General features: G+C 43.3%; 2 protein-coding genes, 1 long non-coding RNA gene and 2 other non-coding genes across 7 annotated transcripts; 2 read left to right on the forward strand and 3 right to left on the reverse strand.

Moving 5' to 3' along the window:
• Positions 1 to 9489: 9489 nt before the first annotated feature.
• Positions 9490 to 68204, reverse strand: LOC109643885 (cadherin-20-like). 3 transcript variants are annotated; one of them, XM_069512430.1, is made up of 12 exons: positions 67787 to 68204; positions 26866 to 27174; positions 23772 to 24066; positions 23281 to 23400; positions 20906 to 21073; positions 19218 to 19405; positions 18483 to 18736; positions 14834 to 14970; positions 12657 to 12778; positions 12451 to 12568; positions 11573 to 11824; positions 9490 to 11277 (listed from the first exon to the last, which is right to left on the reverse strand). In XM_069512430.1, the coding sequence occupies exons 2-12, from the start codon at positions 27082 to 27084 to the stop codon at positions 10760 to 10762; spliced, it is 2391 nt and encodes a 796-aa protein (XP_069368531.1). In that variant the 5' UTR covers positions 27085 to 27174; positions 67787 to 68204; the 3' UTR covers positions 9490 to 10759. The 3 variants fall into 3 exon arrangements, with proteins under 3 accessions (XP_069368531.1, XP_069368533.1, XP_069368532.1); XM_069512432.1 differs by lacking the exon at positions 67787 to 68204 and adding an exon at positions 43978 to 44236; XM_069512431.1 differs by lacking the exon at positions 67787 to 68204 and adding an exon at positions 32395 to 32764.
• Positions 11991 to 12062, reverse strand: trnae-uuc (transfer RNA glutamic acid (anticodon UUC)). The gene has a single exon. It is a non-coding gene; the product is annotated as a tRNA-Glu (tRNA).
• On the reverse strand, positions 12255 to 12326 carry trnae-uuc (transfer RNA glutamic acid (anticodon UUC)). Its single transcript has one exon. It is a non-coding gene; the product is annotated as a tRNA-Glu (tRNA).
• On the forward strand, positions 43326 to 108123 carry LOC138405252 (uncharacterized). The gene is made up of 3 exons (XR_011238940.1): positions 43326 to 43888; positions 44311 to 44346; positions 107699 to 108123. It is a non-coding gene; the product is annotated as an uncharacterized lncRNA (long non-coding RNA).
• A 27897-nt stretch (positions 108124 to 136020) lies between these two features.
• On the forward strand, positions 136021 to 139617 carry mc4r (melanocortin 4 receptor). Its single transcript, XM_069513050.1, has one exon. The coding sequence runs from the start codon at positions 136426 to 136428 to the stop codon at positions 137401 to 137403; it is 978 nt and encodes a 325-aa protein (XP_069369151.1). The 5' UTR covers positions 136021 to 136425; the 3' UTR covers positions 137404 to 139617.
• The last annotated feature ends 4562 nt before the right edge of the window (positions 139618 to 144179 follow it).

Here is a 144179-nt window from a genome sequence, read left to right on the forward strand (position 1 = left end):
CATTCACGTTCGCCCATCTTGTTTCCACATTTCATACGTTTTCATTTATTTCTTCAATGTTAGATTTGGTTAATTACATGACGTCCCCACGTGTTGAGCTCTTGTTCCCCGCTGCCGCTCGGTTTGACCCCGCGACGATCGGACAAATTGAAATACGACAGCGTCAGAAAACGAGCCCGCACTTAGCAGGAGAATTCAGCGAGCGGACGAGCGGCAGAATCAATTCTGTTGCTCGTGATCATTCCTCTGGAGTGCAGGTGATGACAGGTTAATTAGTGTGTGTGTGTGTGTGTCCTGTAACTGATGGCTGCTGGGTTTCCAGGGAGGGAAAATACCTCATTTGCATTTTGACAGCGTCTGACCCGCAGGGGAACAGAACCAATCAATCCACACATGAAATTCAGGAGTTAATCTTTTTTCTTTTCGCCGTGTGCCTGAAAGAGTCACTATTAATACATTCTGTAAAGAACTGGAACTTTGAATTTGATTTTAAATCCTGAGTGTGAAATGATTTAAGAAAAGATTCAGAATCATTTATTTACTTTAAACACGCCTCTTGTCGCCAGCGTAGTCCCTGGAACATAAAGTCGACCAGAGCTGATAATAATAATGTCGCAGCTAAAGTCCGTAAAGATTTGATTCAAGTTAAAACCATTAATAAGATAAGAAACTTGATCCTGTGTTACGTGACGTTCACCACAAGCCAGAGGAAAAGTAGAAACTTCATCATCTTCTCAACGTTCACTCTTAGAAACCAGATTATTCTAAATATCAATGATCCTCTTTGAATCTGTGTTGAGCTGATTGAAGTTAAATCATCTTCGTCTGGGTTCACTCGGCCTGCAGCTCAGGAAATGACTTCACCGACTGCTCATTTCTCCGTCCAGCACGTCCACCGAGGAGACACGCGGCCTCGTTCCTGGCACGGCACGTCTCGCTCTGACGCCGTGACCTTTGCCCCCGAGCGGTCCAGAAACAGATCCTTGTCTCATTGTCTTCACAGAGGACGCCCCCGAGGTGATAGGGGGGGGGGGGGGGGGGGGACACAAACAACAGATGCTCCGGTTTATCAACGGCGAACACTCGGCTCCTCGTGCTTTTCTTTTAACTTAGGTATTGTTCCCTTACAGCGCCGCTTCCTTCCTCCTCGAGTGGCAGCCCCCCCACTCCTGGAAATCCCCCCCTGACGTTGACATCACCCCGATTCCCTCGTGCGATTACACTTCAAGGACTTAATCACTCCGCTTGACACTCGCTGCATTTCTTGCCCCGGGATTCTCCTGGATCGACTCGCCAGCTCCGACTCAGTCACTGATTTACGTTTTTTTTTTTTTGGTTTTCCCCCCTCGTCTGTCTCTCCGTGCTCGTCAGTGTCTTCTTATCTCCAAGGAGAGGATCGCAGGGATTCCCGCCAAGAGAATTAAGAGTCGGCTGAGAGCGTTGCTTGTTGAAGACGGAGCCTCGTTATTGGGACCGATGGAGGTGAAGCTGAGCGGGTTTTTTTATTTAACTCGTCTTCTGTAACATTTCACATCCTCGTTTCATCACAAGACGTTTTAGACTCAGAAGTTAAAAGTTTAAAGCATGTGTTTATGTTCACATGTTCACAGCGATGACGAGGTTTTAATGAAGAGAAAAAAACCAACTGGGACACAACTGAAGGCTGGATATTACCCATGATCCTCTGCTTCCTGAACCAGAAGAGCTGCGGCTGCAACAAATTCACCAAACTCTTCATATTTTAAAGTTTCCTGCTGATCTACAGTTCGGCTTCGCTCCTCTGGAGCTGATTCCATATTCACACTCACTAAACCATCTTTTTAAATCAAGCTGCTGGTTTCAAACAAACCTTTTCCTCCTTCACCTCCTCTGACTCCTCCTCTGACTCCTCCTGTTTTTTTTTTATCGGCTGAGGCTCAATTTAAACCTTTATTTCCTCCCGACTCTTTTCCTCTCCTCAGTCCATGAAATCTCAGGTGACCTCCGCTGACACCACATCTCCGCCAGCGTTTCACTTCACTGAAAATGGCTCTTTTCCCACACTGCACCTGTAATTACTCAAATCACTGCTCCTCCGTCCTGAACGACCCTCAGACGCTTCACTCTCTTCACCCCGACGTCCTGCCGGGCGTCAAATATCAGACACTTTCACCTTGTTCCAGCTCGCGTTGTTAATCCGTTCACCAAAACACACAAGCTGGATAACATCCGTCCTGACACCTTCCTGCTTCTGTTTCAGGTGCAATGTCACATTTCTTCTTCTCTCACAAATGTACAAAGTATTTTTACAGCAACGTGGATCAGGATTTAGTTTGCACAGGAACGCTTGAAGCCGCCTCGTGTGTTTTGATATTTATACAAACGGAGATTAATCCCAAGCAAAGCGCTCGCTCTCCGTTTCTGACATTTTTGCCATCCGGCGACGCTTTTTCCTCGTCTGTCCCATCGGTGCTTTAATTTATTTACTCACTTATTGATTCAGATAGTTCCCAGCGATGCATGGCCCTGTGCAAATGATTGGCCTATATACTGGAGTATTGACTGAAGAAACCTTTATTGTGCCATCATCACGCAGGCCTGCGAGCAGCTTTCTGCAAGCGGTGCATTTTTTTTGCTCACAATCATAAAAGCAGACAAGAAAAATGATGCACACACAAACACAAGCAACCACCTGCCTCCCTCTACACACACACACACACACACACACACACGTTTCTTTCATTCCCAGTTGAAATGAACCGTGCAGTGAGGCTCGCTCAGTGTGAGACCGGCCGCTTTTCTCCGCAGCCCCGCTCCGGCTCGTCAAATCCATCAGTGGTGGAGAAAGCGCCAGGGCAGCCATTTTCACTAAACCCCCCCACCGTCAAAGTCATCAGGCCGCCCGCCTGTCTGCTCCCGTCTCAGAAGATTTTAACGCCACACACGAACACACACACGCTTGTGAGGTTTCTGTTTTGACGTGTGCTGAACCTTCAGGTGTCACTTCACAAAAAATAAACCATTTGGACGGAGCTTTTTTCCACGAGTCACATCTTTATGAGCGGCTCAGGTGGGAAACTAAAGACGAACTGTCACCCATCTATTATCTGGAACGTCTGGTCGAGAGGCGGGGTCACAAACACAAATACATCGAAATATAGAGAACTGAAAGAAAATAGATTTTAAATAAAATCTATTTTCTTCCTGGTTCATTCTGTAACGTCAGAGATTTCATCGCGAGAGAAACAACAAAACATGAGGATGAAGAGAAACGTGCACCAGTGACTCGGCTTGTAAACTGTGAGCAGCTCTTTCCGCTGGAATGCAGGAAATGAGCGTTTGGTGAGTTTCCTCCTTTTAACAGACGCATCAGTGTTTGAAGTAACTACCCTTTGATCAGATGACTCAACAGGAGGAGCACAGATATAATAGCCTCCGTGCACGACAGCAAAGAGAAAAGAGGGAGAGAGAATCACCAACAAGCACGAGTGTTAGTTCAGCTTCTGTCCCCAGACACTGAATCTACAGTTAATCTTAAAAACATTAGAGTTCAAGCAATGAATCCTATGAGAAGTTTCTGTTCCCTGCAGAGGTCGTGTCTGAGAACGACGTCTGAGGTTTCGGCCTTTTCCTCTAAGTACAATTAGGACAATGAATAAAGAAACGAAATGATTATCTCAGTATAAGTTCTATTCATCGTGCTCTCGGAGATATACCGAGACATGACGATCTGAAAGTCTGAGAGAACGAGCGTGTGGACTCTCTCTCCACGCTGCACGGAGAAAAGAGATATCTGTAAATCTTTACAGAATCAGCAGCTCCACCGTAAAAGAAAATGCCTCGTTAGATATTAAAGAACATCCAGTTTTTGTAGGTTTTGAAAAAACGGGAAAGAACAAAGCGAAGTGAAATTTAAATCTCTCCACGGTTGTGTTTGTGTGAAACATCTGTTTCAAACATCTGCCGCATTGTTGAGAGCTCATTCACTTCACGTTCATGTATCATCGCATGTGAGGTCAAAGTCCACGTCAACTTCTAAGCTTTATTTTTTTCGTTGAGAGCAGATCTTGCATTGTGTTGCTCAAGGGCCCAGGCTATTACCTGGTTTTCCTGCCCCTCGCCCCTGTGTGTTCCTCTGGAGCCTTGAACTTGAGGTTTGCGTTTCGATTCAGAAATATTTTTCTGCGAACCCCTTCGACAGTGAAGTTCTGTTCTGAGTTTCACATCAAGTTTGTGCTCGTCGTTATTCATGCATCTGTAACTTCTCTGCAGTTTGTCCTCACGACGACCTGCAGCTTCCCTCGTGTCGTAACGTGACAGTCCGACGCACACTCACGGCCTCACATTGACCTTCTGAGACTTAGCTCCTCCCGGGGAGATAAGCGACACGTCTCTCTTCACCTCTGACTCCTCATCCCTCCCGCCGACACGAGCAGGGACAGAGCGGTCCAGTTGAGTCACGACCTCTCGGGACAAAACTCCACGGACAGACGTGGGGACACGGGAGCCAGAACTCGCTCCTCTGTAGTTCTGCGCTGATATTTCCATTTGAGAGGAGAGTGAAGGAGTTTGGGCTTCACGACTCACGCTGAAATCGACTGAACTTGTCTTCCCCCGCCATCACGGATCTTGCTGGAGGGCAGTGCAGCAGTTTACACGCCTGAATGACCTTGACGGTGCGGTCTGAGGCATGTCTCTATCTGCTGTGTGTCGGGCTGATGCCAGGATGAAGGTGGATTTGAGAGGGCAGGAATCGTGAGAAAGCATCTTGTCAGGGCTGCAGCGTAAACACAGCAGCGTGATGCATATTCCCAGGATGAGACACATTTGTTTGGAGTATGACCTCCTTTAATCCGTCACGCCGGCTCCGCAGCCTCCCCGGTGCATTTATTAAGGCAGAGAGGCAGAAACAGATCGATGGCATCAGGACTGGTAGAAATGGAGCCTGAAACAGGGTCAAACACAGACGCTGCTTACATGTGAGAATGAATCTCAGCTGGTGCTGGAGCGGAGAAACTGTTTGCAACAGAATAAAAAGAAAATATAAAGTTACTGCAGCAGTAAAACTGAGGAACCTCTGAGAGTCTCTCTGCTGTGGTTCGTCCTCATCAAAATGGATCCTGAAGCTCATTCAAACCTGCAAAACCGAATGTGACACTTTCAGATCCACTTAATCTGCAGGAAGTGGCCTCCACATATTCTCCATCTCCTACAAAGTAAAGTGAGCCGGTGAACAAGACGCTCCTGCTGGAGTTCAGTGGATCGGCAGCCGCATGAGAACAACAGGGACCGGAGCCGGTGCTGTAACCACGTCCCGGCTCTGATTTGACAAACTCTTCATATTTACTTGCTCTCAGCTCCGCTATCATTTCCCCCTCCGGTCCCTCTGCTGCTTTTCTATTGGGAGAAAAGTGTCATTGGCTGTGAGGGCCCTGGATTCTTAATACACTGAGTGTCACGTCCAATTTGTCAGATCCAGTTTGCGCCAACGTCTCGCACTTTATTTTTTTCCGTCAGAGCAGAAAAGAAGTATTGGGGTTCTTCTCCTGGGATGAAGGAAACAAATTGGTCAATGTGAAGAAGATGAGACGGGAGGTATCAGGGATGGGAAGCAGATATTTTTCATTCAGCCCTCTACTTTCTATCCGCTGCCTTATTTGACATCTGTAGTTAACACCTCGTGGATCATAGCTCACCTCAGTCCGCCTCGTTTCAAATCACCAGCATCGGCTCGGAGACGCCGGTGTCTGTCACTGCCATTAATAATAAAATGTGCAGAGCAGGCAGGACTGAAACTGCACACAGGCGCATTCTACAGGATCAACAAACATTTTGAAAAAGTCGACGTCTTGAATAATTTCGACTCGGAACAAGAGAAAGCCGGTCGTGATCGTCGCAGCGTCTCCTGAGTGTTCCTGCAGCAGGAGGCACGATGATGCTTTGATGTTGCCTCTGATGCGTTTGTGGCTCCAGGTTAAAGCGACATAAAATGTTCCGGTTGACAAGGAGCCAAATAAAGATAATTCAAGCATCAATCAACAGTATTTTAAAATTAAATAAACGTAAATCTTTCTAGTTGATTCGCAGCTTCAAGCATCAACATCTGGATCTGCCCTGGATTTTTGTATTTTTTTTCCAAAAAACAAACGATAAAGAGGAAATTGATCCAAAATGTTGGAAAAGAGAAACGTAATTAAAGAATCGGAGGAAAACACATTTACTGAAATCTCACAGGAAGCTGAAGTCCTGATGTATTTCCTGTTCATATTGTGACTTAAATGATGTTCGTTAATTAATTAAACCTTAAATCAGAAACAGAAGAATATATTTTCTTTGAATGGAATCCACCAAAATGAATTCTAAGGTTTTCCGTCCTCTTATCTTTTACGTGAGTAGACCGTAAATAAAGATGGACGACCTGACAAAGTGAAGCTAAATGATCTTGATCTCTACAGAGACAGACGCTTATCCTCCAGATCAACTTGACGAGTGGTGAATTCAAAACAAAGGAAACAAAACACACGAGCAGATCGTTCCTCTGAAGTCGAGTGTAAGTCGAGTGTGAAGTTACTGTAAAACCTCAGAGACTCTGCTGATGCTCAGGAGACGCTCAGTTCTCACGGCACAGAGCCCGACGGCAGACGCTCGTGTTTCAGCTGCAGCTTCAACGGATAAAGAGAAAATAACCCTTCGCTGCACTGGTGAGCTGAGCGGAGAGGAGGGGAAGAAGAGGAAAGAGGTGGAGGGTATTTATACGAAAGAAAATGTAGAGAAATGAAGACACAGATAAGAGGAGGATCAGAGGGAGAGAAAGCCCCGCAGCACTTTCACTCTCTAACTCCTCGTGTCAGACGGGTTGGACCTGCTCCTCTCTCCCAGGCCTGGAGTCGGCCTCCTCTTTCCGCTCCTCAATCTCCAGCAGAGCGCAGTGTGTTTTTCCACTTGGCATCAGGCGATGATTCACTGGGTCTGCTGCGGTTTACCCTCAGCAGGATTAGCGCTGGAAGGCTCCTTATTATCTTCTGCCGTTTGAGCTCCTTCGCCTGTTTCCGAAGAGCAGCGGAGCTTAAGACAAATTACCCCCCCCCCTCGGTGGCTATGGGATGGCACCGCTCCGGCCTGGATACGGCCCTGCAGGGAGCGAGAGGCTGGCAACACAGGGCAAATGTGGAGGAGGGGGCGCCTGGACGAAGAGGGGCTGTTAGGAACTTAATTTATGTGAAGGGAAGGACACCGAGGAGGAGAGAGACTTCAGGACAGGAGCTCTGTACGCAGACAAATGTTCCTGACGAGACATTAATGGTGAGAAATGACGGGAATAAGGTCAAAGCGAGATCAGGTCCTCCTCAGCAGCCCGGAGGAGCACTCAGAGAAAACCGACGGAATAATAAAAACCTGAAACAGTCTCAGCAGCTCAAAGTGCCGACTTCAACCTGAACTCATTCTCGCTGGGTGCTGATCGGAACGTTAGACCGGAGATACGATCGTGTAAAGATGATGCAGGTGTCGCATCTTTAATTCAGGCTGATGTAGGAGGAGAGAGAGAGAGAGAGAGAGAGCTGGAGAAAAGTGGACGGAGACACTGAAGGTTTGAGTTTCCAATTAAAAAAATGAAGCCCAGTGTTTGTGCTTCTAAATGTTATATTTGCATTTCTCCTTTGTTTCCATTTGTCTAATCGAAAAACACAAACTGTTTTAAAGAGAAGTCTTCTTCACATTGACAACCTGCATTTACATTTTCAACTTTGAAAATGTTTTGTCGATCATACTTTGTTCTTTGTGATTAGACATTAAAACCCATCGTCTCCTGATCAGAGTGAATCTTTCAGTCGATCGACTCTCGGTCCACAGTTTTAATGAGCAGTGAATCCTTTCACATCGAACGCTGCATGTTTGCATTGTGATGATTTGTTTTTTACAGCGTTTGATTTATTGGAAAATAAAGTTTCAGCTGAGAAAAACTGACATTTAGTGACTTTGAACTCAGACAAGGAGACGGTGTCACCAGTTTTATACAAAAACTACGTCGGTGGTTTCCCTGAAACTTGGTGGACGGACGTGTTTCCTGTCAGGGAATCTTTTGTTCACTTTCTTCAACACTGAGTTTTTCAACAGATGCACAGAGTACGACTCATGGATCTTCAGCATAAAACACAAACTGGATCTAAACACAACAGAACAACAGCACAACAGCAGAACACAGGCGAGGTCACGAGGAGACAAAAGAGTCTGAGCGAGTGCGAGAGGTTTATATTCAGTGAGTCCAGCTGAAGAGAATCTGTGTGACGAGACGACTCCTCCCACCAGGAGACTGCAGGCAGAGAACACCAAGTAGTATTAAGAAGTTTTTTATGTGTATTTTCAGTGTGCGTTTAAATAAAACTGCCACTGGAAACAATGGAAGTTATTCAGCTTCAGGAGAGTTTTATTTTTACAGTTTAATTCATGAAATATTCTAGTTTGAAAGAAGAAACAGGAACTGAAGTAATCACTGAATCTGATCGTCCTCTTAACGAGTCGACTCCTCACACCTGCAGGGAGACGTCAACCCGAGCTGCTCACACTGAACTGAACCAGTTTTGGTTTTAAAGGAAGAAATCTCAGTTTAAAAGAAGAAGAATCACGACTTAGACTTGTATCCTCTCTATTTTAAGTGTTTCTTTGCTAAAAGAGAATTCTGTGCTTTTAACGTTGTGTCGGTTTTAATTTTAAAAGAAATATATGCAACAAATTGCTGTGAATCTAAATCTGATCACAGCTCATCATCGACCCCCCCCCCGTGTGTAATTGAAGCGCTCGGCCCAGTGTGAAGGCGTCTCAATGAAAACCTAAATCTGGGGAATATTACCGGCTCATCTTTTGTGTAATTTCACCGCTGAGCGACGCCCAGCAGGTTCGACAGAGCCGCAGATTTCAGGCTCACTTCTCTTCTGTTTGTTTTGACGACGGAAATGGAAAATTCAAAGTGTCGGAACATTTCATACAGCGCAGATTATTGTTGCTCCTTTCTTCCTCTGTCCACTTTCTGATTTCTTTTCATCGTCACTTCGCTCTGTGTTCCGGCCCCTCACTGGCTGTTATTGGCACAAGCAATTAACCAGAGACTGTTCATAAGTGATTGATTCCCACCCGTTCATTGGAGCGGTCGAGTCGGAGCGATCTGACGGAACCACTCTGAGGCCCAGGTGCTCGGCAGCTTCTGATCAATGCTGAGCTTTATCTCTGCAGAGCGAAATAAATCTCACAAATTAAGTAGTTTAAGGGAAAGTGTGATGAAAACGGAATCATCTGCAGCAGCACTTCGGAGGACAATTTGGCACATGATTGCAAATTTAAATAGCTGCTTTATCTTTTGCAGGACTAACATTTCTGTCATGCTTCAGGGGGTTGCGTAATGTTCTTCACTGCCAAAAGAAACGGTTTATTATTCAAATGGAGTCTTGAGAATGTTTCCACGGAGACGTGGAGGGAGGCTCTTTCTGCAGGAGCTTCACAGACGCAGAGGCGACGTAGTTTTTGACCTTTTTTATTAGCAAGAATACAAAACGTATCTACATTCACATACCACGCACTGGTATGACTGACCACATGGATTTCAAGTAGAGTCAATTGAATTATCAAAATGTTCCTTCAGTTTGTAAAGTCCTCGTCCGTCTTTTGGTGTTTTGGTGTTTTTCTTTTCATCCCAAAAATGTCTTTTTATCTTTTGTCCTTTTTACATTTGGCACTTTACACTCGGCACCACGTGTTTTATAAAAACGACACAGTGCCTCGAACGGGACGGATCAAGCCTCGCTGCCGTCGGACTCCCGTTGGCACGGCGGTGGATCCGAAATTGAAAGGCGACGCGGTCATGTGCTCATCCGGGGTAGGGTGATGCATGTTGGGTAAAATCTGACCGTCTGCTGGAATAAAAAATATCCAGCTCCATCAACAGAGGTGTTTTTTTTTTTTTTTTTTTAAATGGCTTCCCTCTTCTCGTCATGAATGAGCCGCTTCATGTTTCGGGAAGAAAAAGAAACGAGTACGATACAAAGAGCTTTAAAAAATGATATAAAAACAGTAACACAATAAACAACATGAGATTTTTTCTTACACAGACAGAAAACAAGGGCAGTTTACATCTTGTATGTTACAACAAACATGTGATCTTTCCAAGACCTCCTCACGCAGCTGCGGTTTAAGCACAGTGTCGGTTTAAAGTACCAAAATAAGTTAAAAAATATAAATACGGCACATGAAACACATAAATTAAGACCTGCCACGAATGAAAGCAAACCGACGACGCCTCGCTTTGTGTCTTAGTTTGAGTTGAGGAGCGGATTTCAGAGCTCTGCTTTGAGGAAGGTAGTCTCGTTCCCTTGGTTTTCATCTCTTGGCATAAATCGCTGCACGCTTTCAACCAAAGGCGCTCTGCCTGTGCCCGGGTCAGGCGGGGGAGTTAACATGTGCTTTGAAGCCGTTCCTTTGTGGGGCCCCGCGAGGCTGCCAATCCAGCCCGTCTCTGAAGCCCCGTCTCTGGGGGAGATTTAAAACAAGCTCACACTGCTGCTGCTGCTGCTGCTGCTGTGGGCATCTCAGGCCTCCGCGGCTGTGGAGAATCGAGGCTTCGGCAGGAATTCAAGTGCCAACAGTGGTGGATGTGGACGTAAGCGCTTCACCGCGTCGTCCTCACACATTTTCGTGAAGCTTCTCTGACGTGTTTCTGTTCTTCTCTTTTTTTGTCGGTGCAGTTTGTCTAAGATTTTTTTTTTTTTAAAAAGGCAAAGGTTCAGGAGTTCTACCACAGCGGCGGAGGGTGTGTCTCCAGCACGCCGTACATCTCGGCCAGTTTTTTGAAACGAGGCCCCCAGTCGTTGAGATAGTCGTACTCGTGGTCGGTGTTCGAGGCTCCCGATTGGAGTGAGCTGAGCGACTCCGCGACCGAGCCTTCCCCCTCGTAGGCGTAGGTCTGCAGGGAGTCGTAAGGTGGAGCGCAGGGGTCCACGTCGGCCTCCAGCAGCTTCGCCAGCACGTATCCTTGAACGTTGCTGTCCCCGCCGCCGCCCATCACGCAGGCTTGAGGGACGTAACGAGACAAGCTCTCGATCTCCGGCAGCATGTCCTGCCTCATCTTGCCCAGGTGGTTGTGCGCCTCACGCGGGTTCCACATGGCAGCGATGTCGAAGGCTTCGGTGTCCTCCTCGCCGCCGCCTTCATCGTCGTAGCGCACGATGTTCTCGTGGACGTTCTCCTCCTCGTCACACAGGTAGGGCTTCTTACGATGAGTCCGCAGGGACAGCATGAGAAGAATCATCACTGTGGTAAAGAAGGAATAAGAACACTGTCAGTAAAATGTGGAGACGAAGAGAAAACATCTTCAAATCCTCAAATTAATGTCACGTGACAGTTTCAGGAGCTTTGGTGTTTTTCTCTATCTGCTACAGACTTTGGGCTTTTTCATTTTCCAGAACTTTTACATTTACAAAACAACATGAGAGGAAAGAAAGACGCCATGTCTCCTTTAAAGAAATGAAAGTTAACGCTTTCTGGAGACTTAGAGAAGTTTTCTCCGACATTGATTCAGCCATCCCAGCAGCCGAGCACGACTCACCCAGCAGGACGAAGATACAGGCCAGGATGGCGATGAGGGCTCCTCTGCTGAGGCTGGCGGGCAGACTGTAGGCCTCGGCGTTGCACGACATGACGTTGCCCTCCTGGTCGCAGCTGCACACTCGGATGGTCAGCGTGCTGGTGCTGGTCTGGACCGGCTGTTCTCCGTCGGAGATGAAGATGGGTAAATAGAAGAGGGTCTGTTCCTGCTGTGACCAGCCACCACGTCGGGTCAGGATCCAGGCCGTGTTGTCTGGAAAGAGGAAACGAGGTCAGAGGCAACCTTCACATTGAACAAGTCCTCAGATTTGACCTCAAGGCAGCAACGGCACAGATTTAAAGTCGGAAGACAAAAGATGTGATTCTGACCAATATTTACAAAGATGAGTTATTGATAAACGTGTTTAATATGTTCAGAGTTCCCATACCGGGAGTCGAACCCGGGCAGCCTGGGTGAAAACCAGGAATCCTAACCGCTAGACCATATGGGACATACGAGCTTGAATGTGTAAACAATAAAAATCATTAAAAATGCAACAAAGCCGGATCAATGAGATTGTTAATATGGAACGTGTCACGTGTCTGAACGGCAACAGATTCCACACGAGTTCTGAAGCTGATGAGACGAACGTAACGAGACGTGTGAGTAGGATAGAATGAAACTTAAAACATCTGAGATTGAATTCCCATACCGGGAGTCGAACCCGGGCAGCCTGGGTGAAAACCAGGAATCCTAACCGCTAGACCATATGGGACAAAAAGAGGAGGAAACGTGCTGAGTGATGAAGCTACTCTGAAGAGCTAATTCTTTCAGGGCGTCTTGTCCAGAAGAGGACGGAGGGACAAACTCTAAAAACACGATACAGGACTGTCCGTTACCTTGGTTGTCTCTCAGGGTGAAGTTTGGGTTGTTCGCGGCCTCGGGAGCCAAACTGTAGTAGAAGTGATGTCCGCTGAGCGGCTCGTCGGGATCCAGCGCCGTCACCGTCTGGATCAGCTGGATGACATCAGCACACAGTTAGATTACGACTTTGGGAGAATAAAGCTGCGTGAAATCAGACCTCAGGAGGTTCCTGTTCTCGTACCTGCCCGGCTTTGGCGTTCTCACACACGTAAGCCTCCAGGTAGTGCGTCAGCAGGGGAGGATTATCGTTCACGTCCAGGACTTTCACCGTCACTGACACGCTGGAGATCTGCGTTGGGTTGTCTGCAGGAACACACACACACACACACACTTATAGTAAAATGCACTGATGGACTCTTCAGTGTGTGTGTGTGTGTGTGTGTGTTAATCTTCCCCTCATTGACTCCGAGCCTGCGGCACATCACGACCTCTCACGCTCACATTACAATTCTATTATTCTCCATTACCAGCGGGTCATTTGCATACCTTAACCAGCTGTGTAATGACCAATGGAAAGGCAATTAGCGGCCAGTAACTACTTTCTCTGGTTTCATCACATGATCGATCAATCAGCGGAGCGACTTTGGTTCTGGAGGGCGAAGCTCAAGCATGTGTGTGTGTGTGTGTGTGTGTGTGTGTGTGTGTGTGTGTGTGTGTTTTAGGGCCGCACTGAGGTGATTTAATATTCAGCTCGAGCGAAGGTGTTGTGGAGATTTTACTGAAGTGGCGTAAAACCACTGGTGTGAGAATCTACTTCTGTTGACGCACAGAACGAAGTCGCTCGATTGAAACGTGAACAATGATCGAGCTGCTTGAACAAACGAGTTTTGTTGTGTTGAACGAGAGAAGGAAGGTTTTTCTTTTAATGGAGCGTTTGCGAAGAGGTTGTGACATGTCACAGGAGGAGAGCAGACATTTAAATAACACAACTAATTTAACTTTCATTGCTGATTCATTCAAAAAGTCTGATTTGCATAAAAAGGCCATGAACAGTCTGTAAAATTCATTTCTAATTCAATTGGTATAATTTAAATTTTACAGCATGAAATATTTTTTCTTTTTTGCAACTTTATTCTGTTTAATATTCAAATATTTCGCTTTTGCTTTAAAAACAACTTCATATTTAAATATTATTACTTCTCTGATAAAAATTATATTTAATGACTTTACATTGTGATTTGATTTATATGACATAATAACTTTTTTCACTTAAATCCTCATACTGATATTTTTATCATTGTTCAGACTTCTGTTTGTGAGCTTTACTTAACGTTGTTTATTTACAAGAGAGAATCAATCAGCTTCTCTTTGTTCCAGTTAATTCTATTATTCCAATTTGTGTTGTTCTCTCCGTCTCTTCGCCCTCTCTCTCTCTCTCGCCCTCTTCCTCTCCATCACACCTTTCATTAGCCGCCATGCGGGAGAGTATTTAATTAGTCTTTAATTCGATCAGCGTCTCCTTTTAGGGTGCGTGGATCCAAACAAACAGACAAACAGAGTGGAGGGAGGACGAAGGTGACTTTCTGTGAGCAGATCTCCGGGGCATCGCCTGCTCCACATTATCACACGTCTCTGCAGGAGACAAAATCACTGCTTCTGCATTTGTGAAAGTATATATTATATTCACCCGTGTGGTTTATTTTTCCGTGTAGAACCGCAGCATGAGTCTGACCGGAGTCTTAAAAGTCAAACCAACACTTGACTTTATGTACATGAAGTAATTCATTAAGGATTTTTATGCTCCTCTCTGTTGATAGAACAAAACAAGCTTCAGAGGACGTCATGGAGGATAAATCCACAACACTGTGTACATTAAGTATTCTGGAATCTTAGAGCTGTTTAGACAGAGAAGTTTTCAGTTGTCAGGACGGAGATTAAAACTAATAGACAGAGGACAGAGATAGTTTTTTTTTTTTTTTAATTAAATGGATGAATTTTGAATGTTGTCACAAGAACGTCGTCTTCTCTTCACTTTAAATATTTCATAACTAATGTTGTTTTCCTGCCGCAGCTTCGTGTCGTCTCATTTCTTATTTTCTCCGTAGATATAAACTCTCATGTAGAATTACATGTGGTCGCACGCTGTCGCCACAAACGGTGCAGCTTCATCTACATACATTTCTTGATGACCTTTGACCCTTTGACCAACCAAATCTAATCAGTTCACCCTCGAGTCCAGCTGAACCTTTCGCACCAAAAGTGAAGAAACCGCCTAAAGGCGTTCTTGAAATATCACGTTCACAAGGATGACACGGTCAGAACAACCCGAAAAACACGACGCCTCCAGCCACTAGAATGAAATAAGAAAAGTGAACTCCTCTGGACTTGATGAGGCAGAGGTGTGTGCGTGTGACCTACTCATCTCCATGGCGAGGACTGTGATGTTGTGCCAGCCGATCTCCTCTCGGTCCAGCGCGCGGCCCATCATCAGCGACCCGGTCGTGATCTCCATGTAGAAGTACTTGTCGGGGTCGGTGGACCTCTCGATGGAATACCTGGTGGCACAGAGCGTCACATGAATATAGGCAGTGTGTGTTCTCGGGTGCTGGTAATCCTATCTGAGGGCGACGCACGCGCACAAACACGGAACAGCGTGTGCAGCGTGTGTGTGTCTGGGAGATAAGGCGACAGGCTGGCAGCTTCTGGGGGCACAATGAGAAGGAGGAGAAGAAGAAGAGGAGGCTCCAGATAAGGCTTAATCAGAGTATCTGCCTGCTCTGCCAGTCTGACACCGGGGATACACAGACCTGCAGCGAGCCGCCTTGGCTCATCTCCTGCCACCGCGGGCCGACGTCCAAAACATTCTACTGAGAGCGACATGCAACACACACACACACACACACACACACACACACACACACACACACACAGAACATCCTCTTCCAGGCTGTGGAGCAGAAACCTGTTCATGTAACCGTGAGGTTTCCTGTGTTCACACCTGTAGCTGCTTCGCTCACCTGGAAGAGGGGAAGGTTTGCATGTGTGTCTGACTCAGACTCAGGAGGAGAGAAACTCGCTGAGTCTTTAAGTCCGAGACTTATTCATGTCGATCGTATTAATGTGTGATGGCTGTAAAAGGTTTCTCGTGCTCTAATGTTCAGAAAACACATCACGCTGCTCAGACGGTTCATTGCTGCAGCTCCTCTCTTCAGCCTCTGTCTGAAAATCTTCAGTGCCCGGAGGAGCTGTGAGCTGGCGTGAACGTGGTTTGAGTTTGGTTTAATGTGGCGACGCCTCTACGTGATTCTGTTTTCTGTGCGTAACATTTGTTCATCGTTGGAATCGTCTTGAAAAGCATCAAACGCATCGTGAAACACTAAAAACTCACTGTGTATATTTATTAAACTGTTTATCTGAGGATCAAGTCTTGAATAAAAGACTGGTGTTGTTTACACTCACTTCAGAGTGTGTGTGTGTGTGTGTGTGTGTGTGTGTGTGTGCCGACAGGCAACAGTCGTGACTGGCACATCCACAGCTGGCAAGGATCTCCCTGAAGGATCTCTATTAATATCACTCCTCCACAGCCATGTGAGGAGTGTGTGTGTTTGTGTGTGTGTGTGTGTGTGTGTGTGTGTGTGTGTGTGTGTGGCCTCAGATTCATCTGTCAGTCATTCGGCAGCCGGTTAAAGAGAGAAGGATGTGAAATGGAAATGAGACAGACTGAAGGTCGCCTCCTGCTTTGTGTCGTTATCTGTCATCTGATGTTGTCGTGGTTTCTGACCTCGGCTCGTCACGCTCACCCTCCGCAAACTCTCCAAACCCTCTCTCCTTTTTTTTTTTTTGTTTTGCTGTTGTTTTATAAAATGCAGCCAGAAGACGCTGGACGCTCCGGGGATTTCAGTGAAAGATGATATTCAGACAGAGCTGCATCAGTGGCTCTCCGCTCTGATTCCTCCTCGCTCCTCAGGGATGACAGCGTTTTCTGTTAATTGTCACGAGCGGAGGTAAAAAGCATCAAAGCGTTCCGAGCTGTGGTTTCACAGCTGGAGATCAGAACCACCTATAGATGGATCGGACGTTACAGATTTAGATGACACATGATGGTGCAGTGGTGTCTCCATCCATCTGTAAGGAAATGCATTTGTATGTATTCAACACTAGGGGGCGGAGTACGTATACGACACAAAACGAAGTTTAGTGAAAACGAGGTGAAGTTTACGCTGCCTTCACTTACGAAAAAACACACGTCTGAAAATATATTCTTCTGTTTCTCAAAATGCAGATTTCACGAGGGGACACAAGGTCACTGTTGGTCACTTATTGTCCTCGAACGTCTCACACGGTTTGATTTGATCTCCTGACTGTCAACAGCTACTGAAACAAACTCAGAACAACTTCCTGTGATCAGTCGTCAGCCGCAAATTATTTTCATTTCAGAGAAGGTCAAAGAGGAGGAGGAGGTCAGAGAGAAAGCTGAGGTTTTATCTGCTCCACGTTTATTCCACGTCCGACTGGAAGGAGTCAGATCCAGAACAAACTGGGAGGATTAAATATCTCATCCTGGTAGTAAAGTCAGGATCCCAGCTAGAGGACTTGGCCGAGGAGAAGCAGCTCTGGGTTTCTGTTTTTCAGAAGGAGAACACCTGATCACCTGCAGCTGATGTGCGTCTCCTCGTCAGTGAAGCTCTATATCACCTCCCTGGATCTGTGCTTGCTGCCGTTTGGCCTCTGAGCCGTCTGTTGGTGTTCATGAAACCCTGAGGTTGTTCTGTTTGATTTACAAATGTCTTATCTCTATGAATCTCCTGTATTTAGTTTCCACCATTTTGATTTAGTGACTCTTTAATTGTTTTTCCAAACTAAAATGAAAAATAAACTCTCCTTGTCTCTGAAATCTAAACCTCCTGCTCACTATCGACAGTTTGTCGTGCAGCCGATCACGAGTGACGATAATAATTCGGACGCAGCAATAAAAAAGTGCTGAGTGAGAATTTAGCATCAAACTCGATCACCGCGTCGTCTACATCCATTTCCTGTGAGCCGACCCTAATGGTGGACGTAAAAAACTGACAGCTGGGACGGGCCGCAGCTCGAACCACGTGAAACCCTCATGTCCCGATTGCTCCTGATGATTAACGGCCTAATTAAAAGCTTTATGTCTAATTAGTTGATGAGAGGAGCAGCGTGGACGCTCGACCCGGCAGCTGCTCACACACAAAAGATTCTCTGCAGTCAACCCGGGACGTCTTCGTTCTGTGGTGACTAATTGTCGGACGTTGAACTTTATTCATGTTTGTTCTCTTCTTCATCAGTATCAGTCCACGAGCTCAGTGATGCTGCTGTCATGATGCGATGCTGCCCCCTGCTGGTGGCAGTGCATCATCACATCCCTAAAGCCCCCACAGCAAACTGACGGTTCTGCATCAAATTATAAATCATTTAAATCACTACATCTGTATCATAATGTATTTCAAACATGCACCTGTTTCTTTTTGTAGTAATTTAACTCAGTTTTTTCGCTGTAAACATTCATTCATACTACAACTGCTCCGATTTACTACATAGTACAAACATACTTTACTTCCCATGAAGTATTTTTACACTCAATCCATTTTTGCACTGCTCTGATCCTATCCACCATCTGCCATATGACTGCATAATATGTTGTACTGTGTACTATGTACTCAAATGCTCTGTGTACGTACAGTATGTGTTTACACCCGGGTTCTATCCATATGGCAGATTTGACAACAAAGTTGACTTTGATTAACAACATGTTTGTATTTCTAGTGCTGAAATTCACATTATTTCTTTTTCAAGATGAATTATTTCTAAAACTTTTGAATTGGTTTTAAATGACTTGTTTTTATGAATTCAAAAACTGGTTCAGATGCAGAGTGCAGTGAGCCTTGTAGGACTAAATTATTGAATACATCTTTGTTCCTTAAGCGCATTTGCTTTTTATTCTTCTGCATTTTTTACTTTCGAAAGATGACTTTTGTGTTTGAGTATTTCTTCATCTTTGTATTAGTACTTTAGCACAGAGTTGTCTCCTCATGATCCTCACCTCACAGTGTTGTTGGCAGCATCAGGATCCCTCGCAGACACCGTCTTCACCAACGTCCCAATCTCAGCGTCCTCCGGAAGCTCGACGTAGTACGTCGGCAAGTCGAACAGCGGCGGCTCGTCCACGTCCTCCACGCTCACGTGCACGATGGTGACGTCCTTGAAGGGCCCGCGGTGACGGAAGGCCGGGTCCAGGTTGGTGTTGGCCCCCTCCACCTTCAGAGTGTAACTGGGTTTACTCTCAAAGTCCAGGGGCTGGAAGGAGAACACACACACACACAGCCATGAAACAGACGACACTTTACTAATGGTTCATGAACTTCTGCTGTCGTTGGTTGACTCTAGAATTTAATGTAAAGTTTTCTACATTCAAGGTTAAAATAAATTATTGGTTTGGTTTGGTTGCTTTCTTTCTGTGTGGAGAAAATAAGCATTTCCAGACTTCTCAGGAAATGTATTAGTCTGTAAATCCAGAGTTATATCAGTGGGACGTACATCTTTACAGCCTGAGAGTGAGATTGTATAAAACTAAAACTATATTAAAACTAAAACTAAAAGTTTATTCAAATAATTGCAAACAGGCAGGATGTGCAGATGGTTGTTAGTCAGGAGTTGCCTGCGAGTGGAGGAACCTGATGGTAGAAACTCATCCTGCGGTAGAATCAGACTCATTTTCTTGGAATGGTGACGATGGTTAAAATGATCCATTTCCTGTTATGAGGTTTAAACCATTTACCTTTTTCACCGTGATGATGCCGAACAGGTTGGTGGGGTCGGTGCTGATGTCGAAGGTGTCTCTACCGTCTCCATCGATGATGCTGTACTTCATCTCAGCGTTGACCCCGATGTCCCTGTCCTTGGCCCAGATACGACCCACCACTGAGCCCACAGGAGCCGACTCTGGGACGCTCATCTGGTACAACCCTGAGGACACAATGGACCACAGTGACCATCCTGCTGTAACTGCTTGTTTCCCTCGTCTCTCCTCCAGAGGGAGCCAAACATCTTCCATCCCCTCACCATCGCCGCCATTCAGAGGCTGCCTGAAATAAATGGCTCTATAAAGACCTCACCATCGGGTTATGCACACTCTCCTGGGTTGGCTTGAATTTCATCTCCTGTTTAACCTCAAAGAAGAGGTGACAGCTGCCCAATTTGAGACGCTCCCTGCAGGCCACGGTGAAATGCCTCCACATTGTGCCTGACAGAGGGAGAATCCCTGAAGCTCTTCATAACCGATCAAAGTTCCTGCAAAGTGATGGCGTTAATTGGTGGGGGACTGGTGAGGGGAGTGGAAATGGCCTTGCAGCGGCAGCGGAGGGTGGGTTTGTCTTTGTCTCGCAATGAAGCCACCCGTCGACCTGGCTGAGATGACCACGGACAGCTCCACGACCCCTGACCCCGCGAGGACGGTAATGAGACGGACAGGAAAGGGGATAATCAAAGAGACAGCATGAGGCGACTGGTGGTCAAGAGGAGGAGGAGGAGGAGGAGGAGGGGAGGGAAAGAGGAGGCCAGGGGGTAAACGATGGAGGACTGGTGGGCAGAGGGGCTAACGGCTCCGATGCTCCAGAGAAATGAGGTGTGGAGATGTGTTCAGGGACTGATTCTCACTGGAGACCCCCATCACAAACACTCTGATATTAGCGTCCACACATGGCAAACAGCTGCTGCAGCATCATTTTATCACACGCGTGTTAAAATACACCACAAACCATCACTTAAAGCATCAAACATCAACACAAATCAGTTTGACATTAGAGTGAACTTTGGTTATTTCAGCAACACTTAGATTTGTGGATCTATTTCAGCAAACAACATCAAACACATCAGAATAAAAGGTTTGGTAACAGGCACAATATAGGATTCTTGATTTTAACAGTATACTTCCATTACTTTTTCACCAAGTTGTAATAGTAAAACACTGGCTGTGCAAAATTGTGTAAATTAAATAGAATCTCCGACCATTAAAAAATTAATTGGCTAAATTACATTCAGCAAAATATTCAAACTTAATAATATATCATTTGAATAGTTGCCATGGTAATTGACGTCCAAATCTATATGCATTACCACAGAAATCCCAATAGCCCATGAAATTAGAAGGCAATTCAATATTATTCATTACACGTCACCATCAATTATTATTATTATTATTATTCTCAGACAAGGACGTTTTTAATGTCAGTCGCAGCTCTCAATGCTCTGAAGTGAGATTTAAGTGATATGATCCATTTCTGAAATGATCTTTTTTGTATTGTTTTACTAAATGTTTTGCCGCAATAAATAATATTCCAGTTTCTGTTTCTGCTCTTTGATTGAGTGACAGTCTCCAGAACATTACATGCATCAGAAGGATTATAAAGTGAATGAGAGTAAATGAAGTGAAGGAGAGAAACGCTGTGAGCTTATACTGTCGCTTACTCTGGTCAAACATGGGCGGGTTGTCGTTGACGTCGCTCAGCGTGATGTTGACCGTGGTGGTGCCGGCGAGCCCCCCCAGCTGGCCGCCCATGTCCTTAGCCTGGATGACCACGGTGTAGTGTTCTCTGGTCTCCCGGTCCATGTCTGCCAGGGACACGCGGACCACGCCTGAGGAGAAAACACCGAGAGACAAAGACAAGGAGAGACACGGGAGGTGAATTAAAGGTCGGCGGCAGAGAACCGGTGACACAGATTAGGATCATGTGTCCAAGCGATGTTTTCCTGGAATGTCGACGCTCTCCATGGGCCAAGAAGCTGCACAAGGATTTTTATAGAGTAGCTTCTTTCCAGAAATGATTTTGTTTCTTATAAAGAGCTTTGAAGTTGCACGAGTGAATAAAAAATATGGTCATTCCTGTTGGTCAAAGCCAAGAAAGGGAATCAAACCACTGACCCCCCCGATGACTGTTCAAGCCCAATTTCCCTTAAGGGGTTTTCTGCAGGTAAAACCTCGGTCACACTGACTTCTAAGCAAGTTTCCACCCGAGTGTGCATAATGAAGATTTAAGATAGGGAAGGAATTGCTTTGACAGCAGCGAGGCAGGATAAAAAGGAGGGATCAATACTTGTGGCGGTGCATCCTTGCATCCAAAACAAGTAAATCCAAACTTCCACTGAAGGTAAGTCCAGGGTTGGACGTTCAGACGCACTTGTTTGATTCAGTTCACTGTGACTGCACCGGCAGAGTATGATCAACAAAGACGTCCATACACGCCGCAGAACCCGACCGAGGTCAAGTGATGTTTCAAGAAATGAAATAAATACACGTCACAGGTCTGCGGACTTGGAGCTACAGGGTTCAACACCGACACAAGCCGGACTGTTGTGCTTCTCGGTGCGGGCGTCTGATTGACGGCTGCAGAGCCGCTGGTGTTGCAGTGATGGATGAACCTACAGCAGCAGCCTGACTGGCAGCTGATGGGCGGTGCAGCTCGAGAGGGCAACAGATTCCACGGCTGACAAACAAGGAGCTGAGGCAGCTGTGGTAAACAATGGCCAGTGACTTTCTGCGTTTAGCAAACTAATGGGTTTTCTGGTTGTGGAGGCTCAAGTTGACAAAGCTGTTACCATGTCCTGCAATGTGGCAGTTGGGTATTAAAGCTTAAGGAGTTTTAGCTGCGTGTTCACGGGAATTTATGGCCCGAAAAATATCTACGGTCATTATTGTGCACCAGTTGTATGACCAGGCTGCGGGTTTGTTCCCATTCAGCCGCGAAAACATTTAATAATGAGGTGACACAGGCTGAAAAAGCTGAAGGCACAGTCCGTGTTCCAGCTCATCCAGATGATGCTGAAATATTGTGCACGGGGACATTGTCAAGAAATGGAAGGGACACACAAGCTGATGCCACACACATGGAAGCACAGTTGAAAATATAATTACGGGCTTCAACGTTGACAATTTGACAGTTTTTCTGCAAAAGACGGACAATTCCAGACCAAAGTCACACCAAGCTGAGAGTCCATATGTGTGTGGGGAGAGTCTGAACCAAGCCTGTGTCACAGTTTCATTTAGGGAGCGCACTAAAGAAGTTTGTCCGACACATACATCCTGCTCAGTAATTCCTCGATTAGACCAGATGTACGTTACTGTTGAGAGCAATGCGACTGTTTTTAGCATCTTTTGATAAAATTCCTGCTTCGTCCTGTTTCAGTATTTAAATTACCCGTTGAGGTACATTTTTGGAAATATTCTTATTTGCCTTTGACCTTCTCATGTAGATTTAAAGCCACGTATCAAAAATCAAATCTAATTAATTGAGAATATCACGTAAAATTAACCTTAACTGATTTTCACAAAGACATAAAGTCAACGCTGCCTGAGAATTCATGTAATTTTTAGCAAACAGACTAAAAGTAGCTTCTCTCAAAGTTTCTCCAACAGCTCGATCACTTCAGGACGAGGGGGCTGCTGGTTAGATTCTTTCCCCGCTTTCAACACACAACTCGCACTTTGAGTTTATTTTGTCTCAGACTCTGTGCAGTTGCAGGAGTCGGAGATTCTGCAAGTTGCAACAGCACTTGTGTGTTTCAGACGAGTGTTTGGTCGTCTCATGGCAACAACAGGAGCCGTGCTGAGATTCCCACATTCAGAGGCGACACAGAGGCTTCGTGAGTGGACGCCTGAAATCAGACCGTGGTGCAGTTACGGTGAAAAACAAGGCGGGTCATTAACAGTAGCTGTCGGACGAACGTCAGTGGTAATTTGTCGACTTTATCACAAAGTAGTGTCTGAAGACTGAAATCCATCAGACTCGGTGGATAAAAACGCTGGTTTCCCTGGTTACGGTTGTGAAGCATCTGTGCAGTCGTACCAGTCTTGGCATCCACTGAGAAGTAGGGCTGCCCCTCCAGGATGCTGTAGACCACACGAGCGCTGTTGCCATACGTGGGATCGTCTGCATCTGTGGCCGTCAGCTGGATCACAGATGTTCCTGGGTAGAAACAGAGGGAAAGGTTAGGGGGAAGGGAAAACTGGATTCAGAGGAGAAAGGAAGCTGGCGATCAGCTTCGCCAATATTAACATATTAATGAAAGAAATAACTTTGGGTCGAGTTTTTCCATCTGTGGCTGGAGCAGCTCCAGGAATTAACTGTGCTTATTCACTTCAAAGTGAACACACGAGTATGTTTATGAACGCTGGTGGATGAGGCAGATGTAGACAAGCCTGTGAGAGCGAGTGGCTGTGATTACTCTGCAGGGTTATTATGCATTTTGCTGTTGTTTAATCGTGGCCGAGAAAACTTCCAGCAGCTGCCGCAAACACCACAAACACGCACAACGGTTCATGTATCCATCTGTCTACCTATTTTGGACATCTCCGGCACGTTGGCCTGGTAGGGTCCGTCCAGGAACCTCGGCTCGTTGTCGTTGATGTCCTGGATCTTGACGATGAACTCGGACTCCGGCTCCAGAGGCCTGTCCGTCAGGCGGCTGCGGGCCTGGGCGCGGAGGATGTACTGGGCCTTCACCTCGCGATCCAGCCTCTGGATGGCGTGGATGTCTCCTGTGCTGTCGTCGATGGTGAAGGTAGTGCCGGCACCCTCGCCCGTCAGGATGTACTTAATGGAGCCGTCGCCTTTATCCATATCTGAGTGAAGCTGCAGAGACATTGGGAGTCAGTGAACAACAAAGTACAAGTTTACTGGAGGGTTTCTGAAGTAGCGCGGGGACAAGGTTCCCATATGGTCCTGATTTAAACGTCTTGTCAAATAACTGGAAGAGGATCAGTCCCAAAAATCATGAGCATTTCTCAAACACGGATAAAACCGCATCAATAAAATGTGGTCACAAGTTGAAGCTGAAAGGAATCTGGCCGACATATGGTGCGGTTGGGACAGTGGCCGTTTTTTGAGGATGACTAATTGGGTCATGATCCCCCCAGTTTTAGAATAGAGATGGAGGAGAAAGCCTTTATTGTCACTGCACAAGAGAAGGCAACGAAATGAGACACAACCAATAAATACAGGACTAAAAAATAGTTTCTCCTATTGCAACAGTCCTTAGGTGATGATATTGTTACCACCGTCAATCCTAATTGTAAATTAAGGGGTGCTGTGTGGTTGTACGCACACCTTTTAATACTGTAGTTCTCTAGTAGGTCTCTAATCACAGCTCGCGGCCTGTTTGTTGCCATGGGCCTTTGCAGTGCAATCACAAGTCTTTTGTGGCAAATGCCAGACTGTTGATGTGCAATCACGCTTCACTTTGTAGTTAGAGGGTCTCGGCTTATGAGTGCTCGCACTGCCATCGCGCTGGAATTAGAATTAAATGCCCCCATTGATGTGCTTCGTATAATCAACAGGCGAGCACACAACACAGCACTCTTCCTGCTGACTCTTCTGGGGTCATTTCATGAAACCACCACGCCGGGGTTGTCAAACTGCCAAAAGTTTGCAGCAACAGCGCTCGTTGTTATTCTGGTGATAGGTCGGGAGCAATCTTCACAATACCTATCATTCCCCCGGCAGCAGACAATGCAGCTTTCCCTATCTCTCCGGACAACGTGCCCACCTGCACTTTCCCCGGCAAAGCCCCGTGTAGCCCGGCTCGGCCCAGAATAGATTTTTTAATCAACACCCCATTGTGGGCCTCAGCCCCGCGTCTCGTGGTGATATATCTCTGGCCGGTGCCTTTCCTTCGCCTCATCCGCCTTTTCCTGCACTGATCCCTCCTTTCCACCCAGGCCTATGAAAGGAGGGGGTTTGACACTCGGGCTATCAATTACCTGCTCCATCTCCAGCCCCGGCCTAAAGCCCAAGCACTCCGACATCCCAACGCCTCTGAATACTAAGTTACTCAACAGAGGAGAGGCGAGGTAGGTTGAGTTGATGATAAAAACCCTGAGGGGGGGAGGCTGCATTACATCTTTCTCCTGCTCTGTCATATCCAACAATGCCTTCCTGCCTTGAGTGGTTCTCTGGGTAGTAGCCCAGCCTGTCAGAATCACTTATTTCATTCAGCTTAGGAAAGATTAGGGCGTGCGACATGAAGAGAATCAGTGAAGAAATGCTAAATGGCGGAGAAGAATGGGACGGTGGTGAACACTGTACATGCAGCAGCGACTGGGAGGAATTTTTCACTCCACATAAGCAGATGCGGAACTTTTTCTACGGCATCGGCGGGTTCTCTCTCAGGACTTGTTACTCCTCCACCCGGTCGGGCCACGTGACTCCACCATTTGCCTTGGTATTCCTGAGCGGTGGTGGTAAAATTATTCCAGAACACTAATTAGGCAGGTTTGCATCATTCCCAGAGGGATGTTTCAGAGGATGAGTGGTTAGTACTGCGTTGTTTAAAAAAAAAAAAAAAAAGCTGATGAGGAGTTCTGGCAAATTCAATCAAAGGTCTGAAATCTAGTTTTTACAGTTTTAAGATCAGGGGAGCTTTTGTTTTCGCAGGAATTTGGTGAAATAAGGCATTTTAATAGCTCTTCACATGGAGCCTGACATCATCCACTCATTCATCTGATTTATTAAGTTTGGTGCCTTTTCTGTTCGGAGCCAGGTAACAGGTAGAGTAAACACGGGGATTCACAGTGTTTGAGCTACGACTATCTAAAAGGGTTTCAAATAGCTTCATTGGTATTTTACTCTAAATGTTAAGGGACAAAGTGTGCTACGAAAAATGTATTATATCAGACTAATATCAAGTACACCAAAGAAATCTGAATTAAAACCGTGGATCAACTTAACAGCTACATCATTTTATCTATTTATTCACTGAAATAGTGAATCAAGCTTCCTCTCGTTGATTATGAAAATAAATGTCACATATCGTTATGAAGATTAAAACCAAGCGAGCGACACATGTTTATCTGCTAATGTCAACATTTCACATTTCAAGTGGCTCTGACTCAAACGACGTCTGTCACGACAAGCTCTTCCAAGAAAAAGCGCTTAATGGCAATTTTCATTTGGGTTTGCAAGATTGTTGTCTCTCAACCGATGATGACTGGCCTTACAACTATTGATCAAATGTTCAATTCACTTTAGCGACTGATCGATCAAAGTGCTCCTTTGTGAGCATCCGTCGTCTGCTCTTTTCAGAGCGTGTCCGCTGTGTTGCAGACGTGTGTCGAGCACTTCTGTGGAGCGCAGCCAACTGAGCGAAGCCTCGGTTCGAGTCAATTAACTCAATCACTGCTGTCTGGCTGCGGCTCAAAGGGACAGAAGTACAGAAGTGTATCCCGGGATTAAATTGAGGGTTTTTTTTCCTTTTCTGCAGTGGATGAGCCTGCGCCTGCCCGAGATCTTCTCTTTTGCATTCGGAGGTAGTCTCTGCAACACCGAGGCAGCTCTGACATCAGGTGTAGCACACGGAAAGGTCATGCAGGAAACTGAAACACATTTCTTGATGCGTGCGCATGTGTGCTTGTTCATACAGTCGTCAGTACTGACCTTGCCGATGTAAAGCGGTTCCAGTCCAGTGTACTCCTCCAGGACGAAGAACTGGTTCCACACCCATCCTCGTTTGACCCTCTGGAGCAGCGCGGAGCTGCCTGCGTTGTCCTCCTCTGCGGGCTCACCCAGAAGGCTGTGAGGCAGAAGTGTCAAAACGCACAGGGCCACGGGGAGCAAAGTCCTGGCAACTGCCGGAAGATGCAATAGGCGTCCCATTGTGAAGCACAGAGTCGTATCTGAAAAGACTTTTTCCTCTTTCTTCGAGAGGGCACTCGTTTCCTGGCTCCCTTTTTTCTGCTCGCTGTCCTGGAAAAGAGAAGAAAAAGACTAAGTTAGAGATTTATGTCCTTCTGGACAGCGACATAAGAGTCGTATAGTTGCAGGGATGACCCACATGTGCTGTCTTTTCTTCTGCCATTCTGAGTTTTTGTTGGTTTGTAATGAAGTGTGTGTGTGTGTGTGTGTGTGTGTGTGGGTCAGTGTGTGTGTCTTCTCGCAGCTGAATGATGCTGTCGAAGACGTCACATGGAAGAGGAGATGTTGAAAAAGAGACATCTGAACCGTTTAGAATTTTCTAAACGTCCGTTTCATCACGTTTGTAAAAAGTTTCAACACATTCATCTTTAGAGATGTTGTGAAGCTTTGTTTTTTAACCTGCTTCCAGTCACTAAGAATCTGCAACACAAAAACTAAATGAGCACCTTTAGTTCCCCAAATGTTTACAGCTTCTCCTCACAACCTCTTGAATATATTCATGTAAGGGTAGTCGATATAAAGCCGGCACCAATCCACATTTCTTTTTGCTCAAACCGAAGAAACTTGGTAAAAACTTTTAATGGAAAGCTACGTCACTTTGTCTGAAGCCTGGAGCTGAACTCTAACCATCAGCCTCAGATGCTTTCACTTTGCTCCAACTCCACAAAACCAGGTATTTTGACATCCTGGAGGAAAAAGAAAATCGTTTCCCTTCCTTCTTCCTCTTCCTGTCATGAGGAGAGGTGAGCTCCTTCACACCTCCTGCAAAAGGCCCGGGGGTGCGATGTTCTGAGATTGTTGTGTTTCTGTTCACACACTGTGCAGCTTTACTCACACCAGGTTCTACAAGTTCCCTTCAGCGCTGCACACTGCTCATTACAAGTGAAGTTTTTCTTCCATATCTCAGGTTTGACGGCCCCTATGGTACTGGGTATCGCCTGGATGCAGAATTGAATGCCTCTAAATACCGTCTCCCTCTGCATTGCTCTTTTTGATTCAGACATCATGGGAATCTATAAGATCAGCGAGGTCAACTTGGTGAATTTCTTGCAGGAGATGCTTTTTAAGGATACGCATCGACTTTGGGTAATCGATACCTTTTCACATGCAGCGCATGGCACCTACGCTGCCTCTTTCTATCTGCATCTTGTTTTTATGTATTAGGAGGACGGCCGCATTTGCCCGTTCTCTTCCTGCATTAACGAGCTCGGGGAGAAAAATAGGCAGATTTATGGTCAAAAGGCAGCGAGTAAAGCCAAGAGTGACGGGGGAGGGAGGGGGGGGGGAGTTAACACAGAGGCTGTTAGCAGCGGGAAATGGAAAGTTTGAGCCCGAAGAGTAAAAAAAAAACAGAGCGACTGTTTGACTCATGGTTTGACTCCATTATGTTTTGTAAGAGAGAGTGCATTGTGCTGCTGTAGACTCTCTGAAAACCCAAACTCAGTTAATCATTGTTGAAGAGGCACAAAAGGCCGGGGAAGGTGGGGGGCGTGGCTGCATTGTCAGCAGGAGGCCGGGCCGAGTGTGTTTAGTGTGTGTGTGTGTGTGTGTGTGCATTTGTGTGTGTTGTGGTCCCACAGAGGCAAACCCTGCGAGGGCCGCTTGGCAGGATGGCTGACACTTGACCTCGCTGCTCCCGTCCTTTCTGTCTATTCACGCCGCCTGCTCGCCATTATGAAGTAAAATTAGCTCCTTGTTCTTTGCTCACAAGCTCCCGGGCCTCCCCTCTCAGCTCCGCCCCTCGAAAGGTCACAGCTTGCACCCGAGCATTTTGCTCCATTTTGTCGTGCTTAATGAGGTGACATGCCACGTAATTGTGCTGGCAAAACATTTCACACATCTTTCTCCTGCTAATCTTATGGCATTTCACTTGTTAAAAGGAAAAGCAGCTGGCGTTTGCCACACAGGCGGGATGGAGGGGATGGGATGATGAAGGGATGAGGAGCGAGGCGGAGGGTAGACGAGCAATCATATGAAAAAGCTTTGCCAGACTTAAGGCGAGGAGGTATTTTCCCACTGGGCTGGAACATTCTTCCCAGATGAAAATCTGTCTTTGTATTCACAGAGAAAATAACACAATTTAAAATCGGTATTTTGAAAAACAAAGGGTTTTTTTGTTTGTTTTTGAAAAGCCGAACCTTGGAGGAAATGTGTTGGCAGAGAGTGAGGAAGAAATTGAGTGACGGGGAAGGAGACGGTGATTGTCAGGGGGGGAGCAGCTGTTACGACAAAATGATGGGCCATATTGTTATATCATGTTACTCCGAGTCCACCTGCTGCTCCATTTAACTGGGATCTGACAACAGACTTTATCAAACTGCTTCTGCATGAGAGAGACGGATGTTTCCTTCCAACAGAGGAAAACAAACTGCAGGACGGCTGACCGAGCGCCACCGGGCCGAGTCCGAATATATCATCAACTGCACCCGTTCAAATGTATCAGACACCCAAAGAACATAAAAAAACATAAAAGGAACTCGGTACATTCGACTATAATACTTTTTCAAACTTGTATATTTGTATGGTACAGTCTGAAATGTAGGAAACTTGGACAAAAAGTTTAGTTTAGTTTGAATGCAATCAACAATTATGCATTTGAGAAGCAAAAGGACATATCACATGATTGATTGGTTTGGAGCCAGAAGAGAAATAAGGAACTTGTTGTGAACTCTAAACATTAGCTCATTTTGACTTGTTGAATATCAAGGTTGGCTGCTGATGAGATGGTAAATTCAAACCTTTCAGATTTCGGCTGCTGAAGTCACCTTGGCCTTAATGAAATTGCAATTGCAATAAAACATTTCCGTTGGTTTTATAGAGCTAACGATTGAAAGGTTGATTGTTTAATCAGGAAAATAAGCATTAGTTCCTTCATGGTGATCAGGAGCCTCACCCAGACCAAACTCCCATTTTCTGAGCGAGGTCACCAGGGGCCAACTCAGTGTGTGGTACATTAGTACGGGTCGGCCCTGTTTAAGTGCTATGTGGAGCATTATTAAGTGTTAATTTCACAGTGGCCATGTCTATGCTCCGCTCACCTCAGCTCTAAAAAGAGGCCTCCCAGACTGTGGAAAAGGTCCTTTTAAAAACTGGGTGGACCCGTGAAAAAGTGAACCACCCACCCCGGCAGTGCAAAACGTCACGGCCAATTTGTTAACCACAATTGATTTTGCATGGTGGAAGGCGAAGCCACGGCAGAGGCTCTGGATATCTCGGGCCCGGGCGATGGGGCCGTAATAGATGCACTTTTTCTTAAGAAGCAGAAGCCGCGGTTTGAGAAAACAGCTTTCAATAAGTCGAGCACAATAAAGTGAGCGGGGGCTCTTGCAAAATGTAGAAGGGTTTTCTTAAACACAGAAAGTAGTTTCACTTTCTGAAGAGAGGGCTGAGGGTGACGAGCTGCATTCCTCGACGCAGCGTGGATTTAAAAAAATGTCTGAATGCTAATGTTTATTTACATAATTAAATTCAGACTCTGCTGCTACACTAACTTTTAATAAACAAGCCGACCCAGCAGAATGGCTGCCGGTGTGTGTTTTATGTGTGTGTGTGTGTATGCAGGCTGAATGAAATGACCAGGTCTGCTTTCTAAAAGCAAAGGGTCTGTATACTATCATCGCCTGCAGCAAGGACCCAGTTTCCTCAGCCGGCTCACAGGGAGAGATGGCAGCCTTCAAAGTCGGAGCCGGGCAGAGGGAGGTGTGTATTCTAGCTGAACTCTCTCAAGATCACACAGTTGTTTGTGCATGTGTATGTATATGAGTTCTCTGTGGATGCACTGTATGCCCGCGTGTGAGTCAGGCTGCTACCCTCTACTCGTCCTCACTCCTCTAACCCCGCCGCCCCCAGGACATGGCGCTGGCATGGGGCAAGTCTTTGAACCTGCCTTTGCCGTGCTCTCTAATTGTGGGAAGCTCCCCCGGCCTCGATCTGTGCAGCTGTGCGCGACGCCACCGCTGCGCCGCGACGAGCGACTCCCTCCCTGTGGCTCGTTTAGCCACTGTAAGGTGCTTTTAATTACTCCCCTCTCTAGATGCCTTTGTGTGCCGACTGAGCTTCTGAAGTTTCTGCTATTTCTGCAACCGACAATAACGCAGACAGAAACATTTATTAATCTATTTCTCATTTTATCCCTCCTCCACTTCTTGTCTTTTTCATCCTGCGCTACATCTGTGTTGTTGTGTCATTTGAAGGTAATATTAGTTTTCCCTCAGTCTTTTCTCTTCTCCTCTCCTCCCCTCCCCAGTGCACATTTAGTTCATTCATTGCTTGGTGGAGCCATAAAAGGAGCCTTGTCATTTATGGAGAAATTAAATCACACAAACTGGCATTCATCCCAGGCACTGGTGCATGGAAATGATGTCACCATGCATAAACGTCACCCGGAAAAATGTGCAATCAGTGTTACTCTGTTGCAAATTAAATGGTGGCGTCTTGAGGACAGATCCTTTCAAATTAATATTGAACTCATGATCTCTTTTGAAATCTGGGAGTTTTGTTCTGTGGAGAATCTCCTGAACAGTTTTCATTCACCACGTGGCTGCAGCTCCTCTGCATCAGACCACTTCCTGTGTCGGGGTATGAGATTAACTCAGGATCCTTCACCTCCTCTTGTTGACACTGACGATGACAAGAAAAACCCTTAAAGGGTGCACACGCCAATCGTGAGTCTTCCAGGTGATGGATTCATATTTTTCTCTATGAAAGCCATTAAGCTGTCTTCAGCCTGAGAAACCTTGAGTGTGAGAGAGGAGGTCTGAATGCCAAACAGAAGTCCGTAAAAAGCAGAGAGGCATTCCTCTCCTTCAGCATGACTTGTTTGAAGTAACGACAGTGCAGACGTGCTGAGAATTGGAGCCACGCTTTGAACCTATGCTCGTGTTCGTAAAAGTTTTTTAATGTGCCACCAAATCCCCCCCACCTCCCGTCTGAGGCGAGGCTCTCTGAATAGTCACTGCGACCTAGTTTTTGACAGCCAGAAAAACAATATATATATATATATTGCTTTCTGCAAACATTGTTTAACAATTAACACACACACACACACAGAAAGAAATGGTCGCTCAGGTGCAGAGGTGATACAGAGCTCCCACATCGTGTTTTTAATCTCTGAACTCTTCATCTCCACCGAGTTTACAGCTGACAAATCCCCAAATCCTCCTTAAATCAGCTGCACCGTTCCCTGTTTACAGCCCGAAAGTATTAATCTCACCGCTGTGTTTCAAAACATGACCGCAGTAAGTCAAGGATTATTATTTTTTTCCACCTTACCTTATTCCTTTTCAACTCTTCTCCTTTCTCAGTCCTTCCTCTGTGAAAAAGTCTTGTTTTTCTTCTTATCTCTTTGTTCTTCTTTTCCCTGCACGCTTGCTAAATTTCCCTTTTAAAAGTTGTGAGAGCTACTGCCTGCAGTGCATCAGCTTCCCTAAAGTCACCTTGAGTCCACGGTGTGTCTCCCTCTCTCTCTCTGTCCTCTTTGTAAAGTTTCTCCTCTCTCCATCTATCGCAGTATAAATATATACATCTTCTCTATATATACATGTCTTCTCTGGCTGCCTCTGTTCAGTCACTGCTGTGTTCTGCTTCTCATAACTCGTCTGCACACTCTCATGCCTCGTGTTGCCCTTCTGGGGACCCAATCAGACTAAAGGACCAATTGTCCCTCTCTTAACAATCAGTGGGACAGCCCCCCCCCAGCTCTAGTGTAATCCAGCAATCTGCAACCTCCGGCATGGGAAGGAGCAGTGGACGGAGAAGAGGAGGAGGAGAAGGAGGAGGGAGGAAGAGTCATAGGGGAGTAGATTGACAGCAGGATGGGGTGAAATTGTAGTGGGGGCTGGGGGCAGTGAAATCAGGAATGGAAGGCATGGAGGAATGAGAAGTCGGAGACATGAGGTGGTAGAGATAGTGAGCATGGGAGGAAAATGCTCCTGCACAAACCACAAAGGCAACTCATTTCATGTCGAGGTATTTGCAATTGAATAAAGTGACCAGCAAGGTGGGGGGAGAACTCGGAGCGTGTGCAGAGATTGCCAGGGGGGGGTGCAGGGTCCTTGGATCGCTGGACCAGTGAAGAAGAAAACGCAAAAGAGGACGGGGAAGAGAAGAAAATCCACCTTCCCTCTCATGCCGGCGAAGTTGCCCTAATGCATTTTAATGAGCCGGTGTTGTACACCGCTGGATCTGTGGAGGGATTTATGGGCACAGAAGATGAAGCTTTAAAGTGTATTATATTCCACTGCTTGCCCAGTCAGAGTCAAAGCAATTAGTTTCCCAAATTGGCAAAAAGATTCTGAAAAATTAGGTGCCCGCCAATACACACAAAAAGCGCAACGATAGATTAGTCATGGTCACGGAGATCTGATCCCTGTTTAGCACGGAGCGAGAAAATAGCAGTTTCATTTAAGCAATCATGGAATTAATGCAGCAAAAAGAGGTTTTCAGAGTTGAGTCCTCAGGAGTCGAAGGACTGGGAAAATGAAATCATGTTGGAGATGTTCTCAACCATGTTTAAACAGAAATGAGAATATATTACAGTAACAAGAAGTGTTCTAGCCTGCTGCTCGGCTTCTCAGGATTTTTTCTTGCATCGTCTCAGCTGTTTCCATATTACATTTATAGTTGGAATAAAATGATGGAGCTGCAGATATGAGGTAGCAAAGTTTTGAAATTCTCCACTATTCATAGCCCAATGGGGCAAATTTGCTCTTTTTTCCCCACTCGACAGCCCTTTGACTCTCCTTAATCTTCCTGACAGAGTAATTTGGTGTGTTGTACGGCTCTAAAAATACAGATGAAGGCTGGTGTCACCCACCGAGCCAGATGGTCAAAAGGTTGTACTTCTCTATCGGTTCAATATGTTTTTTCTTTCTGCCTCTCTGTCCCTTTCAATATGTCTTCTTTCTCATTTGGCAGGTCATTCTTCTTCACCACTGGCCCACCCTCCCCTCGCCGCTGCCCTCCCCTCCGTCTTTGTCTCTTTGAAGACCTGACTGGTTAGCGCCCCAGCCAATCTGTCAGCGGATGCTTGACTGGACCCCCAGAAAAAAAAAAAAGGCCGGGGCTCTTTCTTTGTTGGGGCGGGCCAGAGAGATGGTGGCATTCAGACCCATTGAACAGCCCCTTCCATCACTGTGGCAGGGCACAGGATAGTAATTGGCAGAACAAATTGAACCTATAGGGCTTATGGATGGGCCTCAGTCTGTTTTAAAAGTCTGTTATAGTGGTAGACGTCTGGAAAACAAGTCCCTTCGGGTCCCTTCACAAAGGCCCAGATCCGCCGTAGAAATAGATTGGATACAGTTATGTTCTGCATGTTGCCGGACTTTGGTTCAGCGGTAACATGTAGGATGTGACTCGGACACGGTGCTTTCACGGATCTGATCCAGTACGCCTACTCTTAAGGTTTAGGTTTGTAATGGCCATGTCTGGACTGTCACCTCAGGGTACCTTTAAGTCAGACTCGTGACAGCCTCATCAGGTCTTTCATTAGGAAGCAGATTTCATGGCTGTTGGAGTTGCGTATCCTCTCTGGACAAGGATCATCTCCATTACAACTTCATTAACCAGTCTCCCATTATTGTCGTGTTAACCCCTAACATTTACATTTCAGTCTGTTGGTATCAGTCGACACATGGGCAGAGTTACAGATGGGAAACATACAGACAAAGAATAAGTTAGTTGATTCTAAATGTTTTTAAATGTGCTGCACAAATAAAGTTGACTTGAATCTACATAACAAATTAAAAGATCATTTTTATAAAATGTTATTTTTGCTAATTTGTGCAACTCAACGACCCAGTATAAAAAAAACTAAACAAGTCAGTCACTATTCATTGCAATGGCTTGTGGGAGCTGTGATTTTACAATCAACAAGTGAGTTCTGGGTAATGGTACATTCCTATGCTACTAGTTTCTAGTTGGTGTCGCGGTTTTTCTTGTTTTTACGAAAGACTCATTTTCTCAGAACTAGACTTCTATAGAATGTGACCTCTTTTAAAACGATTGGAGTCGCCCTCTGCTGGTTATTCGAGATAATGCAGGTTTCAGGCACTTCAGTGTTGGCTTCACTATCTGGACCTGGAGTCTACATCCATTTTATTATGTTGCATGAGTTATAGAAACTAATTGAACAGTCCTGGGCGTGAAGTCATGACTTCATCTCTTTATGACCTAAGTTTCAAATGAAGCCCTCCGTCTTGATAAAAACACCAACTTTTATCTTGTGTGTATCACTACCTGAGCTAACAGCCACTAATCAGAGGGCACATTTCACAGAACCTGGTACCAGAGAAAAAAGAGAATCCTCAACTAAACAAACACTGTAAGTGAAATAAGTTTTTAATAGTGTGGTGCATCTGGCAATTAAAAGTAATGACAACCGATACTGTACGTGCACCAGACTTGATGAAAAGCACAGCCCAGGGATTAACCCAACTTGTCGACTCCCTTTCTTTACGCTCACTTATCGTGTTGCAGCCGTCAGATGGAATAACCTAAACAAATTCAGCCAGTCTCATTCAATGTATTACTTCGCTGCCACCACCACCAATAGGGGAAAGCATGAAAGGGGGCTAGGTTTCAGAAGAACGAGATGAGAGAGAGCGCCAGAGAGAGGGAGCAAAGCCTCCATGTCATCTAAGATAAGACGAGCTGCTCTCTTCCCTTCTGCCCAAGATTAAAAATGGCATGGAGCAGAACAAGCCTGAGTACAAAGAGCTCTTCTGTGTCTTTGGGGGTGCGGTGCAGTCAAGCCTTTTCATGTCTGATTTTGGCTACAGGTCGAAACAAAGGGAAATTAGTGGAGGAAGTCCTCACGTCTTTGTTGGGGGAGATGCACGAGCGAGGATTTGTACACACGAGCCGAGTTCACAACTGAGGCAGTAACCTTTACAGTAATTGGTGGAAAAAAATAAGATGTTTGGCCTTAATTGTGAGACATCAGAATCAGCACCGGGTCGAAAGTGAACCGTGACATTAACTGCCTGCCTGGCATCATCTGGCTTCCTGCTCTGTGTCTTTCAAGATCCCCCCTTTTTTCCTGGTGACCTTTTCACCGTTTCCCCCTCTTGTGTCTGAGCTGCGCTACCTCGGCAGGGTATTGACTTTCACTCCGCTGTGTTAAACTTTGCCATCCATGTGTGGCTTGCTGCCGAGCCTCCGCTGTGACAAGAGGCGGCATTCAGTTTGGGATAAAAGGCTCCCCGGGCTGTTTGATGCGTATTCCAGCGGGGAGAGGCAGGGACTTGGCCTTGATGAGCTGACAGAAGCTGAGGAGACGTGGGGCCTCGGAGCAGCAGGACCACAAAACCCCAGGAACAGCGTGCCTTGCTCTGATATTTACCCCTCCCTGTTCTGTCACTCCCTATAACCCCTACTCTCTGCTCCGTCCCTGCGACCCTGTCACTGCCACTGAACCTGACATGAAAGACTAGAGTAACTTCTGAAGTAGAAATTAAGGGCGGCGGCGGCGGGGGGGGCACATACGTTGTGACTCATGTAAGAAACAAACACAAATGCACGCACAACATGAAATTCTTTAATTATGAATGTATTCTGTCTGCAATGTTATTCCTGCTAAATTATTTACATGGAGCCAACTAAAATGAGTGGGGAGAGAAGAAAGGAAAACATGTTTCTCCAAATGAAAAATAACGTCCCTTTCCAGAGTATTTTGACTCACTTAGTTGCAGCATCTGGGAAGTTTTTTTTTTTTTTTTAAACGTGAGCACAAAAAACTGAACTTAATTAACCTAAACTAATCTAACGCACACTTTATCTTTGGTTCAAAAGGGCTCATGCCCTGGTAGAAGGAGCACGCGTCTCGTATCAGCAGGTTTTGACGGAGACTATCTCCCTACCCCCACTTCCCAGAGTCAATAGAATAACAAGTGTGCACGCTCCATTACACATTTGGTATGCGGGGGGTGTATGCACAGGGAGCCACGTCGAACCAGAAACAAACACACACAGGATAAATGTCTCTTTGATGATTTCTGTGTGTTTGTACTTCCACACTGATCCAGTGATCAGAGGAAGAAATAGTTCAGAGGGGGTTTAAACAACACCGACCGCCGCTCTCCCTCCACCTCCAAACAAACCTGGCTTATCACAACGGAAAAAACTGCTGCTTCCTTTCAAATCAACGTGGGTGAAAAGTTTCCTTTTCCTTCCACATAAACATTATACATCTAACAACAGCAGCAGGAGGAGACCAGGATTTATATTTTTTCCCATCATCTTCTTCTAAGAACTTGTCCAGTGCTGTAGATTAAGCTGCTGCCTAATCTTGGCCGACTGCTCGTGCATGGAAAAAATCAATTAGGAAAGTTATGCAGTTCTCCCTTAAACCTGGAGTCTTGCTCCCAAGGTCGATGACAACACTCACATTGTGCGAGGGAAGATGAGTTTTATTTTCTGTCACCTGGCAACTAAAAGCTTAAAAAGTACCCGTTCATCTCGGGAGGTTCTAGGTCCACAAAACCTTTGCTTTGCTGGTTTTATTCTTATAAACACACAATCAGTGGAGTCAGGGAGGCCAATGAACCCTTTTACCACAGACCATGACTTTCTGCTCCGTGCACACACAGTGATTAGTCTGAAGATTCCCCTGTGACGAGGTGCAGCCCAATAAAAGGTGCATGTGTTTGTGGTTTTGCGACCATGAATGTCTGCAGCATTTTTAAAGTAATCAATAAAAAAAATGCTGAAATTTCAGGCAAAACAAATATCACCATTATTGAGGAGGATTTATTATTTTGGCATCATTTATTTTCAAATTTGATGACAATTTGTCCGACAGATGTTTGAGTCTGAATTATAGACTTTTCATAAAAACCTGAGTTCTCTCTCTGACCAGCAGGGGGTGACTCCATTGGTTGTTTCTATAGAAATGTTTGAGAAAATTACTTTAATTAATAGGTCAGTAAACATTTTATGGTCATAAGGTCTAATTCCAAGTCTTCTTCAAAACAACAAAAGGGCATGGACACTGTGATTGACAGCAAGTACCATTCAAAGTGTGCAGGTTGCAGCTGTCAGGCTCCACCCCCTGCTCCTCCAAATATGGTAACTTCTGGTTTTAAAACTCTAAGATGACGCTGGACAAGAAACCAAAGTTAAGGCTTCAAAACCACAGCTCACAAACCAAATGGGTGACATCACAGTGCGAGACACGTTGTCTGATCAACAAATCATTCTTTACTCTCCTTGCAAAACAATATCCTTTTTTATTCTATCCCAGATATTACGTAGATTCACATGGATAGAAATGCAGGTTGTCTTTTATTTATATGAGCAATGTGGACTCAACCCTTAGTCAAGTTCGAGTGGTGCAACTTTAAATCACATTTCTCACACACATTATGCCTATGAAGTTATTGTATTGATCTATAAAATCTATATCTTGTCAAATCCTGAAGTGACTGGATTATTACACTGTGATCGGAGAGTAAATGAAGCCGAGGGGAAAAAAAGAAATAACGGTTTAAGAGGCTACTTGGCTCCGAGGAAAATATGGCACCTGTTTTTCAGGCTGATTTAATAACGTTCCCTTAAAGCTTGGGTTGCAACCCAGGGGTTGGTGACAGACTGATCTGAAATCATTTCTAATGACTCCACCGCTCACTGCGTTCAGTCTTAAGGCGAAGCAGGAGTCTGTGCGGCTGAATCCATCATCAGTCACTTCTAAAAGAGAGTCATTTGTGTGCAGAATAGACGGACGCAGAAAGCAAAGGAGAATTTTAATACCTCATTTACAGAGCTGACAAAACTATCCCAAGAATGTGGAAACATTTGGTTTTGACAAAAGTTAAAGAAAGCAGATGAATCAAGTTGGAATTAATTGCCATCATCGCTGCTGGTGCCGCGTTTGAATTGGCTTTTGAAGATGTGACACTTCTGCAACTGATCTGGGCATTATGTGCTGGAAAGTTAAACCAGAATTCATTCCCTGTGCACAGAATGAGATAATACGACATCTCCGCATTCACAGAATTGACATCTGAACATTTTGTGCAGATTCTGGTATGGAGAGTCACATGAGACGCGTTCAGACGACAGCTGATGGGCTCTGAGGTTGCTTCGTGTGATTGTGGTTCACACGTCAAAAAATGGACAAAATCCCTTGTTCAATTAAATTTTGTCCAAGGACAATAGGAACCGACAGACTATGAAATCTATGAAATAAAAGCTTTTGGGAGCTCTTGAGATACGTCAAAAACACACTGAGAAATGTGAAGGACAACAGAACCCGTCAAAATTCTATAGGTGGTTGAACACGTGTGTCTAACAAATGAAGCGTCACGAATCTAAAATGTCTATAAATCGAATATGAGAACCTTAGAGACTCAGTGGAGGCAGATGAAGCTACTTTTTAAGTGCTCTGCTGCCAACTGAAGAAAAAGTTATCCCTGAAAAATCCGACTTTCTTTTGTAAGTAACCTGAACACACTGTGAAACACTGTGGTTCTTCAGCTCTGCCCACTGAGGTTTAACTTAATCAATGAGATTATTTCCACCTCCGGCGCAGCTCTGTCTCTGAGAAACGTTTGCAGCCAAAACTCAAATCTGCTCACAGGTTCAGTTCTCTCTGCAGCCGGCGTCTGTCCATCAACGGCCATGTGCGCTGTCAAAGTGCCCTTGAGCGAGACGCCAAATCCCAACCTGCTCATTCATGCAATATAAATCACTATGTGCACTGAAGGATTTGATTATCTCCATCGCCGATATTATGAGGCTGAAAACAAAAGAGAACTGGTTCCTGTCTCAGAGGTGCAAAGGGAGTTTTTAGCTGAGTGGATGTGAGGACGGCAGAACCTTAGCTAGCAGCCTTGTGTACAGAGCACGCCAGACTAAGCTTTGTGCCATAATGCCAGGCTGCGCGCCAGCGGAGATGTGAGGAGAAACAATTGACAGAGCTTTTGTTACATCTTTAATTACAGGCCTTGTATTTGTCTTGTTCACATGCAGGGCCTTAGGGAGAGGCAGCGCTCTCAGGCTGATCTGCTCTTGTTCCTGTGAAATGAAAGGCCTGACCTCACCCTCTTCTAACGTAACACATGGATGGAGAGAAGGTGTTGAATACTGGAGTGAGCTGCAGCTGATGATGATGATGATGATGATGATGGTGATAAGCGCCTGCTTCAGTGCGTTCTGCATGAAACAAACCCGCCATCCATCACGTGCACAGACTGAGAATGTCCTCCATGTCTGCGAGGCGTTAAGTGAACTTGGGAAGTGAGGATGTAAAAGGCGCTCGCTGCCCGCTGCTCAAACATACACGCCCACCTCCCCCTCTCTGAGCACAGATATGCCTGGCAGGTACAGGTATGGGCTCAGCTCTGCCGCCGCCAGTGAGATCAACCGTTGTGTCAAAGGAGATGATCCACAGCTAATATGCAGCTGTCTGACCCTATTACCTTTAGTGGCAGGGCCAGGCTGCTGCATCCCAGGAGAGCTCCCCCAGTCCTTCAGAAGCAATTTAGTCAAGCTTCACATCGCTCTGCATCTCCGCAGACGCTCACTGTATTCTGTTTCTGTTTGTACGTACATGTGGCCTCGACAGGGAGAAGCTGAGCGTATGGATTTGATCTATGTGTTCAGTCAAGTCTCATTAATGAGCTCATGTATGTGTTGCCCCTCGGCGCATCAACCCTCGTAAGAAGATGAGGATTTTTCTCTAGTGCTACGTTCATTAGCATCGGTGCTTGCAGGTGAGAACAAAATGTCCCTGCAATTTAACACGGAGATGCAGGAAGGGGTGAATGCAGGTGGACTACAGATGAAGGTGAGAAAAGGTAGTTAGCGAAAGGTTTGGATCAACCAAGCTGAATATCAATGGCACTATAAGCCTCTTTACTTCTCTGCTCTCTATGCAAACATTTCTTAAAATGAGGAATAACACTGGGACTCAAATTGATTTAATTTAAAAAACAACAGTTGCTAAAAAACAATATCTCTGTTAATGTAAATATTAAGTGTATCTCAGAGATAAATACTCAATGATACCAATCTGTAGTATAACTGGAGAAAGGAAACTATATGTTTTGTAGTTTGGCTGAACGAGCTGTTTTAAATGCTGTGTTCGTGAGCTCACTTGTCAAAAACAGGAAAATAAATTATCTAATTTAAGAAAGAAAAACAAATACACAGATATTCTTGGATGTATCTGTTTTTTTCAGTGATTCGTCTCTTTCTCTCTTTCCGTTGAGTCACTGACTCCCTTGTCTCTCCTCCTAGATCTCGTTACTGCTGGATCTTGTTACGCTGCCTTTTCACTGAGCCACGGTGAAAATTGGCGACACACAAAGAAGTATTGTCAGAAGTCCCACACTCGGTCCCTGTCAAGCTCTTATCCTGCCTGATGGAACACAAGGTGTCTGTGTCGAGATCTTGTTACGAGAGTTATGATCTATTCGTATACAGCCCGCGCTCTGATCTGCTCCTCAGGTAGAGTTTCTGCTGCTGGTGACGGATAAGTGGGTTTCTGCCTTTGAGCACAAGTAACCACATATTGAGCCGCGAGTCACCGACGTACTCAAGTGTCGCAACATAACAGACGTGTAGAATCAGATGTTAGGATACTTCTAAAAACAGAGAGGAGGAGGTTGTTATGGATTACGACAGCTCTTGGGCGGATTTTAAGAGTTTTACTTCGGTGTTATCCGTTTCTCACGGCAGCTCACACATGATCTGCATCAAACCTGTCTCAGCCAGAGTGTGACAGACACCTTGTTTTCCACTGATACCTGCACCTGAAGCATTCCCGTCTCTATTTCACATATGTTTGTAACTGTATGACTGTAAAATAGAGATGTGAGCTGTGTCAAAAGTCTGCGGCTGAAATTCAATGGTGCTGATAAATAACGTGGATGAGTTTAAATAGAGTTCAGCTGTTCACCCTTGAAATGACCAATTTATGCAAACAATGATTATTGTGCTTTTTTAAGTGATGAGAAAAAATGTTGACAAGATTTTTAGAAGACGAATTAATGTGATGCAAAAAACAGCCTGAAAATGATCTGTGAAGAATCAAGTGAATGTGTCATCAGGTTAAAAATAGTAAATTATTTTATGCACTAATTGTTGGACGGATGTAGAATCAATGTTGAGGCCAGAAGCAGCTGATTCAGCGAGTCAATCTGATTAATTCTCTGCTGATAAACTGGCAACCACTGAAGTCCCCTTGAGCAAGGCACTTTTCCCCTGTTGCTGCTTATAACAGGACGTTCTCTGCACATAGGACTCTATGAAACTCTGAAATGATTCACTCACTACACTCCTGGATCCTTGGTCAACTTGACCCTGCAAGTTGAAAGCTTTCACGTCTTCCCCTGACAATGAACCTTTTCTTGTGAAGCATTTACACATTCCTTAAACTCCCCTGGCACATGCTTTGAGGAAGGTTTGCAGATTATTGTACAATTCCACGACAGGAGAGGACTGTGTTCGCCAGGTATAAATGTTACTGTACACATTGAAAATCAAATGACTCAAGGACTTTGAACTAAAAAGAAGTGAATTATGCTTCACTGAGAATGAAAAGGATTTTGTAAACTCTTAATTTCATTTACAACTGGTCATCTAAAAGTATTTTTAAGGTCCTATAAGCAAACAGTCTTGTAATAAATAAAAAAACAAATACAATAGAAGGCGGTTAATAGCATTAAAAGCACAAAGACAGGGGGAGTACAGCGGAGGGTGGATGACAATAACAACAGCAGGTTAAGAATTAAAGCTAAAGGTGATTGGATAATTTCTAATTCGTTGGCTTTAGTATAATCTAACGCGGGCTCTGAGAGTAATAAGCAATTACTGTGTTTATCCCCACAACTCAGAGAGAACTAATCTGCACTCAACAGTCAGGGCCAAAAATAATGAAATTAATTACAAGCATTAAGGCAATGCAACTGCCAGAGAAAGGTAGAAATGTAATTATCCACACCGAGACAGAAACCTCTCTTTGTTTACCTTCACTCTCTGTCTCATTGTGTGTGTCTGACGACTATTCGCCCTTTTCTCGCTCCGTCTTTTAGTTCGTTCTTGATGAGCGACATCACCCACAGGAAAAAAAACACAGGAACCGTCTTTCTGCTCATGAAAAACGTCTGCATCATCTTTTTTAATTGTTTCGCTGGAAATTTCACATTAACTTCAAAAAACATCTTTAGAAACAAATCAAATATCGATATATTTTCATAATATCAACCATCATGCAGATATTTTTTAGTTTAGAAAAAAAATCAATTTATTAGACAAACTAAATGACTTGTTCATAATGAGATTATAATGCACTCTCCTCTGTGTGAGCTATGCTACATTGCACTTTTATGCGATAATCCGTCATCAGGTGCGGAGCAAATACATTTAAAAGTCTTATTTTAGCCGCACACAAAAAAGAAACCCGAACTCTTCCACTCCGAGTCGAGTGAGTTTTGAATGATATATGCGTTTTGATCAGTTGTGACATAAAATCAATGTTTCCAAGACGCAATTAGATTTTTATGTTTTCTTTTTCATCTAACTGCTCAATAATGTTGTTTTTCTTCTTAGTTTTTTTTTTTTTTTTATATCAAAACCAAAGTTTGTTGCTATTGAACCAACATAATAAGATTATTAAGAAATCAGCTTCAAAGAGCAGCGGTGAAAGTTTCATTGTGATTCCAGCAGCTGAACGCCGAACCTGCCGATTAGCCTTGTGTTGGCTAATGTGCTAACGGAACACGAGTTCATCTCACGTAGAGAATTAACTATTGTTCCGTTCCAGGTGAGTTTGTGTTTATCTGGTGAATCTAGGTCCAGCATTTAAACTCCTTTAATCTGGTTTTGAAAAAACTGAGGAAACATTTAGCTTACCTTTCCGACGGGTGTTCCAGCTAAAGTTAGCAGCTAGCCAACTAGACTCCTCGCAAGCTAACGTGCTTTAGCTGTGGCTCTTTAGCTGGTGAGTGATGCAGGTAACTTTAGCTGCTAGCCTACTAGTCATGACAGTGCACCTCTTCAAATGTAATTGTTGGTAATAAAGCACATTAGATGCCGTGTCGTTTTAAAGGAAAAAAATCTATTTTCAATTAGTAGAAAAAGTCTAATTGTGAACAGCTGTGAGCTAAATGTTGCTAGCATGCTTTAGCCAATGTGACAGGAAAGCTAGCTAACATGCTAATAAAAAGTTTCTCTTTTTGCCAGCAGACGTAGCATCGAGTCCTGATCCTGCCCGGCTACAACGTAAGTCAATATTACATCTTCGTTCAACTCTGGTCTCAACCAGTAACTGTCTCTTCAGGCTTGTCTTCGGTTCATCGTATATTTAGCGCTGCTGGTTTGTCTGAGCTTCTTTTCTTTCTTTGTTTCTCGCCGCTGGTGAAAACTGGTTTGATGAGAAGTGCGAGAGAGAAATATGAAGTCAGTGTGAAGCTAAACCAAAAAATAAAGAGTTGAATTGGGCTGAAAAGCTCCACAGAGATGCAAAGTTGGTGTTCACTCTGGGTTTATCAGCTGCAGGCAACCTCGTTACATGTGCTAATTATGATTCATTGTTAATTTAAAACATTATATTTTCATTATTCCTGATCAGTTCAGCTTTTAAAAATATATAAAGAAGATACTGAAATATCACAGATGCAACGTTCGGCCTGTAAAACCCCGAACGAACTAAAATCTTAATGCGAGTGTTGTCCGACTAGTGATCAGAGTCTCAGGGGTGACAAAGCTCAAATTACTGCCTTTTCTAAAAGTCACAAGTACTTAATTTGATTTGTCGTAGCTTGTTTGCCAGAGGCTTGTTGTTTTCCTCCTCGGTACCATTTACCACAACATCTCCAGCGGCGACTGTCCACTGTGGTCAGGGAACAGCGGGGAGGATAAACCTTCTCCTGTGTTACCGTCTCGTCCCTGGAGCGCAGGGCTTGGTTGTCATGGGAGACAGGATGTAGCGGCCTTGTGTTACAGTGGGCAGGAATTGTGCTTAAGCATGACTCTGCCTTCAACAGCTATTGTTCTCGTTCCTCACACCTTGCGCTGGTGGGAGACGAGCGCCTCGGGGAAGCGGATTCAGCTTTCACCGGTGCGCCAGTTCTCAGGGATATACTGCCTGTTCGGCCTGAAATGAACGTCTCCCACTCACAGTCACCGCTCACACTCTGCCTGCTCACTTTCTCCTTTTTGGCTCACAAAGAACAGGCACACAACACGTCGCAAATCACACACTCGTTTGATCTCTGCACATCTGCCTCCAGGCCGTGCGTGATCTTCACAGACAAACAACTAATTTTCCCCAGTGCATATTCCGCACCAGCCCGACAAGAAATCTGATGCTAACTCATTTTCTGAGGCTGCACCCCCCCCCCCCCCCTTCCCTGGTTTACATTGCTCTTCACACACTCTAAAGTACACATGCATATGTACATGTGTACATCTCTCCCCTGCCAGTAGTTTATTATTTTTCTGGTCTTACAGTTAATGATTCGAGGTAAAAGCGTAAATGCGACTCCCCATGAATAGATTTCTCCTATTATGTGCGTGAGCGAGTGAAAGTGTGTTTAATGGTGTGGCCTGCAGTGTGAGCAACCTTTTCCAACCACAGAATCAAATACAAGCTTGTCACTGAGCTCTGGATAAATGGAAAGAAAGGACGGGCTTTATTGAAAAGAAAGTGTGAATGCAGCTTCCTATTAACGTACAGCATCCTCACAGGAGAAAGAGCTCACTGCTGTTTTTTTTGCTTTTCTCTCAGAGGACATAGAGAGGAAGAGAGTGAGTGGGTGATTGAATTAATTATGTTTTATCACCTTTTAGCTGATTGAAGTCTACCTTACTCCCTTTAGACAGCTTGTATCTTTGCATCTTTGGCCGGCGCCAAATGGATCAGACCTGTCACCCGGTGCAGGCGCTGCCATCTCTGTTGTCAGAGACTTGGACTCGGAGATCTGCGCAGCGAGACTGCGTTGTCAGTTGGAGTCTCTGCTGCCTTTGTGTTGGGTTTTTTTTTTGTCTTCCGTTCTTCCCAGTAATTCATCTCCATCAAAAAAAAAAGTCCTGAGCCTCCAGCTCATAACAAACACAACGATGTATGGGAGTTGTGTCTGGAATTGTTCACAGAATGACGTTTCTCTCGCATAACTTAAACACAACAGGACTTTTAACAAGGGTTGCAGCTCATGTTTATGATCAATTGAATGTATAACCTATTTCGTCATTCATAAATCAATAACATGTTCAATGAAATACCTGTAAATCATATAAAAATATCCTCACAAGCTCTCTGAACCCAAAGTGCTGCCTTTTCACTTGCTCGGATTGAATATTCTCACCATTGAGAAGCTAAAAAAACCCAATATTTGATATTTTTACTCGATAAATAAAAAAATAATTAATTAAATATTGCATTAAGTGTTTTAGTCAAGTGAGTAATTGTTTCTGCATTACTTTTGACTCATAGCGGAATATAAAGTATAGATACATATATAGAAAGGCAAATACATTGAATATAAATAGATGCACAGCCAATAGTGGAGTGGAGCGAGGAAATTAATTCTTGATCTTGGAAACAGACGATCTAAGATTATGTCGACGTTTTCTGTTGCATCGTTCCATATTCATCAACATGAAGAACATTTATCAGTTTCTCTCTGCATGTGTTCTCTCGGTGCTGCGTTAAACACATGTCGAGACGAGGAAACTTCTACACGTCAATACGATCGATCGGCTGATGTTTCAGGCCCGGGATGAATTACACACCGCTCCCAATTGCAGACAATTAGCTAAACAGGCAGAGGATTGATCTACGAACACCAGAGAGACAGACGGAGGACTGTCCATGGAGGTGATGGCTGGAGAGTCAGAGATAGACAGAGGAGTGGGAGAAGTTATAGATGTGGGGGGGGGCAGTGGAGGGTGATGGGGAAGCAGGAAGACACCTAAGTAGCTGACATCCTTAATTCAGGTTGACACGTTCCAGGTCCTAAACAACAGAATTCCTCTGTGAGCTCCTGCAGTATATTGTTAGGGAGCTGGGTTCTGTATATGCTGCACAATGCAAAGCTGTTTCTCTCTTTGCATACAGCTCCTATGATTTGCGTTTTTCTGTCATTACCAATAGCATATGCTAATGCCAGAGGATGGAGTGCATTCACCTCGAGGAAGTAAAAGGTAGGCTTCCTAAAACTGCTCGACTTTATGGTGCAAAGGACGTTTCATGAGAAATGTTCGGAGAAAGATTGGAGATAGTAAAAAATGATGGCATCATTGCTTTGATAACATGGATGAAAAATCATGATTGAAAGCCGAGACTGCAAGCATTGATGGGACCTCGCTACCACAGCTGCACCCCCCCGGGTCGCTATTGCGCAGACTCCAGACTCGTCTCTCTTTTGTAGTTTATACCTTAAACTTACAAGGTCACTCAGTAAAGTCCATTGGAAGGAGAAACCTCCACCAGAGTCCAGGGGATGTAGTTAAAAGCTCCAGAAAAAAAACAGTAAGGGAATTTCCAAGAGATCATTTTTTTAAATCAAATGTTGCTATGAATACTGTGTACAAGACACTTTTACTATTAGTATGTATCTTGCAATTAAGACACTTCAACTTTTCTTTTAATGGTGCAGAAAACTTTGTTTTATATATATATATAACAAATTTATTTTTACTTGTTCAGAAAACCCTTTGGTATTATTTGTTGAGAGTCTAATGTTCAAAAGAAAGCAGCATAGCTGCTCCATCAGGACTGTGCTAACATGAGCAAACAACCCCACAACTGTTTTATTTTGATTCAGATTTTCCCAAATCCCGAGCGGCGCACTTCAAACCGGAGAGAGAACCAAAGACAAAACAACACAAACAGAAACCTCTCAATTAAACAACCAAAGCTGTTATAATCTGGGCCAAAAACGATCTGTCCATCCACACGCTGCACATGTTAAGAAGCCAACAGTGGATATTTGTTCTCAGGGCATTTTATAGAGCTGCTGTAGATTTTCCTCCAGTTTGTATTAAGTTTTCACCCTGAACTTTTCATTAAGAAACACACAAGCCACTAACCGCTGTTTAAAAGTCATCCTTCCCCTGAGGATGTTCTTCACACAGATTACTTGGTGCTGCCCATCTCACCACATCAGAGTGGCACTCATAATCATAGTGAAGCGATTCCTCCCAGGTATTATTATGACAATGACATTTGCCAATAGAAGGGCAGGCAGTCACAATAGATGTTTCTGTAGCAGTAAAAATGATTTATAGTAGCTCTCATAGAAATGATAATCCAGAGAGGGCATGTTAGCGAAGGTAGATAATAGCACCCGCGTGCACGGCTCCTCGCCAAGCCGGCGTGCCGCTCGGCCTTGACTGGCTCACAAACCCGGCTCCCTCGGATGACTGAGCCTGGCCTTCACAAAGTCTATTTCTCCCTCAGATAAACGCTGCCATAAATAAGAGTACAAAGCCAATCACCTCTCTGTTTAAAGAGACGTGCCACCTTCCCACACACGGGACCGTTTGTTTGTCGTAATCTCCCTGGTTTGGTCTGGGGCCGCTGGTCTGATACCGGGGCCCGGCCTGCCTGACTGATTGTTGGAGCCTGCTGCCTCTGTTTGCTGGGAGCCGCAGCCCAGGCTGTGGGTGGTATTTGCCATTTCAGGATTTTCTGCGCTGTAGACCAGATGGCCGTCAACCTCGTGTTGATCTTGGAGCGCCGTCTTGCCAAGGCCTGCTTCCCCCACAGCGTAATAAGAAGAATCGAGATGTTAAACATGCTCCCTGTCCTGAGCTCCTGGCTTCACTACACCGCAGAGGGATTATGTTTGTATCTGGCCGTGGCGGAGGACTGTGGTGTGGGCTGTAATAAAGCCCAGAGGGAACGAGGGCTGGCACAAAGCAGGGTTTCAACAAAATGACACAACTCAAACCCCAACGGGTGCCTTCTGCTTTCTACTCACTATCTCTACTTACTGCTAGTCCTTCACTGCTCGGCTCATGATTTAAACTTTAATCTAATTTCACTGCTTTGTTAGATAAGTTCTAAACATGTAACATCACAACAACTTAAAGGGTCATTCAGGGTTTTGTTTCTGAAGGCTTTGATAATGTCTGCTTCTGTCATGGAAAACAGTTTCATAGTGTTTCCCCCTGTCTTTACTGCAGCAACCAACCAGGGTGCAAATCAGTCATGCAGTCAAAAATAATACTCAATTGTCTGACCGGTGTTAGTCTGGAAAACAAGGTTGAATCCTTCAACACAATATAGATGGTTTAAAGATATAACTTCAACCAATGCGGAGAACTATGGATAAATATGAGGAACGCTGCTACATTGCTGGAACTCCTGCACCTTTGACCCCGTCATGTCAGCCATACACTCAAAACCTTCCCTCTGCCCCGACGAGTGTTGTGTCGCTGAGAGAAGGTTGTTAAACTAACAATCTGTAACTAAACACCTGCAAAAAAATGATAGCGAAGAGCTGTAGTGTCATCGGCCTCTTTAGCTCCTCCGCCGCTGTCCGACCACTTTCCCTCTTCATTTAATCCTCTGTCCACCTCCCTCTCCACTCACCCATATAATAACTGCATTCTTCATGTTGAAAAGAACAGGACACCATCTCCCCTCGCGAGGATCGCTGTTTCACTCTGCTCTGAATTAGACATGAGTACGCTGCTTTGCTTTCTGCCTCCAGTCCTTCACCTTAACCCCACATCCCATTGTCCAGCCTGCACCGAGCGCTTCTTATCACTCGCTGGGTGTAATTCACCATCATCTGCTACTGACAACCAGGCCCATGTGCGACCGTGGCCCTAATGTTGACCTGAACCTCTCCACGGCTACTTCCTATCCTGGAGAGGCTCTTTGTGCTTCTCCAATTCTGCCTCTAATCTATCAGGTAATGTGAGGCTGAATCCTCCATCTCCTGCCTCCCGTCATGTCTCATGTTAGCCTCTGTAAGTAGAAGGTGTGCGGAGACGGAGCTAGAGGATATTGGGTCTCAATCCTCTCTCAGCATGTCTGAAATCGAGTACAGCTGGAGGGAGAGCAAATGAATAAAAGAAAGCTGGAGACCAACATGTCACAATAAGTTCTGTGATCCTCGTCTGTGATGTGTTCAACAACCTGCAGACGTGACTCATCTGGAATGAAACCAGGTTGTTGTTCAGTTGGTGAGGCTCAACCATAAAATGAATAAATATTTAATTAATAATATATATATGCAATATATAAAATATATAAATAATTAAATTGAGAAAGTAAATCATAGTGTAAGTGTAAAAAAGTAAAAAATGTATAGAACAAATAATAAATGCTCTAGATTTGAGATCAAATTAACATAATTAATGTGAGTGTTCCCCAGTCTGCAAACTCAGCCCCAAACTTCTACAGTCTCCCCTCTGTACATGAACTTCCCCGATGCTCTACATCCGACATGAGCATGCATGCACACTAAGCACAATGATTGTGAGGCTTGTTTTTCTTGTCGTGCTCCATAGAGGAAAAAGATGAAGAGGAGGCAGAGCAGATGTCAGAACTGATAGCGAGCTTATCTGAACATCATTGATTTTCACAGGTTCTTACTGGGGCCCAGCACAGGTTGGTTTCCTCCTCGGATGCCAGAGCGTTTGACAGAATCGCCAGGAAACTTGTCAGAATGGATAAAAACTGATAAGAAGACACAAACCGCCGTCTACCCACACCTTCCCAGCCTGCTAACACACATTCCTGCTCCCTTCAACGTGTTTAAAAGCTTTTAACAAGAGAAGGGTACTTTTCACTTTGATGCAGGACTCATCAGTTTGTGAGAACATGTGGAAAAGGAAAGGAAAAGCAGCAGACATGGAGCAGAGGTAAAATAATTGGCCACACTGCCCGTGCGTCCAGCTCTGCGTCGGCCGCACTCCTGCTTCTGTTAGTATTTGACCTATCTGCCCATTTAAGAAACTCTATCTAAGAGCATGTTCACCTACTGAAGCATGAAAGCCGTCTGAGGCAGCGTGTTACACAGACAAAATAGAGAGCGGTACAAAGGGGGCACGGGAATAGGATAACACAAGGAGAGGAAAAAAAACACCCATTTCAACTAACTGTTCAATCTATCAGTGGAGGCTTGACACTTTGAGCTTGAAATGTTCCACCAGGATCAGATGATATTGTACTTTTATGGTTTGAGGAGAGAATAATGATGAAATCTTAAAAGTTATATGTGAAAGTGAAAGATAAAGCTTCAAGTCAGGGATCATGCATGTGATATTTTATCGCTTCTCAAGGTAAACGTTAGAGAACCATTGTGTTGATGATTAATGAAGAGACATATTAACTGCAAGCTAAGAACTTCACTCTCTTAATCTGTTCAGGAAGCGATGGAGTAAATAGTTTCATACCAACAACTGTCAAAGTTGTTTTCCATTATTCAAAACAACCAAAGAAGATAATCGTCAAACTGTCACTCACACAAATATCACAAAGAAGCTGCAGGTGACAGATTAGACAATGACACCGTTTACAAAGCAACACTTCGTTAGCAGTGGAATGTGTGGACTACTTTTATTAATGCATTCTCAGATTTATTTAACTTATAATGATCATTCTAGATCCTTTAAAGGAACAGTCCTGCTGATCAGATGGGAGTTTTGTGAAGTTGGGCAAACTCCCATCATCGGCTTTGATCCACTTTGGAAGAATTGATTCTCCTCTGACCTCAAACTTTGCGGCTGCAGCTACAGCTCTACCTCCTTACCCGTAAGGATATTTATCATTCCTCTGCTCACATGATGCATTCAGCCGCCATTAAGTCGCTGTGCTCGTAGTGAAATGTCAAGGATTGTCTCCACCGCCTGTTGTGTTTACTTCCTCCTCCCTTCCTTCTGTTTCACGCTGTTCGTCCGTGTTGCCTGCAGGCGAGTGTGCTTCTCACATGCCCCCTGTGACACGTCTCATCTTTAAAGTGCAGCCGTGACAGCACATTTGTTAAAGATGACAATGAGGGTTCCTCACCCCCCCCCCCACAGGCACGCTCAAAGACGCTCGTACATTTGTTTGTGTTTGTGCCCGAGTACATGAATTTATGATTATATATCTCAATGTCTCCCTTTTGCCTGGCTGCTGTTTATTTTTAGTCATTCAAGAGTTTTGTTCAGAAGCATTGAAGGACGACAGCAGTTGCTTTATTTGACCTTCTCCAAGGTCTTGAGCATGTTATATACGGTCTGAATGGAAATGAATATGGTCACCTGCTCCTGATACAGACCATAAAGAGGTGCGCTCACATGTTTTCCAGTGTTTCCTAGTTATTACGGGTTTATAGCAAGATTCATGAACATTTTCTACCTCTGAAAGCGCCCTGGGCTCTGAATCCATTAGTGGTTATCACACCAGGGAAGGGGAGGCAATCTCCTGAGCGGGGAGACGGGTGTGTGGTGTTTGGAGGGGGAAGAGAGCAGTGGCGAGTTTCTCCCGTTGCCGGGTTAAGAGAAGCAAGACATGCTCCACAGAGAAAATCACTCAGCCACATTGTGCGGACTAAATCAGAAACCAGTGCCACCCCATCCATCTCTCTCTCTGGCACTATAAGTGGTGATACTCCAGAGTCTGATTGTGCACGGGCGTGGGCGTGCGTGCATTTGTGTGTTGTTTTTTGTTGTGTGGAAGTGGAGAGGGAGATGGAGAGGGGGTGCAGCGGGCAGGGGGGCTGGGCACAAGAAGAGTCTTAAAAGCCTTAAGCTTTGCTTCCTGTCTCCTGAAGTTCACAGCTCCCATGAATCACCATCGCTGCTGTTTTTAGCCCGATTACTTTTCTTTCACTGCTCGACAGCTTATTTAAAACTTCCAGCAGAAACAGCTGGGCTCAGTTTATGTTAACTGATCAAGGGGCAGAGCGGTGGCATGGTGGTTTGCACTGCCCCAAGAAGGTTCCAGGGTTTAAATCTTTCTGTTTGGAGTTTTCATACTTCTCCTGAGTCTGTGTGGGCTTCCTCCAGGTAAAAGCTTCCTCCCACAGTCAAAAGACTGAATGTGAGAACATAAATGTCTGAATGAATGAGTTTTTTCAGATTGTTGAATCCATTTGCTGGTGGATCAGTAAAATCTGACTGGAAATAAAATTCATCTTCAGAGTCGTGACCAGTCGAATCACTTTTTACTCCGACAAGTTGAGTCTGCCTTAGTAATTCTGTTTGCAGTGTTGCTTTAACAAGAATCTGGTTCTGTTTTTCTTCTGCCACATTAAAAGATTTCCATCTTAAATTCCGCCTCTTGCCGGAAAGTGAGCATTTAGGAAGCCGCTTTGTGTCGTTATCGTTTCCTGATTCACTAAACTCCGACATGAAACCCTTTAATAGTGCTGTCACTTTCTCAAATGTCACTCAGTACGGTGCAGACATCCAGATTTTTATTTGGATCTGCACCAAATTACACACACTCATAAATATCAATGTCCTATGCTGAATTTCTTTCATCAAGCTTCATAAATTATTCCCTGAGAAATTGGTGAAAATGTACAAAAACATCTCACAAAAGTCCTTGATCTGGCCCAAAATTTAATCAGTACTTTTTTTGGCCTATGTCCAATCTTTTTACCGAGTTTCATGGAAATGTGCTTATTCATTTTTTAATCCTCCAAACTAACAGACAAACTTGGTGGACATGAAAAAGTAGATCAAGCTGACAGTGAATGACAAAAGTGTCTTTTACTGACCAATTTGTTGCTTTGTAGCTTTCGACCATTAACGGTTTGACTATTAAAATTGTGTCCACATTTAGGGAAATATTTGAGGATGAAAACTGACGAATATTAGTTTGGTTATTGAAATGTTTGCAGTTTGTTACGTAAAAGTGAAATCAAGCCAAAGACGTTACATATTGTTTATATTGAACTCCTTTAATTTAAATGATAACCCTGATATCAAAGCTTTGCTAATGCTTAAATGACCCTGTTGTTTAAACTATACTGTATTTTATACATTCTTTCTCTAGTTAGCTGCTCATTAGCCTACAGACGGACACACTGGTCCCTGCATGAGTCAAACCCGTCGCACATTCTTTACCTCAACCTTTTAGCCAAGTTTCTAACGACAGACAATGGTCAGGTCAGAGCAGGGCAGCAAAGTTCCTGGAGGGAGACATGGCTGACTGCTCACTGGACCCTCGTTTCCTTTTAGTGGTGGTGGAGAGGAGTCAATTATCAACTTAAATTACCCGACTTTAAAAAGTTACCACGACTTGCGTTGACTGCTTTAGCTTTCTATTGTTTTTGGGAGACTTTGCCGGGGTATTATAATTACCTCAGTAATATGCAGAGCCTTTTTATCCCGCTCATAAAAGCCGGTCACATTAATCAAGCTGTATTGGTGGCAGTGAGCTATATGAGATATTTGGGACAACAAGTGGTGCATGTCTTTGAGAGAAGCAGGACTCTGAATGTGTCATCCAAACCAAGTTCCCGACCATTAAACGTTATGACACTATAGCTCCATTAAAAGTCTGGATATTACTCATATCTGAGTCTTGGAGGAGGAAGAAAAAAGATTTGTGCTGGGCTGTTCTGTGAAGTTCATTCCTTGGTGTCAGTCTCACGTCTCTGGTAATTGTTGAGCAGCTCATATATGGAAAAACGGAGAAGTGTTTGTGTGTGGGGGGGAAATAACTTCCTGAAAAACATGGCAGATTTAATTTGTCAGCCGGGATGAAAATTGGCCGGTGAGGAAAACAAACGACAGCTACATGGGCCGATGGTACCAATTCGTCAGGGGGAAGATTGAGGAGCTGGTCTAGAGATAGCTCACATCTCCATAAATCATGTTGACAATTGACTTGAACTGCGAGAGGAGGAGGTCTCTCATGGAGCCAGCCTGAACGGGCACTGATATAGGACGTCTCTGTCCCCCTGCCCAGAAATAGAATGACAGCTTGATGCATTGAGGATGGGCCGTGATGGCTGACTGAAACACGGTCTGCACACTCATTTGAAGCGCTAATCTGTGAAGGGTTCTGGTTTAACTTTAGGGCGCCATCTTTGGTGGCACGTTACTGAAATTTCTAACAGTAACACAAAAAAACCCCATACTTTTAATACGATGGTGACAAACTGTTCTTTTGAAGGTTTAGTTTCTGGAGATACTGCTTTGTCTTTTCCCCGCTCGGACTAATTATGCAGCTTGTCCAAACAAATGGCCGTTGCTGCTGCCAAAAATGTAAATGACCTCCTGTGACCAGTCAGTCTCCGGCCAATGTGAGTGAAGAGGTAAAGCGGTCGTCTACAAATCTGACGGCTCCTGATTCAAACCCCAGCTCCTCCAGGGAGGGTGTTTCGAAGTGTCCATGAGCAAGACGCTGAACCTGTAACTGCTCCTCACTGTACACCATCACCATGTTAACAGAGGTTAAGAGCTATTCATGGACTAAAAAGGTGCTTTACAGATTTATATAACCTCCTGCTTTTCCAGATTTGGTGACCACTCCACACTAGTTGCATTCGTTCTTCCATGCACTCATCCACACAGTGCCTCACCCAGTTCACTATCTTGCCCAAGGAAACGTAGGGGAAATGATAAAATACCTCGACCAAGGCCAAACAGTCCCTCAAATTCAATCAAGCTGAGCCAAATTTCACGCACTCATAGATATCAGTCCTCCAAATATGCCAGATTTTTTTCCATCAGGAACCATGAATTATTCTGTGAAAATGTTGAGAAGAAACAAACTGACGGGTGAAAACAGAGCCTCCTTCTTGGAAGCAATTATTTCTCTTTTTAATTAAGTATCCTTGTCTAAGTCATTTATTTAATCTATTAATATCACCAAGTAATTATCTACCTTATTTTCCACACTGTCATTATTTGACTGGCATAAAAGGGAAACGTGTTGTAAATTCCCTTTTTTGTGTATTAAAAATCAACTTGTTGATAGAACCTGTAAATGTGATATGAGACGTACAATTCAACATCCAGCGTTACTCTTTTACAGAGAGCAGTAATGGGATTACAGTTATAATGCATTGCATCCAACAGAAAGCACTGGATGACGCAGCATTACTCTACAGGTGCATCACAACTGTGACGCCCAGTCGAGTGTGAGCTTCTCGCGCTCGGTGGCTCACGGAGCTGTGTTTACGCTGGTTTCTCCAGATGTTGATTCAAACGTTGAACAGACGACAGACTCAGGCAGCAGCTGAGGAGACAAATCCACAGTCCAACACTCAGCAGGCTTCCTCCTCGCTTCTTTCTTCGCCTGTCTTTATTTACATATGTCTGTCTCTGTCTCGCTTCCTCTTTTGTCGGATCAAAGTTCTGGCTTTGTTTATTTCCACCTTTGCTGAGCGGCTTGTCTACAACATCTCGTGTATGAATGCTAATCGTGGATAACCCATTACAATGACGTTAAATTGAAGATTATGATTCCACAACTGTAAACAGTAAAAGTGCAGTGAAAGTTTAGTGCGGTGCTGAGTAATTACTGGAGCAGGGGAATAGACCGACTGTGCCGAAGTGTTTTCCTTAGAGAAGTAATTTACTTCAGTTGCTCTAATAAACATTCAGCCATAAAAACAAATCTGTGCGGCAAACGCCAAACGTGTAAAGCTGTCGGTGTTGAAATGACAGATTAGAGCGTCCACTAAGCAAATAAAACACCACTCAGGAGGTTTGAACTGCTCTTTCTAATGGGAGTTTTCATGTGCTTCCAAATCCTATCACAAAACAAACTAATTAAAAAAATTATTAATTTGTTTTTATTTACTTTTCAGTCTATTTGATTGGTTTTGGGTTTGATTCTGTGCCTGTTGCCATTTCCATGATTATATCTAATCTCTGAAATAATATGTTGTACAGAAAAAGCCCAACACTTAAACCTCTCCGTCTGTTATTGTTTGCTATGTTTTAGTGTAAAACCACGTTGATGATGTGATCCGTAAAAATATCCCAACCACTGTGTGTGTGCATCTGATGGCAACACAACATTTTCAGCCGTCTGAAGCATCAAACTGAGTAAAATCCACTGCAAGACAGAGACGATCCCTCAAACAGAGCGTTCAGTAGACCATGATGCCGTTCAGCTACAGGACATGGGCACGCTACATGACTCCTGTGTTTTCTCGACTGTGGCTCACATCTTACCCTCAGCTCCGTGCAGCATCACAACTGACATTTTTAAAAGACATTTTCCGGGTAAATGTCAGAAAAGACAAAACCATTGTTGACACACAGAAAGCAGGAAAAGAGTTCTTAGATTATCCGTCAACCAATGCACCTACATTTCATCTGGTTAGTTTTGGTTTCACATTGTAATTTAGAGAGAGCACTAAAGAATTTTGTCTTCATTTGTACATCCTGTCAAAATCACCTTCGTCTCCATTTACTTGACATTGTTTGTTTTGACGTGTTGTCACTTGGGCAGGTAGTTAGTTTTTCTGTTTGAATACGCAGCGGTTGGGCACCAAATGAACGTCCTTGTCTTTCAAACATTCTATCATCTGCGGTGAAGACGCAATCCTGCAGCTGCTTCCACTTCTTTTTCTTCGTCTATCCTTTAATACTTCCTGTGATTAGTCCAAAAATTCTGGAATATCCCAAAAAGTGTTCTCACTCTGCAAATGAACTGAACCATGGTTCAGTTCAATCGGGACCCAGACCACCTCTTCTGGTCGGACTACATTTTGGTCTGTTTGTCTGGACCATGGTCCAATGAGCCTTTCACACCTGAAATACACTTTTATTCATACTAAGAACTTTGACTATTTGGACAAAGCACGTATTGTGAAAGAGCCCTAACCCTGAGATGTGTAGAACTTCTTTAAAAGATGTAGAAACAGATAAAATGTGTATTTCCCCTTTAAACAACCCTCAGACTGAGTCCCACTTCAGGAAAAATTAAATGCCCCACACGTCACATGTTGAGTAAAACAAGTCAATTTCACCGTGATGCTTGTTCACCTTGAAATAAATCTAGGGAGGGAACGGACATTCATTATGAATGCGCTCCAATTCTTCCAGGTGTTCAGTGCAGTGCCTCTCTCCTCTTCTTCATTCATGTCTGGCTCCTCAAATATTTAAAGGTAGGACTTAAGAATTGAAGTGACTGCAAACATGGATCCCAGTTCCCACTCAACACGACCAAGTGTGTTGTCGAACAAGACAGGAGCTTACGCAAACATAAAGCCGAGAGAGCTCGCCACGAAAGTTAAGGGAAGCCAAACCTTTGTGTCTGTCCCTCGACTGATGTGATACTGAATATTCATACGATACAGTTTTCACGCTGCACTCTTATCTTAGTTATAAAATGTATCCCACTATTCACTTCTTCTTATGTTGTATACATTCCATTATTTCATTAAATCAGCTCAGCGTCTACACAAAACTTTCATGTTGTTCATCTTTATATAAAGTCAATGGTTTCACAACCCACATCTCGAATAAGCAACCCACTGTTCTTTAGAAGTTGATGACAATCAAACCAAATTAATATTGAGCCTGAAAGATAGTTAGAAGGAAACACTACCATGGTTGCTGTTCTTTATTATCTTAATAAATAAGTGATGTTGTTCTGGTTCCTCAAAGTCACGTTATCAGTTATGCTGTAAATGAGCTTAACAATAACTGTGCTGTTGTTTTTATGAAATCTATATTTAAAAAAAAAAAAACCCATTTGCACTTGGATTCAGACTCAGTTTTAGCTTGAACGTCTAGACGTTCTTCGACCTGCGAGTCAATAAAACCATGCTTACTGGGAAATGGCAGGAGATTCCGCTGCTAGTTTTCCACGAGTTTGATTTTCTTCTCACCACATGAGACACATGAATCTCCTCGGGAGACATTTGTCTCCGGAATACAGTGGGAAGGAGAACCGATCCTCCCACCTGAATTCAGACGAGAGTGAACTCTTGCTGTGGTAACTTCCTCGCTCTGCTCCTCCTCTGCATCTCCCATTCTGTCTCATCTGCTTCTGTTCACTCCTCAACTTAAAAAGAGGACACAGGTAAAGTGATTTCAAAGGGGAGAATAATGATAGCGAGAGGAGGGATGGGAGGGAGGACGGGTATTGAAGTGTATGTTTTAGGGACGGTTTTGACTGAGATCAAACGGTGTGTGTGAGTGGGTGTATGGGGGGGGGGGGCTGTCCCACCTCACCACTCCCAACCATCACTGCAACAAGGCATCACAGATGTCAGCACCATCAAACACCATCAATGAACACAAGGGACTTGGTCTCAGCATGAGTAAATACACAGATTCTGAGTGGAGCTCACTATCACATATCTTTCACTGCTAGGAAATATCATCTTTTCAGAAACTGAGCCAGTTAAAATTCAGATTGAACATGAGCTACGTTAACTTTTGACGATGGGTGTTTTCCACTAACACCTGTAATGCAGTGTGCAGCACATACACGGCTGAGTGAGCATGAAGATCAGCACAGTGCTGATCTGATGCAGCCGTTCTCAGACATGTTTTTCATTACAAAAATGTCACGTAAAAGGCCTCGTTTTCGTTTCTTCTCTGTAAAGGTCACTGTAACAGTTGTACTAGTTCTGGGAGAACAGAACGCACAAGGTTAAATTAAAAGGATTTGTCTTGTCTTTGTTAAAAAATGAAAGTGAGAAAAGAAAAAAGTAGAAAGCAACAACAATCAAATTATCAGGCTGCCGAATATTTTAACATTCCTCCATGCTGATTAATTTTTAACCCTTATTTATTTAATTATATACCCCACCCACCTCCTCCATTTTAAAGGAAGGGATGTGGACCAGACAAAAAAATTCAATGTACACGTCAAATAAATGTTTCTCAAAGATGGTTTCTGTCATATATAGTTCTTATCACATCGGTGTTTGTTAATCTGTGGCTTATGTTACTTCATATTACACATAAGCTTTTGATCCATTCCTAATGAAAAATATCGAGCAGCTCTTACAGAGCCGCTCTTACGCTTTGTTGATAATGTCAGACTGCATAAAGAAGTAGCTGAATTCTAATGGAAAGCGGATTTGTCATGAAACTGATTCAAATGATGATCACATATTTAAATCGATGTAAAATGAAAATCATAATATAGGATCATTGACGCACTGACGATTTATTATATGAAGCATTTTAAGATATGCCAAGAATCATGAAAACCCAAAATACCAATTTAGACACTGGGTTGTTTCTATTACAGAGTTAATGAATGAATGAAAAAGTAATGATGGATAGAAGGAGAAGTTAAAGCAAGATGTACATCGGTAAGTATGACTTTAAGTTAGATTGGAAATCATCAATAATGAGTCAGGACCGGATGTGGGACGTAACACTACTCCAGAGCTGAGGGGGGGGTCATGATCTTCTTCGATCTTGGTAAAGTCGAGTTTCCTAGGGGTGGATGAGTCTAAGCTGTTCCACTTCTAGCCGTACACGGCAGAAAGTGCAGCTAAAGATTTTTTTTTCTTCACCTCAAACAACCAGCGCTCCTCGTCTTCCTCGGCAAACAGCGGGAAAGAAACACATGTGAGGCTCTGCGTTTCTGACTCTGTCTACGTAGCTCTCATCGATCGGAAGCTTCAGGATATAGAAGTGAAATGATGTTTGAGGAAAGCTCGGATAAAAAGCCTTCCAGCCAGTGACAGAGCAAACTGTATCTTACAATGTGATATGTCTTTTTCCAAACTTCAGTCACATCTCCTGCGAGTCAGGCCATACTAGTCCTCTGATGGAGGTTTTTTTTTTTTTTTGTCTCTCGCGCTCTCAGTTTGCTCACAGCTGCAGAAGATGCAGGTGATAGCTGGGCCCCTGTGAAATGCGTATAAGGTATGTGGGTATACGTGCGTTTGTGTGTTCGGCGGATCCAGCGCTCGGCACCAGATCGCGTTCTTCTCTTTCATCCCTGCATCTGTGGCAGGCTGCCACGGGCCCATATCGTTTAACACACTGCACCTGTTGGGATGAATTTGATACCTGAAGATAATGGATTGGAGTTCAAAGGGGAGGTTGTGGACAGGAAACTTTTCCAGAGGTCGTATTTCGCGAGCAATCAGCGCTGATGCAAACACACAGGACCGTCCACCAAAACATACACATTAAGTCACACACAGAGATAAACACACACAGCATCTCAAAAGCAGCTGCTACATCAAGAGAAACAGCTTCACTTACCATTGCTTAAATATCTATTCTAAGAAAGAACTGATTAGTAGTTGGTGTAAATCTATTTAACACAAACTATTACTGCCTAACATTGTAAACGCTACTTATCCTTTGAGGTGTGATTGGAGCCAATCACAGCTGACATTGGACGAGAGGCGTGGTGATGATAATATAATAATAACAATGATTACACACTTTATTTTTGTTGCATCTCTAGAAACAGACTTTACAAAGTGGTTTGACAGCAAAGCAAAAAAAGCAAAGACAAGAGAAATAACAGTCGGCACGATTCAATGTGATAAGAAAGTCAGACAACAGTAAAAAGAAATAATTAAATATAAGACTGTCATACAAAAACTGGATCACATAAAACCAGTAAAAGGACAATAAATATAAAACTTATTAACTTTGAGCAGTCCTGCAGAACTCGATGTTTGCAAAAATGCAAAACAATATTTCATGACTCTTTCTGTTCAGGACAAATGTGCTTTCTCACAACAAACTTGAACAATGTGTCTTTAACCATGTGAAAAAGGTGTTTGAGCAGCCGGTGGTATAAGAGGTCAGGTGTATTTGAGGGTGGTCACATGGTCTGGTGCTAGAACACCAGCTCTCCAGAGATGTTGTCGAAAGAAGTCAGAGCAAGTTATGCACGTTAGGGTTTTGTTGATTTAGTCTATTCCAGATTAGGTCCAAGATCTTGAACCCTCAACCTCTATTTGACGAAGTACATGACACAGATTTCTGAACATCAACTTAACTCCACCTTCAGACCATTATTTGAATTAATTCATCAACAAAACTGATAATCACAACAAACTCAGTGAGTGCGGATGAATCATATATTATAACATTACTGATGTTATCAGGATAAAAGAGAGAGCAGCCTGATGCTGTGCGCTGCAGAGTAAAGAAACTTAATGGATTTGTGGGACAGATTTATTGCAACTCATCCCCTCCGCTGCTTTAGGAGAGAAAAAGTTGACTGGACTACACAGACTCCAGAGACCATAACTCATTCCCCAGTGTGCTCGCTTTTATTCACCCAGAGTATATTGGTGAGCATTGACTCCTATTTTTGGGGGCCGATAAAACATAATCACTGTCTGCCAGGACCAAGGTCACACCGCGTTCCTTATGCAATGAGATGATTACTTTGGCCTTCGCTGAAGGTCGATTAGCTGTTTATTTTTTGCATTTGCCTGAGAGATGGATTAATAAAATATGAAATAGGGGATGTTTGGTTTTGTTGTAATTGGGGATCATAGTTTGCAGTAATATTTGAGGTGTTTTTCCTTGTGCTCTAATACTGAGCTTGTTAACGAGGCAGGTTGTTTGAACAGGTTGACTGTGAGCACATTTGTTGTTGCATGAAATAAGCTGGTGACATTTCAGCTCGGGAACAGACTCCTGATCTCACGCTTCTCTATAGGCAGAGAAGTAAAACAGTTTGACATCATGGTGTTTAGTTCCAGTCCTCCACACTGCACTGCATGTTCAGCCCCTCACCAAATCCCCAAAGGTCCAATACTGAAGTTATCCACATTTAAAACACTTGAGTGACTTTTAAAGATAAAGCCGAGCAACTTCCTGAGGAGACATTAGCATCTTTTTTTTATTTTTGTAGTTTGTGATACAACAAAGAATTGCATTCCTGGGACATTGTTGGTAGAAATAATATATTAAGCTGACTAACAATCCATTTCATTATTTTTCAATCTGTTAATTACTTTTTTCATTACGTGAAGAAGAAAATTAAAAATTAGCACCCAAGGTCACATCTGACGTCTTGTTTTACTGTCCAAAATTCAAGGACTTTGTATTTACCATCATTTCTGACAAAGAAAAGCCTCTAATCCTCATATCTAACAAATTAGACACAGAAACTATTCATAAGTTTTGTTTGGAAAATGAATCTTAAATGATGATTGAAGTATCAGAGATTCATTTTCTAACAATAGATGGACAAATTTCAATATTACTCATTGTCGCTTCAGCTCTACTGTAGATGCTAACCTACTTTCACCACTTGCGTAGCATATGTAGCAGTTTCATTGACATTCTATGGTGCCAATCCATGTTTATGTCCGGTCAAGATGGCGACAAACAGTTTTAAGCTCTTTATTGTCATCTTGGTCATTACGATAAGTATCCAAATTACGGTAATCATCGTTTTTGTAGGTCTTGGATGAAAACACCCATGGAAAAAACCCCTGCTTTTTAATAGTAAATCCCAGATTGTTCAGTGAAAATAATTATGTTACCATGCAGCAGTTAATTTAAGTTTTGTATGTGGTCAGACTGGTTTTCCTGCTCACAGCGATGAAAGGCCTTGAAAGGTTTGAAATTTCCTTCTCCAAACCTTGACAGAGCAGGGGGGGAAGGCCTGTGGAGAATCAATTCAAATTAATTTCAGAGATGGGCTGTTTCTGTCTATTACTTTAAGCAACTCTCATTTTAAATAGATACATTGCCTGAGAGTCGGTCAGACGCGGAAAAAAAGAAAAAGAAGTGAAAACATGATTGCTTTCTTCAACCCAAGAGGGGATGGAATAATTCACTGTCTGAATTTAGAGGGAGTAGCAGGAGCAGCTTAATGAAAGGAAAACCTGCACCTTCTGCTGCGTGATCGAGCTCAGGCATTGAGGAATTTGTTCTGGCTAACACACAAACAATGACCCGCGCACACGGATGAACATTATTGTACTGCACATGCACAGAGGGAAAGGTAAAACGCTGCCTGTGTTTAAATCTCAGAATGCCACGGGAATTTACTTATTACTTGCTGTAGGTGTTCTTTAAGGTTGTGGTGGTGTATTCGCTGTGTTTGCACTGACAGTTTAAATTACAGTTGTATTTTTAGCTGCCTCAGTCCATTTGTCAGCCATGTGCCTCTTCTTTAACTGAAAGTGCTAAACAGATGCTTCAGGAAAAGTGCTGGATGTGACTCTTTATGTTAAGACTGTAAATCAATTTGAACTGCAGTGCACAGAACTGTAAATACCGCTAATCCCTGCTGCATTGCAGGACAAAATATGCTTTCAGAGCAAGGATGGACAACACCTCTTACTGGGAATTTGAAACAAAATGTGAGATACAGCAAAGGGGTTTATTAACGATGGAACGGTTGGAGAATGGGACAAACTGAAATGGAAATGGATTTAAGAAGACTTGAGAAAACAAAATGTACATGAAGCATGACTTACAATATGGAACCTCAGCCACTAGGGGTAATACAGCTAGTTTGATGCCGTGGGATCATGAAGTTATATCAGAGATGGACAAATCCACGGGTGAAGAGAAAACTAGGTATGATACTGAATATTTAATCTGTTGAACAATAAATGTCCTATTTCCAGTTCAGGTTTGACTGGAACTATTAATCAGCTCATAGACTCAACTCCTAATGCTATCGTAAGAGTTCCTACAGGAAATGGAAAAATCACAAACATTTTCTCGATGGTCATTTGGTTAAAATCTAAATGGAAACTTTACAAGAGACAAAACAAAGTGGAATCATTACTTGGTCAAATTCTCTTTGCAGGGAATGGACAGTGAGCTACTGAATTTCAAGGTTGCACTGATGTAGTGTCATTTCTCTGGCGTGTGTTAAACACTAGCTGAGCCACATCGATTCTACAATATGTAGTAGACGTGTAGGTTGGAGGAGAAATGAGTCAAAGCCGCAAATGCAGAAAGTGTTGGATGTTGTCGTAGATGTTGGATTAGTAGTTTCATAGAGAAACTGGATGACACAGCAGAAACTATTAAGTTACCCAAACCACTTCTAGAGGGACTTGTTGAAATCTTACAAACCATTTACCTGAAACAGGACTTTTACTGTGAATAGAAATAAATATCAACAAGAAAACAGTCGGTTCAGATAAATCTGACCATTCTAAACTTGAACTGTTTCTAATTGTACAACACATTATCTCCACTACATTGAGGTCGACTGGTTAACAAAATGATTTAGAAGCATGACACTGAGCAAATTGCCAAAAAGTATGCAGTCTGTCCCTCTGTTGAAGTGGCAACGAGAGCCCGGAGGTCAGTCAATCCATCAGCAGCGAGACAGATGAGTTACAGCCCCCGACAAAGAGTTCACTCCTCTACAAAACACCACGAGGCAGCTACGTGCACAGAAAACATACATCTTGTTTTGACACCTAGTGTCTGTTTCCCAACAACTGTGCTTCCACCCTGAAGGTGATTTGCCACCTTCCATCACTGTCATGACATCAACCATACCTCTGAGAAAACCTGCTGCGAATTAGCCAAAAAAAGTGTTTCCAAGGAACAAAAGCAAACTGAAGGAAATATGACACCAGCATCGGCTCAAGCGTAACATAGCAGGTGTACAAATACGAACACGCTCCTACCGTCACCTGCCAGCCAGGCCGGCCTGATTGACATGGCGTTGTTTCCCAGACCACAACAATGCCAGCAGGGTCCTTGTTATTCTGTGAGCTCTCAGAGGCTCAAAGGCGCCTTCTGGTTGCCCGTAAAGCACCATCAGGCTCCGGCCCCTGCAGTCATTCAATTAGGAATTTACTGGGCTATTGATTTCACCACAAGCGAAGTGTATCACATCTTGGAAACAATAAGGAGCCCTTTACCCAGCTTTTACCTAAAGGGCTGATGACTCGCTCTTCAATGTGGAGGCACAAAAAGACGAATGCAAAAATGTGACCAGTTTATGTCACTCGATTTTCTACTATGATAGTAAACCTTTACTCACCACGACCTGTTGAACTGTGGCTGTTTAAAAGAATACGCTACTTAAAGCATGAGTCAAGACAAATAATTTATTTCCTCTTGTATTAAACAAAGATTTCCTGAAGTCACTAGTACTTTTTGTGTTTCCGCCAATGTAGTTTAGGTCAGGATTACTGTTTTAAAGCTGTGTTTTTGGATATTACCACTGGATTTGTGGTTGTCTAGTTGTTACACGATATTGTTAAGTTTAGACACATGAAGAAGTTTAATTCACAGAAGCTAAGTAGCAATTGACAAATGGGATGAAAGTGTTTTATAAAGCATAAATAAAAATAATTATGGCCACATCTTGGCTGCAAGCCAGAAATTAATTGGAAAAGTCAACATCTCAAAGGATTTTTTATTTATTTAAATTTTTTGTCATGGTCAAACATGTAGTAGCTAAGTTTGTGTCCAATAGGGGGCAGCAGAAACAAGCTTGTTTGCTAGCTGCCGATTTAAACGTTTAGCAGAGTCAGAGCTAACTTTGCTGTAATTTGAAGTTATTATATATTGGCTAATTTTAGGCCTGCTTTCACTGAGACTGAACCAAAACTGTGAAGCTGTGGGATAAATCCAATATAATGAGTAAAAACGGACTGAAAAGCTCTTTGGCTGTGAGGGCAACTCAGTGGGTTTGATACAAAAATGATTAATGTGAAGCATTGTTCACATAAAAGAATGATTTACAACCTCTTTAAATCAGGATCACTGAATGTTTCTGCAGGTAAAGTCGTTCTGAAAGTCTTTCTGTTATGAGTATTTCAGTATGATGATGTTTAACCTGCAGAATAAAAGCAGGATTTAAACCCGTTCTGGTTTAAAATTCTAATGTCAGCAAACTGTGTCACAGCACAACACATCCCAACAAGATTGATAAAGTTTCCTGTCGGGAACATCCCCACAAAAATTGTTCTTCTCAACAGAAACCCTCCCTGAAGGATCCTAGTGTTTACTGTGTGTTTTATTATTCACCGCTGAGCTTTACAGAGTACAACTGTTGATGCAACACGAGTCGAGCCGATTATCGGGCCAATTGAGACCATAATGAAAGTGAGGAGGAGGGAGCAGACGGGCAGAGCGAGTATCAGCCAGGAGTTCGAGGAGAGTAAGCGCAAACAGCGGAGAGTACATGTAGATGCTTAATGAATTCGGTCACAGCGCGGCACAATGAAATCTTTATCCGTGGGGGATGAGGCAGGGGACTTGGCAGAGCCCGGGCGTATCTCGGCAAGGGTGAAAAATAGAAATCCCACTGTCCCCCCGTTGGCTCTCCCTCATGTCAGCTGCCGTGGTTACTGAGTTGGCTGCCAGTGAGGCTCTCCGCCACTCCAGTCCTCCATCCCTCCTCCTCCCATCCCTATTCTTTCTCTCTGTCTGTCCAACTCTCCTTCACGCTCTTGTTTCTTTCTCCACCCCCCCCCCCCCCCCCCCCCCCCCACACACACACACACTCATTCTCACCCAACTATCCTCTGATCACATTTCATCTCCTCCTCTATCCTCCTGATTTTTCAATAATTTATTTTTTTATCTCTCTTTCCAGCACTCTTTCAACTCCACCTTGGTGTCACGCCATTTTCACAACGATGTGGCTCATCTGAATAAAACAAGTGCACCCTCCTGCTGCTCCCTAAAGTCAATAAACTACATTCATGACTGCACACACACAGCAAAGGGGCTGCAGCTCTCACATGCAGCATTCGTGAAGACTTACCTTCATTTAACAGGTCGTTCTGATCGTTATGTGCGATAATTCAAAATATCATGTGCGTGCATTCAAGTATAAGCAGATGAAGTGATGCACAGAAACAAATCCTACCTTTTCTGAGCAGATCCTCAGTGAAACTTCTTTTCCTCTGCAGCCGCTGTCGTTCACTGCAGTTCTCTCACTTTTGTTTGCCTCTTCTCTCCTCGACCTGCAGGTTTCTATGTCATATCTCTGAGTTTTTGCACAGAAGTCCAGTTGCTCGAGAAAAAAAAAACCAACATAGAGCAAGAGCTTGCGCCTCCTGATCCACTCAGCTCCTTCCTCCTTAGTGTAGTGCTCAGGATGAAGTGTGAGACAAAGTAATCTTCAGGTGAAAAGAGAGACTCCCTCCCTCCCTCTCTTTCCTCTCAGGCTCTCTCTCTCTCTCACCCTCCTCTTCTTCTCTCGCTCTACCTGCTCAGAGCGTTCGTGGATGAGCTCGCAGAGGTGCCGCTGCCTCTCCAGCTCTCCCTCTCGTGTCTGAGTGCTGTGCTGTTGCTCCATCCATTCCCCTCTTCTCTCTCTGCCTCTCCCTCCCTCCCTCTCTCCATCCCTCCACGGCTCATGAATGCTCAGACACGGCAATTGTAGCTGAAAGGCACTGAATTAACCCACAGGACTCACAACACTCTCTTTCGCTCCATCACTTTTACCCAGTTTTTCTTTAGTACTCTCTCTTTTTTTTGCAGCGACCCCTCTCACTGTGTATGTGACCCTCCTGAATAGTACAATCAGTTCTTTTTAGGGGGAGTGATAGTCTATTAACTCTGTGGTCCCTGCTCTCCATTGGATTTTTATCAACGGACAGTTTGAAGGAGGAATAAAACATTACGGTCTAACATCCATGATGAATGTGCAGTCAGGGACGGCAGCCCGTTAAGTTGGAGTGCTGCACACATGGGCACACGCCATAAGAAAATTGCCTCATAAAAGGATCATGAGCAAAACAAGAAATATGTAGGCCTGTGATGAATAAGTAAATATTTACCACCCGCCTCCCCAGGGTAATCAACAATTAGTTGTCCTTAAAGTAGTATAATTGGAGTTAATTGAAGATATTGAGTCATTGGAAAACATAAAAGTCATCAGAGAGTCGGTGTGCCCGCAGGCTGGGGAGCGTTTCCGACGAGCTCATCGACTGGTGCCTCATGACTCCAGATAAAATCCCACGTCAGCGAATCAAAGTCAAAGTCTCTGTGATGTCACGTTCAGTCAGGTCTCTGGAGGACACAGTGCAAGTGCAGTTTGAAGTCTTAATTACCTGTCAAGTCTCTAATTGGGAGTCAGACTTGAGTGCTAAGTAATTACGGCCAATTACAGAAAAGTCTTCTATAGAAAGTCAATCAGACTCGTCTTTAGAGGCTGAACGTGTCGACACGTACAAAGGAATCTGTTTGTTAGTATCTCTAAATCCAAAGGACTTGTAGCCAGTGTCTGCTATTTGTGTTGTTCTCAGCAGGTAATTTAAATCGTTAAATGTTAAAATAGTATTCACATCAACATTAGTAATGAGTAAAAATGTCTATGTATGTGTATAGACACTGTATCAGTGAGTCAGTCAGTACAGTTGTATTTTAACAATTACACAACCATATACAAGCCATAAAAAAGGAGTGCGTGTGTTAATTTGTGTAAATGCAAAGTGTGTGGTTCTGTGACTCGACTGGATCGACCTCGCTGTGTGTGCGTTCTGACAATTAGAACAGAAAATCTAAACTTTCTGAATGAACACTTCTTCTCTCAAACATTCAAGAAATAACACTGCGTGGTGTCGACCCTGTGAAAGTCTCACTGAGGCAGGCGTGGTTTTGACGTCACACACATGTCTGACAGGTGCTCGTCATCCATCTGAAGCTGATATCCACAGTATCATTTCCTCTGAGCCTGAGTCATGCATGAAATCTTACATTTTACATCTTGCTGTTGCTTCTCGACTGTCATTAAAAACATAAATCTGAAAGAAGTGAGAGGAAGGCAATTACCATCAAATCTTGGGAATTATCTCCACAGCTATATGATTTCCTGCTTTTCTCAGGAGGACCAACATGATTATGTTAACAAGGAGGCCATCTGCATCACGGCAAATTACTGAAAAGTGCAACGGCATAAAAAAGTAATTGTAGTGAAAGACACAAAAAATATTCAGCAGAACATGATTCTGTGTATTTATAGCACATGAAGTATTGAGATATTGAGTATTTGCTAGAAAAGAAAAGGTGCAGGATCAGGATTTGAAGAGTGATACTGCTCCCTTGATGGTCTTTGGAGAAAATAGTTTTCAGGTCTGGATTGGCCCACACACACACACACACACACACACACAGAGCGAGAGCGTGTGTGTGATTGATTTCTTCAGTTTATCCCCAGGAGATGAGAAAGTTTGCATGTCTCGCTCCCGAAACCTATAAATCACATCGATCTAGCAGGATAATAAGGCCATGCCTGTGCGGGGAGATGAGAAAACAATTAGAGCAGCGTGGTAAACCCACACAGACACAGAGATGAAACAAAAGTCAGACCTAGATAGATAGATGGGGAGGCAGATAGGCAATAAGACATGAAGGGTAAAAGGAAAAAAGGTAAAATAAGGATGATGATATCAACTTGTCATAGAAGCAGAAACTGAAAGCATCAGGAAGTCATGAAATATAGCAGAGCATGTTGATGTCTCATGGATTGCTCATCTTCACTGTAGCTTGATTCTTGACCTTCACATTGTTATTTTGACCAGTGGACAGTCAACAGCTAGATTCCAGATAGAATATACATAAAGAAAACCGACTTTTTAAACCATTTATTGCAGGATAGGTCGTAACCCTTCCTCCTCCATGTTAGCAGAAAAGCAGAAAGATGGTTCCGTTCATTTTAGGCAGAGGAGGGATTCAAACGTGTGACTGAGCCAGGTGTACGTAAAGATGGATGAAACACAGCTTCAAAAAAAGGAACTGAAAAGATTATGATCGCCCCCTCATGGTGGGAAGAAGCAGCCCCTAAATTGGGACACAGCTATTGTCTATAAAAACAGAATATGTCAGACTCAATATTATTATATTAAGTCTGTGGTGATGCAACATCCTCAGACGTCTGCAATGTAATTTAGACGAAAGCAGTCAAAACACTGAATTTCCCGTAAGGCGACATTTCACTTTCCATCTCATTCATGTCCAAAAGCAGACGATTAAGACACAAGACTGACAAGATCATGAATCTGCAGAGCTGTTCATTCAAATCAAATTCAATCTTTTTGTTTGATTTAATGCAGAAGCCCAAAAAGCAAACTGTTATTAAATCATACCCCAGCATATCCTTCTGATTCTTCACTGTATTCTTTCTCGTGTTTAGTCTCCTGTGCACAGCCGCAGCAGTTTGCTGGAAGTCACATAGAGGGAGAATAGGGCACCGGCCAGACACCCCTTGTGTGAAGTGGTTGACGGCTGAATCCTCAGTGAGAAGTGACAGGTGGGTGAAGTCTCTGTGACGCATCAATGTGAGATAACGAGAGAAAACCATGAAGCTAAAAAAAGAGGGAGGGAGAGAAGAAAACGACTGGTTCAGTCTTCTCCTCTCTTTCTGGTCCACTGCTTGGTTTCACATGTAAATGACGGCGAGTGAGCGACAGCGTCCTAATTGTCAGCTGTAGCTCTTCCTCGGTACAGTTGCCTGGTTTGTGTCTTGCCGGCGGTTTGACAGCGTCCTGTTGGACTGAAGTCATGCAAACTGCCTTTTTGCCCGGTGATGGACGTGTGCAGGGGCTGCTGGTCCGGGCTGTCTGATTCATGATTCAGCTGCTTGTTACTGTAAGAGGCATCTCAGGACTGGACCTGTCAAACCAGGCTCTGCTCTGCCTCAGACGGCTTTTTGCTCCCAGACTAAAACTACACACACACACACACACACAAAATACACTGAGAGGTAAAAGTTACATACACAAGATTTTAAACATTAATGTAGCAGCCAACATCTATTTTCTATGTAAAGACTGAGAGGAGTAATGGTGTGTGTGTGTGTGTGTATGTATGTAGTCCCACTATCTGCCTGCATTTCCATATAAGTGCATATGAGTCCCTTCATGTGAAAACTGTTTTCATTTAAGATGCAGGTTTAAAGATTCAAAGATTGAAGGTTTAAAGGTTTAAGATTAAATACTTTTATTGCCGTATCAGCAAAGTTGATTGGAATTCGTGTCAAGCGTGAAACACGTGAATAAAATCTGAGCCCTTTAACAGTAAACAATAATTCATCCTTGTGACCTGAGATGGCTCCAACAGTTAACAACCAACACAGCACGGCTATCGCTAACATGGTGCTAACTCGCCAGATGTCTTCCACCGGAGGCTCCAATCTGAATTTCTTTTTAAAATTTAGTCTCATATTCCTACTTATATTCATACAATGCATTTTAGTTTGAGCATTGTGCAAATGTTTCTATGCCCTGTACAGTGCAGAGATAATGAGTGTAACTGTGCTCAAGGGTAGAAAAAGTTTGCAATTGCATTATCTATATAAAAAAAAACAAACCTCTTAAATATCAAATTTGTACCCAAATCTAAAGGGAAATTTAAAATTAGAGATGTGAAGTGAGAGCAGGTTTGGGAGCCTCATACTTTTCAGTATTGGATCAGTGTTATGCTGCAAACACCACTGTCACATAAAGTTTGTCATAGTTTGAGGAACCAAACGAGGCACCACTGCGAGGGCCCACACGTCTGCTGTAAATTGTTGATATGGTCCGGCTGCGAAACAGCAACGGCACGAATTATTCAAATGACAAACCAAATCTCATGGAGCAGGTGTCCGGAATCTGTCAACAGCACATGCAAGATTGATGTGTTTTTCGGCATCTTGAACCAGCAGAGAAGCGAAGAAGAGAATGGGCTCGACCAATTTCTTCCCCGACACTTAGTTACCATTCTCTCAGCTCCTGTTTCTGCAGCAGATTGTCTGGTCTTGACTTGATGAATAATTTGGAAGGAGAGCTGCTCACTTGGACCCTGAGAAAACAGCGGTGGACACTGCTGAGGAGAGCAGTTCTGCACCGTCCCCGAGGTGACGGTTTTGGGCGACTCTGAGGAGAATCAGAGAAGATTCGACGTGCAGCAACACAAGCTGAAGTTTGCCGGGGTTTGATCATGACCCGATGCTGCAGCTTTTGTTTCACAGAACCTGATGTGCAACAAGCTGTCAGTCAACAAGCAAATAAGCTGGATCGCCTTCTTTCTTTCCTTAGCCAAATTCTGTCAGTGTGCTCCGAGTGTTTCAGCACGACTGAGCGAATGCGTGTGTGTACGCGCTTCACTGTGTTTTGTATTTATTCATACGATGTGAGAGCGTGGACCCCTGGCAGAAGCTGCGGCGTCTCACCGCGGGGACCGTCTCTCTCCTCCGCAGTGATGAGATGTGTGAAATGCGAGATGTCACACAGAGTGATCCATACATGCTGTGCACATGGGGATGCAAATCAAATCCAATATCTGAAATCTTATCAGAATAAACGTTGCATGTTGGATCAGATGGAAGATGGAGAAGAAGAGATTTTCCTACAAAACAAACTCAGTGTAATTCACAGCAGAAAACACAACTACAGATCTAGATCAACTAGATCTGCACCGAATTACACACACTCATAAATATCAGTCCCCTAAATATATTGGATTTTTTATAAATCAAGATTCATGGAATTGGGAAAATTTACAAAAGAAATTTAGTGTTAAAATGATTAAAAAAATATTTCTGGATCCCTCCCATACTCGTACAAGTTCTGTGGAAATCCGTTGGGTACTTTTTGCGTAATCCTTCTGAAAAACAGGCCGACTAAAAAACCATAATCTCCTTGGAGCTAATAATCACTCCTGTCATCCAGGCTCATTAATATGCAAAAAAAAAAAATCCACTTAATAAATAATTTAACTGTGTAGCATGGACTCATCAAGTGTCACAAACACATGGAGAAATGGAAAACGTTCAGTGACAAGAACTTAGAATGAAAACTCTCTGGTTGATCTCATTCAATACTGAAAATATCTTAACTAGCATGTTACCGTTGTTTTCAAAACATACAGTTAGTGTAAGTGACGTGTTGCATCATGCACTTTACCCACAGTACCATGCAAATGGCAGTAACTAACTGTAAATATGTGTTATGGTATTTTTTACCATGTAATTTGTGGTATTTAGCTGTACGGTAACACAGCAAAGGTTTAACAGCCTGGTCACATTTTTGTTTCAGGTCTCTGGAGCTTTTAACAGCTGTGTTGTCACATATTTAATATGTTCAAAAATATTCAAGTTGTATTAAATGAGCCTATTTTTTAATTATATTTTGGATTATTTTGTTTATATATTTTTATTTTATTCCTGCCATGTTTCCTCCGGGAGCTGCCACTTGTTTTTGTGCTGTTCTGTTAAATTTCATTTCTCCTGTGGGAGATCAATAAAGGTTCAATCTTAAATTTTACAGAATTTTACTCGTCTCACTTAAATGTACCTCGGAGGCTGGAGTTATCCTCTTCTTTTGTGTGCGCGACTTTGTTTTCATCACTGAACCAGTGATTTTCCAACACTCATTTTTTGCACTGACACTTCAATGAGCAGAATTTAATTTCCATCCAAGCTTTGGACGAGCTCCCACTGCCAATCACCTGTCATTGTCTGTGGAGAAACGTTACTTTGACTAAACGGAAGCCTGAAACATCAGCTTCTCTGTAACTGCTCTAACTGAACCTCACTTATTGTCAGTTGTTCCGTTTGTTCTCTGTGCTTATGTAACCAGGCTGCGCCAGTTCAACCACATTAATACTGAGCCTGGATACAGAGAGCGTAGAAACTGATTTGAGAGCAGTAACTGAACTTGTTTGAGTGATTTCTGTGGATGTTTTCTTACTTATTCCACCATTAAAACTCACAGAGGGAATGTTGTGCATGTGTTTTGGTGAAATATGACTTTAGATGCACAGCAGGAAGAGATAAAGTTGAAGTGACACATGTCAGGGTTTGGTGCTTGGAGCTGGCTGCTCTGAATTCATCCTGTAACACAGTGTAACTGACTCCACAGTACCGGATTTAAACCTGAACATACATGCTGAGTGAAGCCGTACGTGCAGGCATCATTACCACCTATAGACATTCATTAATTCACCAATTAGAGCAAATATAATGAGACAGATTCTGATTTCTTAATGACAACCCTCCCCCCCGTCATCCTCGGCCTCCCAGTGTTTTCCAAACTGCCGAGAGCAGATGCTGACCTTTGGTTGCTTGACGCAGGGGAAAAGGGAAATGAGATGTTATAAGGCCACGTTATCAGTTCACAGATTAAATGTGGATGTTAGGTGTAAATATTTCATGACCGTAAATCATCTGTTAGAGAGGATCCTCAAAGTTGACATGTGGATGATTTTTAATGCTCTCCTGTCGAGACTGGGAACTATTTCTTTCTTTTCCATAATTTAGTAAACACACTTGCACTTATGCCAACCCGGAAAATGTCATCCCCGTTTGCGCTCCCCATATGACCGCCATCTGGTGAACCAGGAACTTTCCCCGTGGACCGACGACACAGCTGGGTGGATTTTTTGGGGGGCTGACCAGCCATAAAACCACTAAACTGGCTTGTTGTTTCTCTCCTTTGGGTGGTGGCCCTATGACCAGATTTAACGATGGATGACTAGACACAGAGTCTGCAGAGTGGTGACCGGGAAGTGGAGGTGTCTCATCGACCAAACAGGACATTTTTACAGTACAAGTCGACACATGCTCTCGGCTGAGTCGTCAGGGGCAACTCGTGGGTTCAGTATCTGGCCCGAGGACATGGGGATCAAACTATCGGCTCTCTGCTCAGTGGGTGACTCTCTCTGCCCTGTTTTCATTAACTAATTAACATTAATTTCATTAACTAATTTCATTAACTAACTAAGTAAAATAAATAAATATAAAATTAATACTTTTCTTATTTTGCACCATTTGCTAAGATGAGGGTGGAGGTGTATATGACCTATGCTGCAGCCTGCCACCAGGGGGGTATCAGCATGTTTGGGCTTCCCTTCTTGGGATGTGTCATGTCGGCATCAGAAAACTGATGAAATAAAAACGACCAATCAAACCTCCTCTTCTCTCTCTGTCTCATAACTGGGCTTCAGGTATTTTTGGGTGTGATTCATTGCGGTGGGTCAGTCTGAGCCAAAGACCGAGGCCTCGTCGTTTTATTTTGTCAAACCCTGGACATCAGCAGACAAGCTGACAGAACAGACAGAAATAAAAAGACACGTGGACTCCATTTGAAGAACTCATCAGTATTTCACTGACTGCTGTTACACCTCTCACTGATTTCTCCTATAGAACAATTGTCGAGCTGTGTGTTATCTTTACAGTTGTTTGGCATGTTTTGGTGCTTGGGTTTATTCTCAGATTTTCCGCACCAGGTGTCCGGCGTGACGCTGCCGTGTCTTGATTCATGGCGGAGCCTCTCAGACCTCGCTCCTGATTAGTTGACCTCCGTGTGTTGTTGTCAGATTAGTTTGAAACTGATTGTTGTGCTTACAGGATCCGCCGAGTGATGAAAAAACATTTCCAAGTTGATTTCGCTTCCACTTCTCTTACGTGCTGTAATCATGGCTGATGCAGCTCAGCTGTGTGTGTGTGTGTGTGTGTGTGTGTGTGTGTGTGTGTGTGTGGTATCGAGTGCGCTCACAGCTGGCCAGTCTCAGCTGGAACCTCGTCACGATAAAAAAGTCATGAAACACCCCTGTGTCCGAGTCGCTCCCCCTGCCGTCCTCACTGTCTCCACAGGGACAACACTACCCGCCCTTCCCCACTCCTCACCCCCTCACCCTCCACTCCCCCCCACCCCCCCACAAATGGTGCAGCAGCTTCGCTTTGGATTTTCGGACCCAACAGGATTTGAGGGGAGAGCCGGTGGTAGAGTTGAGCTCCCTTGGGATTACCCCAGCTTGGGTTTTTGGCTCGGCTTGAGACAGAACCCCGGAGAGCTTTTGGTTGAGTGTGTGTGTGTGTGTGTGTGTTGCATCTGTACGGGGGAGGGCAATTATGGTTCTGTGCATCTGCCACTTTCTCCCGAGGGAAACGGCCTGGAAGGTTAGCCTAGTTTTCACCTCCATCAGGACCCTGCAGGAGTCAGCAGGGTGAGTTTATCTCCACCAAATGGGACTGGAGAGGAGATACAGTGAAATAGTCCCATTCATATGTGAAGTGTTTTTAATATTACATCTGAGGATCGGTGAATTTTAGTCCCGGTGGAGTTCCATATGTAGGATTATTTTAACAATTCTTATTTATCTTTAAATGAATGCCTTTAAAAGAGTGTTATTGGACCAAGCTCAGGACATTGTTCGGTATCAACCTCCTGACAACTGACACAAGTGGCTTTACTTTTAGGAAAAAGAAAATAATATATATGAAATAATATTTAAATAGACGTAGTGTGAGTGCAGCAAACGTCCTGAAAACATCAAATATTCTACCATTGTACTCTGCAAGCATTCACTGTAATTACTCCCTGAGAAAGGCATAAAAAAACCTGTTTTTCTTCCAGTAATTATTTGTAAACTCCTTCTCACTTCTCTTTTCTATTGTCGAAGATTGACAGGGAAAAATAAAGAGCCTCTTATTGTGATGCCCTGCAACATTTTCAAACGAAGCCTGAATCTTCAGCAATTAGAACGAATGTCGACCGGGGAGAAGGAAGAAGGGGAAAGAAAGCAGCTAATTGAAAACATAAAAAGATTCCTCAATTATTTCTGGAAGGAAACACATGAAACAGGTTGTGCAGGGAAATCATTTTAATAATTTGCATCATTAGACGAGAGGAAACTCGTGCTGTGCTGCATTCACTGTGAGAGAGAATGGAAACGTGCATGCCCTCCTCAGCAGGGAGCAACATGAAACACCACCAGTGTGCACGCCGCACTCACACAGTTCCAACAATGTGCTTTATTTTACCTATAACATACAGAAAATCATCAAAAGACGTTCACCTCACTTTTGCAATTTTCCCCCGACAGTGTCCACAACTTGAAATTGCCGTGTGAGGAGAAACCTTTTCAGGAGCGATGCACAATGCGAATCGTCTCCGTGTGTTTGTGCAGCGCGCCTCAGACAGCCAGCCGAAGAAAAGCATCGCTCCCAACTGTTGAGAGTGAAATCCATAAAAAGCAATCTACTTACATCTTCTGTTGCTTGTATGACTGAACAAGGCGGTCACCTGTGGAAGAAAACAAAATGACTGCAGCCGCACAATCAGCCTGATGGAGACGTCAGATTTCACGGTGCGAGCGTGCACACCAGCGATGGCCGCCGTGTGCACGCTCGCTACGGAGGCCCAACAAAAGTCCCGAGATGAGTCGTTTATCAGATTCTATAAACAAATGAAAAATGTGTGAGAGGCCGGCTTTAGTGTCCCCAGCCTGTTTTATTTTGTCTTGTGCAGAGACACACACAAGTGGCCGACTTGGGCACGGCTGGGTACACTTAATGTTGTACAAATTTATCTTACACTCGCGAGATACTGTGTCACAGGTGACCTTTCACAGAAAGGAATAATCAGGTTGTTTTTTACTCTTGGATTCGGCTGACATTTCCTACTATCAGTTAGATAGATTCTGACATAAAAGCAAAGGGACCTTTTTCTCACTGTTGTAGAGGAGGGAAAAAAAATGAATAGTAATAAGCCGAGGAAAGCGTGAAGCTTTTTAACGCACAAATACAAGGAGAGCTGTGACCTGCCTCTGGCAGACTTGTGCAATTCATGGTACAGACATCATAATAACAATGTTTCTGTGTAACACACAAAAGAAGAAGCAGTTTCTGGTGCCGGTCGCTTTTCTCGCTTTTAACGCAAAGTCTCCTCAGAAAGTGGAAAATGAGGAAATATAACAAACACCTATTTGTTTTGGACGTTTACACAGCAAGATAAAAACCTTCTCTTTCAGATTCTTCCTCTGTTCTGTGAAACTATAAAAAAAAAGTTCTCCCACTGAAATTAAACGGTGCAGTAGAAAGTAAAGGTTGTTGGGCGTTTTTTTTTTTTTAAACCTAAATTTCTCTAATGCACACAAATAACCATGAGAGTATTTGAAGTATTTGTCCTTAAAGGAGACAAAGACAGGGACACAAGGAAAATGTGGAAAGTCCTGAACACCGGAATCTTTAATGAGGGTCATCACATTTTATTCCAAATTCAAACATCCAATGGAATCTGGTGGGGAAAAGTCCAAATTCAGACTTTAATGACCTGTTGACCTCCAGGGAGGGATCCCTCACACCTGACTCTCTCTCTGACTTCCCTGTTGAACGCTTTTCTCTCGTTGAGGGTTAAGAACAGAACATGTTGCACCTTCTCAAACCCTATGAGACAAATTGAGATCTGCTAGCTTGATGAATAGTTCTGTGGCTTCTAGACACTGATTGTAATGTTAACATTAGCGTCCATGTTGCAGCTGCCCAGCAGCAATGTTCCCGTGTCTCAATCACTTAAACCTCAATCACTCCGTGTTTCCATCATCCCACGTCCCAGCCACAAGCTCACGAGTTCCATTTGACATCAGCAAGAGCCTGTGAAAGACGCCACTTTGTTTTGTGATTCTCTCTCCTCATACGCCGAGTGCAGAAGTATAATACAATATAAAGTGGTGCAGGTGATTGTGGACCTTTATATTGCTTGTGTTAATCACAGTGTAAATGAGTCTAACAGCAGTGAGTGTGTTTGTGTAACAGTTGGACTGATTGACTCTCAGCGACACAGTCAGGGACTGGAACTGTGACTCAGAAGAGGATGTGTTGAATTCATTTGTATTAAACCATAATAGCAAGTCAAACCTCCCTTTATTTCTAAAATAGCTTTTGCCCGAAGAGAAAAGTCTATTGCTGCACCATCGCAGGTAAATGAATCCATAATGTTTGTGATTTTCCATCTGCGACTCATAAATAAACGGTCGTTTGCTCTTTTTGGATTTGGTTTAATTCAAACAGCAGATACATGATGGAAGCTTCGTCAGCAGATCTCAGGAGTGACTGTTCTGAGGAGGTTCGAGTGTCTTGAGTGATTTAGAGGAGTTAAGTATTCGCCTCGGGTGCTGGAGCTTCAGTTTGCTGATCCTGACTCTGATGAATCCAGTCCGCACAGACGTGTGAGGCGAGGTGCGTGGGGGGGGGGGGGGGGTCGGTGTGAGATGATGAGGTGTCTGGACGGGAGGAGCGGGGGAGGCTCTGGGGGTACGTATGGCCTTTTAGTGATGATTGGCTCTGTCAGCTTTCAGGGCTACCTTGTCGTAAACATCCAGGAAGCAGCGGAGTAACACTGATTGGCTCGGATGTTTTCAGCCTGTTATCTTTCTCCCAGGCATCATAAGAAAATGCACTTTGAGAGTATTTGTGCGGAGACGAGAAACCGGGGAGGATGATGTTTATTTTACAATAAGTGGAAGAAAGTGACGAGAAATGTAAAGTGGAACAAGAGAAGGTGCTGTCTCCATGAGCACAATCTCCCCGTGCAGCTGAGACATGTGATGAATAAAAATACATACATTCACCAATTTACTAATAGGTGCAGTTCCTCTATTGACCACTAGATGCTCAGTCCATAATTTATTAAAAACTGACTCGATGCTAATGTTGATTTCTTCGGGGACTTGACTTTATTTTGAGTTGATGCGTGACACTCAAACTAACGTTTTCATTCACCATTTGAAGTCGTCGTAAACGCGGTGCAGCCTCAGAGAACTACGTTCATGCTACTTTAAAGTAACTTTCATGCTTTTGTTTTCTTTTAAAGCATTTAAGTCAAAAATACTAAGTACTGGAGGATGATTTAGATCTGTTGGAGAATCCTCTGAGGAAACAGAGCTGTGCTCAACAGTAATCAGAGAGGTGCGATAATGCTCCATCAATATTTTCATTATAACTCCTATATAGCTAAATTGAAATTTGTCAAACAGATGTCAAATCGCTTACACCTTGGTACCTATGGGAGCTCACGAGCTGGTGCAGATGTTGTCCTTTTCTTTTTGTCCCCAAAAAACACTGCAGTTCTTTTGTTTGATTGAAAAGAAGAAAAAAAAAAAGTAATTGGAGTTCCTTTCAACTAAACTGATGTTAAGCTGAGGCAGCGCAGACCTTGAAGGTGTGATCAAGCTGCCAGAGGCCGCATTGTTGGGAAGACAAAAGGAAAGAGGAATGTGGGAGCGATGGAGGTGGATTCAGCAGAACCGAGTGTTCATTAGAAAAATAAATAAAGCGATGAAGAAGAAAAAAAAACACCTCTGTTTATCAGACGATGAAGAAAGCAAGACGCAGAGTTACATGTGACAAAGAGTTGTGCTGGATTTTTAGCTTGATTTCCAGTGAGAGAAGTATGAAAATATTCTCCTGGTGTTTTGTCTCTGTCATTCATCGCACAGACTAATAATGAAAACAGGAACGTCTTCCCCCGCTGAGGGAACATTGTTTATGAGGATTTTCACAGCTAAAGAGAAGGATGCTGCTCATCGCACTGGGTTAACACTAAACCAATAACAATTAGAGCAGTTCATTCAGAATGTGGAGGGTATTGCTCCCTTTGTTTGCTTCAGTCGAGGGTAATTGCTCTGCGGCTCCGCTGCCCTCAGAACTGCCAAGGACCCGGAAATGTCTCAAAGAGTGGGGGATGTTTTTAATCCTGTGAAAAGACCAAAAATGTTAGTAGTGCCTCCTCTTTCCTGGACTGTTGCAGCCTTTAGCCTGAAGGCTCTTTAAACGTCTCACAAATATACAGTTGTGTTCATTAGACAGGTGGGTTTGAGTCAGAGCCTGAGGAAGTAGTGGGTTTATAGGGGACTATTTTCACCACTGATCTACATGTGGTGCTCCAGTAACTACTGTACTTGTTGTAGCAAGACGATGCGGGTGAGTTCAAATCAATTAGAAAACTAGGACGGCTATAGGAGGAGCTCAGACCTCCACCAAGGACAAACAGCGCTGCACATATAGAAAGATCTGTCATTACTCCCTGTATCCACAACAACATGTGATTGTCAGTAGTTCTCATCCCTCAGATCCTGTGATTTCTTTACTTCCTAAATATTCATATCACTTCATATTATTTAAAAAGTGAGTTTGACTCTGGCCTGAAGTGACAGGCTGGTTAACATTTACACATTGTTGGTATTTCTTTTGTTCTGATCTTGTTTTCTTATGATTTAATAAAAACTAATATAAAAAGACAAAAGAAATCTAAATCCATCCTGTCGCAGAAGTGCAAGTTCCATAGGACTCACTCGTGTTCGACAGTATATTTGTGCCCCGTGATTCAAAGTCACTTTAATGTCACCTTAACTTAGGAAAAGCCTCAATTTAAAACATTAGGTGGTGTGAGAAGTGGCTCCTTCAGCCCAGAGGCTATTTACTGTCCCCTCTGCAGTCGGTCTGCCCACAGCGGAGGCAAATTTTCATCAGCCCGCTGCTCTGCCAAAACTGTGAAGGATAATTTCCCGTAATTACACACAAAGGAAGCGTTGAATCTGACCGTTCATTTCGCTCGTCTGTCTAATGGCACCCTTCGGCGAGGCTCCCCCGTCCCCTCTTGGGCGTTGGGGGGGGACTGTCAGGAGTTCAGAGGAGCCGCCTGATAAAACATCCATTTGACAAATGTTCATGCTGCTTCCTCAGTGCAGAGTAAAACTTGAGTGAGTCTGTTTTGATTTCGTCATGCTGTCAGTACTCGGGCCCTGCAACTCCTCAGCAAGGACGGAAAACTGGGTTAAAGTGAAATTCAACAGAGACATAATCAATTTATGATGTGACAACTTTTATTTCCTTAAATCCCTATTAGTGTTTGTCTGTGCCATGGGAAGAAAAGAAAACGCATCAATTTCCTCCGCCTGGATACAGTTAACTGCTCTGAGAAGAAAAAAATATATTATTAAAAGACACATTTAATTTAATACAAAAATAGAGTGTGTCCAGGAAAGCAAAGAGCAGCGGCTGAGCGTACTTGTGATAGCTTTAAAACCCGGGAGAGAATTTACATATTGAGTGGAGTTCTATTATAACATCCAGTATTTGAAGACCTGTTTCTAATGTGCTCACAGCACTTCACTCCTCACACAGGCACAAGTCAAACACGCATTTTACTTCATGGCCTTGTTTTCTACGACAAAATGAGGCTTGTGAACGTAAAGACGTCGTAAAAACCTGCAGCCAAAACTAACAACACACATTGAAGTGTCTGAACTTCGAGAACGAGTAAATGTTTATTATATTTCCAAGAAACACTATGTTGTAAATAAGTGATAAATACTTTATTGACAGACAAGTATTCAATTATTTATGACTCTGTGATTGTCACATGATTGTCTGCCTGGTAATTGACAGGTTTTTTAATATAAGCTTCATGCTGTCCTGCTGGAAAATCTATTTTATCATATTTATTATTATTTGAGTGTTTCCATCGATGAATCTGTCTACTCTAGAATTTAAAACATATTCTAATGACACTTTACAACATAATGTGATGCTTCTTTTCCCCTGAAAACCCAAACACAACGAGTGAACACTTGATCCGTAGCACTTTCTCCATTTGCCTTAAAATTAGAGCCAAACCGTGTTACCAATAATTCACAGCTAAATACCAGATAAGTTTTTGGGAAATTAAGTAGAAAGTTTGCAGGAAATTAGCTCGAAAATTCAGGAGCCATTAAAGCTTTAAAATGGATTTTGTGGCGTTTCAACGAACCATTTTAAAGTGATTTGGGAGCATTAAGGATTTTTTTTTTTAGATAATATTATTCTAAAAGGTTCTTGTGCAACCAAACAGCTTCTATAAAACACTTTAGGTTCCACTGAGCTCATTTCTTACTGTAACTATCAACTCAGTCTTCAGTGGATTATTTGAATACAAATATTCATTCTCAGTTGTTTAATTGGGTTTTGTGGAAGAAATCTCGGAGGTAGATGACGTGGGTTTGAATATGTGTTTAATACTTTAATACAGTTGATGCGGTGGAGCTGCTGGGCGTGCTTTAGCTAATGTGACATCACAGTGATGCGGAGGTATTGGACGACTGACGAGGTGTTTCAGGAGTTTCAGTATTTCCCTTTGGGGAAAGGAACTCCCTTCATCATCGACCTCACAGAACTTTTCCATTCCACTAAAAGAGGAAAGAAAGACTGAAAAGTTTAAAAGATGAAATCAGCATTTCATTGAATTCAAATGATGAAGAGTTGCAGTGTTTGTCTTTACACGTCTGAGCTCTTCACTTGTTTTATAGTGACGGAGTGAGAGTCACGTCTGTGTTTACCTTTATGATGAATGTGTTTTGAGTCACTGTGGAATTACACAAAATAACTCGGAGGCTCAAGGACAATCGTGAATTTTAAATTGTAGTTTAGGGACTGAAGTATAAATCAAAGTATTTTTGTTTTGCTGAAGGACAATAAACTAACACTAAGGCAGATGAGCAACGTCATCAAGGGACTCAAACTCATCTCATATCTTTTCTTTTATTCCTCTTTGAGTCACTGAAACGTTTGTGTAAATGAGTGAAAATCCTCTGATTAATTCGCTGATTAATTCACCTTCAGCAGCTGCATTCTGGGTATTCTGCTTCACATTGCACATGACGCAGTGCAGGAAACATGCATGCTAATTGCCTGCAGAGACTAATGAGTTTTGCTGCTTCAAACTCCTGGAATTGATTATTTTTCTTTTTTCCATCTGCTTGTTTTATCCCGATGGTCGGTCGTATCCAGAGAGCACGGTCGGAGCGTTTTTTAAATAATGAAGAGCACATCTGCATGTATCCCTCTCATTTGAATATGTGAGGGGCTGCAGGGCTTCTTATTATCCCTTTTGTCTGTCTGTTTGTTCGCTCTCACCTCATCGAGATTGTTGTTTTTAATGAGGCGAACGGACGTGATATTCTCCCTTTGCTGCATCTCCTCTTGTGGATCTGTGGTGCAGGCATTAAAGAAGCTAAAAGAAATTCACCAAGTGCCACTGCCGCTGCCTGTGGAGCTGCTCTGTGTCTTCAGTCTCTGTGTTTGTGCATCTGAGGCCATTACACTCACAATGGCCTATCAGAACTGGAGGAGGAAGAAGGAGGGTGATGAAGATGAGGAGGAGATTATGAGAAGAAGTAGGAGGGCGAGATCTGCATGGAACAGGCCACGGAAAAGACACGTTTTATTTCTTATTCTCACTGAGCAAATCGTCAGTGACTCACTGTTTGTCCCCCTCTTCCCATGAGCATCCCAGAATTGTTTTGTCTTGTTGTGGCTGTTTGCTCGGCCCAGAAAACCCAGTTACATGCTCTTTAAGACACATGATGCAACATTATCTCATCCTTTTCAAGGGAATTCGATTAAAATGATCTAATCTTTCTTTTTTTATCTGGCTCTTTTGGTCGCTGGATAAGCAGCTGCACCGGTTTTCTTGTTTCAATAGACAAACGCTAAGTTCTGTGCTACTGCTTTAAGTTAACGAGAGCCTTTTTAAAAAAAAAAACAAATTTCCTCTAATCAGTGCCTTCCCTTGCTTGTTTTCCTGAACGCAGTGTGCTTCACAATATGCAGCAGATGGTTGAGACACAAATGCAAAAGAAGATGTTGACACTGTAATCTTGTGATTAACGGCACCAGTTATCTAATGAAAACACTGATGTTTTTCACTTCCTTTTGCAAATATTCATTCTTTTCCTCCAGTTAGAAATAAAGGATGGTGTGGGGCTGAGAATCGAAATCGGTGGGGGAGACCCCAGAGGAGAAGAAAGGTAATGAAAGGGTGGAAATGGGCACTCAGAGGGGGCTCCCGGGCCGAACCTTTACTGATGCTTTGATTTATTTATTCACCCGGCAGGGTCAGAGAACAATAACTGATCTGCAGCAGATTGCACATTCAAGTCCCTACAGTAGAGTTCTTCATCAGAAATATTAAAACAACAATAACAACAACATTCTCGCTTCACCTCGCGCTGATTGTGAGGAACCGAATTGACCGTTTGCTAAAAACGCACCCTGCGTCAGTTCTACTGCTTCACCTCGGTGTAAGCGCACAGATCGAGCAGAGGCAGAGGAATTGTAAGTACAAGCAGGGGGGATTGGAGTGCAAGCGCATTTTGGACCATGTTTTTCATTCATTGTCTTTATTAACACTCCATTGAATCCCTAACACTTGTTCTCCTGTGTTTTTGGTTCTGAGAAACACTGCTGACCGATTATCCTCATACGCCGACTACGTGCTCCTCCTCTTCCATCCTCATCAGCACCCATTCGGAGTTGCAGGAGTTTGGCACGAAGCAGCATCTGTGGCAGGCTGGAGCTCTGAGCTGAGACATGGAGGTCTGGGCCGGTGATAATCCCAGTCCAAATGTCTCCCATTTGAGCAAACAATCCCACCGACACAGCCAAGTCAGAACTCTCTGAAGAGCCACAGTCGGCAGATTTCTCCAAGTAAACCCTTATGTGCGGGGAGGGGGATGGGGGGCCTGGAAGGACATGAAAGCTCTGGCTCGAGTCCTCGCCCTCCTCCCTCCCTCCTTCTTGCATTTTCCTAACTGCCCTCCCGTCCTCCCCTCCCTCTCCCCCTCTCGAGCGTTTGCCAAACCGTCCTTTAATTTGAGGTGTTTTGTGAGCGTCTCAGTCGTGGTGAGTCTGCCCTGCTCTCCAGGATCACATGAACGGACATATTTACACTCTTTAGAAGGATCCACGAGCAAAAAACCTCCAGTGCTTCGTTCGTCGACGGGCGAAAGCGCCTCTCAGAGGAAACGCAACAGGCTCGGCTGCTTTGGCGTTTGCCTGCTGACATATTTCAATAATTCCTCAGTCATGATCGGAAATTGAATATGAAATGATTTTCATTGTTCGATTGAGAAACAAATCGATGTTGTTGAGACATAGCGAAGACGTTCCACAATGTTTAGTGCCTTAATCAAGAGCAGTTTTATTAAAACTCTCCAGATATGACAAGAACTTACATCACCTACCTCATCCCAGGCTGCTCAGCGCTTGACCCGGCAACCTCGTATTCGCGCCTCTGAGCAGAGCGGACGTCTGTAATCTGCTGCCTCTGGAGGGTTTGTGTTGATTGTGTTAGAGGCACAAAAGTAATGTCGGGCGGCGACGTGCATTATATTCCTGCAGTCTGCTGAGACTGCGTCTTCAGTCTCCGAGAGGTTTATTGCCTTTCTGTCAGCACACAGAGTTCTTATGTGAAGCTGCAAAACAAAGTCCTCTTGATAATTACAGTCACTGTCATTTGTTTGTTGGGCCTCTTGTGATTTATCTCCTCTGAATGCTTTTGATTCATCATTGCTCCGAAACATTAGATTAATTCCCTGCGTTGGCAAGCAGCCTGCCAATTACTTTTAGGGTCAACCGTAATCAGCACAACACTCTTGTGCTATTGTGCAGATTAAATGAGAAGCGTATCATTAAACAGGACAATAGAGCGGCCGGCCCCATGACCAAATCAGGACGACTCTCCTGGAGAACGGGTTCTGAGACACGTCCTGAGGTCACGCTGAAAGTTTTCTTTAACCCACCTCCGCCATCTCCACCAGCAGCTTCATAACTGGAGATTGGGTTATTATAATTCCAGAGCAGCTGAAATCCAACAATAATTTTATTTGATTTTGAAAAGCCCAGTCTGTCCGGGCTCATGCAGAGCGGAGCGGTCCAAGGCTCAGCAAGTTCTGGGTGATGCTGGCAAATGCTAATGGGAGATTAGGAGGAAAAGAGAGAAAATGAACTGGAAGAGAAGTCACTTCATGAATTAATTCTTAACTCTGTGCTTTATTTGCAGACATGCAGTTTAAAATATCATAGTTAAAAACCTTCTCGTATTTCTTAACTGTTGGGAATTATTCACTTTTTTACACAGTTGGTTGTGAAGATCTAAACCACTTTGTACAGGAAGCTGGAGTCCAGCAGCTGTTAGCTTAGCTTAGCATTAAGACAAGGAAAAAAAGCTCCCCTCTGTCCAAACACCAAACATCTACCTGCCAAAGCAAAAATATGGGACGTGTTTCCCATTAATTCTCTAGACTGTGGTTGACATATTGTCCCGTCACATTTTCATAACGGGGAAACTAACTCAAGCAGGAGTGTGTGTTCGGCTGCAGGGAGACTTTAATATTTAGTTTGATAGTTGTTGCTGCTACTTAGACAAGGTCACAGACACGGTCGTGAGACGGAGGAATAGTGACGTGTATTCACTCACATTTACATAGAAGGTTGTTTATAATGTACTGAGCCTGTAGATACACAGATGAGATGTGGATTTCGTGTTTTTACCATCCACGCAGACGGTCAGACGTCACAGTTGCAGTTGTGGCATCAATGCAGATCTCTTTGACCTGTCGCTCTGAATCTGTTGTGCTTGTGTCTCCACTGCTGCCACAGATTAAGAATGTAGTGGATTTAAATGTGCTGGTTTACATGTGCGTTTAAACCCAGATAACAGCACATAAAGAGCAATACCAGTATGAATCATAACTTTAAACATGAGTGAACCACCTGAACATCTCATGCAGTGTTTCCAGCACTTTATCTGTGCACATTTCTTACTCTGCCACCTCATCACACTCTTCATTCATCATCTCTTCTACCAGGTGGAGACTTTTTTCAAGCAGCAGGCAAGAAAAGGGAAAAAACCCCAGAAACCAATCAATGCAGACCCCCACAGTGAAACTCTGTTAGGATCAATATTCCATAATCATTCACTGAGTGTAGAACCATGCGTGGACTTCTTTAATTGTCCCTCTGCAGGCAGGAGTTTAAGAAGAAGAAGAAGGAAAACAACCACATATTCACAGAGCTGTCAAGACGAGCGCAGAGTAAATACAGCGAGCCGTCACCTCGGCTCCTCACACTCCACATTATTTATGGACTTGCAGATGCTCTTGCCTGGGATTGCTTCTTCTGCAGCCCTCTCTCGATCACTGAGTAGAGTCATGATCCAGCTGTGGTTGTGCAGGAGCCGCTGGCCTCTAAAGATGTGAACCAAGGACCGAATATTTCACGCTGACACGTCGCCCTCGGTGCTGTAATCACTGGCTCAATGGCATCAGGCAGCTGGTGCCGAAGCCGGTCCTTCATCTCGACTCGCCCCACATTTGAATACGTGCTTGAAGCAAACATTTCATTTTTGAAATTCAAATACATGAAAGCACCTGGTCTTTGGCAGCTGTCAATTATAATTCAGCCAGAGGCTCATTAGTAAAATTACTTCTCCACGGGGGGTTGAAAGGACATTTTCATGATAAAGCCATCATGTATGTATGAAACACGGCGAGCAGCTCGCAACAGGTGGAAATGTGCCCGCGCTAATATCTAATTAGCACAAAGACACAGAATCAGATCAGAGGGCTAGATCGAGAAAAAACAAATACCACACAGGTCACGTTCTACATGAGCCATTTTCATAACTAATACGTGAAGCAAAGAAACTATGAACTAAGGTTCTATAACTGCTGATGATAGCAACTCTGTGTTTTATTTGGCAGGAATGTATTTTCTCTCTCAGATTAATAAAAGTCGTTCTTTGTTTTTTTAGCTGACATTTACCTCCTACAGTTGCTGTGTTTCCCAAAATGTTCCAGTAAAGAGCTGAGAGTTTGTGTTTTAGCTGTTTTCACTGGTCCTGAGTTTTAATTAGTGGTTTATAAAAGGCAGGTGCAGTAGAAATGTCAGCAGGTGTAGGCTGCACAAACGGTGGGAAAAATACATATGAGCCTAGAATCTGCTGTAAACAATGATGGCTGCTACAGGAACTGTGAGACAAAAGTTTCCCCACAACTTTCTGTCTGTACTTGTGGTTCTATAAAACTTATATATATATAAAATACTGAATTATTAAATGAACTGACGAACACAACACATTCAAATTTTACCTCCGCGAAGGAGGTTATGCTTTAATTGCTGTTGTTTGTCTGAGTCTCTGCAGGATTACTCAACAACTAATGAACCTATTTCCATGAATAGTTTTTTTCGAGGGCGGGGTGTGAACCAAGCGAGAAGACATTACATTTTAGAGCTGATCTGGAAAAATGAGGATCCTGAACTCCCTTAGAGTTTTTATAAGACTTTATAACATTTTAAATATTTGGTTTAGCTTCCTAGTAGATTTACTCGTGTCTGAATCTTCAACTGCAAGATTATTCCCAACAAACATGTGAGTTTTAATTTCATACGTTAAAACACTCCACCTCATTATTTATCACACTGAAGAAACGTTTTGCATTCAACGTTTAAAGTGTAAATCAGAATAGAAGCCCTGGGCATTTTTTTAAATGACATTTCCTATATATGTTAACGAGAAATATTTAAATTTTACTTATTAATAACCTGGAGAAGTGTCCTGCCCTTATATATGGAGTGGATGGACAGCTGAGGTTAGAGTGAAACGCCTGCTATGTTTTATATTTCATATGAAGCAATTATAGGTTCAGGCTCTTTTTTAATTCTTTCAAACAAAGGAAACGTGTGACATGTTTTTCTTACATTCAGTGTGAAGCATGTGAGCGTTTTTTTGTCATTGTCATTGTGTGTAATGTCTGCGCGGGACAAATACTGATCAAGTTTAAAATTTAAAATAAGCAAATTGAGACGTAATGCACGTTTCCTTTCACTGCTGTCAAGATAAACAGTTTGGTGCCATTTGACTATTTTCGGTTTTAATTAAAACGGCTCCAGCTGAACTTTCACAAACTGTGAAAAAGTCTCATTAACTTTGAGGACGGTGTCTTCGTACGACTCTCACCACCTTCAGCTGCACCACGAAACATTTTGTGTTGCACTTAGTGATATTTTGAAATACTGCTGAACTAAAACAGTCAAAGAGCCATTTAATCACTGTGCATCCTGACGTCTTCAACTTGGAGTGAAACCAAAATAACATAAAACAAGCAGCCGCGCTCTCGTCAGTTCAAGTTCCCTCTTTTCTTCCCGAGTTGACTGCACTTGAAAGTTGAATAATGTGAGGAATAATTGACCAATTCAAGGCGCACACCTTCCTCTGCTCATCTTGAGGAGAGATGGGAGCCTCCTCAGAAAGGGAAAACGAAGACGAGGGGTAATTAACAAAGATGGTGGAGGATGAACAACAAGCCTCATGTCTTCGCCGTGATGCTCACAGAGCGTAATTGCAGTTGAGAGGGTCACACGGTGGCTCTGAGGTGTTGAATAGTACTTATCGAGATTTTACTTTCTACCCCCTCCGGTGGAAAGATGCTCTTGAAGGCTTTGTCAGTTGTCTGTGCAGATTTCATACATGGAATATTCACACATTGATCCTCTAAGTTGGTTTTGGTACAGAACAAAAACAAGCTCAGTCACAGGGAAAAAGAAATCGTGTTGCCTTTTTGAAAAAACTAAAAATATTTGCAGAAAATGTTTTTCACTTCAACTTCATTATCAGACCAAACATTTAAAAATATGTCGATATGCTCCCAGTCAAAGGAACTAGACACAAAGTCGACAGCAGACAAGTTTGTAAGATGACTATTGGTTATGTTGGTTGTTGAGCCGTATGGAAATAGTTGTCTGCATATTTACCTTGTACTTCAAATAGCTCTGCACACGTTGGATGTTTCTCATTTTAAAATGTGCGCGTGCTTTCCAAATCCAAACCTTCCAAAAAGTCAGATGAGCGTAGCGAGCACAGTGAAATAGACGTGTAAATGAGTTTTAAAGTACAGACATTAAACCTCAAGTGAAGTACAAACCTTAATTCCTGAACTCTCAGTAACTACAACACTGTTACGTTCCATAAAACAAATTCATTACGAGAGTGAAACGGGAATATTCAAACTCTTTGAAGTGCGGAGAAAGTACGTGAAAAGTGCAGCCAGAAGAAAAATGATTCAACTTTAAGTATGAAAGGACGACAGCCCCCCCCCCCGCCCCCATGTATGATGTCATCCTGACACACAGCCCCGAGCAGCACTGCAGAACCTCTCCATTGAGCGCACGCCGCTAACTCAGTTAAGAAGTCAGGCCCCTGAACGCTGACTGGTGAAACCACATGAACTCCATCTCAAATCATATTTGCAAGAGTGATTTAAAAATCAATGCCAAACTAATCGGGGCGAGAATCGCAAAACGCTGCATCAAGTCGTCATCTGCTGCAGAGGCCAAGTCTCATTCTCATGTAATTTTGAGCTGCACTTAATATCAGAGAGACGACTTTGGGGCAAGGCAATGTAATTTCTTCGAGAGCAGAGCGGCCTGGTTTCTGACCTGGCAGTTTGAAACTCGTGCTCCGTCAGAGGAGAAGATGCGGCGAGCTGTTCATTTTCTGTTCCCTCTGAATCCATTCAAAATGACAACCGTCATTCATTAGTTGTTTTGCATCTCGCTGATTCCTGCCTGTTCACTGTCATCCACCCAATTTCACCCTCATTTTGCCGAGTGTGAGTAATTTCAGGCGACTTAGAAATAGAATAATGTGCGGCCGTCATTTCTTCCAGCATCTTTTCTGTCTCGTGTTATTTAAAGATTGAGTGGCTGGAGGACAATGTGGCACAATATTAGCGGTACATATTTTACTTTAATAAAAAAGTTGGTAATAATGAGAATTAATTTGAAACACAGAATATTTTTAATGATTTATAAGCTTTGCTTCTATTTTTGTCCCATTATTTATAGCATAGGTTATAGAGACACTTGGACCCGTCTCATGGGAATATTAATTACACTCCTTATAGGCATATAAAATATCTCAATGTCCTTAAAGTAGTCTGAGCTGCACAGTTAAAGAGTCTGGCCAAGAAGGGCACTACTAAAATAATGAGTGTTTTAACTGTACCTTCAGACTCGGGCTGTATCTTTTAAATGTTTTTATAATCAGTTTCATTTCATTCTGCTGTTGCCAGAAAGGTTTTCTAATCAATTTCTCCTTCATCAAAAGTGCCTTACGACGTTTTAAAGTTTTAAACACAAGAAAACACTCACTCTAACCCGCAGTGCTTCTACCAGCCCCGGCTGTTCGAGTATGTGAGCGTCTGTGTTGAACCCATCAGAAGGTGCAGTGTTGAGTCGATATCAGTCTTTGTGAGACTTTCTCTGACTTCAGGAGACATTTCCCTCCTGATATTTACACTGTGACACACTGTCACAGATTCCCAGAGCCTCGTATCTGATGTTGGCACCGTGCTGTGAGATCTTAGGGAAGTGGAGATGTGTATCTATCAGACAAAATGCGTCCACTGCAGAAATAGTGCAAATAGATGTTGTCCAGCAGCCGGTTTCATTGTGACTGCTGCTCTGAAAGTCTTGAAGATGTCGTTATCCAACCCAAATGACAAAATATTGGAAATGAGGCTTGATGTTTTACAATTTAACCATAAATAACTAAACATAGAAATACATAGAAAACAAATAAACATGGCTGGAATGAGAGTTTTAAACATAAACATAAATGAACATTACTTCTTCTTTCAAATAATCGTCTTCACCTCTGTAAACGAAAAACAAATCAATGCCAGATTATCAGATAACGGACACATTGTTCTGGCTCAACTACGAGGCCACAAATGAATTCATACACTTTTATGTACTTTTGGAAACACAACAGTCTCACAACAGGTTCTGAAGAGAGAAGTTTGGTCTCAGTCCCGTCCTCCTACTCTGAACTGCCACACAGACAAACCTTATCACCCAACATCAGTGCTGGAGCCAATCCGTTCCATCACAAAGCATGGCGCTCGTTTGGCGGCTCTTTTGTCACGAGAACCTCACATTCTTCAGTCCACACTCACACGCTGGAAACAATTTGGGGGTTCAGCGTCAAGCTCAGGGATCGTTTGACCTGCAATTAATGGTTCAGCCCCTCTGACACCTGAGCGGCAGACTTCACTGCCGAGTGCCGAGACCTGACATACAGATCAAGACGTGTCTCCACTGCCCCTCGAACAGAAATTCAACCAAAATATCTGGGAGCTTGAGTTTGTGTGGTAGCATTGAAACCGATTTCCGATTGATTGAATTCAATCTTTTGTCAGCGTTAACTTTTCTCTGCAGACGTAACGAGGGTGCGGACACTTTGTTCCTGTTCGTCACTGATCAGATTTTAAGCAAACAAAAGAGAACGATGAAGCTCCGCAACACATTATACCATTTAAAAAAAAAAGAGCCTTGAGGACGCGACAGTGACGAGTAGAAATTAAAACAAAGTTTGTTAATCATGTGGGAACTGGAAGATAAAATGTTGCTGCTTTGTTGTCATTACCACCGTCTACAGAACTACACATTATAAAATAACTAACTTCCAGTGCAGCGTGCTCTGATTTTGCAATTTATCTCATATGCAACAACAACGCAAAGTAATTAAAATCATATCAGCTCTGACGGATTCAGATGGCATCATGAAATATGTTTCCAATTCTTATTCTAATTCCCAGAACTCCTCATTTTAAGTGTTTAACATTTAATCATGTATGTAATCAATACGCTAATTCTCTCCGCAAATAAATCCATGCGACTTTAAACTTTAGGGCAGCTGTAAAGGAATTACAATAATAAACCTTCCATCCTGTTTGGCCCAGATCCCTATTATCAATTGATCACAGCGTCTGAGCGACCTCCCTGCGCACGTGGGGTGAAAGTAAATTGCGTTTCTCTCTGGAAGGAGAAGAAGAAAAAACAAGTCGAACCGGTTGGTTAATTTTGTAGTTGGCTTGAATCAAGATTGCCCCATTTGATCCGTGGCGAGCTTTCAAAACCGCTTACCTCCTGAGTCATTGTAATTTACCCAGCTTTGATTACTGGGATTGGGAGGACACAGGCGGCCACTAAAGCCTGATTTCTGCCTCAAACTCACTGGAGAGCGGGTGAGACCTCCGGCTGCTGAACGCTCCTTTGATTCTTCAGGCTTCTACTCTTCTGTTTTATCTGAAGGCGACTGTCTCACGGATTATTTAACAACTTTATCAGCATTAATTTCTCCTTTTTTTCATTTAGTCTCTGGTTTCTGTTCATACTGTCGCTACATACGAGCCAGAAGTTACGATACCTTCTTCAGTGTCTGAAGACTTGGAGCATATCAAACACCGGCCTGTATTTCCAATTTGACATGTTTTATGTGTATTTAGAATTAAAAGGGAACCTTGGAATAAAGAAAAATGAATAAATCACGTGTAATTTACGAATGTCTGGAGAACAATGCGTTGCCGTCCATCTAACTGCACATGAGACCCAAACCAAACAAACACCAAACAGTGGAGAACCATCGTAGACATCCAACACAAACGTTCAATACAAAGCTGAAAATATGCAAAACTAAAATACCTAAAACTTGTTATTTTTGGATGAAGTTGGTAAAAACATATGATATAGTTCACTTTTGTATATTCACGCATTATTTCCATTTTATTCTCATTAAAATATACTTTCATGCTACTGAGAGCTACGCTACAGATTTAGATTATTTATAAAAGGGTAAGTGTTTTTGTGTACTGAAATACTCAAGTAAAGGTTGTGTGTATTTTTTTAACGCTACTGATTTTCATCACTTCAGCTGCTGGTTAATGTGACTCACTAATACATTCCACTCTGTCATTATCAGCTGTTCCCTGGCTCTCTGTTAATTCACTGTAAATTGGATTTGTGCACATGTTTCACATTAAGAGTAATTCATTGTGTATAAACCTTAAATAGAGTTTCAGAGTAGCGGGAGCTACAGTATGTGGGCAGCGTCGCTCCCATTAGGTGACTATTAACAGAATATATGTAAGCTGGTGTCTTTGCTCTGAACATATAGATTAGAATTTCACCAAGACTCACTGGGTGTATTTCAATAAGACAGATTCAAACACAGCGTGGCATTTAGTTAAATGTGCTGCAAGACACCAACTGCTACTAAAATTAATTTAAATTCTGGGTCACATTTGGATGAATTCAGCGAGTGGTGGAATGTTTCTGACACGACTGCAGTGATGCAACTGCTGCTGAACTCATAACAAATCTACATAAAACGAGTCCTTTGTTGCTGAAAGTGAAAAAAAAAACAAGTTGAAGAGAAGTTCCGTGCGACGACAGTTAGGAGCAAATGAGACAGAAACCGAGTTGTAATTCCAAGTCTGAGATATTTTCAGCAGTGCTGCGAGGCCTCTATTACTTCTAAATAAAAGCCGAGAATAACACAAACACAATTGATTCAGCTCCACACAGTTTGGACCGTGTCTGGCTTCGCTTGCAACTTCGGTAACTTTTCAAATATCAAACAAAAGTAGCTTATTCAGGCCGTTCACACAAAAATCTTTTCCCCGAGCTACGACACAGTAAGGGAGGAGGTTGTTTCAGTCCGATGTTCCGACGACCCCATTGCACCTGAATGGACGTGTGATATGTGTTTTCTGGAAATGACTTCTAATAAAGCGGTAAACGCTCATCTGCAGTCGTGATGCAGCTCTTTTTCTTAATGTCGGCAGGAACTCAGCGTTCGGCTCTCTTTTTTCTCCCGTGGCATTTCTCTCTCTCTCTCTTTCACTTTGTGTCATGAAGTCGTATCATGTCCGATCTTCTTGATTCTCAGCGTGCTGTAAGATTGATCTGTTTTGAACCCCTCGCTGCAGCCTCCTGCTCGCCGCTCGCCCACTGTTCCTCGTCATGTTCACGCTCCACTGGTGGGTTCGTTTCATTACGTCCCTCAGACTCCCCCACTCCCTCACACCCTGATATCCGTCTATAAACTCAGGGTTTAATCACAATTACAGGTTCCATTATTTTCTATACTCGTGCTGCAGAGCGGTGTTGCAGGTTTTGTCTGATCTCTTTTCAAGGCAGGGAATATCACAGACATTAAGATAACAAGCCGCCCACTAAGTGAATTTAACGCTCCTAATTGCACTCACAGAATAGTATAGCTTAATGGGCACTGGCACAGATGCTAACAAGGCTTTTATGCTAGTCTGCTTGTGACAGTAAGTCGAGGTGAGTTATGCTCTCGGCACAGACTTCTTTCTTTATTTTAGTGCCTGTTGATGATGGTATATCTGTGACATGAAAAGGGAAAGTGATAGAGCCTCTCTATGGGCTCGGTAAGGGGACGGATAATGGAGCTGGTTGCTCTTGGAGACTTCGACCCATAAAATGGCCTTTAAATTTGGAGATAATTCAGCACTGTGGAGAATTTTATTGTTTGAAGTTGGGAAAGTTTATGAAGCTGCATTTGAGTCTAATCTGCCGCTATCACCTCTGCTGCACACTGGCCTAAAGAGAAAAGTTTTCAAAACTTAAAAAAGAAAAAAGCTCTGTAAGATGGAAAAAAAAAAAAAGTTTAACTTCTTGGATTGGCGTATTAAAGGGTTTTAGAATTCCACACTGGCAGCCGAGGCTAATGCCGGTTGTTTTCCTCCAGATGGAGGTCATGTGATATGAGCCTGACGAATCAGCAAAGGCTACACCGTGACCGGAAAAGACCCAACCAGGAAATTATTCTACGTCATCGCTGTTCTCGTCCAAAGTAAAACACAGAGTTTTCTAATTTAAACAGGACAAACAGTTTTTCCAATCTACTGTGTTTTAGCTCTAAAACTCCGGAGCAGTGTGGACAACAGCTGCATCAAGAGCTGATGGAGTAATACATGGATGTGTCCTCGGGGAGGCGGACTGTACATGAATTTTAATTAATATTCCATTTTCTAACATGGACAAAAGAAAGTGGCGGAGCGTTTGTTCCGCTTCTCTTCGGCAGCGCTCCACTTGGATACACGCGTAAAAGCAGAATGTTCTCTGAGATCTGTCACCATCGTAAACCCCTCGACTGGAGCTGTCTGTCTGCTGCAGCGTGATATTTGCAGGTGCCTGTTGAAACCAGAGCACAGACCTGGAACTACTCGGCAGCTGCACACTTTATTTCACACTGCAATTGTAGCAGGGGGTTAATGCTATTGTTGTTTGCCTCTGTTTGGAGGAACTTCCACAACAATTATTAAAACATACCTACAGTGTTTTTAGATCCTCTCCAACCAGACTTCATTGAGGAAATCCTGAATTTAATGAAAAACACTGCAAAATCAATTCAACTCGAATCAATAGGCTGAAGGCAGCAAGAAGTAGAAATCAAATACGAACCATAAAGTCCGGAAATCTGAAAAATGCCCCTCAGCAGCGGAACAAGAGATTTCATTGCTGCATTGTTAAACGATAATGTCGATGAAATAAACAAGGAGACGCCATTAAACATTTTGGAATCATATCATCTTATCAACTAGTTAGAAAATAATGTTTTTTAAATACGTTACCGTACATAAAACTGCTCTCTCCCTGATAAGCTCTGAAATCTTTTACCTCACACGCAGGTTGAGTTTTTTTATTTTTACTCGGGTAATTAATGCTTTCACTTTCTACTGATGAGCTCCCTCGGCCACATGCGGGAGGCCATTGTGAGGAAAAGCTTCTCCGTGCACAATAACAACACGCTGCCAGTTACATTAGTTTCTCCACCATTTCAGATGAGTGCCTTCATTTTTCTCTCCCCGCTGTCTGAACGTGCTGCGCCCTTTTTAAACTTTTTTTTTTTTCTCTCCTCTTTTCACAGATGCTCTGATAAATAAATAAATATATGTACAAATACTGTTTTTCACACGAGCACCAGCTGAGTTCTGTGCAGCCAACGCAACACTGGAAAACACTGTCTTTAGATCAGTTAGCAAATCAAATGGTGCTTCAGAGAGTCTGAACTAATCCTGAGAGACGACACGAGGAAAGCTTCAGATAAACTACACTCATTACTGAGAAAAGTTTGGTACAAAGCAGATTGGAGAGCGCCACCTCCGCAATAGCTCCATGTTCAAGAGTGGGGGAAAAAAATGACTGGACCACCATTTATCCAGATCTTTTTTCTGCATTGTTACAGATACCGATCCATCTGTTACAGGCTTATATCTGCACATCGTTATCGTCAACACAATATCTATCAGGCTCTGAATTTTATTTTTTCCAGTGTAAAATAATGTAATTATTTCAATTCTCATAAAAAGCGCAAAAGATTTAGAACCTGCAAACTGCTGCTTTGGGCTATATTCAGTTTTATTGAAGCAGCAATCGAGCACAGCTAAAGAAAAAACTACCTCCTCTGCCCAAAGAGCTTCAGTGTCAGGGAGTCAACTCAAATAGATAAAATCAAGCAGAGCTACAGAGGATCCATCAGATTAAATGTGTATTTAAGAAGAGATGGACCAGATTCCCCCTGGTTCTAACTTCGCCTCGTCGTCAGGATTGTCTGCGAGACGAAGAGGGCATAACAAATAATGTCCAAGCCTGGCTCTCCGAAGAAAAAAAGAAAATAGCAATGATGGAGGAACAGGATGTGATCAAGCAAAGGAGGATGTCTGATGTAAAACAAAATGCCTCGCAGCAGCACGATAAACTCTGAATCGATTGTGACACGATTCGGCTGTTTATTTGCATTTAGATAGTTTCATCCGCTCTGCAAAGTTGGTTCTGACACGTTCGGCTTGTCTTCCCAATAAGAACATTAAAGCACGTGTCTGCGTCTCGTGAAAGAGCAAGATCGAGATTTTATGCAGGATTATGCAAAGATACAGCAGGTGCCGTAGGATTACCATACGAGTGCTCGATGCAAATTAAACCCCAACTTTGAGGCGTCGGCAGACATTAGAAGTGAGCTTCTAACAAGACCTCACTCTCTCAGATCAATGCTGCTGAGATGCAGAAAGGTGTCATCGCTCGCTGCTAACAGCTAACCTTCCAAAACCGCTGAACGACGTCTCCTGCTGAGGAGAACATCAGCTGCACGATCTCCCGGAAAAACAAGTCCATTTAACCGCCTCACTCGGCTCCTCCTCACCTCTGGGTTTGTCCCTCTCTTCCCTTTCTTCCCGCCTCATTAATGATGTCAAAGTATGGATAACAGTGTGATTATTCCTGCCTGGCCAGACTGCTCTTTACTGCCTGGATGTGTCATATCTTAAATTACTCGTGATTGCGGGGATTTAGCCCGAAGGGAACTAAAAGCACATCGACTGTGTGGTCTTTTATTATCATGTCAGGGAAGAGGCAGAGAGAAAGGCCCCGTGCTATTCATCAGGGGCATTCAGACAAAGTGTATTTAACCACAAAATAGGGGGAGAGAGACGCCAGGCAAATAAGAACAGGGCAAAAATTTCTACCGCCTTGACAGACTTAAGTAGCCTATTACATGACGATGAGGCTTTCATCTATTACTTCAAGGAGGTAGAGAAGATAATCGCCGCTGTTATTCCCCATCTGATGTGCTCCTAGCCACCTATTACCCGGTGGCCTGCAGCACTGTCTGCTGAACAGAGAGGGGAAGCTCTGGCGAAATCTTCCGTCCGTGAGGATCTTTGTCACGAGAGCTTCCTCCTGCACGAAAAATGATATTAAATATAACAGCGGGAGCAACCCTGAAGCGAGCATGGGTGGGGTGTCCTCATCCTCGTCCAGCTACGCCGCTCGTCCCCTATCTCCCTCTCCGGTCTTGTTCCAAAGACAATGAGATATGAGAGCGGGATCATTTATTGGGTCATTAGTTCTACTCATCAGCTCTCTAATTACAGGCCATTACAGTGGGTGTCTGATTTATCCCCTCGGACATGATGCACTCCGACACTTTGTCTCCCACAAACAAGCAGCTGCCCTGTGGCTGAACGTCGGAGGCGTTCACCTCTGGACCAGATTCAGACGAATGAATCTCAAAATGTATTCACGCCAACCATGATGAGATTCTGTTTTAGAGAATGGTTCTGTTGGATGGACTGAGGGCTTCACTTTCAAACTTTTCAGAAAAGACCAGATGTGTGAAAACGTCTCATGAGCTGGAAGGTGTCAGAGAGTGCGGAGGAGACACCTGGCGTGAAAAGATGAGAGGGTTGCCATGACTCCCGATCGTCATGGGTTCTTAAATACCAAATATCCTGCCATTCAATTCCTGCGGTTCTAAATCAAGCCCATGCACGTGTGTTAGAGTTATTCTTTGATCAATGAGATCGATGTGAAGATCAACACACCCGCTAACTGATGTGATTATTAAAGTTCAGAAGTTATGTAAAGAAGTGCAGATAAGTCCGTCATACTTAGCTAAAGTTACAGGGAGTGGAATTAATCGGATTCCTTTTGGCGACCCCCTGCTGACAAATCTCTAACCTGGTGACAGGTGATAAAACTTTCTACACTTCTGGTGTTTGGAAATTTACAGATGTCCACTGAAATGAAGGTAAAAAGACTGTTGGTGGATCTTCTCCCCCTGTTTAACTCGTGCAGGTTCGGCGCCATAAGACTTTGTGAAATGTATTTTCAGTTACCATAGAGCGTCAATTTGTACTTACAAATCTTGTAGATGATGATAAAACTGAATAATAAACCCAGGGACGAAGACACTCAGCAATTAAAGGTGGCGAGTGCAGAGGTTAGAACTGCAAACCGCTCTGAGATTCATTAACAAATGTACGATATGTTCTCGTCCACGTTTGTTGACATAGGTCAAACAGTATCTCCTGAAACTGGGGGAGCAGTTGTCAGGTTATTTGCAGAGGCTTTGTTTCCTCCAGTATGGCGTGATACAGCATATGGTGGTGCTTTTCCATAAGAGATGGATATAAGAATAACAAGTGGGATACTGTTGTAAATAGACTCATGGGTCATGGTGAGTTCATACAATACTGCTGCTCATTCTGCAAACAAGTACACAGCAGGAATTGCTTTTCAAATAATTCAATTTCATGTGACACTGCTGGACTCGTCTGCAGCCATTCATACATGGCAGAAAGAGACCAGATGGGTTCTAGGTGAGCAGCTCTGACTCAGAGCCTGACAGACGCTCTTATCGTCCCAGCGATCCGATTACAATTAGAGGAGGACACTCAACAATGTCAATATAATTAATTCAATTATTAGAAAGCCTGAGGCGCAGTCGGAGGGATATGAAAATGACAAAAGACTTGCAGAATGAAGGGTGCACTGCGCACAGCGCCGCAAGAGCTCCGGGGTATTTTCTTTTTAAATCCAGTGATATTTTGAAAGTTTCCCACAGGTTGATTGTTTTTTAAATGTCAAGAGAGAAGTCGTCTCCGGGGATCAGACAGCCAAGGAGGAGTTTTCACTTTGAATTCATAATTACACGAGCGTGCACTTTTGGATTTTTGAAACCCCGTCCCAGTATTTTTGTTATATCCTGATATCATTTGTTCTTGAGTTTAACCGTCTGCTCACACGAAATGACACAAATCTCTTTTGCACCTCCGCAAGTTCAGGTTGTGGAACGTCTGCTACAGTCGACATCGTGGATCATAGATCTCCGACGTCTTTTCATGGGAACAAGTTGTAAAATGCTTTGGATAAAAGTACTGCACAGTGTTACCATTTAATCCTGAGGCCTAGAGTCAAATATCTAGTTTTAATACCTCTGACTATTCCAGCAAATCCTAAAACTGTGACACGTACGGCAGAGCAGGAGCAGGGTCGTGTTGAAGCTTAGAACTCTGAGTTTATTAAACTTGGTTCAAATGTAGATGTGACGCAGATTCATTTATTAGATTTAGGTGTGAAAAGGTCAAAGTCAATGTGTAAAGCAGAGCAGTGGCAGCGTCGTGGTAAAGAGATGGTGGTTGGAGTGTGACCGGTGTCTCGACGTGAATGGTTGTTCGTCTTTGTGTGTTGCTCCTGTGATGTTCTGGCCCAGTGTCCCCTGAGCCTGACTCCAGCTCTCCGTGCTAGCATCACAGTTTGATGAGTGGTATTGAAAACGAGTTGATGGATGGACTTTGGTCGTCTTTTGTGTTGAACTATGTGGAATTTTCTCCTCTAAAGATCTTTAACAATAAACACGACTCAACCTCAGCGAGCGAAAGAGTTTCAGTTTGTAAAGTTGTGACAATGAAGTTTGTCTGAGCTCAGGTTTCAAGACGTGTGTGTTGGATATTCTGTATATGGATAAGGACGCTCAGGGCCTTGGTGGAAGAATGACTTACATTTCTTGAATGTCAAACAATATGAGCTACCGTAAAGAATGTCTTGGTGATGTCATGTGATGTGGGTGTTCAAATCTTATTGTTCTCTCTCCCTGGTGCACATATCTCTTTTCTAAATCGAGTCATTTCAAACACTCAGGGAGCCGGGAATCAAACGTGTCCCTCACCAGGAGAATAAAGAGGGAATCAGAGCTCGTCCATACATATTCAACATGTTTAGTGTGGAAATCTGCGTATTGATCAGCCTGACCTCCTCAGCTCCCCTCCCCCCCAGGCTCTGCTCGCAGCTTAAGCTTTGCAATAAGTCCAATGAAAACAGGAGCCTCGCTCCTCGTGGAACGCTTCCTTTTCTCCTTTAAATCAGGCTCCCAGAGGCTTAACAAAGAGAACCTCCGAAGCACGAGCATCTCCATCTTTGTGTTCAGGGCCCTATTCCACAGGGGTGGTGCCAAATCAGGTCACAGAGGAGAGACGGTGCATTCAGGGGGAATAATGGAAACGATCGCACTTTCTACATGCACAGCAGCCGCCGAGAAAATCCGCAAAAGATATTCCACCCCCTCCATACTCAGATAAGAAAAGATAAAATGCTCCGGAAATCACTGTAAACCAAGATATTTACCCGTGAATTATTGTTTGCATTATGTGACAGTAAATATGTGCCTGAGCTAAAGGGAGAAGACTAAGGTGGCAATCTGTGATTCACACATAATCTGTGGCTGTGCATCACATGCACCCTCGTCCACAGGAGAGCGTGGAGAATATGAAGTTCCAGGGTTTTAACACGGGCGCGTTCATTCAACATTCTTCTTCTTTCAATAAGTGCACATTATAAACAACCACTGGCAGCTGGAAGGTAAACAGTCGTGCTGCTGCGTTGGTGAGATTGAGGCAGTTTCCACTACGGCGACATCTAGTGAACCTTCAGCAGGTTGGTGGTATTGATCCGTTTGGTTTATTTGGTGTTGAAGCGACAGCAGAAGCATCTGCAGGAGTTGAGCCTTGGTGGTGGTAGATGCTCTGGAGTGATCTTCTCTTTGTCATCATTTAAAAATGAATAACTTTAACAATATTGTTTTTCATAGTTAAAATACCTAAAGCCTGATATATATCTGAATTATTAAAAAAACACTAAATCTGCTTCTTACTCTGTTTTGCTCAGTGGTTCGAATCAAGAATCGTCTCTTAAAGGTTAATGTCACCATAAAACCTTTCCAGTTAAATACTCACATCACCTTTTTTACTTTTAAAAAGTAAATGCTGCATTATTAAATATACATATTAAATATTAAGTACTTTCATACATTTACAGAACAGAAATCTAAAGATTAAAGGTTAAAGTGCTTGTTTCATTTTGTTGACATTTTGGGCAGATTTATTAATCTCCATAAATCATAATATACTGTCAAACATTTCTTCTGTTTTTAGGAATTTAATGTTGTATAAATCAGGCTATAAAATATATATGAACACGCACTTCTGTGAGCTGCGTCAAATTATTGACAGGAATAAAAGTCTGGTCCGTGTACGAGCAGATTTACGAGAAAGAAAACGTATTTCGAACAAACGGCCTTTAGAGATATGTGTTGCAATCGAAATCTGCAGACACAGATAGACAAGCATCGCAAAATAACATATGAGTGTGAATTGTGGACATTTTCCTCCAGTCTGAATGAAAACACGTCGTGGGAACAAAATAGCCCAAATCTTTATCTAAATTGTTGAGAAAAACCATGTTTTTGTTGTTGGGATTTGTTGTCGGCACTTGGAACAAATGGAATTGAGGTTGAAAACCACAAACAGAGAAGTCAGAAAGAATTTAGAGACATTTTTTATTTAATCTGTTAAATTTCAAGTTTGTCCTTAAACTGGCCTGTAGATGTTTCAGCTTCAGATATCTCCATGTAGGTTTTATATAATAATGTAATACGGGACATTTCAGTTTTTCAGCAGCAGACGTCTCCGCCCAGGCCAAGTTTAAATGAACGTAGCCCCATGGTTTGACATGCAATGCCCTGATGTACTGCCACATGTGTGGAAATCCAAATTTTAGTTCAGGAACATGAAGTGAAACATCCAATTAAATTTGACCCTCAATTAAGAAATAATATCTCTCGCTAACGATGCGCAACCTTTTTCAATTTAAAAGCCGTGTTGACCAGAACGCTCGCCGCAGGGTCCTGTGTTCTGTGCGTGCAGTTACACAACACGTGTCCACAAATTAACTGTCGAGTCTGAGGTCAGCAGCATCTCCGGAGACACCAGGATCATTTCAATCATATCATTAGCTGCGTCTGTTGAGGTCAAAGTTTAACACGCACGCTTTTCTCCACAGCTCATTTAAAATGAAGAGAAAAAGTGTTACTGCAAAGCAAAGCGCGGAGTCTTGTGGGATCGAGTTGCATATTCCAAAAGTGTAGATTTAAAACCAGTTGTGTGAGGTTCAGGATCAGAGGTGAGTTTTTAAGGCGTTTAATCAATGACAGGAGAGGAACCAGAAGATTTACTGGATCAGTGAGATATCATCCGTCTCCAGAATCGATAACTAACTGCAGGAGATGATCTCAGTCGTGTTTGTATCGTGGTTATGTTCGGTGCGCCACCTCCAGAAAAGCTGCAGGATAAAACATTATCGATTCTCTGATTTGGTTGGATGCGAGTATCAACAAGAACATGATAGAGGTAAACTGAAGCACGCTGGCAGCAGCATCAATTAAAACAAGTTCTGTGACAACAAATAAGGATGAGAGACATTTGTTCCTGTCGAAACTTGAGATAAGAAAAATATCCAGGTTTGGTCTGGGCCACGGTTCATTCTATAAAAAAAATTAACGATAGATAGGTTTTGAATGATTTTGAGGAAAAGTTTGGCAAAAGGTCAACGAACCTAAAAGTATAAAACTTCTTGATTGATTCAAATTGCTGTTAAAGTTGTTTCACCCAATCAGAGTCTGAAGTCTTCGTAAGAATTCCAGCGTTGTCACATTTCTCTTCTCATTTAAAAATCATCATTGCACATTTGAAACCGAACGGCGCTTTAGACGAGTCAGCACTAAAAATAGCGGCACCCTGGGACTCTTCTGGCAAACACGACACTTTTCTAAATCTGGTGAGTGTAACTAATCGCTCCATGTGGAGTTCAGACATTTCATGGTCTTACTCACAAATGAAGTCAGGGGATCGTGAAATTAATCACCGGTCTCTCGCGTCTCTTGTCTCTGCACTAAAGAGCGAGTCGAGCTGTAAAACTGAGCCGCTCTCCAGTAGACGCTCCTCGTCCTGACCCTCTCCGATGGTCGCTGAATGATGGAATGGGATCGAGGACACAATTGGCTGAAATTAGGTTTCTCTCCACGACTCCTGGAGGAGCTTGGTGATCCGAAAGGACCTCAATCTGAAGCTGCTGCTCCACGTGGAGAGGAGGACGTCGAAGGCTGCCGGGGGAGGGATGTATTTGGGGGTCTCCTGTGGAGATCTGAGGGCGAAGTGCAGAACAGAGGGACGATATGTCCCAAGCGGCAGGTAGAGATCCCCAGAAAGGAATCCGTGGATAAATGTAATTATTCAATCAACATTACTGTGAATGTTTTCCAACTGTGACGAGAACGTCAGGTTACACAAAGTCCTCTTTTTCGTTAACGTCTATTTTGACTTTTAAGTTTCGGTCCACGTTCCCTCTTCTAACATGGCGAGGGCGGAGTTTATGGTCCATATTGCAACCAGCCACCAGGGGGTGATGGAGATGTAATGGCTTTTCATCCATCTTTATATACTGTTGAGTCAAACCTTCTTATTTCTGACCAAAAAAAAACAACATTTTCTTTCATTCGCAGTAAATCGCCCGAGACACAAAGTTTATCGACTTGTATTTTGTTCAAATGTCTTTTCCTGTAAAATCAGACTTGCTCAGAAATACTTTGAATTGATGCGAAATGTGTTTTTCTGCCCACCAACCCAGACATTCTCCTCCCAAGGTTTCATGTGACAACTCTCCGCTGCTTCTGCCTTTGTTCACGACAATCTTCAGTCATTATCGGCTCAGCCACAGGAGGTCACTTGTCAGGAAACTGAAAACACCACATTTTGACATGTCTTTGTCTTTTTCTTTTTTTTTTTTTTTTTGAAATCCTGTCATTCCTGATTTTGAAGATCTGTCCTGTCATCCTGCGCAGCTTCACAAAAACTGCACATTAGAGAATATTTTGGATGTGAGACCCAAACCGAGGGTCTGAAGTCGGAGGGTGACGCACGCTGGACAGAATGTTCAGGAAATGTCATTTAAATAAATAAAGTTGATAATTGGGACGTTATAGATAATAAAAGCTTGATAAAGGCATTTCCTGATGAGTACATGGAAATATATGAGAGATTTCTTTTTAAATTATTTCTGCCACAAAAAACGGAATCATTTTTATCATCAACTCCTTTTTCCTCAAGTCAAGACGGAAGAAAAAGAAACTCGACCACAATCACAAAGGAGGATTGTCGCCCGCGAACACAGCAAGGTCACTTGAGCGCAGTAATTCTCTGTGCACTCGCTTCATCTGTTATTCTAAACAGGCTGTCATTCGGCCGTTTAGTACTTGTGATGATGAATAATGGGGTTTATGGTCACTAATATTTCTGTTGGTCACAGCACGGAAGGAAATTGATAAAATGGTGCAAAACTATTTAAAAAAAAAAAAGGGGGGGGGGGGGGGGGGGCATCAATATTGCTTTAAGTTTTAATTTCATTTGTTCGTTTGGCTGAATGGTTTCGTCGCAGCTGCAGAAGCTTCAGATGCGGTTCAGAGCCACAGATCAGAAAGTGCAGCTCGTGTCCCAGTGGGCTGCGGCAGCTTTGCTTCCTCTCCAATGTTTTCACGTGGCCCATGTCAGACATCTTAGCTTTTGGCCATCGCAGGGAAACTCAAAGTGAAAACGAGCACAGATTGTTCTCGTCATTGACTTGTTTATATTCTGGTAAAACCTCCTCTGGTTTGAGCTCGACTCGGGGCTTTGCATGATGCTTTTGCTCTAACACCCGTCCCCTGTCTCTCCTTGATAGGGCCGGTCAGGGCGATGGAGCCGTGGCTTACCTGGGCGGATTGCCTTGGACCGCAGCCTAATCATCTGGCCCCCAGTCAGACGCCGGCTGGGCCAAAGCTACGACAGCACAACAGATGGGCCCTCAAAGGACCCACCGCATCTGCAGTCCTACAGGAAGATGAAGAGGAGGACGCAGGTTGGGGGTAAAAGAGACAGGAACTAATTTCTCTCATCTTCCGATTTCACGCAAATGAGTGCAAGGGATGTGCATAACGAGCTGGCGTCCAGCTTCGGCGAAGGTAAGCGGAGATCTGAGTCATAAACGCACTGAGGAGTGAAACAAACATGCGTCTCATGTGCAAGCTGTCAATTAACTACAAGGAACTTTAAATGATTTAAGGGAATAGATTGGACTTGTGTGTATTATAAACGCTCCTGATGTTGTTTGCTCAGCGTGTCTGGAAGTTATTTATTTTTCTCATGTGCTCACAAGAGCAGCCTCGTAAGAAAAGTTCCCCGTCACACGGTTGGATAACGAGAAGTATCGAAGTTGGGGAGTGAGTGTGAAGTCGAGCGCTGGAGACGACTTTGTGTTCCCGTCAAACTGCGGCTCAGACTTGTGAGAACCATTAAGAGACATTTTCACTTACTGTCAATCACATCCGTGAATATTTTAAACAGCATTAATGGCTTCGTGCAAAACTCTGGAAATACGTTTAACATCATCGACATCGTAGCATCATTTAAATCTCTTTCTAAACGTTCCTTCATCACAAAGCTTTTATGAATTCTTAATACGTTGCTGGATTTTTATCTTTGAATCCACTCTTGACATTTGACTACTATTATTTCTCCCTCAGTCTTTTTATGGCTGTTTTGGTTTGTCTTCCCCGTGAAGCACTTTTTAACCTTGTTAAGAAAAGTTTTTACAACTGCTATGATACATAGATACTAGACTCGGACACAAACATGGAGCCATTATAATGACTCCCAGTGTGTGTCTGTATTTATCGGCCCTCTGCCCGCTGACTTAGCCCGGCTCAGGACGCCAACCTCTGGAGTCTCCACAGGAAGCCGCGTGGTGGGGAGTCGAGCCGGGTTGAACGATTAACGCGCCCGGCCTCTCTCGGGCACATTGACCATCATTTGCCTCTCCTGGTAGCTCATGCTGATGTGGCGCCTGGTGAGAGGAAGCCCTGCGCTGAATGTGCGGGTCCTGCTGCTAAAAGACGTCATTCTGCTGCTAAATTACACATTTGCTCTTTTGCCTCGGGGGAAAATGATCATATGATCAAAATCTCCCACACGTCTAGCGGAGAAAGCTCTGTCTTTTTTCCTTCAACTTTTAAATAATGAAGCGTATTGATGTGCATATTTTTGCAAAGCGTGCTCGGACATATGCTCAGAGTTAGTAATTATTTCCCTCCCATACTTTGGCAGGAACACTGGCTGTAAACTACACAAAGCTAATAGTCACACGAAGAGCCACACCAGCTCCGGGACTCTCTGCAGCCTCCATGTTTATTTTCATGGCATCCAAGCATGATTTTCATTTTCTCTTCTCAGCAGTGACATTGATGGTCTGAAGATAAAAATCAAAAGTGCAGTCAGCCCATAGGGGAGCATCCAGCAGTGTAAATGGTAATGATGATGGTTATGAGAACCTGGTATACAGTGATGGCAGAGAGCAGATGACTCACCCAGATGGTAGAGAAACTATAATCGCTCCGTCTCCGAGTCAAAGCTGCCATCTTGGTTCGCTCATTGCCTCCATTTCCTCCGCAGCCCCTTCCTCATGGAGCAATAGTGCCGTAATGCTCGGCGCTGGACCCCCTCTGAGTTGTCCGTGATTAGGCGCGTTAGGCTCGCAACAACGTGCTTGATTGCGATTACCTTCTGTGTTTTCTAATTTCGACTCAGCTTGTGGCGTTGCTAAGTTTGAGTGCGTGAAAAAGGCAAAAACACACTTTGAGGGGGTAAGTGCTGAAAACCAGACGAACTGTGCCGAGTTTAATTCATCCCTGATAACAGGCCACAAAATCAGTCATTAGCTCCTCAGACTCCTATTGTCTTTGTCTCATTTAATGCTTGTCACGTGTGAAATGAACTATCAGGCCACCAAGAGCACTTATGATAAAAAATGACGGGCGAAATCCTGAAATATGGCGCTTTATGGCAGCCAGAGCCTACTTTTACAAGGTTAATGAACTCTCACTAACTTTAATAGTCTGTTTTGCGACTCATGCATCTTCATAAAGCGCCCTTCCCCTAAGTCTGCAGGCGAGCGGTGCCATTTCAAACAGCTGTGCCAGACGTACTGCCGCCGAAATGAAAGGAGCCTCGTGATGAATCGCATCCACCTTCCAGTTTTCATTCCGCCCGTTGTTCACCTCACCTGGCAGAACATCAGTGGATTACCTTCATTTCCCTTGATGCCTCGAGGTAAGAGAATGAAGAGAAAGTGCAAAGAGAACAAGGGACTTCTGTTAAGTTTCCTAATGACCTGGACCAAAGGAGGGGGAGGGCGCAGGGGTGAGGTAGGGGGAGGGAGGTGGCGTCCCAGGAGTGGCATAAAGAAGCTTGCAGAGCGAGCAGCCAAGGTGAGAGCTGGAGGCTCGCTCGCAGCTCTGCAGACACACTTCCTCTGTTCACGTGCACGAGACTGTTTGAGATGAATGAAACCATCTCTCATCTTCTGCGTACCGTTAGAAGACGCACGCCGTCTGAGCGCCGTCTCTTTACATCTCTCTGCAGCCATTTTGAGTCTCTTTGTGGTCATTTGGAAAATCTTTACAGTCGATTAACGTCTCCGTGGTCGTTTTACATCTGAAGTCTTTCATATTTGTTTAACTCCATAAAGCTGTTCCACATCTTTGTGAATGTGTTGCTTCTCTTTGTCGACATTTTATACGTCTGCTGTTGCTTTTTGTGGCAGTTTTACATCTTTGTGGTTGTTTTGCTTCTCTCTTCATTCATTTTGAATCACTTTCTTGTTGTTTTACCTCCTGTGGGCTAGTTTTGCGTCTCCTTGAAATCTTTCTGTATCTTTTCATGGTTGATTTGCATAACTGTTTTGACATTTTGCCTTTATTTGTAGTAGTTGTGAATCTCCTCGACGTCCCATTGTGTTCATTCTTCATCTCTTTGCAGTTATTCCTTTCGGTTTTTCTGTGTCATGGTTTTTAGTCTCGTTCTGCGTCTTTCTCGTAGTTTGATTAAGAGCTGTTATCAGTCCCAGGGTCAGTTTCTGATCCCGTCATGCATCCATGCGTTAACGTCTGTCCACAATGTGTTTATGAGTCGCTCATAAACACATTGCTGCACATTAGTCACACGCTCATGCGCTAAAGTAAGAGTTATATTTCAAAACAATTACATCTCTGGAGACGTGAAGCAAAGAGCAATCCGTTTATTTTTGGGCTCTGCTGTAGAACAACGTATAAGGAGGAGGACTTGAGAGTTGGCAGGTAGCTCTGCTCTTACTGCTCGTACTTCCTCTCACCTGACACCCGACTAAGCAGTGACACAGAATGACATTTGAAGCACTCTTGACAGCGACAGCATTTCAAATGTTGTTACTCTGAAAGGGGAAAAAAGGGATTTGGGCTCGGGGAGATGCAGGCGAGAGAGAAAACTGGCGGCTGTGTGGTTGATCCATATTTTTGGGAGGTCTTATAAACAATATCTCAGGGGCTTCATGCATAAATGGAGCTGAAAGGAAATGAGACTATTTAAGATGTCACTTTGAGTTAGCTGTGTTTTACGGTGGTGTGCAGCATTTGCTGTGAGCCCAGCAGAGCTTTTTTCTTTTGCACAGGTAAGCTACCAACTTCGGTAACAATTAGCCGTGTCAAAAAATGACATGTTTAATTGTAGCCTGTTATTTGCTATGTACCGCAGCGTTGAAGGGAAGGGGGTGTAATGTATTCAGCTTTTTCCCAACTTTAGTATGAGCAGAATAGAAAATTCAGACCTTTTAAAGAGACATAGCAACATGGCTGATTCCATGTTTCATTTTGTCCCTTTAATTACATCAGAAACAACATAAAACATCACAGAATGCGAATCGTGTTCACTGTAAGTGACACAGACACTGAACTGTATAAAACAGGAACATGTCATTTACTCTAGGACGCTATCGCAGACTCGAATTAAGTCACACCAATACATATATTTTATTTATTTTCTAAAAATACTCTTCACTCCTCAGCACGTCTCTCACCTGTATGTTTACAGCAGCTCTGCCACACGGAGTCTGGATCCACATTCACGACTTGTTTTAACACATCCGTTCTACTGAGAGGCTGAGGTGACAGACAGCTGCAGGAATGTGACTGCGACACAATATGGTTCCCACTTTGTTGTTTGAATTGATAGTTTTAGAAAAGTGAACCGTTAAAGCAGACATATGAGGTTTTTTCAGTCTCACTTCCCCTCTGGCAAATGTAAAAGTTCTGCAAAGTTATAAAGTCCAAAGTCTGCAAGTTATTCTCCTGCACAGGAAACACTGGAGCTCTGACCCTACGTCCGCATCATCATGATATCGCAGCCCGAACAAACCCAGGTGAAGAGGAGGCTAGAAACGGTCTTGACAATATTTGTGACAGACTCATCCCTGCAGAAAAATGCATCAAGTCAAGTATTTTCCACACAGCAAAGTTTTATCTACAACACAAATCTGCAAAGAACCGGCTGATAAATAAATGTTAGAGGTGTAAAAACCTAAAGTAGGTGTGAAGAAGGAAGTTGTTAAGTACTTGATTGAATGTCTATTATTTTCATACGAAGAAAAACAACATTTCTATAAATTCTTGTTTCACTCTCCGGTGTCCTTGTCGTCACAGACGCCAGATGTTTAGGATGTGCTGGTCTGGTTTGTTCTGCTGAGTCAGTGCCATGTGTGGAGCGTGTTGGTGTTTGAGGTCTCAGACCTGTGTTGAAATAACACGGGCCGGGTGGTCTCTGGGTTTATGCAGCGCTGCAGTGTGTGTATTTAAATAAATCATGTATCCTTGAGACGAGACAGTGGAGCCTTTATATAAACTGAGAACCTACATGGATGTGGGGGCAGCCTGTAAATCCTGTTCTGTACATTTAGACGGTGAGACACATGCACACCAAATTAAATCCGACCAAAGGGAAACGCAGTTAAACCTGGGATCACATACAAATCCCAGAAGCTTTGTTTTGTTTGTTTGTTTACTTTCCATGTCAGTCGGGGGTGCGTGAAGATTAGAGCGTCAACTGAAACATGAGGAAACCACAGGCAGCGGTGACAAAAACTTCGAGGAACAACAACAGAACAAAGGAGGCAGAGAGGCAGCTGAGGGACTCTGAGGATTTAGGGAATGTAACAGAGGTGTAAACAAAGACGACGAGCCGGAAGAGAAAACTGGGACAGTTTCACATTCACCAACACGACCAGGAGACGTGACAGACCAGTCGCCTGCTCGGGGAGAAGTCAACTGGTCCCACTGAGCAGCCTGATAAGATTCTGAAGGGAAGTCCACGTCACGTCTTAGTGTCAAATCAAAGTCGGTCTAAAGTCCAAGAGTCGGTGCTGAGCTAAAGTCACAACAAAGTACGTCTCAGCTCATCTTGTCTTTGTCCAAAACAAATCTTGAGTCCCGTGAGACGAGTCAATGCTGAAGTCACATTCTCAAGTCTCAAGTTAATACAAACAATTCCAAGATATGTCTGAAGTCCATCGGTCTCATCCGTCTTCGAGGGCAAAACTTGTCACAGATTATCAAGACAAGTCCTGTAGACGAGTCCGTTGTCCATTGAGATGAGTCTAAGAAAGGTTCAAGTCACTTTTAAGCAAATGTTAATTTATATGTCAGGTCTTTGAGGACAAGTCCTTGTCTCAAGACGTTGAAGACAACCAGGGCTAACAAGTCTTTTAAAAGCAAGTCTAAAGGACGACAACACATTATATCTTTGCTCACTTAGCTACGTGTCAAGTCTGTACAATACATGTCCAATAAAAGTCTTGACCATACACAGTCTTTCATCCCCTGCTATGTTACTGGACAATTTATTTTTTTGCCTTTCAATTCGGGGGCTTCTTGTGTCAGACTTAATACTTAAGAATGTTTCTGCGTCCACATCTTGTGTCAGGTTAAATATCAGAATCGTCAAATTTGAGATTTTAAGTTCCAGGTCAGCAGTTTTTCACTGAGCGTGACTTTGTCAAACTAAATATTCAAACCTGCCAAAGTGCAGAAGTCTCACTGAAGGGCTTCAGTTCTCAGGCGTGGAGGTGTCACGGGTTAACGCAGCTGATCTGATCAGCCGTGGTGAAAGTTGAGGCTGACCTCATCGATCACGAGCCTGACAGCAGCCAGAACACCTACGCTCCTTTAAATCTTTCTCCCTCCTTGTTGCCCGGTGAGAGAAACAACAACCGTGGCGAAGGTTACGTTCACACTGAATATGATGCAGTGAGTCTCTCTATAGGTCTCCTACTTCTCAATTTCATTCTCGCTACCTGCCAGACTCTCTGTTGTTACCTCTTTTAACTTCTATTTTGCACTCTGTCTCCCAGCGCCAGTCTCCTCCACACTCCTTTGTCTCTCTGGTCATTATTCCTCTTCTGTCTGCGGTTTAAGATGTCATTGAGAAACCTTGAGATAGATTGGGTCTTCAGAGGGAGGCAGCCATCAGCTCGGCACTACAATACAGTTAAAAATGGTATAAATCAGAGAATGTGATCGGGAATGACGGCGCTGTTCGCCTTGGAAAGCCCATAGACCCTGATGCAATAATGTTTGCAGGAGAAATGGCGGAACGAGTCATAAAATCAAACATATGCTCAATATGGGCGCCGCATGTGTGTGTGAAATTGAATAACCTGCATCATGTGACAAAGCAGTGTTAAAAAAACAAATTTGAATCTTTTCTTTGCCTCGCTTCATGGGATCCATTTAAATGCAATCAGTGGAAAGTAAAAAAAAAAAAAAAAGGCATTTCAGTTCAGTTGAAATATGTTTCTCATTAGAGATGTCAGTGGGAAAAGCCGGGATGTTGACGCTCTAATCGCCTCGCTTTCATATTCACCGTAATGGGACTCGAAACAGCTGCGTCTCAGAGGGGAGGAGACAAATCTGCGAGTGCGTCATGTGGTCAAGTATCATTGAGACCCTCTGGAAATGTTCACGTTGTGGTGAAGGAAAAAAGTGGATTATTTTTATTCAAGTGGGTGTAGGGGGGACGGCGGGGGAGGATCATTTTCCCCCTCTGAAGATTTAAAAATAAACAACCAGTCGCCCTCTACCCTGTTTCTCCTTTTTATCTTACGCCACCACAGTTCTTCCCTTTTCAAATTACAGCTGTGGCTTGGTGGCAGGTTATTCACAGCAGAATAACAGAGGCTTAAAACCACAGCGAACGACACCCGCTCTCCTCCGTCACGTCCTGGAATCACATTCAACTTCTCTCACAGGATTTATTTTCCAGGGATCATCGCTTCATTGCTTTTATTTGATCAGCACTTTAAACTCAGTGCATTATTAACTTAATATGTTTTAAATCTGGTTTTTACTTTCATCATTTTTTAAATTTCCCAAATGTTCCCTGTTCTAGCCTCAACAAACCCCTGTACACAAACCAGATGACTGATTAGAAACACTAACATTTAAAAACATTGGATGAAGATAATCGTCTCTAATGGATCGTTGATGTGTTCTGCTGCCCTCTAGGGGCCAAAAATTATTCAAAGCGGCACCTATTTGCTGCTTATGTGTAAATATTTCAGGTCTTCTGCCTCCTAGTGGCCAGTTTGAAGAAGGGTTTTAGCTTTTCAACTGAACACAAGTGCTGACGAGAACCTGCGTTGGTGTTAATATCACGGAAGGCGCTTTCGGTAGTCAGTGTTAGTGTTAGTGTTAGTAGAGTCCCAAATGCTTTTCTGCCCTCTAGTGGCCAAAGTGTGATTATTTCCGAACGTACCTTCTGGTTTATTTCAGCTGCAGCTTCCTAATATTGATATAAGTTTTCGTTTAACTATGATTTCAGCTTTTTAAGTGTTTCTTTCTTGTGGCCACTCTCCAGACTCAGGACATCGATATCGTAACCCCGGTCAGGCCGAGACTGAAGACGTCTTCCCATAATGCACTTCCTGGTAATGTGCCAGAAGTGTTAATTCAACACACGCTGCCCCTCGCTGTCCGATTCTGATTAGAATAAAGCCACTGAGTAAAGGGAGCGGCGATGGAGGCACTTTGCCGCAGTTTGAGTAAAAAGATTAACACTGTTCCTGTTATTACCTGCATAAATATGAGCACGCATCAATAATTCATCCTAATGACTCGACGTGTGCGATTAGATGTCAGCGTCTCATCCTTTCAGAGATTAGCATTTACTGCTTTTTCTGCTGCTTTCACGTGTGTGTTTTGTACTGCGACGGGTATCAGATCTGTGTGTGTGTTCACATACTCCCTTGACCACATCCCATCAGCCTCCAGCTGTTTATTAATAGCAGTAAAGATCCCGACTCCGGGAGAAAACATCACAACAGGGAAGAGGAGTCGTGTTTGTGTGTGTGCTCGCTCTCAACAAAACTGAACCACATCTGGAGTGTTTCTTATTTTCTTTTTTACACATTTTAAAGATCCTCGCTTGTGTTTCCCATGTTTATTTCCTCTTTGTGCTTTTATCCACTGAGCGGTGCAGTCATGGTGTTTTTTGTAAGTCATGGGATTCCTTCCGCAAATATTAAATAGCGCCGCAGGGGAAGACGAGGATAAGGACACTTTGTGAACAGTATGACACAGTCTCAGTTCTTTCCTTTAGATGTCAGAGCTTAGACCTTGTGACATGATGGACTGATGTTATCCTCGACTGTGGTGCCATCGAGACATATACGCAGAATCTAGAACAAGTTCTGAAGATTGTTGTGTAAGTCAGTGTTTAAACCATAAATCATGAATACAAATAATAATCATTGTAATAATTTCTTCTGCTGTGAATCAGGTGGGGACGTTGGGGGACGCTGCCATCTGGGTGGAAAATGAAAGACGAGCAAACATCAGTTGATAAGAACTATCTAAAGTAACAGAGAAACATTTATTCAACATGTACTTTCACTTTTTTAATTCGGTTCTTGTCCCAGCTGCTAACATAGAGGAGGCAAGCTTTATGACGTCAGTAATTTATGTCAATACATTCCGTGGTTATCGTCGTATCGTGTATGAGGCTACAAGTTCATTTCAAATAATAACGGTTTTAAAACTTGGTTGAACAAAGTACCAGCAACAAACTTATTTCTCTTATTGTTCAATTTAAAGTAAAAAATAATCTTAAATTCGTTTTAATTGAGTTCAGTTCCAAATATGTGTAAATGAATTCAAATGAAGCGACTCGGTCTCCTCACTTGTTGTGTCTTCTCTGATTGTAAATACAGTTCATCATTATCTCCTCTCATCCATCTCAGCCAAAACACCATTAATGGAGAAGATTGCTGCTCTTTCACATTCTTCCTCCCACTGGAGACTCTGTCGGGGACGTGAGGCCTCATTTCCCTCTCTTCAGAAAAAGCCATTTGCTGCCATTCATCCCTCAGCGGTATGGAAAACCAACTTCAATAGATCAAGATAATCCATAACAGTGAATATGAATCACTGATTTGCTTGGAAGTTTCTGTTTGATCATTATTTCATTGTGCCCCAGTTGAGTGTTTTTCATGCAACCGCACACACACGACATCGCGCTCCGCTCGCTGTCAATCACCTGACACCCACCGCGGGAATAAGGAAGTGTCTGCTGGGAAACGTTTGCTCAATTACAAGTCGCTGTACAAGCTTAGCTGTCACACGTGTGACAACATGTCCTTATTGGAGCTGTTTGTTGGTCTAAACAGCATCGCACGCAACAAACTTCTTACAAATCATTTAAAAAACTGTTTTTATTATTTTTATTTAACCATTATTATTACCAGGATCCTCTTTTGAGTCCAATATGTCTTGTTTCAAGAGAGTTATAGCAAATATAGTTAATAATAAATAGTCATAAATTCAACTGGGACCAATAAACATATTTAAAAGGACTATAAATCAGATAAATGTGCTTTTAAAGTAAAACTGAAACAGTCAATTCTCAAACTAAGACAAAGACATCAAGGTTTCAAAGTTTTCTGTTTTATGAAAAGTCGTGAGGACGTTCAGTGTGAAAATGATAATTCACTCTTTTACAAGAGGTCATGTGCCAAAACCACAAACTCCTACTTCGGCACATCCTCACATAAAAAGGAGCAAAGAATAACTGGTTGTTCAGCAACATTTCCAAAGTGTTTTCAGGCGATCTGAAATCTGACAGGAGTTAGTGACGTGGGAAGGTTCTCGGGGTTGAAACATCCCTTTTAAAAGTGGAAAACTGGCAAAGGGGGAAAGTTTAGCGTGCGATGCCAGGAGCGAGGGCTCGGCTTTGGGCTCGGAGGCGCTCTTGGATGAGGGCGTCTGCAGCTGCTGGGGTCTGAGGTCACGAGCAGATGTCCTTCTCAACCTCCAGCGCTGAGCTGTTTCTCTCTTTTGTCAGAGTTTTCATTTCAAACTGCCAAATTTCTCTCAGACTCGCACATGCAACTTGGGAGCCCGCAAGAAAAAAAAAAGAAGGAAACATTTGAAAAAGGGAAATGCTTTTCTGACTTGATGGCTTCCCCACTCAAGCAACAAATGAACAGCTCATGTTTAGATGTTGTGTGACATGCGGCGGATGCTCACAAACAAAAAGCTGCGTGGCTCAGCCGTAGTTTTCCACTTCAGGGATTAACTTGATATTATCCATCTTTTTTTTTTTCCTTCCGTCCACAGATTCACGCGCGTCAAAGCACGTCAGGTTCATTTGTTTGTTCAGGAGGAAAGATTCTACCCGGTGGAAGTTGTAGAGTTTCTGCATCACGGTGGAAAGACAAATAAACATTTATCTTAACTTCTCGTATCTGTGAAGATCTTTCAGGATGCTTTCATACCTACCTACCTTGTTTGGTTTGGACTGAACCAAAATATCAGGTGTAAAGGTTCCTCCGACCAACGGACCAAAATGAAGAGGCGCTCTGGGTCTGGAACAAACAGACGAGGTCGTTCATTGTGCTGGTAGTAAAACCATAATGATATATATTTCATTTTCTCCATTCAAATGCAAAGTCTACAACCTGCTAACGGTCACGCCTCAGGAGACACCGCATTGATGCTGAGCTTCTTATCACCACAAAAAACAAGATCCACCCAAAACGCCGACAACTCCTTTTCAAAGAGTTCATCAATGCACAGTTTCCACCGACTGAATATGGGTCTTCTGATCCTCGTCAGTCAGTCAGTCGCCTGTCAGTCGCGTCTCTGCGGACCCTCCACGATGAAAAGAAAATGAAATAGAAAACACGTCTGAGCTGCAGATGACAGTTTTGACAAACTTACGTCGTGACTCCACGAGGACAGCGTGTGTTTATGACACGAGTTTGATCACGTCCCTGAAATCCGTCCTGCAGCCACGTGCACACATCTGACATGATTTTATTAATGTCCACAATCAGGCATTTGTTCTGGTAATTGTTCCTGAGTCTATAACCTGCCGGTGCTGTGTGTAACACACACTGATTTATAGCACGTTGATAATGACCACTATGACCTACTCAGCTTAGCTAATAACACATAAAAGTGGCTGCACTTCTGTTCCTGAGCCCATAATCAAGCAGCAAGGCCAAGACGTCGACCTCGTGATGTAACCCTTTTTACTTAATTGGTCTTTTCTGGGATGATGTTTAGAAATTAATTACTTTTATGAGAGCTCGCATTTCCTTGCAGGCCGCAGAGCCGCCGCGCTGCAGGAACGTGAGGCAGCCCGAGCAGCACAACTGTCAACCTGATTGATTACCTCTGCAAATGTCTAAAGGTTGAGCCTCTCACCTCTCGACATTTCTCCACAGTTTCCTTTTGGTTTGACTTTGACTCCAAACTTGACAAGAGGATAACAAAAAGCGTAAAAAAAAAAATCCCAAACATTGAAAGTGGTCTTTGAAAAATAAATGTCAGGGAGTGAGCGGGTAACAAATGTAAACTAGAATCATACTCAGTCAAGCACAAACCTCTGCCAAGGGCCAGCAGACACCGTGACTTCAACCAAGCCTCATAGCTACGACAACGGAACAATACGGATTATGAAACTATTATCAAAATACAAATTCAAGCCTTTTAACCTTTTGTCCCCAAGATCCGTGAATTATTACCACAAACTTGTTAAAGAAGGTGCAAAACAAAATCATGGATCTGCCTCTTTGTCCAGATCTTTGCCAAAATGACTCGGTCCTCTCTTGGTCTTTGTGACATCCCACCACCAAGTTTCTTTTTTCTGTTTTTGGCGGAATCCTTCTCCAAGATACTTCATAAATATTGTTCGCACGTGAAGATGAAGACACAAAAATTCATCCTAAAGGAATATTCTGTTCATAGTCTTGGCTCCTGTCTCTTTAGGACCCTCCTCCTGATAGAGCCCAGTCTGCTCTGATTGGTCGACTGCTTCCAGTGCGTGTTGGAAGCATCGACCAACGTTCTCGTGGAAGGTAGACGAAATGGGTTTAAATATGTGGTTGATATCACTAGAGACTAGCTGCTGGGCGTTCATTATGCGGATATGAGGCATTGGCTGTTTCAGAAGTTTCTGTGAATCCAAGCATGGTACTATATTATTATACCATTAGATAAACTGCTTTCTGAGAAGTTAGAGTGGAGTGTGGCACTGATCCTTGCTCGCACAGCCCACTCTCTGAGAACCCAGCGTATTCACCAGTAAATGTCACGCTCCGCTCTCCAAACACTGACTTTTCACGCTGCCTACGTAGAATTTCCTGGTAGCAGCCGGTGTCGGGTGAATGATTTTGCCTCGTGGCTGTGTCAACCTGCCGGGTATTCTCACACGGCCTCTTTTTCACGGGACCTGTGACACATCTCAAACCGAACATATGAACAGACTTTAATTTGTTTAATCCGTTGGTTATTCAGGGGAAAACAATACTTTTCTTTCATCAGGATCATAAAGTCTCAAATCCGGTTAAATGTTGAACGGAGTGTTTTATTTGCTCCGTACGCTCGAATATTCAAACCGATTCAGATCATCCTGACGCAGTGTGAACCAGGTCTACCAGGAGGAATTGGAGCAGGTCAGCTGGCAAAACCTTTTTATAGGTTTTGGGGGCACGAAAAGAAAAACGAGAGCTTTTAAAAATCCACATTCTGTATTTCATGGTGCTGGGCACCCTGGTGTGCTGCTCTTTTCGTGGGCACCGCGGCTTTCATCGCCCAGAGGTCGAAGTATATTAGAAGAAGAAAGACGGAAATCTGAATGTGACTCTGCTCCTTTCTTCAACACAAAGATCCTGTTCCATTTCAATAAACTAATTTGTACAAAGACATTTTTTTCATTTGTACTTTCTGACCGGCCATTGATCTAATTAATTTATGTGGCTCGGCGTGAGGAAGAATTTGCTGCTTTCTCATGCGAGGTGGAGGCTTTTCAAAAGACACCATTCCTTAACCTGGCAGGTTTTCATTTCCCTTGTCAGATGGAAGTTATAGTAAATGGAAAGACCTCGAGTCTGTGCCCCGGAATATTTAAAAGATTGTGACAATGAAATATTAAAAGGAAGAAAATCATTTGACACCTTTTCTTTGCCTTGTTTAATCACTGAAAAAGTATATCGCAGAGAGCTGCCTCTGTTTATTGTGCAGAGCTGAACGAGATCATTTCAAAAAGTTACTTTCTGTCATTTCACTTTTTTAAAAAATCTAAAAGATGCAGCCTGTCACTTTTTTACGGCACAAAACAATCCACTGATAGCCGGTAGTTTGGGGCTGAAGCCAAAATTATAGTCAACGTTACGTTAACGAAACTGAAGGATGATCCACTGAGGCTACGTCTTGTGTTTGCGTAGAGAGCGGGGAAGTGAGTTTCGAGTCGTGACGTATTTTAGTAACAGGTGTGAACTGACCAGACGTCTATTTGTGACCTGATCTCCAGAAACTTTATCTTCTGTTGTTCTTCATGCTTCATGTAGGTTCATTCATACAGAGCATCTATGGGCAGCACTTTTATTCTGGAACGGAAAAGGTGGGGTTCAGCATCTTCGGCATGCAGAATGGCGAAGACTGCGATGTAACCACTGACCTAACCCCTGAGCCCCAGATTTGAACTGTGGATGACATATTTTGGGAACAGACCAGTTCCTCTGAGAACAAAGTTATTATCAGACGTCAGGGCCTCCTTCTAAAGTGAGAGCTCATGACCTTTACAACAGTTTCTTTAAGTTAAAGCCCTTCATTCAGGAATCACATCACGTTTCTCTCTGTCTTTCTTTAAAATGGCTGCAAAGCTCTGAAATATTGTTTTCACCTTTTTAAAGCTGTGATTTAGATTCCGCTGCTCAGTTTTTCAAAAGTCTTCCCTCATCTAGTCTCCGCTTCACCCAGAGCTGATGGGAATAAATTACACACAAAGTTTATCTGTGTCCAGAGGCCGTGTGAAGTTCTTTTGTTTCGCTCCTTCTCTGCCGCGCAGCTTCACCCTCAGCTTTGGGAGCGGCACCGACGAGGGGGTTGACCAAACGATAATCTCATTAATCAAGACTCAACCACGAGAAAAGGGCTGCGGCTTTCAACAAGAAAGCTATTACAATAAGAAGTTGTTTTTTAATTAAACCCGCCCTCAAGCTGCGACACACAAACAGTCACATTACGGCGCTCAAACGGGAGTGAACCTGCGAGCGTGTCCTGGCGCACAGGCCGACTCCGTATATCACCCGTGTGCCTGCACATAAGCAAAGCAATTATTGCATCGGGCTGAAGAGACAGAATAGAGTGAAAAACAAGCACATGATGAGCGTGTCCCCTTGAATTGATGGGTTTGAAATGGCAAAGTGTTTATGTTGAACGCAGCTCCACCGGAGGGGCCTCGGGAGCCTCCGCCACTACGTCTCCCCGCCTCTGTGCGCCGCTCATCATCCCATTCAAATGAAATGTAAATCCCCGCTCTCCCCAGTTCCTACCATGTCAATACCTCTTTGACTCCCGCTCAGCCCCCGTCTATTCAGCTTCTCTCCTCCCTCCCAGACGCTTTATATTCCAACGCTCTGTCTCTCTCGCTGCCACTCACTCTTCTCCTCCATCAGCTCTGCCTCCGTTCACCTGCTGTTGTTTCCCTCATCCCTCCGCTTTTTTTCTGGCTCGCCCGAAAGTGCGGCTAATGGATGCAGGCTGCAGCCGACTAACAGGAGAGTTTTATCACGCCGAGCTCAACAAATCAATTTGGTTTCATAAGTGCATCTGTGGTAAACTCGTTTTTGTTTTTTTTTAAGTGACTGTGGGCGTGATCTCATTAACTCCAACCAAGTTTAATTGCAATTACGAAGAATGCTCTTTGGGGCCCGTGTCAGTTTGTGTGCGTGTGAAATGAGTTTGTGCGACGACAATTAAGTGCATCACGGGGACGTCAGGAAAACACAGCATCATAACTACTTAACGGTGCTTTTTAATCATGTATGTTGTTTGGTTTTGTTTTTATTCCAGAGGTTTATCTCTGGAACTGATGAGGGTCTGCAGAAAATAATTATCTTCCCATTACATCTGTTGATTTCTCATTTATATTTACCCATTAAGTTGATGCTGCGATGCGGAGTGATTGACAGCCGGAGCTATTCTTAACGGACAGGGTATATTGTTGAAGGATTAAGTTGTGATTTTTTTTTTTTTACCGTGTCTATGTTAAGGAAAGTTATTTCAGGAGATTAGCGAATTGGCTTTTTGATGAGTTCGGAAGTTTGGCAACTTCCTCAAGGACACTTTAACGAGCACATGGTGTCGAACCTGCCATGACCTTTCAGCCACCTTGACTTGGCAGCCATGACAGAGCCATGACAGAGCCATGACTCGGGAACAGATCTAGATAAAGTATTTCTTCACAGAGCTCAAACGGTAGTTTCTATAAAGTCTATGAGTGTAGTGTCAAATAGACCATAAAGCATGTTAAATGCACATAATTCATTTTCTAGGATAAACTGAGCAGCAGCAGAATAGATCGATTTGTTTAACAACCTTGTCGACATTTTTTTTTTTCGACAACGCTCCTCTCGGATTTTCCACATGAGCCAGAGGAAGCTGCGGTAAGAACAGTCTTTACACGTGGCGGGGGACCTTCAACCAAATGTCATCATCCAAACGTACTGAAAACGAACATTCAGCGGCGAAAACGAGAGAATATCCTTCAGCCCAGCTTACCTTCTCGCTTTGGGCAGATTGAGGTTCAGCTGAAGACTTTCTTAGGGACGTGGACAGCTGAGCTCATTCCGCTGGGCGATGAGTTTCAGATACAAGGATGAGATTGTGGAATAGGACCGGAGTAATCCCAGGTCACCTTCACACAGCATCAATCCCTACAGGCACCAGCTCCATCTCTTCCTCTACTTCCTCCCTTCATTAATTCCTTGTCTGTCTGTCCATCCATCTTCTCTCAGTTTCTTCTTTCTCTTCTTAAATCCCTCAGCGTCTTCCAACCACGCCAGACGCCCATTAGCTCGGCAGCCTCGAAGCCATTTGTGTCTTTGTTAGAAGAGAAGAGTTGTGCAGCTGGATATTCACCATGTTATCAGTTTGAATCTCAAACCAGAGCTGGGATGAAGAAAAACAGCTCCAAATAATAAACCCACAGATTTGTTGTATTTGCTTGATAGAAACAATCATAAGGCTCAACTTCATATGAGGCAAATATCCCCAGATAAAATGTTCTCATTTCTACTGCGGTTGTTTATTTGAACTAATGCGATTGTTTTATTAATTTGTTTTTAATTAAATTGACCTATTCTCCAAGAAAGTCACACGGAGCTCCATCGGCAGCTGTAACTACTTCTCTGAGAAGCTAATGTATTATTTTATGTGTATTACATTTAGGACCTTATCGTCTTGAAGGTGATGCAGCATTAAAATTATATTTTAAATGAAAAGGAAACAGGAGAAAATGTTGGTAAATCACCAGCTAGCCTCAAACTTATACAGATTTAAACAGAGGTACAAGTGAAACAGAGGTCAACGAGTCATAAGTATGTTCTATAAGTTCATGCTAACAGGTATGCACATGTGACATGCGTGTTTTCGTCCAGATAGAACCAACGCAACTTTCAGCACCATGGCTTTTTAAAAGCTCAACACATTGAGTGATATATGGGGGGGGGGGGGTCCAGAGCAAATCCCACACAAACCCAGTTATCTGATCCTCGTTCTCTTTACAGAGGCAAAGCAAATAGTCTGTGCAGACAAAAAAAAAAGAAGTCTGGATCTGAATCTACTTGGATCTTTTTTTATTTTATTTTATCTGTCATCCTCTTCTTTCAGCATCACGGAGCAGCCAGACCATCATCTCAGGCGTATTAGAATTCCACTTCCTCCGGTTACAGTACGTGTGATTTGACGAATGAGTGAGTTCTCCGCAGTGACTGACTCCGGTGAAGGCCCTAATGTAAGACGGATTACACATGTGAACTCGAGGTTCACCAGGCAGACACAAAGCACATCTATGGAGGGTAATGAATACTGTATTACCCGGTGGAGTTGACTGTAGCCTCCCTCTGCACAGGCATGAATCAAAACATACAATGATCTTCACGGTCCATTTGAAGATGGAAGCGCGACACAGAGTTGCATAAAATATTTGATTTATGGACGAGTTCATTGTGCGAGTAAAGTACTAATGTCTGTTTCTTGAATTTCGCTGCAGCTTCCTTTTAATTTACTTTAGAGTAAGGAAGCAAATCCTCATTTTCTCTCAGCAAAGCTTGTTTAGTATTTTATTAGTTCAAACTCATCTGTAATTTTCCCTTTGGAATAACTCGCCGCTCAGTTCGGTCCCAAACTGTGAGGTGGCGGAGGAAGGACCGCATGCTACTCTGCCCTCTGGTGTTCATCTGTGCTGAATGTATTTACTCCACACTTGTCCACTGCTGCTTTGCCTGATGCCGATCTCTGATTGACGTCTGTGCATATTGTCGGTGCATCTACATGAAAAATAGATGTTGACAAGAAAGAGGACGATTTCTCATGTCACCGTGCAGCATCAATCCTCCGTGAGGCCTCTCATCCTGCAGGAGGAGGTGCACGCGTGACTTTTTAGCAGCAAGGTCGAGCGGCGGTGAAAATGTGACGTCCCACTTCAAAAGTGTTTCAGCCGTGTCGGCTCTGAAAGATGAATGAAGGCAGACTCAGGATGATGTGATGGTGGATTCACAGTCGGCTGCTGGAGTCTGTGAGTGGCTGATACTGCAGAGGAAGATCAGAGATGCATCTTTTGATCCCGGCAGGGGTTCGTCTGCCTCGTGCAGATACTGTAGATTCATACAGTAGATAGACACAGTGACTGACGGTGAAGGAGACGCAGGCAAACTCACACCACAGATCCTGTGATAAACTTGTGTTGGGGTTTTTAAAGTGCTGTCAGAAGGTGCAGCAGCTACACAGCATGTCGTGTCCTGCTGAAGTTGTAGTAAAAATTAATGTAGATCTACTGAGGTGAATAGATCAGCTCAAAGCCACAGCGACAACTGAGGACTGCTTTGTGTAGTAATAACTGTATTTATATATTTAAAGCCGTAACAAAGAGGACAAATAAAAACCACAGTACATCTGAGACAAGAAGCAAATTAGTACAATGTCATTTAATAATAATAATAAAGTATTTGTCTGTGGCCCTCAGGACCGTTATAAACACCACTAATCATGTCTTTGATTTTCCAGCTCAGTTTTACGGATTGTTAATTTTGAAGTTCCCCTTTTTCACTTTTTTTCCAAACTCATGTTAACGTCCTTTGCATGAAATTTCTCAGTCGGACTTAAGTTTTATTACGTCACAGGACAGGAGCTACACAAACACATCAGCATGAGAAAACACTACAGCACTTATTTTTACTTTATTAATCCAATTAATCTAAAAGCAACACTATTTAACTTTAACTCATCAACAGCGCCCTCTGCAGCGACACATGGATATTACCCATGATCCTCTGCTTCCTGAACCCGAGGAGCTGCGGCTGTAACAAATCCACCAAACTCTGTTCAATTCACATTTATGTTAATATCGTGTGTTTCAGGTTTTATTTACGGGTGATGGTGAGAATTGTATCATAGACAGTCTCATGATCCCCGGGGGGAAAAAAAAAGACTGTGACAGCTTCCCTTCTTATGACCTCCGCTTGGCTTCATCCATGTTTTTGTGTTTTACACATTCACATACATGATATTGGATTCTAAAAGAATGTGAGCGGATGAAGTGCAGAGCTGTTCCACGTCACTGCCTGTTCACACAGCCGCTGCTCATCAGTGTTGAAACATCTGTTAACAGAGACAAACTGCTCGTCGCACAGCCGCCGAACAAAGGCTGACTTCCAGTTCATCACACACGTGACTCAAAAAAACAAATATTCGATCAAATATAAACCCAGACACCAGAATCTCCAGCAGAAAGACATTTAACCAAACAAAGGTATTTTCATTTGAAAACATAAAATGTAAAGTACTGCAATATCATGAGGCTGCAGAAAAAAACAGTTCCCACGTCGACCAGCAGATGGTGCTCTCAGACAAGAGCTCACCTCCTCTTGGCCACCATCAGGTTTCTGCAGAGGAACCTGCTCAATGCATCTGAAAGTTTTATTAGTTTTTTTCATTTCTATTCTTTTAATGTACATTTTAGTGATTTAATTTTAGTAATTAGTTCGAGTACTTTATATTTATCATTAAAACAATCATCATATAGTTGTTGTAACATTTGTTATTTTCCTCTCAAAACATCTCCTTCCTGTCTTTTTCGTTTCATATCAAGTTCGACACCGTTTATTTGCTGAACGGTGATTTTAATTATCAGTCATAATAAGACGCATCACAAACTACGAGTGTATAACAATGACAAATCCTCCCGTAGCGTCAACTGCATTTTAAGAAAAACATCTTGTACCATTTTGTTTGGGGGGGGGAAGAACCTCCAGAAGCTGCAGGGGAATTTGTCATGAAAAGAAACCTCCCACTTTTACCCCCAGCACATTTCATTCAGCTCCATCCTCATCTGTATTCTCACATCAGGTTTCCATGACAACGCAGCTCAAAGGGTTGATGGAAACGGGGCAGAAGCAGATGCTGCAGAAAAATATGTTGATTGATTTTTTTTTTTTTAAATCGACCACAAACAGAATAATACATGAAGGTTTTTAGGACGGAGCTGACTAACACCTGGATTTTACCTTTTGTTATCTATTATTTACTGATTCCTACTCCCCCCCCCCCCCGTGTTCAGCAAATGTTTCCTCCCGTGTCAATTTTGCCTTCATCAGTTTCCTGTTGGTTCGTGACAGAAGTCCAATAATTGTGAACCACGCTTCGCTGTCTTCCACCATTCGGTCGCTCGCTGCTGCGAACGGTGCATCATACAAACGGCCCCCTGCCGAGCGCCGAGTCTGGAGGAAGCTGACGATTCAAATCGGAACATTTGACCTCATTTCTAAATGATGCTGATCTAACTTCCGTCCTTGTGTCTTCCCTGTATTTCGATTTCCTCGACCTCATCAAACTTTGGCGGCCGTGTTGACGAGGAGAGAATGTGAAGCGTTGACTGAGGTTTTTTAGAAAAGCAGCTGTTGAACCTCCCAACATCCCTTTCTTCTACGTAAGATGAGACGAACCATGTTTTAGTTCAACTTCATGTTAGTCGACAAATATAAACACAGGAAATATATAATATAAGAAAATATAATATAAGAAAAACATCGATATTATCTACAGTACAGATGATATACAGTCAGAGGCTGAAGAGAGGAGCTGCTCATGAGTTTCGCAGCGTCCTGACGAGATGTCTCCTCCCATGTTTACTATCATGAGAGAAATATAAGTCTGTAGAAACTGAAAGTGATTCTCCTTAATTACTACCTGGCAAGTGAGTATCATAATAACAGTCCACCAAAATGTCCGGCACAGAGCCGACACACCCCGGGGATGAAACTGAACGACGGCTCTGAGCCAGATTGTCCATCGCCAGGAGCCAGACGTCACTTATGCTCTCGTGGTCAAACGGCAGCAAATTCCCAGCAGCCACGGCTCTGAAACCTGGTGGAAAGCCTGAAGCCAGAAGAGTGGAGGCAGATTAGAGCCAGTTAATTAGGGATGATGATTTTTCTGAGATGGACCGGCGAGCTGTCGAGGACGGACCCTGCAGAGTTTGACTCCAGCCTCCCACGACTTTACAATGTTTGGACGTCCGCGTACATTTGGCCATGTCCTTAGCATTTGCCCTCCAACAGATTATCTCCCTGACGTCTGCCCGTCTGTTTTTAGCCACTTGTTGCTAGGGCACATTTTTTAGCGAGACATTTGGTTGGAAGAAGAAAATAAAACTCAGGAGCAGGACGTTATTAACTCATTCACAATTAGATTTGTGTCTCGCTGCTCTGAGCTGGATCCGTCCTCTGCATCCATGCGGGCCTCTCATTAGCGCCGGTGTGTACCAAGGCGATGTGTTGGATGAGCGACGCGTGCCCTCCGTGCTAATGAGCCCATAGCGGCCCGTGTGGCTCGAGTGATCAGAAAATAGGACTAAATTACACTTAACGTATGAGCCGGAGCTAAAAAGACAAATTAAATGAGGATGACGGGCGGATCAGGGTTTTTTTTCCCTCTGTCTCATTTATCTCACAGGCTATAAACACCACTAAATGGACAATATTCAGAGAGACTCTACCACATCTTGATGTTTTATTAACACACAGCGGACACCTCACTGTGTTAAATGACGCGTCCATCTATCCTACCGCTCCTCTTCTCTTTCCCTCTCTGTTCGAACAGAGCTTTGACCTTTTGTTTCCACGCTGACGTTCTTCAGGCCCCCGAGAGCTTTGCCAACCTTGATGGATGAAGATCGCAACACCAACCAATATCCTCCTCAGACAGATGCTGCAGGCGATAAAGCAGAACACAGACCTGCACGAATCAGAGGACGAGGCAAGAGGTTCGATGGCCGAGCGCATTTCAACACCAAAGGGCATCATGGGAAATTGTAAAAGGGACGTGAGGCGATACAGGAAAGAAGCTTTTATGAAAATTATTTTAAAAAGTTAAATGAAGGAAATGAAAATGATTCAAATTAGTTAAAGGTCATTTTCTGAGCTCATGTTTCACTTCAGTTACTTTAGGGACTAAAGAATTGTGTCTGCCAGACGTTAGTGTTGACTCCAGTCGCAGTAGATCAGAAAAGACAAAAAGCAAAAAACCTCGTCCGCTCGTTTCGTTCTAGAGCTCGATCTTTCAACTTCGTTTCCCGATTTTATTAATTTAGTCGACTCCTGTGAGCTCTGCCTCTCTGTAAAAGGGTCAAACAGACGTCGGAGGTGTTAAAACACAAAACACAGGAAAAATAAAATACCTTGAAAAACATTCGCCTGTGCGATTACCACTTGTTGAGTGACAGAAGTGGCTGCGTCTTCGTCGTCTTGTGGGCGAACGCCGTGATCTATGCGAGTGCTTCTCTCCTTGCTGTTAGTGTTGGGCCGTGGGCAGACGATGGCGCCGTGGAACCCTCGCTTATTAAACCTCATTACTGAGCTGCAGCGGCGACCGGCGCTGCCATTTGTTGCTTTTATGGAGCAGCATCATCAACCGCAATTAACTATTCTGCGGCTGCTAAACAAGTAGAAATTGTACTTGGGAACTGAATGTGCGCACAAACAATGAAGAGGTGAACCCACTCGTCCTGCTGCTGTGATCCGAGACCAAACGGACACAAAGACCTCTGTGCTTTAGAGACCTCGTCCTAATTGTGCTTGTTGTTCTGAAAGGATGGTTTGAAAATGAGAATTCCGTGGTTTGGTATCGAAGTCTCTTAGAACCCTCGTGCTGGATAGTTCGAGTCGAGTCCAGCTGAAAGGTGGCGGCTGCATCAGCTCTCCTGAAACGCAGTAAATGACTCATCACCAGTGGGATCGATTATCTCCGATAATTTCATGTGGCACAGTTCACTTAGAACATGTCATTGTTCCATTTGGGTCATTTTTCCTCGGTGGCAGCAGACGATCGCGCTGCCGTGTGGTTAAATATAATTATACTTAAACACTTGAGCTTGTTTGGGTCGTGGTGGGAACTTTAATGCAGCGAGTTGAATTTGCTCTGCGTTCACTTAGACGGGGGCTTTTTTTTATTTTAGGGTGAAAATGAACGTTGCGTGAACAGATTCGCGTGTGAGAAACCTGGAGGATTCGTAAGGAGTCAAACAAACCGCGAGAAGTAAATCAACAGTCCTTTGCTGTGTGGCTGTGAAATACTTCAGTTGTTTGAATTCATAAATCACAGAGCTGCTTTAAAACAAAATCACAGTAATACCGTTACAGAACTCAAAGTCAACATGTGCTGAGCTGATTCAGGGTGAGACTCCGCAGCCCTGACCTGAGAACATCAAGTGACTCAGGTGAAAATCATGACTCACTTCTGCTCAGGATGAAACCAGATATTTTCACAGTTCAGGAAGAATCATGAGTCTCTGGAACAGACTTCTGGGAAGAGCTGTTGATCTGTTCTTTTTAAACTTACACGTTTTATCATCTTAACCTTGTTTTATTGTCTTTTCCTCCACTGATCTGCTTTGATTTGCGTTCGTCTCATTTTTAACATCCCGTTTTGTAGGATCACGCAAAATTATCACCGGCAAGTCCAGGGATTTCTTTTTCCGTTCACCTCGTAGTTATATTTTTTGTTATAGGTTAGCATATGTCTGATTCATCACTTTGTACATTCAATGTAGTTACACAGAATATTTCACGAAATCTCAAAGTGTGTTCGTAGGAGACGTCATCTCCGCTGAAAGAACTAAACCTTTGAGATAAAAATGCTGACGCGTCCGTCAGCGTCTCATCTGTATTCACCGGAGCAAAATGAGATAAGTGAGTGTTTCTGCTGCAGAGTCAGGACGACTCATCCAGCCGTTTGTTCTCGGTAATGACTCCGTTAGCAGGAATTAACCTGAGTCCAAATTAATCACTATCATTTTTAATTATAGACGCTTTGCTGCTGTCGACTCTCTGTGAGTCTCAAGCTCATACTTTCTTACGGTTTGAGACGAGTCAGTCGGACAAAGAGATAAGCAGCGAAAAATTCAGTTTGTGCAGAATTCAGTTTGTGTAAGCGGAGAGTCCATAAATAACACTTACATAATGTAAATACTTGTCATGCAGAGCGTCGCTTCGTCCTCTCTGGCACAAAGTGATCTCATCGGAGAGGAAGCTGCAAATCTCAGGCTGCTCTGACCCATCGCTGGTGTGTGTTCTCCGCTGTGTTTCAGTGTGTGTGTGTGAGTGTCTGTGAGTGTGTGTCCTACAGGTCAAACTGACCAGTATGTACTCGGTGTGTCCACTCTGTGCAGATGTGCGTCTGTGTTTGTGTATCTCTCTTTAACGAAGCCTGATTTCCTGCCGCCGAGTCAAAGCGAAACGGAGCAATGAGAGAAACAGGACTAAGGCTCTGGACGACACGTTCCATAAACATGCTACAGAGAAAAACCGAAAACAAGAAGGAAGTTTTAAGGCCGATGTTAAAAATGGAACATTAACAAACTTATGATTACACAAGAAAAATATTAGAAAAATGCTTTACAAACATTTTGTCAACATCAGGTTGACAGCAGGATACGATTGCTGTTACCATGGAGGAGGCGGGGTGTATGACCTGTACTGCAGCCAGCCACCAGGGGGCGACTGTGATGTTTTGTGTCTCTCTCCGTGGCAGTGAACAGTCGAATCCAGCTTCTACTTATTTTATTACTTATTCCAGGACAAACTAATCGTTCTAATCGTACCGAGGTTATTTAGTGATTATAAAATAACTCTTCAGTGGACGGAGTAAAGAGCTCAGGTGCACGAATCAGTCACAAGGACGTGATTACCGTGTGTCCCTGGAAACGCAGAAGGACTCATAATGAGCTCATAATGTTTCCTCAGAACTTTCTCCCTCTCGGAAGTTAATCATTTCACCCTGTGTTGAAATGTCAGACTCAGTTGGTCTCTCCTCAAACTGCAGCCCCGTGACTTCGGAGCTCTTTCACCCTTTAATGAATTAGCGTTTACACGTGGTTCAGTTCGGTGAGGAGACTTCATCTTCCTCATGTGTCGTATCTTTGCGTCATCGTCGCTTTTACATCTTTTTCAAGTTGTGGACTACAGGATACAATGTGTTTCAATCTCAAGTAAAATCAAACTGACGTTATTTATGTGAATGAGACAGAAACTGACGATTGAATCTCCGGACGGATGAACGATAAACTGACGACCAAATCAAGAACATCAGCTGCATGTGTAGAGAGTCGTGTTGTGTCTGAACCTTCTGCGTCTCAAGGAGGACTGAACGACATGAACACAGAGTACAGACAGAAGACTTTGTCCATTTCTCTTTCTCTATCTGAAAATGTGAAATAATATTTCTGTGTGTCTCAAAGTGTTCCATGACATTTAAAAAGGTAGAAATATTACTTCACATTATATTACATTGTGTTTTTTCAGTTTGGAGAGCTGATGAGGTTCTCGTCGTTGTCACACTGCCTTGCTCTTCGACTTTACCATGGTAACAGCAGATCCAGCAAGAAGAAGGGAAGCAGCCTTGACTGGTTTCTATTGTTCACAGAATCTGATTCATCAGTGAAGATTCACAGGATGAACTGAATCCACTTGTTTGTACTTTGGTGATACTACTAAGTTTAATATCACAGGTTTAAGTTCTAGTACTGATACGAGAGCTTTAAATCAGCTAATAAGAGTTTACATGTGCGTATCTGTTTATTAATTATAATTTAAGTTCAAGGACGCCACTTTAAAATGACTTTTTCGTGGATTTAATGTTTAGTTGAGTTATTCGATGCGGGTCTGAAGCAGTTTTTAAAGCTTCAGGCACGTTTCCTTTCAGCCCCTGGTAACATTTTACATTCTCCTGTTGTTGTTGTGAACGAGTCCTTGACAATCTCCTGCTACTTCTTCAAATGAGAAACACAAACTCATTTCATGTCTAAAAACAAACGAGAGAAATCAGCTGCTCAAACAAACCCGTCAGTATTTGCTCTGAATGTTCGCTGCTTGTTTTCACAGCTTTATATGAACAGAGGATTTACTGAGTTGATGTTTGTCGTCTGGACTCAAACTCAGCAGTCGTCCATTCAAATGTAATTCTGACTTGAGTACTTGATATTTGCATACTAGTTGAAAATCCATTATTTAAATCACTGAGTGAATACGCACATACATGGTTGAGATGTGCAGGTGGAAACATTTGACGTCTTTTAGCTTTTAGATTTAATGGTTGGATTTTGGAGCCTTTTCTGTTGCTTTCAATGGAGGAAAAACAAATGAATGTGCTTAAAGCCTCGAGTTATTTTATCCGTCACTAATGAGGCCGTAAATAAATGAATTCAAGTTTAGCCTCAGTTCAATGTATGTATGTGCGGCTCATGTGGAGTTAGTGTTGAAAAGGAAATTGTACATTTCAGTATGAAGTGTGTGTTCTGACCCTCAGGGACCCTCAGCGTTAAGTGTTTAATTGATTTTACCTTGTGTTAATAGCCCTTAAATCTGCTGTTTTCTGCAGCAGGTCCATCTCACTCAATAAGGATTCAACACTTAAATTCAATATATATCTGAAAGATGTAATAAAAATAATAAAAATTCCACATCTAGTGGATTTAAACGTGGCTGTCGAGCCTTTGACGCATCAACTCTCTTCTAGTTTTCAGTCTATTCATTTCAAGGTTTCGATGCTTCCTAATCAAACACGACAGATACAGTTTCAAACCCCTTACTGCTCATTCATTTAACTTGTTTTATTTGATATTAAATATGATCTCAGAGAAACTGCAGAGCTTTGGAAACTAAGACACTGTAGGTGCTGCAGGACGTCTTTGTTCGCTCATCACATGTTGGTTGTATAACTTCGCTGCAGCAGAACAGAAAAAGCAACACGTAACCCTGAAACGTCAGGTTGGCATTTGTTCACTTTTGCAAAGAAAATTGTTCTTTGTTTTTTCTGTTTGTATAAATTGCCGACGCACACACTCTCTCCCGTCCACGAGCTGTTGTTTCTGTCTCTTCACCCTCACGGTTGAAAGGTGTCGTCTTTGTTAGTCCGCCTGGAAAACAGCTCGTTATCTGTGGCGCCAGGTGATTAATGGAATATAATATGGCAACTTATATAATTTGGAATATAACAGAAACTGATCAATTCTAAACTAAACCAGATTCATCACAACACAGCAGGTGTTCTCATGCATCAGCTCCACGCACACTGCAGTTTTCACTGTGATCCATCGATGTCTGTGTCTTTGTCTCTGAAGAGCTTGAACCTCGGAGTAGAAAAACTTCTCGTTTTCCTCCATGAACGGAGCTGAGAGGGGATTGAGAGATTAAAAAAGAAAAACCTTGAAACCTCTTCATTCTGAGACATGAATACGTTATGGTTTACGTTACCGGCTCAGGGACAGGATGGTATATCAAGTATTTATTTACGCACAGACATCGACTATGAAGCTGCGCTGATTATTATTATTAACAGTGAAACAAGTATGTTTACTGAACAAGTTCTCAAGATTTTCATTGGTTTTTGGCTCTAAAGTTTAAATTCTTCTAAACTAACTGACGAGCGCAGCGGAGGATTTAAGAAGCTTTATCAGTATTTTTCCTGAGTTGATTAAAAACAAACTCAAATTAAATCAGGGTTAATATTTGTCGTATATATTTGACAACTGTTATTATTTGAGGCCATGCGTGCTTTAAGGTTGGTTGTTAAAAAAAAAAAAAAAAATACACCCACTAGAGGGTGAACGAGGTTTAGTGACGTTGTAAATCAAGTGACAATAATTTTCTCAGAGACTTCTACAGAAACGTACTTGTTTTAAAACCAGTGGAGTCGCCCTCTGTTGGTCGTTGGTAAGTTTGCAAGTAGGTTATGAAGAAAACTGAATATTTAGTAAATAACAGCAGAATTCATGGTTGATTTAAAATTACGTTCTAGTTATCTATCTATTTATCCATCCATCCATCTATCTATCTATCTATCTATTTATCCATCCATCCATCTATCTATCTATATATATGTATCTATATATATCAAACCCTGTGATGTTCTTCAAATAAATTAATTCTTGTGCATCAAGCCGAACTGTGCTCCTCCTCCAAGCTTATCATGCAGCTGATAGGGCGAACGACTAGAAAGGAGAGTGTCAGAGAGAGAGAGAGAGTGTGTGTGTGTGTGTGTGTGGTATAACAGAGAGAGAGCGAGAGCGGGGGGGGGGGGAGTCCACAGTAGTTTGTAAAGTGATGATCTGCCTGCGTTCACACAGCTGCTGCTGAGCTCTGCTCTCTCTGCCGCTCATCGTTAATTAAACCCGTGTTCCACTTCCTCCGTCACCTTCTCTACGTTCTGCTTCGCTCTGCTCCGTTCGTCAGGACTCTTCAGAGAACGTTCTCACTTCGCAGTCTGTGAGAGCGGAGAGGAGAGCGGGGGGGGGGGGGAGGACGGATCATCCTTGGCTGAGAGAAACACCAGCGGCAGGTGTTTGGAGGAAATAGTTTCTCTGCATGGGAAGAAGAAAAAGGAAAGATTCTTTCTTTCTCTTTGAGGACATGTTGACGTCCTCACAATGAGGACGATTGACAGCCGTACTCACTGAGACCAGATGGAAAACTAAGGACAGAGAACAGGAGACATTATGAACGCTACAGAACATCCTGGACTGATCCAAGGCTTCCACAACCGGAGCCAGACCACGCCGTCACCGAACGAGGACTTTTCCGCCCAGGACAAGGACTCGTCAGCAGGATGCTACGAGCAGCTGCTGATCTCCACCGAGGTCTTCCTCACTCTGGGCATCGTCAGCCTGCTGGAGAACATCCTGGTGGTCGCTGCCATAATCAAGAACAAGAACCTTCACTCGCCGATGTACTTCTTCATCTGCAGCCTTGCCGTTGCTGACATGCTCGTCAGCGTCTCCAACGCCTCTGAGACCATCGTCATCGCGCTCATCAACGGAGGAAACCTGACCATCCCCGTCACGTTGATTAAAAGCATGGACAACGTGTTTGACTCTATGATCTGCAGCTCCCTGCTGGCGTCCATCTGCAGCCTGCTCGCCATCGCAGTCGACCGCTACATCACCATCTTCTACGCGCTGCGATACCACAACATCGTCACGCTGCGGCGGGCGATGCTGGTCATCAGCAGCATCTGGACGTGCTGCATCGTGTCGGGCATCCTCTTCATCATCTACTCGGAGAGCACCACGGTGCTCATCTGCCTCATCACCATGTTCTTCACCATGCTGGTGCTCATGGTGTCGCTGTACGTGCACATGTTCCTGCTGGCGCGCTTGCACATGAAGCGCATCGCGGCGCTGCCGGGCAACGCGCCCATCCAACAGCGAGCCAACATGAAGGGCGCCATCACCCTCACCATCCTCCTCGGGGTGTTCGTGGTGTGCTGGGCGCCGTTTTTCCTCCACCTCATCCTCATGATCACGTGCCCGAGGAACCCGTACTGCACCTGCTTCATGTCCCACTTCAACATGTACCTCATCCTCATCATGTGCAACTCCGTCATCGACCCCATCATCTACGCCTTCCGCAGCCAGGAAATGAGGAAAACCTTCAAGGAGATTTTCTGCTGCTCAAACGCTCTGCTGTGTGTGTGAGACGTCAGCAGAGCGACGGCCTTGACGGCAACGATCTGCAGTTTAAATGCCAGTCGGCCAACGAGGACTTTGATGTTTCGAGCTGCTCTCACAGTCGCTGTAAATGATTGATGATTGCAGCGTTTGCCTGTGGCGCCGTGAGTCAGGGTTCCGAGGGGGGAAGGTTTACAAACAGCTTCTGACCTGGAGCGTCGCTCTGCAGGCGAACGCTGCGACTGCTCTGCTGCTCTCAAGTGCAATTTGAAGTAAATGTGACCAACATGTGTTCAAACCATCAAACAAACTGTTGTTTCATGACGTCATCATTCATCCGACTGATTCTTTCTACTTTCACGTGTTCAAATCTATCGCGGTCATCTTGAAGAAAAGTACGGACGACGGTACTTCAATGCCACAGCGGAGATGACAAACTACCTCCATGCTGCAGAGTAATCCTCCTCATCACAGGAACCACGAGAGTGAGCACTTTATTAGGAACACCGCACTCGTATTGATTCAGCCAGGTCAGGAACTGTCCTCATGACGCTCCGCTCCATGTTGATGTGACATTTCTGCAGATTTCAGTCACGCCGCCGGTTTCCTGTTTGACCGGGTCACAGAGAGGTCAGATGTGTTGGATATGAATGGAGGCAACTTTCCGAGCGTTGATGCGAAGATGGTAAACTGTGACAGGATCAGGAACAACATTCACACACACACGTTCAAACAATGAGTTGGTATCAAATGGAACAAATATGGCCAAGAAATCCTCCCTGCACCATCACACCATCAGATTCCGAGCTCCTGCCACCTCAGGTGTCCGTCACGGAACCTGACGTGGTCACTGCTGTCGTAGAACCGTTCCACATCTGGTTCAGACGTGTTGCAGCTGGAGTCATCGCAGCTTTTCTGTCTTCTCCACCCGACCCACTGTTTCTCCATCGCGTCTCCGTCCCCTGACGTTCTGAGTGAGTTTCCCGCTCTGATGCCAACATGAACTGAAGCTGCAGGACTTTAAGCTTTGCACTGCTGCCGCCTGATTGGCTGATTGGATCATTAAGGAGTTCCTCACAAAGTTCTGGTGTATATAAAGTGTAAATTCCTTTTTGTTCACAATGAATGTATTTATTTATCATATATTTATGTATGTCCCTCTAAGATCTCAATCATGAACTAAGAAGCTTCTCAAAGGGTATTTTTGATGGTATTTTACCAAAATACGTGTAAATATGTCAACTTATAAATGATGCACAGGGGAAATAAGTCTATTTTGCAGAGAAGAGGTGTCAGGTGGGATTTTTAAAGCTGCTCCAAAAGGATGAAAGCACAAAGAAAAGATTTAGGTTGTGATGTTAGATTTAAAAAGTGACAACATATGTGTTATTTGCCTGTTTGCTGCTATTTGCCTGTTATCACACAGGAAGTGTTCATGGACAGTTGTCCCAAATGCAGGGTTGTACAATTGTAAAATCAGAACAACAATGAGGGTATCCATTATTATTGTTATTATAAATGTGAATGTGCAGAACAGAAGATTCAGAGAATGATCTTAAAATGTGAAAAATGTGGCGTTTTGTGTTGATCAGGCACAAAACACGTCAACATGTTTCTGGTTTACGTGTTTTTGCAGATCCTCACCTGTTTTCTTTTTTTTTTTTCCCGCAGTTGAACAGTTTCAATTTAACGTATCGTAAGATTTCCTGTGTAAAAACTGATGAAACGTCCGTTGTGACTCATTTGATTTCCAATCGAAGCTCTTGTGAATTTGTGCATCGTGTACACGTTTGTGTGAATCTGCACACGTGGGCTGCGTCTCACTCTCAGCATGTAAATGTGATTTTACAGAGATCTATTTTTCCTCACGTAACAGGACGGGTTCGACCGAGTGTATTTTTATGTACGTGCTGTGTGACCTGTTGCTTTTTATCCTTGCCTTAAATTTATTGCACTGTGATGTAAAGAGCGAGTATAATCCTCTGTGACGGTGTTTCACAAACTGATCTTCAGTTTTTCTATTTGAGTAAATGCTATTTTCAACATTGCCTTATTTATTTATGCCTTTTTAAACTTGAAGTGCTCATGAAATGCACAAGAAAAACAAACGAACACGGGCGCCCCGCTGTTTTCTGTTCACAAGCTTCGCCTGGAGTTTGAGTCATATGTTGCTTGATGACTGCATCCTCTGTAAACTGTGCTGCAAAGTGACTTCAATAAACCTGAACCGGTCTCAGCTCAGTCCTGTTTGTCAGCGTTCCTCTGGGCCGCAGACTTTAACCTTTGCTCAAACCCCAAGCTGTTGACTTTTCACCATTTCAGACGTGAAAAACAGCCTCAGGCTCAAAAACAAATGAACAGATATCACAGTAAAATACAATTATACGTGTCTTCTAATGCGTCACCATACATATTTCATTTTACATAAACCTGAACAGAATGTTAGCGGCTGAAAATCTTTCCTGAGGTGAGAAACAGGATGAAATAAACAGCCACAGGGGCTTTTTTCATTCATGGTGAATAATTTAAACTGGAGTAAACAAATAGATTTATAAGTCTGGAAAATGACTCGTGTGTGGTTCAGGTTTCAACACTTGTTCAATACAGCTTTGGGGGCATCACTGCGACCAATGGAGTCTAATTTATTGCAAAGTTAATTAGATCCTCATGGACGTTTTAGGCTGTAATGAAGTTTTAAACTGAAGCTGAGAAACATCGGGGATGTCTCGAGGTCACTGGTGAGGGAGCATCTGTTTTAATCAAATCTACACAAGCTGCAACAGAGAGGCAGAAACGTCAAGGAAAGAATTTCAATTAAGAAAAACGACGTAGATTCAGTGCTTCTTATCTATCGCTGCAGATAATGATATCCAGAGAAGCTTTCAGGGGCTGAAGGCTGTGGGATAAATCTCATTTGACATTCCAAACATGAAAATAAAGGATTTGAAGATAGATGAGAAATCTTGCAGTTAAAGTGAAAGGCTGAGCAAATATTATTATACCTGAGTGAGTTCATCGAAAACTAAAACCAGTAGTGAGTGGGAGTTTCTCTGGAGGCGTGCAAAAGGTCAAACAATCAAAATGATGTTATTAAATTCAATTAAGCTTTTATATTTAAAAAATGCCAAAAACTTAAATTAAGAAAAGGGAGGGAAAGAAAATCTGAAAAATGAAATCCAGTTTGAAAGGTTTCTACATAATATTTGATTCAAATCTATGCAAACGTTTGTATTTGAGTTACTTTCTTCAGAAACACAGTCGCTCGATCCCCGATAATGTGTGTGGGAGAAACACTTTCAGGAGAGCTGCAGTTTGGAAGGAAAACTCAGATACAAAATAATGTTTTCAGTGATAAAAATACAAATAAATTCTATCAAAACATAATGGAAGGTTTTAAAACTCAGTTCCAGTCATTTGAAAGCCTGAAACTAGTCTGTTATTTCCTCTCATAATAGAGCTGGACAGTGATTGTTGCGTAACGCAGAGGCTGACACGACGTCTTGTACATTCACCACCGGTTCATTCATCTCAGCTTGACAGTTTCCATTTGGCTCCAGTGGCATCAGATCCTCCACTTGTTATTATTACCTGAGCACAATGGACCACAGAGTCAGGGGTTCCACTGAAATACTGACATTGAGTGATGTGAATGACGTTTTGTAAAAAAAAAAAAAAAATTAGAGTTGCAGCGGAGAGGCTCGATGTTGTTGTAGTTTTTCTTTTCAAGCTGATTGTTCGGATGTAAAAGAAAAACCTTGACGTTCAGAGGAGAGGACGGACAAAGTGTCGATGATTCATCGAGACCATATTTAACATCACCATTTTACAAAGAGCCTCTCTAACTGAACGTGGACGTTCTGCAGAAGGTCAGATGAGCTTCCAGTTCTTCTCTGCGGATACTTGACAACACAATGAGTTTTTCATGCGGGAGAATAGAAGAATGTGAGTAAGTTCAGTGGTAAAAAATAAAGAGATAATATAAATTGAAAATGTCCATATGTCTCACGAGTTGTCTCCACCACCTGAGCCTGATTCAGTCGGATCAGTTATTACGCATGTTTTTAGTTTGGTCCATGTCCCGTGTGCTAACATGGAGGAAGCAGGGTTTATGATCAATACTGCAGCCAGCCACCAGGGGGGGGATTGAGAAACTTTTGGCTTGACTTTTTGGGAGCAGTCATGTCGGCCATCTTTATAAAAAGCAGATGTTTGACACTCGTATTTATTCATATGTCACTTCAAGTTGTTCCAACTTGTCCATGTTGTTTAAATTCAGTCTCTTCGTCTTTTCATCCAGTTGAGTGACTTCCTGACTAAAGTTCCTCGAGGTTTACCGAGAACTCTTGGAAGTAAATCGACTCTGCGTCGTGTCAGTGATGCGTCGCTTCGTCTCGCTGCTCCTCGGACGGATGTTCAGCATCTTCACACCCGACTCCAGGATCCTAATAAGCTTCAGGTGAAGCTGCGGTATCACCGGCTCCAGCAGCGTCTCGACTCACCGCCTCCCGTGTATCATCCGCACGCTGGTTCCTCCACGCAGACGCCCGGGCGGCAGATAATTCAAGAGTTCTCTCCCCGAGCATCGTATCGTTCTTTACACTTGATTTACAACAAGGGAAAATTAGCTTCCCCTCCTCCTCTCCTCCTGTGTTCTCACAGTTTGTCGTTGCGTGCGGCCTTTCAGCGACAGCGTTCACTCTGAGTCGTGTTGGCTGCGTCCGGCCTCGTCAGTCCGGCCTCTGGGGAATTAGTAAATGTTGAATCTACTCTCGTCAGCTCCAGCCACGGAAACTAATCACTGAATTGACTTACAAGTCAGGCTCTCTTTGTTAAGTTCAAACTAATATTGAATAGTAAAACATGCGTGTGCTCTGCTCCTTGTTCTGAAACAGAAATGTGTCACGTTGAGATAATACTAGTACTCTAATTATAATATGATTATTATTATTATTTGTATCTGAGTCATTTGTTTTCTCCAAAACGCTCAGACAACTTATGAACTCATTGTGTAGCTGAAAATCATCATGTGGTGAATGTTGTGTGACTCTATTCATCCCCTGGGGTGTGTGAGGCTGTTTGAGTGGGTAACACGGTCACCATGACAACACGATGCCTGCCGAGGTGTCGTCAAATAGGACCTGCGAGTGGCCGGAGAGCTTGTTGTTCTCCTTTGAAATAAATAAGTGCTCCAGAAGCTCGTCCGCTGCCTCACTCAAGAGCGTCGGACAGGAAGAGACGACTTGAGACCGGAGGACATGAAAAATCAATTTTTACAAGAGCTGCTTGTTATGATCATAAAAAAGCTCAGTTTATCGCTGCACACAGGAGGAGTTCAGGTTTCACCAGGTCTCTGAAGACACAGGAACACGTCTGAAGACAAGTCAACACAATACACCACATGGGTGGAGATGCATATCACCCTGACGAGTCCTGGGGCCATTTAGGTTTGAAAAGTTTCGAACGTTTTTGGTTTTGCCTTCATTTTGAATTTGACGGGATGTATAAACATACCGGACCAAAAAACCTGAGAGGAAACATGACGTGATCTGATCTCTGTGTCGACTCCAGAAGATTTGATAAAATTCATCTGACCTCTAATCAGAACTCAAAATAATCAGAAGGAGAAAATCAGGTTGGAAACGGATCATCCTGAAGTGTGACACCAGCCCGTTAGTCCACATGCCGGACTTGTTTCTCACAGTAGTTTTAAACTGAGTTATGTGCCGGACTCTCTTGGTGAGTGAGATCTTCTCATGAAACCTCGTTCTTTAAAACTGCATTCACACACACGCCGTTGATTAGTCGACCCCATCACGGCCTCAAGCACGGATATAAACCTGTGCATGAAGGAGTTCGTACGAACGCACCGAAGAAAAGGAAACACGCTGAAGAAAGAGACGTCTTTACTTTTCCTGCAGCTCCGGTATCAAACCCACTCTTTAATTTTCTCGTTTCTCTCGAACCAAAACATTGATTTTTTCTCGAGAAGAAGAAAAGTATTGATCGTAGGAAACCCCGAGACTCTGAGTCTGGTTCTCTGCTCATCAGTCACAGGTCACAGCTCTATCATCACTTCAGCACAGAGCTGCTGTGAGAGCTGCAGCCGCCTGGACATTATTAAGACACCACGTCTCACAGTCTCACAGAAGACGCTTTGTTTGATTCCTGTGTCAACTCGATATATTTTTTATTTATCGCCAACACTGTCTGACCACTTGTTTTCTCTATTAATTACATTTTTCTTTGTGATATGGCTCAGTGTGTCTTACATCCGACATGTTGGTCTTGTTCCATGTCCACGTTATTGAATTCTGCAGAGGAAGATAAGATGAGATAAGATAAGATAAAAGAGGCCTCGGTACAACAATAACTAACACTTAAGTCTGAAGAAATATAAAATACTATGTGAAAAAAATGTGCGATTTTCCGAAATAATAAGTAAAACAAATAAAACAGAATGCTTTAAAAAAGGAGGATAAATAAAGTTTGTTTTAGTTTTTGTAAGATTGCAAATGATTCTTATACAGTTGATATGAGACATTATGTTGAAATGTATAATTATTAGTATTATTATATCATTTTACATTTACCCCAAAGGCTCAGATTGATTTTGAAGACTCTCACTTGTGTAAAGGATATTTACCACATTCTTCAATATTGAACTGATTCAAGCAGAAACGTAGGAACTGGAGACTTTGATGATAACAACATGATGAGCCGTCTGAAAAGTAGCTGCTCTTTGGTCGTAGAATCTCATTGTCTTTCCAAGTGGACAAGACGTCCATGTCCACATGTGTCGTGTT

Source organism: Paralichthys olivaceus, chromosome 17, assembly GCF_024713975.1.
Source record: "Paralichthys olivaceus isolate ysfri-2021 chromosome 17, ASM2471397v2, whole genome shotgun sequence".
Lineage (NCBI taxonomy): Eukaryota > Metazoa > Chordata > Actinopteri > Pleuronectiformes > Paralichthyidae > Paralichthys > Paralichthys olivaceus.

What these genes read in the sequence shown, in the direction of transcription:
- LOC109643885 (XM_069512430.1), bottom strand. Translation starts at nt 27,084, where the DNA reads ATGGGACGCCTATTGCATCTTCCGGCAGTTGCCAGGACTTTGCTCCCC. An exon ending in AGTCCTCGCCATGGAGATGA is followed by an intron (nt 12,779 to 14,833) that starts GTAGGTCACACG and finishes GTGTTCCTGCAG; the next exon opens with ACAACCCAACGCAGATCTCC. An exon ending in CACCCTGAGAGACAACCAAG is followed by an intron (nt 11,825 to 12,450) that starts GTAACGGACAGT and finishes TCCTCTTTCCAG; the next exon opens with ACAACACGGCCTGGATCCTG.
- mc4r (XM_069513050.1), top strand. Translation starts at nt 136,426, where the DNA reads ATGAACGCTACAGAACATCCTGGACTGATCCAAGGCTTCCACAACCGG.